Source organism: Convolutriloba macropyga, chromosome 13, assembly GCF_964194025.1.
Source record: "Convolutriloba macropyga chromosome 13, txConMacr16.3, whole genome shotgun sequence".
Taxonomy (NCBI): domain Eukaryota; kingdom Metazoa; phylum Xenacoelomorpha; order Acoela; family Convolutidae; genus Convolutriloba; species Convolutriloba macropyga.
This window is the reverse complement of record NC_134480.1, coordinates 47,844,937-47,970,324: the sequence shown is the minus strand read 5'-3', so window position 1 is coordinate 47,970,324 and position 125,388 is coordinate 47,844,937. Positions and strand designations below refer to the sequence as shown.

The following is a 125,388-nucleotide window of genomic DNA, read 5'->3' as shown; positions in this document are numbered from 1 at the left end:
TAAAGAAAAAAGCAAATTTTTTCGATTTCGTTGACAAAATGAACAAATATAAAGTTTAACAATTAACAATTTCTTGTACATCAGAATTAGTGCTTCCATTTCTGGTCACCTGCGAGTCTAGCAAGTGACCAGCAATGAAACTGTAGGAACTGTAAGAACTGTAGCAGTTATCATGTTACGATATCTGCCTTAGTATCCTAATCAACATTACCTTCTGACTTTTGAAACAGTGGGAAGAAATCTTTTGCATAGTCAGTGATTATTGGGTTTTACTCTGAAGACAAGACATATGAAATAATTCAAAATCTATTTTGTTTCCAACACATAAATAGCAGACAGGAAATTTTTTTCATTTTCTTGACCAAATGATTAAATTATAACTTTATATTGGATATCAACATAAGAATTTTCTAGTATATCAAAATTAGTTACAATGCTACGCCTTAGTTCGCAGCAATACCTTCAGAAATTTTAAAACAGTGACAAGAAAAGTTTTGCTCAGTCAATGGTTACTGCTCTGTACCTGCCCTATAAGAACAAGAACAGAAAGAAAGAGGGAATACTAAAGTAATTTGCACCAACTGAGTTTTGAGTATATTTAGTTCCCCCTTGTTTTTGGCCGATCGTCAAATGTTTGAAAAGCAAACAGGAAACGAAATATTGTTTTCTTAATCGAATAAATAATAGTGTACCGCTTTATATGTTCAATTGGATTCCACAAAAACTCATTCTTTTGATGCTGCTGACCGATAGTTTGATTAGTCATTATTGTTTTATAACCAATGTTCACGCTTCCATTTCCCCATTTAAAAGCAAAGACTACCAACGCTGCCAATTTTCCTAGATGTATACAAGGTTTTAATGACACCATATCCCGGGAGAAACATTTCAATTTGTGTGGGACACATAAAGCAGCTGGTAATATATCCCAATTAAGGACTCAAATTGACGCAAGGTTTTTCAGTCCTCTTTAAATTACGCTGACACAAAGGCTGTCTGCCTAAAGCATGATGCTTGCCGTTATAACCCAGATAACAGTTAAGTCCCGAGCATTACAGATTGAAAAACTTCCGCACTATGTTTTTTTGTGCTCTTTTGATAAGAAAAACGAACGTGATTGCTTTGAACTTTGAAAGTGAAACAAGAAACCACGAGTTGTTTCGGGGGGTTAGCAAGAAAGCAGATAAAGAACAGAGACACAGACGTCCCAAAAGTGCCGCTGAAGAGCGCAAGCAAATGATTGATCAGATAGTCATCAATCACAAAGCATAGAAAATCGAAGAAAATGTTATTCAATATAATATTTTTATCGGTGAGTTGTACATAAAAAATGAATTCTCAAGCTTCGTACGCAGAACTTTACCCCAATTGTTTTTCCAACCTGAGCGAAAACTAAACGACGGAAATCTTCAGCTAAGACTCGTTGGATTTTATCCAAAAAAAATGACAGTCATTACCTGCAGCAGTGAGACAATTATCTCATTTCCGTTTCTTGTTCCTGTTGGTGAAACAAAAGATGACCAGCTACTACAAGAAAATTGTCGGTTTCATTATAGCTTTTTTAAAATCGAAAAGCATTGAAGCACTGGTTGCAACACTCGAAGCTAATAACTGTAATCAATTGTCTCAACGCTTCCCGAAAAAATGTAAATGTTCTGCAGAAGGAGATTTTGCCATAAATTTGACAGTTTAAGAAGCTCAATCGAAAGTTGTTGCTCATTACGGTGATCACTGAATGAATGCATTTTCAAACAAAATAGTGTTTCTGAGGATAATGTTCCGCAAGCGAACAATGTCTGGAATTTCAGTGGACTTAAGAGCTTTGGAGACTGTTTCAAGTTTTATCTCAAAAGCTATGTTACTAATATCTCACCAAATATTTCTTGTGTTGCAATGCTGGAAACAATGCAAAGGAAACTGAGTTTGATCTCCGATACAGAAAAGTTGTTTTTCTTTGAGATAGCACTCCGAGCAGGTCTGAATGTGGATGGTGAGAAACGTTATATCAAAGCCAACACAAATTCTTGTATAACATTGATAGAAAAACACCGAATTGATGAAAAAACTACCAACATCATGGTTTCAATGTTCAAAATTATCATTTCGATCGGGATCATGCACACTCGTGAAAACAAATGATGTTGGTTACCTTGTGATGGAAGAGCTGAAATATCCTGTCAATTTACATGACAGTTACGTTGGTTTTCCTCTGGCTGCTGAGAAGTTGAAAATTGATGCAAAGATGGCTCTCTCAGTATCAGGAAGAATTGGCAAGCAAAACCACGCCTATCCTAAAACTTCGCAAGACGTTTTAGTCAAAGCAAAGTTATGTATCCCACTTTTCCATTCTAAAGTTCTATTGTCAACAGCGATCAAAGATCACAAAAGTGCATAAGACAAAATTTCAACCAGTGTAAGTTTTTGAAGTGCTACAATGAACAGAGTTCAAAGATGTGACGACAATAACCCATTACCGACCATTTCAAAAATTGTTGAACAATGCAGGCTTCGGAAAAACGATGGAGAAATTGAAATACAAAATGGTCTTTCTTCAAAATGAGGAGAAAGCTTAATTCTACAAAGCAAACAAAACAAATTTGGAAAGTTCGTGGTCTTTCGGACACACCTAATCGGAATTACTTTCAACCACAAAGAGAACAGGTTGAAAAAACGAAAATATCTAGGTCCTGCTACCTTTTTTTTTCAAAACTAAACCTGTGCAGGTTGCATTATGTAGAAGTAAAATCATTGTATGATGAAAACGCTCGCATAATGTACCGTGGAAGTGATTCTCTGTTTTACAAAAATGACTTGGATGATATATACGAAGCTCTTGTGCATCTAAAGCATACAATTGATTTGTTTGATTAACCCAAAAATCACTATTTGCATAGTGATTTTAACAAAATCTGCCACTAGAGTTAGAAGCTATAAAAAAATTTTGACTGTTTCAATTAGGATATTTTTGTGACAATAACAGCTCTGGTAGGGGATAGAGATTACCCCCGTTTAGGAGTCGCAGAAAATAACGATTCGAAGATTTAAAAACCCAGCGAGCGCTCCGGGCAGGATCTCCGTGTGACAATAACAGCTGTAATGGGAATGTGCACTCAAAACGATGTGCGTCCAAGATGCTGTCGGAGACGCCGTGTTAAGCGGGTCCATTCATAAATTTTAGCATTGACTTTAAAAAGAATGTTTTGTCTCGATATTTTATCATATGTTTGTTTTTACTAATTTACTGTCCGCGCTTAACGTTGCTTTATTAATTCAATTTTTCTCTTTTGTTTTTTTTCACAAGTAAAACAAAATAAGAACTGCGAGTTGCCCGTAAAAAATGGTATCTTTAATTTTAGTTTCCTCCGAGTCATTAAATAAATAACCTAATCATCCGGTGTTCGAGTAAATAACCTATAAAAACACAGAAGGAATTCAACCTGTCTACTTTGAGATGGAGTTAAGCTAATTCTTTCAAATATTCAGGCAATAATCCTAAGAAATAGGCAATAATTGCCAAAAAATTTGTCATCTGCGCGCATGAGTGTGTCAGGTTGCACTGGTTTCTTACTACTCAATATTTTTTAAACAAAATTCATGGCGACGTGGTTTCTTTTCAAAATCTCAAATACCCACATTTTTAGCGCCCCGGTACGCATCCATCCAGTTGTTTTAATTACTCGTCAAGGAGTGATGCTCTATCTGCTGAATTATTCCAAGGTTTTTCTTATTTGCGTTTCAGATCTAAAGTTAGATTTAAAAGTAATGTCTAAACCATTGAATAATTTCAAAAACTTTGCTTTTCGCTAAAACGCATAGAAATCATTTATTCAGCTTCTGAATTGTTCTGTTACATTTTAATGCAAATTTGCACTAAATTCAGATAAAAATGTGTATTTCTGGCTAACTTGAAAGACCATAACTGGTTCATAACTGAATTGAGACCAGACAGTTTGTTTGACATTTGTGTCTGACAATTAAGTTTACAGACATTCAATTTCCAGACAGTCTTAAGAAATGAGACTTGTTTGATGTTCCATCTTTTCAGACGTCTCAATCATATCCATGCAAAATATCCCGTCTACAATTTCAACTTAACAACTCTTTTCTGCAACTTGCCTCTATTTGTTCACTCTCTGGGCAACTTTTTCAACGGACTTAACTGCCCGCTCTCCTTAACTGTGTCCGAGTCTGTCGTCTGATCTTGTCTAAAACACCTCAAAAAGTTATTTTAAACTATTTTGTTTGGTTTGTATTTGTTCTGCCTAATCGTGAATCTAAACTTTAGTACCGTCATGTTCAAGTGTCAGAGGTCTGAAGCAAAAATATCTTAAAAGACAATAATAACAATAATCTTATTAAAAAAGAACATGATTATTGCAGCATTTTGATTTGCATATTTGAGATGATTTCAGCTTTCAAAACAGTTCAAAATGCAGACAGCCGAAATGCTTCACTGGTTAATAAGTTTGGGTTATTAAGTTTGCTGATTAATAAGTCAAGTCATTTTTTCACAGTTTACCACATTAGTTCACGCAGAACCCCACGTGAAGTACCATGAAGCAATCTCATATGTCCAGCTCATTTCCAATTCAGGACAATTTGGAATTTGTGGACAATTTAAAGATATTTAAAACAAAGCTGCGCTCAAAGAACATCTATTTCGATTACCTAAATATAATGAGCAGAAAAGTTCACCACACTAGAAGCTGGTTCTATAAATCTCAAAGACACTTCAATTCTCATTGTGTGCATTCCACATACTAAATTATCTGAGAGCATCTTGTTTAATTTTTGTAGAGCGTTTAAAAATAGTTTGTAAACATTTGTGAGTGTGTAGATGGGAATGAAAGGAAGCTTTGAAACATGTTAATTCAAACGGTCAACTGGCCTTAGACCAAATCACTGGAGCACAGACAGTCATGCTCAGACAGTCATCTCTGTTGCGGAACAGATCCGGAACTTGTTTGTCCAGCAGTCACAAACCACACAAACAATGCCACTTTCACAGTTGTTAATGGAACATGGCCATTATTTGGAGACAGACTAAAATCTAAGTTTATATTGTATTTAAAGTAGTCAACATATCAATTGTAACTGTTGAGAACTCTAATAGACTTGGAAACACTCTTAGATTCCTCTTTGGAATTCCCGGGCCGAGGAATTTGACCAAAATTATGTAAGATCAGCGGCAACTAGCGTTGACAATTCGGAAAATTCACCGCAATTTTCTTACATAATTTTGCGTTGAATGCGTTGAATTTAAAGACAAAAATTCAACGCATTCAGCGCAAAATTATGTAAAAAATGGCGGTGAATTTTCCGACTTGTCAACGCTAGTTGCCACTGATCTTACATATTTAGCGTTGAATTTAGCGTAGATCTTACATATTTAGCGTTGAATTTAGCGTAGATCTTACATATTTTTGCGTTGAATTTAGCGTTGATCTTACAAAAAATCAACGCGTAGAACTCTGGGTATAGGACTCGAACCACTGACCTCCTGTTTACTTGTCGCCTCTTCTACCATTGCGCCACCGTACCTTGGTTTCCTTAAGAACCGAAATCCTTATAAAGCGTAGATCTTACATATTTTGCGTTGAATTTAGCGTAGATCTTACATATTTTGCATTGAATTTAGCGAGGAACTTGCATATATTTCGTTGAATTTAGCCTAGATTTTACATATTTTTCGTTGAATTTAGCCGAGATCTTACATAATTACAACGTATTCAACGCATTTATCATGTGAGAAGTACTAGGAAAAATTAAAAAAAAATTTTAAGTTTTGAAAAAATTTGAATTCCTAAAATGGTCTGAAATGGTTTTTGCACAGTAAGAGAGCAAATGGTTATTATTTGCTGACTTCATTTTTCTCAATTGTGCAGTATAGGGGTCGAAACAGTAAAAAAATTAATTTTTCGAAAAAAAACTTGAAAAATTTGAAATTTTCAAATGGTCTGAATTGGATTTTGCACTATAAAAGAGCACTAAAAAAAGATTTTTTCTGACTTCTTGTTACTCACCTTTGGAGCAGAGGGTTCGAAATAGTGAAAAAATTAAATTTTCGAAAAAAAAACTTGAAAAAGTTTTGAAATCGTAAAATGGTCTCAAATGGATTTTGCACTATAAAAGAGCACTAAAAAGTGGTTTTTTGCTGACTTCGCTTTTCTCACCGGTGAAGCATAGGGGTCGAGACAGTGAAAAAATTGACTTTTTGAAAAAACACTTGAAAAACTTTTGAATTCCTAAAATGGTCTGAAATGGTTTTTGCACTGTAAGAGAGCAAATGGTTATTATTTGCTGACTTCATTTTTCTCAATTGTGCAGTATAGGTGTCGAAACAGTAAAAAAATTAATTTTTCGAAAAAAAACTTGAAAAATTTGAAATCTTCAAATGGTCTGAATTGGATTTTGCACTATAAAAGAGCACTAAAAAAAAAGATTTTTTCTGACTTCTTGTTACTCACCTTTGGAGCAGAGGGTTCGAAATAGTGAAAAAATTAAATTTTCGAAAAAAACTTGAAAAAGTTTTGAAATCGTAAAATGGTCTCAAATGGATTTTGCAGTATAAAAGAGCACTAAAAAGTGGTTTTTTGCTGACTTCGTTTTTCTCACCTGTGAAACATAGGGGTCGAGACAGTGAAAAAATTGACTTTTTGAAAAAACACTTGAAAAACTTTTGAAATCATAAAGTGGTCTGAAATGGAATTCAAAAAATTCAACCTTAAATTTGTAAGATCTAAGCCAAAATTCGACGCAAAATATGTAAGATTGGTGTTGAAAGCGTTGAATTTATGTAAGATCTACGCTAAATTTAACGCTAAATATATAAGATCTACGCTAAAATTCAACGCTAAATATGTAAGATCTACGCCAAACTGCAACGCAAAATATGTAAGATTGGCGCTGAATGCGTTGAATTTATGTAAGATCTACGCTAAATGCAACGCTAAATATGTAAGATCTACACTAAAATTCAACGCTAAATATGTAAGATCTACGCCAAAATTCAACGCAAATTTATGTAAGATTGGCGTTGAATGCGTTGAATTTATGTAAGATCTACGCTAAATTCAACGCTAAATATGTAAGATCTACGCTAAAATTCAACGCTAATTAAGTAAGATCTACGCCAAATTTTAATGCAAAATATGCAAGATTGGCGTCGAATGCGTTGAATTTATGTAAGATCTACGCTAAATTCAACGCTAAATACGTAAGATCTACGCTAAAATTCAACGCTAAATATGTCAGATCTACGCCAAAATTCAAAGGAAAATTATGTAAGATTGGCGTTGAATGCGTTGAATTTATGTAAGATCTACGCTAAATTCAACGCTAAATATGTAAGATCTACGCTAAAATTCAACGCTAAATATGTAAGATCTACACTAAAATTCAACGCTAAATATGTAAGATCTACGCTAAATTCAACGCTAAATATGTAAGATCTACACTAAAATTCAACGCTAAATATGTAAGATCTACGCCAAAATTCAACGCAAATTTATGTAAGATTGGCGTTGAATGCGTTGAATTTATGTAAGATCTACGCTCAAGCGTAGATCTTACATAAATTCAACGCATTCAACGCCAATCTTTCATAATTTTGCGTTTTTTAGCGTTGACACCTTGGCCCGGGTTGCAATTAGATTAGTTTATACTTTTACTAGATGGCATGGGTACGCAATTTCATTCTGTTAATCTTTAACAATCAAAATGCGATTGAGTACTAAAATAAAACCCCTGTTGATTGGTCGACTTATGAAAAGACAGTGGTCGACCGATAGTTGATATGATCAGACAGACTTTAGGTCGACCTTAATGAAAATCGACTTTAGGTCGACCGATATTGGTCATGGTCGACTTTGAAATGGGCATGAACAGGCATAATGTGATCGGAAAAAACCGTTAGGGCAAAAAATTGAATAATGAAAAACAATTCTAAGGAGTTTTCTTGAGAATTATTTCTTGAATCAAATCAAGAAGTTGCTCAAAATAATCAAACATAATAAAGGAGTTCTTCTAGGTAGAGCATGATAAAAGCAATTCGTTAGGTAAAATATGCAAATCAGGGAATAAAGTTCTTCGCTAAATTTTTTAAATACTAAAATCAGACCGAACTCAGTTTTCAGATTACTCATAAAATTGTTAACTAGATCAGTATTTGCTCTATTTAAAAGAGATTGTTCTATTTCAAAGCAACCAACAGTTTTTAGCTTCTTTGGCACTTCATTTTTATTGATTTGTGTAATTTTTAATGAGTTCGATTTATCAAGAAACCACAAAAAAACTTTGGCCTTTATGGTGAGCTGGGAATTTTTTCCTCTACCTGGTGAGCGTTTTAGTTGTCCAGTAAATTGCGGGTGGACTTCTAATTCTGCAAAAACTCGTAAGCTATTCTTCTGAACGTTTTCCGTTTTGTCGACAAATTTAGCTCTAAGGGTGGCCAAAAATTTGGCGTAGTGCTTTCTTCAATACCTCTTGAAGTACTGCACCAAATTCAACAGTTGTAGGTGTTTTTGTTGATATTGAGTCGTTCTTTTTTGGTTATACATTTATTATATGGGATACCAAAAGACCGTTGGTTGGTTTATGAAAAGACCCTGATCGATAAATATTAGGTATGAAAAAACCGTTGGTCGACTTATGAAACGACTTTAGGTCGACTGTTACTATGAGGTCGACCCTGTATTTAAGGTAGGGAACTAACCCCCCGCCCCCTCTCGTTGTATTTTATAAGTCTCTTCATAAAGTCGACCTCTCATTTAGGGAAGAATTGACAACGGATCTTTTGAACAGTTGCAAAGGATGCTTTCGGATCTCTTCAACAATTGCCCACCCCTTGCAAAGGGGGAGGCTATTCCTGAATAGAATTTAAGCGAGCTATTTATTGACCAATCAGAGACGGCTAATAACTTTCTACTATGTTAAACTGAAGAGAATCGAATATGCCATGCTATGTTAGTTAGCACAATAGGAATACAGAGATTAAATAATTTCCGACGGGTGGGTCGGTGGGCGCGCTTAACGATTTCCGGACATCCCACAGCGCATGAGAGGCAAAGCCGTGATGAGCGGTCTCATATTCGGCTATCTAAGTTGTAGGCCAAGTAATAATTTGTTAAAGAATAACACAGACGGGGCGATTCTCTACTAGGCACCAAATGGGGAGGGCGAGGGGGAATCGTTGAAAATATTGGATTTATAAGTAAATTAAAGAAATTAGAAATGATAGATAATTAAGGTTTGAACAAATGAGTCTGAAAGAAGGCATCTTTATGTTTTGTTAAAACGAATTTTCATCTAATCCATATAAGTCAAAGGATCACGATGACCTTTGCAAGTAATTTGTTTGGTAGATCTTTGTTTATGTACCACATATTTTCATCAAATGAATTTTAATTTAAGGCAACAGAAATTTTTTAAAGCAGAAAAAATTTTCGAAATTTTGTATGAAAATGAATTGTAGCGCAATTGCAGCGCAAACAGATTTATAAAACTTATCATTGATTGTTTGAAATAAATTTAAAATGAAACGAATGTTAACAATAATTGTTAACAAACAACATCATGAGATGAATCACTATATCTTGATTAAAAGTTTGAAAAAAATACGTATTGAAAAAAATTCAAAAATTAAAATTTTGAAATTTCCGCGTCCCAAAGAACTATGAATTTCTGCCTTTCTTGGTCCTCATATTGATAATACGATGGGTTTGCTTTAGCTGGGCGTATACGGGAATCCGCAGGCGAGACTGTCGGGATTTGTTAATGACACTGAGACAGTGTACGTTTTTGGAGCTGTTGTTGATCAATCGTAGAAACAAGAGAAACGGGAGTTTTTCCTCCCAAATCCCATCTAATCTTTGATGCGTCTCCTTTGGTGATTTGATTTTAAAAAATTGTTTTTATAAAATAAGTCATCAAAAGATAAGGGTTGTCGTCTTTTTAAGCGGAGAAAGACGTGGTTCTTGAACCTCAGCAGAAACGATCGTGCTGGTTGGAGGAATTTCGAACGCTGCTACTGGATTTGCGTCTCTGTAGCAATCCTCTGGGTTCAATTGCCATAGATCTTGAGTCGGTTAGTCTTAGAGATATAGGTAAACCTACTTGGCGCGAAAAAAAGTAGTCCTAATTCTTAAGGCTGTAAAAGGAGGCCATCTTGGGTCTGCCTTAATGTGTCATTATCTGATTAGTGTGTCAAAACAGTAAAGAGTTCCATGCTATCACAATTAGCTTAAGTAATTGCATTACTTTACGGCATATGAACACTTCTTACGAATTGTGTTTGGAAAGACGACGCACACGAAGATCTTTGTTTACAAATACGCAAATGACAATGGGTTTGAATGTAGAGAACGTTTTATTGTAACCGTGTTGATTTTTATCCTTAATTCAACTGATTTAAATGTTCTACCAAACCAAAGGATCTCTGGTCCTTAGATGCGACGTCAGAAAACTATTTAAAAATATTCATTTTTACCAATCAGACATTTTGTTTGGTCTAAACGGAGAGTAAAAGGTAAACAATGAACATCTATGTAGTCTTAAAGACCATTTACAATACAGGGAACATCAGTTTCGAAAAGTTCTGTTTTTGTATATTATGAATATCAATCAATGATTTCAAGGAAGCAGATTCCTTGATTCCTTTCAATGACAAACGGGACCCAAAAATAATCGATACTTTTTCCTTTGGTTATATTAATTGTCATTTGGTTTTCATTGACAAGCCGAAATAAAGTATTTCAGAGCTTCATCCAAAATTGGTGCACGGTTTGAAGATGGTGGTCTTCTTTAAGATCTCCCATGCAATCTCCTATGGAAGAAAGTAATTTCAAAGATTGAAATCCGTCGTTAAATCCGGGATGGATGAGGTAGATCAACTGCAGAACTGCCTCCTCTATCGACTTCTGGATAACAACTCCTTGCTTCACGCAAACGCACATGGAGGTCACACAAAATAGAGCTAAATTTAAGGTTAAAGTTCATAGAACGCTGCTCATTGCATTCGAAGATAACATCTCTCAGCTCTTTTAAATCGTTGAATATGGCGTCCATTGTAGTCAAAACCACAGGAAACGGTTCTGTTAATAACTGCTTTGTTAAAATGTTAACCAGCGTCTACTTTCTTAAAACGTTGATGTCTGGGACTGTATTACCTGACTCTTGGTTATTGTGAGTAAAAGTCAGATGATCGATGTTGTTTTATATTCACGTGGTGGCATGCTTGTTCGTGTAATTTTGTAAATTAAACGGTTAATTTCAGTTTCGGCGAAGTGACATTTTTGCTTAAAATTTTCCCTATTATTTTTGTGCTTTTCAAACACCCAGATACATTAGATTTCAATGATTTTTGTAGGATCCTCGCTTGACATCAACACCGATAGAGATTGAATGTAAATTTTTGAAGACCAATCAATGTTTATCGGGCATAAAAGTTATCTGGCAATGTTTGACTTCTCGTATTTTCCAACAGTTGGCACATTGCATACGTCTGATGAAATCTGTATACACCACTTCGTTAACGAGCAATTTCTAACAACTCAATGAGGACACATTATTATCGCCAGCTGTGAACCAAAAACTCAAGACCAACGAGTTAAAAAAAAGAAATACAGTAGATAAAAATCAAAACCTACTGTTGATTTAAGACAGGACAAAAATCCGTATCACGTTTAACTTGATTTTCAAAAACATTTTGTGAAAGATTTTCTCTCTTTTTTCATTATTCATTAAATCTTCCTGAATATGTTGGCTGCCAAAATTAACATTCGCTCGTTTCAGAAAAATTTTGTTGAGTTACGGAATAAATCAGTTATAAAGGTACGATATCAACTTTTTATCAATTTTTTTGTTTTCTGCCTTTTGTGCTTTAAAATTTCGTTCTTTTATTCTACGTACCGCAGTGGGGAAAATATGACATTTATCAATTGAATAAGTTCCAATTTAGAACTTGCTTTTGATCCAAACGCTTTGAAAACCGCTTTTAGGCGAATAGTTGTTCCGGCCCCTCTTGATGGAGGAGGAACTATATAATCAAGTGGTTTTTTATGTTCAAAAGATTTTGGCCGATCGATATATTCATCGTACAGAGTTGAGACTGGTATCATTAGAAACCTCGTCCAGCGTAGAATATGGAATTAAAATAAGTACTCTCATTTAAAATAACGTAATAATAAAGTAACGTTAGGCCGGAAACTGATGGGCTGCTGAATTTATTCTGGCATTCAAGTTTGCTCTATATCCCTTTTCGTTCTTGTAATCTTCAACTGGGACCATTTCATATCTGATTAATGGGTCAAAACTGTATAGAATTCCATAATATCACATTCAGCTTTATAGTAATTGCCTTACTTAGTGGCCTATGAACACTTGTTTCAAGCTGTGCTTGGAAAGACGATGCAGTTGACGATCTTTGTTTACAAATACACAAATAGTACTTGGTAAAATGTAGAGAAAGTTTTACTGTAACTGTGTTGATTTTTATCCTTATTTCAACTGATTTAATTGTTCTACTAAACCAAAGGATCTGTGATCCTTAGAGGCAACGTCAGAAAACTATCTAAAAAAATATTCATTTTTACCAATCAGGCATCTTGTGTGGTCTCAACGGATAGTAAAATATGAACATCTATGTACTCTTGATGAAATTCACAATACAAATTTATTAGATTTCAATGATTTTTGTGGGATGCTAGCTTGACATCAACACCGTTAGAGATTCAATGTAAAATTTTGAAGACCATTCAAAGTTTATCTGGCATAACAATTATCTGGCAATGTTTGTCTTCTCGTATTTTCCAACAATTGGCACATTGCATACATCTGACGAAATCTGTATACACCACTTCGTTAACGAGCAATTTCTAACAACTCAATGAGGACAAATTTTTATCGCCAGCTGTGAACCAAAAACTCAAGACCAACGAGTTAAAAAAGAAATACAGTAGAGAAAACTCAAAACCTACTGTTGATTTAAGATAGGACAAAAATCCGTATCACGTCTAACTCGATTTTCAAAACCATTTTGTGAAAGATTTTCTCTCTTTTTTCATTATTCAATAAATAGTCCTGAATTTGGTGGCTGCCAAAATTAACATTCGCTCTTTTCTGAAAAATTTTGTTGAGTTACGGAATAAATCAGTTTTTAAGGTACCTTATCAACTTGGGAAATATAGATTTTTTGTTTTCTGCCTTTTCTTCTTTAAAAATTCGTCTTTTTATTCTAGGCATCGCCGTGGGCAAAAATGATATTTATCAATTGAATAAGTTCTAATTTAAAACAAGCTTTTGATCCAAACGGTTTGAAAACCGCTTTTAGGGGAATAGTTGTTCCGGCCCCTCTTGAGGGAGGAGGAACTATATAATCAAGTGGTTTTCTATGTTCAGAAGATTTTGGCCGATCGATATATTCATCGTACAGACTTGAGACTGGTATCATTAGAAAGCTCGTCCAGCGTAGAATATCGAATTAAAATAAGTACTCTCATTTAAAATAACGTAATAATAAAGTAACGTTAGGCCGGAAACTGATGGGCTGCTGAATTTATTCTGGCATTCAAGTTTGCTCTATGTCCCTTTTCGTTCTAGTAATCTTCAACTGGGACCGTGTCATATCTGATTAATGGGTCGAAATTGTATAGAATTCCATAATATCACAATTAGTTTTATAGTAATTGCATTACTTAGTGGCCTATGAACACTTCTTTCAAGCTTTGCTTGGAAAGACGATGCACTTAAAGTTCTTTGTTCACAAATACGCAAATAGTACTTGGTTTAATGTAGAGAAGTTTTTACGGTAACTGTGTTGAATTTTATCCTTATTTCAACTGATGTAATTGTTCTACTAAACTAAAGGGTCTGTGATCCTTAGATGCAACGTCAGAAAGCTATTTACAAAATATTCACTTTTACCAATCAGGCATCTTGTGTGGTCTCAACGGATAGTTAAAAGTGAATTTCTATGTAGTCTTAAAAAAATTTACAATACAGATACATTAGATTTCAATGATTTTTGAGGGATGCTAGCTTGACATCAACACCGTTAGAGATTCAATGTAAAATTTTGAAGACCAATCAAAGTTTATCTGGCACAACAATTATCTGGCAATGTTTGTCTTCTCGTATTTTCCAACAGTTGGCACATCGCATACATCTGACGAAATCTGTATACACCACTTTGTTATCGAGCAATTTCTAACAACTCAATGAGGACAAATTGTTATCGCCAGCTGTGAACCAAAAATTCAAGACCAACGAGTTAAAAAAAAATACAGTAGATAAAACTCAAAACCTACTGTTGATTTAAGACAGGACAAAGATCCGTATCACGTCTAACTTGATTTCCAAAAACATTCTCTAAAAAATTTTCTCTTTTTTTCATTATTCAATAAATCTTCCTGAATATGGTGGCTGCCAAAATTAACATTCGCTCCTTTCAGAAAAATTTTGTTGAGTTACGGAATAAATCAGTTTTTAAGGTACGTTATCATTTTGGGAAACATAGATTTTTTTTTGTTTTCTGCCTTTTGTTCTTTAAAAATTCGTTCTTTAATTCTAAGCATCGCCGTGGGCAAAATATGATATTTATCAATTGAATAAGTTCCAATTTAGAACTTAATTTTGATCCAAACGGTTTGAAAACCGCTTTTAGGCGAATAGTTGTTCCGACACCTCTTGAGGGAGGAGGAACTATATAATCAAGTGGTTTTTTATGTTCAAAAGAGTTTGGCCGCTCGATATATTCATCGTACAGAGTTGAGACTGGTATCATTAGAAAGCTCGTCCAGCGTAGAATATGGAATTATAATTAGTACTCTCTTAAAATAACGTAATAATAAAGTAACGTTAGGCCGGAAACTGATGGGCTGCTGAATTTATTCTGGCATTCAAGTTTGCTCTATGTCCCTTTTCGTTCTAGTAATCTTCAACTGGGACCGTGTCATATCTGATTAATGGGTCGAAATTGTATAGAATTCCATAATATCACAATTAGTTTTATAGTAATTGCATTACTTAGTGGCCTATGAACACTTCTTTCAAGCTTTGCTTGGAAAGACGATGCACTTAAAGTTCTTTGTTCACAAATACGCAAATAGTACTTGGTTTAATGTAGAGAAGTTTTTACGGTAACTGTGTTGAATTTTATCCTTATTTCAACTGATGTAATTGTTCTACTAAACTAAAGGGTCTGTGATCCTTAGATGCAACGTCAGAAAACTATTTACAAAATATTCATTTTTACCAATCAGGCATCTTGTGTGGTCTCAACGGATAGTTAAAAGTGAACTTCTATGTAGTCTTAAAAAAATTTACAATACAGATACATTAGATTTCAATGATTTTTGAGGGATGCTAGCTTGACATCAACACCGTTAGAGATTCAATGTAAAATTTTGAAGACCAATCAAAGTTTATCTGGCACAACAATTATCTGGCAATGTTTGTCTTCTCGTATTTTCCAACAGTTGGCACATCGCATACATCTGACGAAATCTGTATACACCACTTTATTATCGAGCAATTTCTAACAACTCAATGAGGACAAATTATTATCGCCAGCTGTGAACCAAAAACTCAAGACCAACGAGTTAAAAAAAGAAACAAAGTAGATAAAACTCAAACCTACTGTTGTTTTAAGACAAGACAGAAATCCGTATCACGTCTAACTTGATGTTCCTCCCAAATTCCATCTGATCATTGATGCGTCTCCTTTGGTGATTTGATTTTAAAAAATTGTTTTTATAAAATAAGTCATCAAAAGATAAAGGTTGTCGTCTTTTTAGGCGGAGAAAGATGTGGTTCTTGAACCTCAGCAGAAACGGTCGTGCTGGTTGGAGGAATTATGAATGCTACTACTGGATTTGCGTCTCTGTAGCCATCCTCTTTGTTCAATTGCCATAGATCTTCAGTCGGTTAGTCTTAGAGATATAGGTAAGCCTACTTGGCGCGAAAAAAAGTAGTCCTAATTCTTTATAGCTCAAGGCTGTAAAAGGAGGCCATCTTGGGTCTGCCTTAATGTGTAATTATCTGATTAGTGTGTCAAAACAGTAAAGAGTTCGATGCCATCACAATTAGCTTCAGTAATTGCATTACTTTGCGGCATATTAACACTTCTTACGAACTGTAATTGGAAAGACGACACACTCGAGGATCTTTGTTTACAAATACGCAAATGAAAATGGGTTTGATTGTAGAGAACGTTTTATTGTAACCGTGTTGATTTTTAGCTTTATTTCAACTGATTTAAATGTTCTGCTAAACCAAAGGATCTCTGACCCTTAGATGCGATGTCAGAAAACTATTTAAAAGTACTCATTTTTACCAATCAGGCATTTTGTTTGGTCAAAACGGAGAGTAAAAGGTGAACAATGAACATCTATGTAGTCTTAAAGACAATTTACAATACAGGGAACATCAGTTTTGAAAAGTTCTGTTTTTGTATATTATGAATATCAATCAATGATTTCAAGGAAGCAGATTCCTTGATTCCTTTCAATGACAAACGGGACCCAAAAATAATCGATACTTTTTCCTTTGTTTATATTAATTGTCATTTGGTTTTCATTGACAAGCCGAAATAAAGTATTTCAGAGCTTCACCCAAAATTGGTGCACGGTTTGAAGATGGTGGTCTTCTTTAAGATCTCCCATGCAATCTCCTATGGAAGAAAATAATTTCCAAGATTGAAATCCGTCCTTAAATCCGGGATGGATGAGGTAGATCAACTGCAGAACTGCCTCCTCTATCGACTTCTGGATAACAACTCCTTGCTTCACGAATTAAATGTGCAACAATTTTTTGACTAAAAGCTGTTCATTGTTGGATCCTGAGTGAGATGAATGAAATTTTCACGATTTACTGGTAATTTCTAGTGTAAAATATCAGTTTTTTTAAAGGATATTAAGTAGGTGTCTCCAATTAGATCGGGAATGCTATATATATATATATATATATATATATATATATATATATATATATATATATATATATATATATATATATATATGTGTGTGTGTATGTATGTATAAATATATTTATATATATATATATATATATATATATATATATATGAAAGATATTTCAACAGACCAAACTATTGCGTGATGCATCGCATTTGATTCGCAGTTTGAATGTTGGATTGTAATGTTTTTGATTGCTAATGCCAATTGTTTTGTAGAATAACTTAGTTGTTGATCATGTATTTGTGTCCCATTGATTTGGATTTTGTTACGATCGAAGAAATTAACATAACTGAGATTATGCGTGATTTGATTAAGATGATGAACTGTTTCAGGAAAAGATCCGTTTGAGATCTTTTGATGGTAGAAGTCATTTGGTTGATGTTGTTTTAGATTCAGGTGGTGATATTCTTGTTCGTGTAATTTTGTAATCTGAACGGTTAACTTCAGTTTTGGCGAAATGACATTTGTTTAAAATCTTCCCCATTATTTTTGTGCATTTTTGACACACTGATACCTTAGATTTCAATGATTTTTGTGGGATCCTTGCTTGACATCAACACCGTTAGAGATTCAATGTGAATTTTTGAAGACCAATCAATGTTTAGCCAGCATAACAGCTATACCATAGAATTCGAAAATATACCTGTAAGCGGCAGTGAAATCTCTCCGTACAATATTAAATTGCACTGTGGTATTTGGTGCCACTTTGAGTTGACTCTACGCGTATTTTATTGCGAGAAATGTAGAGGGAGCTGTAAAGTTTTTGAATTTCCTGTGAGTTTGTCGGATTATTTCAATTCTGGGCATTTGATACCTTATATTTTCGGTTGTGTTTGCATAAATATCAGAAAACTGTCTGCTGTTTTAAATTATTCAATCCGGCTGAGAGATAAAAGTTTTGATTAGAACGACTATCTGATTGCATAATATGTACTTCAAATAGTTTTTTGGACTTTGAGAAATGACTTTGTTTTAGGCTGTTGGGTATTTTTGTGGAGTGCTTTCTTTGAAAATCTGTTTTGGACTTTAGTTGCTAATACGAGAAAGTCTTTTATTGGGATTGATTGAGGCATTCATGCTTCCTTCTGGATGGGCAATTGATGAAATGATTCTTTTTTTTTCAAACATGTAAACTAAAAATATAAACGAAAGGTTAAAGTTTACATTCCTTCAGAATAATCCGGAATATTTAGTGAAATAATCAAAATTATACATTAATCTTCTGGTTATTAAATGATGTTACCCATTAGGCTGTTCGTTCCACTATATATAAAAATAAGACACGAATGATCCTAACTGTCTATCTATTGGAAAATTTTCATGCTGAAGTTGCAAAAACTCTGTAAAAGTTCTTTTGAAAAGAGTTTTGTTCTCCAACGCTCTTACGTTAAAGGGTAACTTATTCCATTTTTATATGCTCTTCAAAATCAAAGATCATTTACTCTGCTTAGTATTTTTTTGCGTTCTTATTATCAGCGGTTTTGTCCGTTGGTTCTGTTCTAACTGTAGGCGGTTTGCACCTTTTTTACAAATTTTCTGACACTATCCTCTGATTCAAGTTGGTGTGGAGTTTCAATAGACTAACTTTGAAATAAATAATTCCACATGCAATTTGAGAAGGATATCAATACAATGATCGATTTTACGACGCACGTAACACACTTTTAAGCCCCAATAATTTGTCGATTTATACGATGTATGTTTTTTGCTGACAATGTTTGTAAAAATATTCCAATAAATGACCAATGAGACAAAACTAAAGATTTGAAAACTTGCAACCTTACTTCCAAAGTCATATGGTTTCTTACTAGATATAGTGAGCGAATGGCGGCCGCCATTTTTTTCAAAAAAAACTACATTTAGATGTGCTTCAAAAGTCAATTGTTAATCAAGGTGTATTCCTAGATAACGACAACTCTCAGCAGATTTTATTAAATTTCCGTTAAAAGTAACTTTTAACCCAATTCGTCCCTGGTAGAAAAGTAAAGTAGTTATGATTTATCGGTATGCAAAGTGAGTTAATTTGCCTTCAAGTAACTGTCCGTCTTCAATAAAATATTTTCATTTTTTGTTGCAATTGTTTCTCCTGATTAATATCAACATAAAATACTAGTATCGTCTGCAAATTGAAGAAGCTCAAAGTCACCATTGATTTTTTCTGACAAATCGTTAACGTATAAAAGAAAAATTAGGGGACCTAATACAGTGCCTTGCGGTACTCCATGATTAACGAAAATGTGTTCTGAGACCTCGGTGCTTATATTGACGCTTTGTGACCTTTCTTCGAGAAAAGATTTCAATAAACTAACTGCAGGCTCAAAGAAGTTGAAGCACTCTGCTTTTTTGAGAAACTTTTTGTGCGAAATTGAATAGAATGCTTTTTCAAGGTCTAAGAAAATTGCGGCAGCGTTTTTCCCATTTTCATGGCTTTCTAGTACTGTTTCAGTGAAAAACAATACTGTATCTGTTGAAGTTTTTTTGTTTTGGAATCCAAATTGCTTTTTATTCAACAGATTGTTTTTATTAATGTGATCCATCATTTGGAAAAAGAGAAGCTTCTCAAAAAGCTTGTTACTGATTCATTGTTACTGATTAGAAAGGTTTCGTTTGCTGGACTGGCAGTCCCGTTCCCTTTTAATGAACAATAGATACCGAACTAATAGTTTTCGATACCCCGAATAACCACCGAAAAACCAATATATTAAACTTTTCAAGCGTGTTTTAATCATTTTTTTAGTCAGAACCCATTATCTGTATAGGCTGGTCGGATAATTCCTTAAATTTAGTGTATTTTTTCTTCTATCCATCTGAATCTGTCATCTGAATTTCTAATCGTAGTTGTATTATAAACTGCCTTATACATGAGGATGCACAGATTGCCCGCATTTGCTAGGACCAATGTGTCAACACTGCCGTTTCCATCACAAAATTTTCAAATGAAGGTTGCAACGACTTGACAACATAGAAGTCTCTTTACGATCGCAAGGCAATTTTTTGTTTATCATTATTATCGTAATCGTAGTTGGCACAGTAGATATTTGGTTGCTGTTCTTTTATATGTTTCCAGTTCTCAGTTCTCTAAATATAGATTCCTGCTTACCCTTGTTTGGTTGTGTCGGGTTTTTGATAAATTTGGGCAAAAAGATTTCTCTTATCACAAGCCGAAACTGGTTTTCCGTACGCTCCGCACAACTTACGGGCATCAGGACTTTAATTAAGAACCACAATTAGAACAATAGTTTGGTAGCTGTCTGTTCCTCACTCTACTTTCATGTAAATATTGTGGATTCTCAATACTTTTATGTTGAATGTTTTTAAGGGTGCATTTGAATTGCCTGCTGTGTTATGTATGTTTGAATTGGTTGTATGTTCTTCATTTAAATCTGGTTTGATTAGCCATCTCTGTACTGTCTCTTTACGGTGTCTCTTTACTGCCTGATCGCAATTAAGAGAAATTTCAGGGAGTGTTCCAAGCAGTTTTTTGTCTGGTTAATCTTTCATCTCTTGGCTTGTTTGGAAAACGTAACCGTCGAATGATTTTTGATGTCTTTCAAAAACTTCGTCAAAGATTGTCTAAAGCTCACCGGTAGTCGTTCTATTAATTTTGTAATGTGAAATATTCGTGCATGAAATCTTTCACCCTTCCATATCTGAATTCGATTGGGAAAAGGAAAAAGTTTAATCGTGGCATAATTTTCAATACGTCTCCCTACACAGAATGCTCACTTTTTCCTTTTTGGACACCTGTTGAGTCTATTAATTTTGAGCTGTTTTTCCTGGAATTTGTGCTCACGCTCCAATTGAGTTGAATTGTGCTTGTAGGGGTAGCGTAAATTTATAAATTAGATCTTCAAGTATCGCGTCAAGAGATATTCTTTTTTCGTCAATACGGCTAACAATAATTGTTTTTCCCATTATTACCCGTAGAGTGGGGGCTTCAAAGTAGGTTTCGTCCAAAAAAAAAATCAGACTCACTAAAGTGGACGTGTGAATTCTTTTTTCGACTGCACTAAATGATAGTGAAACTTGAGATAGGGCATACCAAAAGTAAATTGTTGAGGTTCCTTTCTGAATTGAAAGCGCTTTGCAATTGGATTGTTTTGTTATTCTGCTTCTTGGCTTCTGTATTAAATTCTATTCTGTTACGGTCTTCAACAATTGCTATTCAATTGAGTAATAAATGACAATAACTGACAAGTGAGGAACACTAAACATTTCATGAAACATAGATGAATTACGCTGCGTACAAATGAAACATTCTAGACGAATTTAATTTCTAAAAATACAAACTCAAAATCTTTAGACACCCAGATAAGTCAAAGGGTCAGAAAGAACTTTGCAAGAAATCCACTGCTACAACTTTGATTATGTACCACTGGGTCAGATTAACGGCAAAGTTTTTATCCCCTTCTCACTGAATGCAGAATTCATTGATGAAAACACGCATTTTATGATAATTATGAAAAGTTTTCACCGGTGCAACGGAGCCACTTTAATAACTGTTACGAAAAACAAACAAAACGGATCGCACGTGACTCTCTCTCTCTCTGTGTAGGGCAAAAACTGCAAGCATACGCCTCAAGTTTGTCGACAACTCTTGTCGTAAGAAAAAATGTTTTTTTTCTGACTAGCCTTTTGTTTGAAGCTCTTCGCTTTTAAAAAATGAACAAATCTGAGCCCGCATTATGATATAATTTAAGTAGATGAACAACCAATTCCGCTTTCAACTTCTTTGCACTATAAAACAGCTCTCCAACGAAAATCAATGTTAAAAACTACCAAAATATAAAGTTTACGAATAAAGTTTTTTTAAGTTTACGAACAAAAAAAACAACAACTTGAATCTATTTTTATCTCAATATTTGTGTTTTCATCAAGAATAATTCTTCACGTTATTTTGGCAAAATGTGCTTCATTTTTACACAATTTTAAATGTTGTACAATTTAAACTAAAAACTAAACCAAAATCGCTGTTCTTTTTGATATTTAAGCCTCGAATCGAAAAGATAGGAATATTTTAAATTTTTTTCCATCTTAAAAAACGGATGCTTTTGTATACCAAAAACATTACGTTGGTGGCATCTTGTGCCAGGTGCTTCTAGGGTCTAAAGCATTTTTGGATCAATTGGAGGAAAAAGTAATGAAGTAAACGAAATATCAATTCAGAAGCCTGGAGCAGTGTTAAGAAAAACAATAATTCTTGTCAAATTAATTTTTTTCTGACTGCTTCAAAACATCCCTTTGTTATCATCTGAAACAGTACAAATGAACGATTTGTTTTTTTAGGACATGGCATTGGAAAATAAATTTTTCCGTAATCCAGATAAAAATTTTTGTTCTTGTGTCCTAAATTGATATGAAACTCATCGGAGCTTCTAATCAACATACAGCCAAATGGATAGCAAAAGAATTAAAATCAATTTAAGTTCCGAAATTTAATAAAGTTGAAGAAAAACGATTTTTTCATTTTCAATACAAGGCATCAACGAAAGATCAATTCAGAAGGCCAGAGCAGTGTCAAGAAAGATAAATTCTTCCATTTTTTTGTCAAATTAACTTTTTCTGATATTGCTGCAAAATATCACAATGTGATCATCAATGTGATCACAATTAATTAGCAGTACTGGTAATTTTGTTCTGGTACGCTAAATTATTTTGTCCAAAAATCAATGAAAGTATTCTTTTATGAAATTTCAAAAATAATTGCAGGACGCCAGCTGGATAGCAAACAAACGCATTGAAGTGAAATAAAATATCAATTTTCAAAAAAAAAATGAATAATTGTTTTCATCGCTGTTTAAGCAAGGGCTTATTTTTGATTTGCGGTGGCAAGGAAATCCCATGGTCAAATTCAATAATCGCAAAAAAATTGCAAAATGCAGCCGCAAGTTTGAAAGGCAAAGCTTGAATAGCAGAGGTGTTTACAAAACTATGACTATTTTTCAAAAACTTCGCTTTGAGTTATGTATTTCAAAATGAAAGCAAAAAGATACTAGTGACTAGTGAAATAAACAGTCTAAACGAGGTCACGGCTCAATATAGAGTTTTATTTGAAGCATCAGCAAAAATCGACCAAAAAAAGGATAAAAACAGCCCTATATTTTTCTCTGAGAAACGTAGATTTCCCATTGTTCTGGTCTCATGAGTCTAGTTTTTGTATTTTTTTCATTTTTAATTGTAGTTTTCAATTAGTTTATTTTTCAGACGATTTATAGGATGTGGCTAAATTGTAGGTGATTACAGAAAACAGAAAGTTGATTTTTTAGGCAAATTGTTTAAATCGTACACTAATTGTAAAAATTGGTGTCAGGACAATTTACCCAATTCCATTTTACCCAATGCCATTATACCCAATGCCATTTTACCCAACCTGTCATTTTACCTAATGCCATTTTTCCCAATGCCAACTTACCCAATTTAGCCTATTGTTAAATTAACCAGAACGACTATTTAGCCGACTATAAAATAAATGGTCCGTGCGACTTGATATGAAACTATCACAACCGAACATGGGATTAGCCGACCATATAATTAAATGGCCTGAGGAACTTGAAATGAAACTATCACAACCGAACATTATATTGTCCACAAATATTTTAAACCATCCTTGTAATAGCGGCTGCTAATTTGTAATCGGATAACTGAAGGAAAAGGTAAGTTGGTATTGGGTAAAATGGCATTGGGTAAAATGGCATTGGGTAAAATGGCAGGTTGGGTAAAATGGCATTGGGTAAAATGGAATTGGGTAAATTGTCATGTAACCGTAAAAATTTATATTAGTCAAATTCTGTCTTAGTTGACTCCAGTGGTCTACAATTTACAGGCCCTAACTTTAAAAAAATTGTTCCTTCAGAAACCGAAGAAACCAGCGAAAAGATCAATTTTCCAATTTTCTTGTACATTGGAGTATCAGTATTTTTGGGGTATCAGTTCAATTTTAGAGACTATTTTCAGAATAGTAGCTTAAGAGTTCAAACAAAAAAAATGTTTGTTTTGTTTTGGTTTTATGGCTTTTTTTGTTTTGATTATATCTGAAACAAATTGATCTACAGATTTAACTAAGGAAATCGAAATATGAGTGCAAGCGAAAGAACACAAGTGAGGACGTGTTTCCGCTTTAAGAAAACAAATATTCAAGACAAAGTTATAAAAAATTCTCATTTTGTGTTAAAAGCCGTTGTTAACAAGTTATTTCGCAAGCAGCTCCCCTTTTTAATGTGCTAGAAATTAACTCTTTACAAAAAGCGAAAATTTGACGTCAGAATAAAAAACCAGGCCTAGAAAATGGTTCTCTCAAAAAGTCAAAACTTGACTAAAATAAAAAGCCAGCCGCGCATACATTTACAGGATTTGAAAAAATGTTAGAACAATTGAAACTGGTGGCAAAAAATGTTGACCAATCAAATGTAGAGAGGAGACATTTGAATTTTTTATGATTGATTTAAATAAAGCTACTACGCTCTAGTTCATCTGTTCTTTTAAAACGGAGTGTTCTAATCTCGTGTCAATTACTTCCAATATAATCGACAACTTTCTCTAACTGAAATAATCTTACAACGAGCAAAATAAACATAGGGACATTACGAAACACTACAATACAGTATATAAGAGTAAGGCATCATCACAGCTCCTGTGCTAATCAGAAACTGATCAAATTAAGGCATACAATCAATATGAAGAATGAATAAATAACAAATAGAATAAGGAATCAAATTAGACAATAGATTGAGAGAATTCAATCAATCGATTGATCGATCGATCGCATAGAAAGCACGGCTAACTGCGGCAGCTAAATATACTAACTTATGATAATCTTAATCATAACTATAAACAGATTATGAAAGGACGACAGATACTACTGCAAATCTACAAATTAATTCACAACAAATGTCACTCGTGAAGTCCATCAACATTAGGTTCCAACCAGTTACAAACTGTTTTTGATGATAATTTCTGTCTGTCTATTCTAACCTAAACAAGGTCAAAAGGGAGAGATGAGTTATTTCTTCGAAATGAAGATTGCTGCGAGAATACAAAGCGTGAATGTCGTGTAGAACGACTTGTTAAAGCCATCGTTGTGGGTGTTAAAATCTGTAGAGAATTGATTGCGAGTCCCACTCATTTGTGAGTTATTTGAAGTGTTGAGTCTGATCGAATCATCAATCATATTAGACTGTGTGTTATCTGAAGAGGGACTCAATTCATTCAGATAAGCTGACAGTTGAGACATATCTTCACTGAAAGAGGGAAGTCTACCTCTTAAGCCAATCAGAGCTCGTCTCTTCCGAATAGCAGCTTGCCGATGTTCTTCTCGAATGTCGTCAACAGACGAAACTGAAGCAGATTCACTTCGTTGACGAACTTGTGCAGAGCCACTTGTCCTTTGTTGATTCTGTTGTTGTTGTTGTTGTATTCCGAAGTTGACACTGTTCAGTGACTCATGCGTGACGTCATTGTCAACGAACACTGCCGAGTCCACGTCAGATTCTCGTCTTCGGAGAGGTTCATGTGTCCCATTAGTTGACTTCTGACCGTTTTCACATTTTTTCCTTTCCGATTTTGTTTTTCTTCTCACTACACCAGACGAACCTACACAACCAGAATATTGACTGGGTTTTAATTTGGATTAGACGACAATGGGCTTTAAAAGTGAATGAGGAATGTGTATGAAGTGATTATTCTTCTCACTTGTTAGATGGCATTGGTCATTCTGAGCACTTTTGAGAAGATCATTAGCAGAGGCCATTGCTGAGTCATATTCTACAGCATCTACAGAAGTGGAGAAACTCTCACTCTTCCACAATCCAACCCCACACTTCCTCACTCTTCTATTGGGGGATTCATCTACAGAAGAAGAGGTGCTGTTATCCAGTTTAGAACTCACTGTGGAACTGTTTGGACAACTTCCCACTCGCAACACACCTTCATTACTACCACTCTGGTCGCCAGTTGTTCTGGAACCGTTGGACAATGTTGGTCCAATACTCATAGTAGCATTAGGGTTCCCACTGTCTCGGCTGCTTATGGGTGTTGATTGTGCATTTGCAGGTGGTGAACTGTAACTGTTTCGTGACCCTGAAGACACTGTGGGAGGAGATGGACTGGTGGTGAGATCTAGATCGAAAGTGCTGCTGTATAGACTGCTCTCCTCATTTGAGAGGATAGATTGGTTGCCCATTGAGGACAGACGACTGCGAGAGACCTCATCTGGGTTAGAAGAAGAGCCACAGCAGAAACTCAACATAGATGACGATTTCTGGAATAAACAAAACCAGAGTCACCTTCACGCAATAAACAAACAGACTTCAGTACAAACTACAAACTGGTCTTTCTTAAATAGGCAGTCAACTGTACAAGGTTGTACCCCAGTCCTGTTCGGATGTTACTGCGACGTTGAAACTAAAGTCACCCACCAGTTAGTGTGAGAGCACGTGGGTGTAATAGTGTGACTGTGCTAGTGCTGCTGTATGGTGAGAGTGAGTGTGTGTGTGTGTGTGTGTGAGAGAGAGAGAGAGAGAGAGAGAGAGAATGAGTAGAGTGTTGAGTACTGACCCTAATGAGGTTGAGAGAGAAGAATATTGAGTTGATGTATCTGAGTGCGAACCCCCACAGTCTCCTAACTAACTGACTAGCATAATCCAACTCACGAGTGTACAACACATTCACCAGCCAAATGAACAGAATCTGAAACACACACACAACACATAATACTCACCACTAACAAAACAACACTTCAAAACTTATTTTCATCTTTTTTTGAAAATAATTGTTGTTTAAGTAAGACAACAAAGCCAGTAGATTGCAAGACAACAATCTCAAAGTCACTTAATACCTCTAATCAAAGAGACAAATACACACGGAATTTTGATTTGCAATGATTGCACCCACAATTTGAAATTAAATTTAAACTATCAAGTTTTTTAATTAATGGAACTTATTTCACCGATGTTATACACATACAAATTAACAAATCTTCAAGTCAAAAAATTCTAGATACCCAGGAGGCGAAGGGCAACGTGACTTAAATCTTCCTAGAGAGTGCATTCTATAGTTTTCTTAAAAGCTATAAACGAAAGGCCTCATAGCAGGCCCGCAAAACCATAAGAAAATCATTTACACGAAAAGAAGGTTTAAAAGAAGTAAAGGTTTCTGTTTCGCACCCACTCGGGCTCGAACCCATGCCCCTCGTTCAACAGCCATAGGTCTCACCACTTAAGCTATATATGCGTATTGCACTTGTCTTTGGCTTTTGTGACCTGCTTGCTTTTGCAATACCGCATGCTTAATCAACCGCAAAATGTGCATATTAGGAGCTTAAAAACGATGGCCAAGCGCGTCTCAAAACGCATTTATTACGCTCGTTTGCATGATTAAGTACCCTTAAAACATGTAACGATAGGAGCGCTGTTGGCCATTGTGCTCAATTGCGACTGATAATTACTATAAAAAGTACTCTAAAAAAGGAAGATTAGACAATACTAAAACTGCTCAAAACTTAGAAAAATACTTCAAACTTCATATTACCATTTTTTCATCCGCCAGAGACACACAGGAACATAAACCAACTCTCGTCGCAAGAATTGCTCTCGAACAACAGACGACATGGGGTTGCTTAGAAATTTTCATGCCTACAAAAGGGAGGGTACCCGAGACGGGTTCGAACTCTCGAGCATCAAAATACCAGTCCTCCGTCTTACGAACTGCGCTATAACCACTACAAACCACCGTTTCTCACAATCACTCTTATCTTATCAATAAAAACATTTCAGATTGATGAGAGGATCTGAGATTACACAAACACCAGAGAGTTAAGCGCGAAAAACTAAGTTGAAAGCTAAGAAAGTTCTAGATTTTCGAGAAATCTCAGCTCAGAGATCAAGTGAGTTAAAATTTCAGATCTCCATTCTTTGACTGGCCCATGATAGAGAAGCTTGAGACAGAGATTGTGTAGCCTTTTAAAAGTCTTTCAATGAACAAAACAAACAAATTATAGTTAACAAGTTACAGTTTGTAATCAAAAACTTATAGTTAACAAGATAGGCTTATCATCCCACCTAATTTCTAGACAAAGTTTCTTTGTCAGAAATCTGGACAAAAGAATCCGATTACTAATACTAGCAAAACTTCGAATTAGTTAACAGCCACACGACAGTTTTTGATCTAGGAATTAGTTGAAAGTCTGTATTTTTTAATCAAAAACTGTCGTGTGGCTGTTAACTAATTCGAAGTTTTGCTAGTATTAGTAATCGGATTCTTTTGTCCAGATTTCTGACAAAGAAACTTTGTCTAGAAATTAGGTGGGATGATAAGCCTAAGTTTCTTTGTCAGAAATCTGGACAAAAGAATCCGATTACTAATACTAGCAAAACTTCGAATTAGTTAACAGCCACACGACAGTTTTTGATTAAAAAATACAGACTTTCAACTAATTCCTAGATCTAACCAATGGATCAAGTCGGAAATTCCATTAAGATAGATAGCGAAACGCAAATCAGAACGCAAGGAAAACAAACCTTCAATTTCCGAAAAACTTTGTTGACCACACCTGAAAACAAAACGATATAAAACAATACAATTCCTTATTTATGGGTAATATCTCATTTGGGCTCGTTTTTGGGTATTAACTTATTTGGAATCAACAATTAAAATGGGCCATAATAACCAAAGGTTAAGCCAAAAAAAATCTTGAGGATAAGGAGCTAGACGTGGAAAGTAATTTTTTACAAAAAATTCTGTTAATAAATCAATCAAAAATGTGGAATTCTTATTTCAAAACCAATCGCGCCTATCAAAAATATAAATTGTAAACCTTTAAAAATTCATCTTCGATTTTTTAGGTACAAAAATAACCGATTTTGTTGAAAAATTCTATTATAGCAAGATTTATTTAGGCGCATAAAACAACACCAAGGCATAGTTTCAATGTATAGCTGCAAATTTATTCTATCAAAAGCTTTGTGATGGTAAAAAATTAAGCTCAAAAAATTTGATTTCATTTGTAGTACCTTTTATGCTTTTTGAGCAAATTGAACTGCGAAAACCTAAAACTCCAGAATTAATTATATTCGGACTTTTTTGCCAATTCACAGAAAAAATTTCGCCAAAAAGATTTCCGCCAAATTTAATAGTGCCAACTGTTGGGGACTCCTCCGGCGTCAGGAGCTGAGTAACATCAATTAGAAATTCAATTCACTAAAACCGCTCATGTTTTTTGTCTTCAATTGATATTCTAATTGGGATCTGTCCGGTTTGTAATTAACATAAAACAAAGACGCAAACTTAAAAGCTCCAACGCAATCCGAACAAAACTAGAAGAGCATTAATTAAAAATGTGTAGTTATTCCAAATTTAAGCGAAAAAGATGTGTTATACAAAACTACAAGTATCCAATCAACTTAGAAAACTCTCATAGGAAGCGGAAGTATCCCTCGCCCACTGTTGAGTTGAAGACTGTCAGAAGTTTTAAGGTTTATAGTTACGGCAAATTTAAAAGTGGGCTAATAACATATTTGGTGCCAATTGGATGAATTAAGGCTGAATTTAAAAACAAATTTAGCCAACATTTGAGCTAAAACATCTAATCAGACAGTTAAGCAACAATGCCTTTAAAGGTAAATTTAAAAACTAATAACACTATCGTTAACATTTTGAAACATTTTTAGCAAAATTGACGCCGAAGACTTTAAAACCTGGAAAACAACTCCGGGAAGTTGATGAAGCATGGACAAGTCATGAGAAAAGATTTCGCCTGATGGCCAAACTATAACTCGTACTGTTATTCTTTAATTCCAGAACTCAACTTATCTTGATAAAATATGGTTTGACAAATTTTTCGGTGCCATTTGCCTGGCAGACAAGGCTAAAAAACCCGAATTATCCCGAGACACAACAAATTGGCTTCAAGAATGTCCCTGTTCAAAGCTAGAATGCCAAAATCAGTAACCCGAAAAACTCCCATTAGTAAACCCATGGCGCAAATAAAAGTTTCTCATTTTGGTGACTCACAGTAGCTTACGAGCTTGTTTTAGCGGTAACTGTTTAACACAAAGCAAAGCAAAATGGAGTGTTACAGTGACACTCACTCACCCTCCGGAAAGGTGTCTGACTGGAGAGAGATCTCTGGACTGAGGGCGTGTCCAGTATCTGGTCCATCTTGCGACAGAAGGAGGGGAAGTCAGTGGGCACCCCTCTGTGGTCTTGAGCGAGCCAGCTGTCTGTCAACTTTCGAGCCAGAAGAGTGAAGTCCTGGTGGTACTCCTAAAGCACAAACATGTTCCTTGTAATTATCCATTTGCTCTTAAATTACCCACATTACGCTACACACTCTCGACAAAGTCATCGTTTTCAACGACACATGTTTTTCTTCAGATTAAAGTTATAAGCGTGTGTGGTCAACAGTGACAAAGGAAAATTAGTCAAATTTGTTTCAAATTTGGAAATAGCGTCATTATTGTCCACGAAGCCTATTTTTGAATAAGCGTGAAATTAGTTCCACAATATCGCAACTGTAATGCTCACAGTAACTGTAGTTCACTTAATCTTACACTTCTTGTTCACGGATTAGGAATATAATTTCCACCATCTGTTAGAAAACTAGTTGCGATTTAGGGCAATCTGTAAATTTGCTCCTACCCAGACCACGGCTATTAAGAAAACATAAGTGTTTGAATTGGGTCCCAAAAAACTCAAAGATATTGAGCGATAAAATTCCAGTCCAATTGCAGAATATTTTACTTCAGGCAAAATAAACAAAGTGCAAAAACACTTGAAAATTATAAAAACATCTAGCTTAAAAAGTATAAGTGCAGTAACTTATAATGCAATTACGTTTGTTTACCAGGTTTTTATTGAAACGCTAGTCGATTCTTCCATGCCTCGTTGCCCCGTGGCGCTTGATATGAAAATATCCGACCGAACATGGATGAAATTACTTGTGATGGTTTTGGGTATATTGGCACATTTAGAACTTTAGTAACAGCTAATTTGTTATCAAACCACCAATTTTGTAAATTGGTTTCGTTAACATGGGTGACCAAATACAATTATCCTCACTGTTGTCCAATATTTACGTTGAGAAATAGTGATCTGAAGTTGTTATTATTGACCCCAAAAGTCCCGAAAAGTACGTTTTGCGGGGTGAAGTATACTCTCTATGCATCTATGTTAGACATCTTAAAAACCTGAACGATTATTTAATGACACAAAAACGGAATAATAAAACAAAAAAATCTACATCAGGCTCGACAAAATTTCCAACCCTTTCTGTATAACGTGTTTTGGTTAAAAATCCTTGTCAAATTTGTTTGTAGGTCAACATACTATTACCGGAACATTTCAATAATGGAAATTAATGGTCCTTTTCTTTTCAACAAGTTATTTAACCCCCTTAATTTAACAACAAATATTAAACCCTCAGCCATTTAACCCTCAATTTCGGTTTGACATCGAAATCTTTTATTTCTAACTAAAAAGGTCTGAACTAACTTAAAAGTTATCTTCAGAGCCATCAAAAAAGCGAATCAAAATAAAACAACCGTGAGTTTAACAGAAAATTCTATGAAATAAAGATTGATATTTTGGTAGCAGCAATGTTGCGCAAGTGTCATATCTAAATGTTGCGATACTGTTTTCCCAATAAGGGATGCCAACATATGGCTAACGCCAAAGATAAATACACTACGATATGATCGTACATGAAACACGAGATGATGCGTCGCCCAAATTTTAAACTTTATCATGTTTAAAATATATTTTAACTATCACTAAATTCTCACAAAAAATACAAATACAAACGTCACCCAAATATTTCTTCCATTTTGAAATTCCAGCTAAACATTATCGGGCTTGAAATCTGGAGAAAGATGCTAACGCATTAAGTAAACGGCCCTACGGTTTCCTTCAAATTTTCCATTGTCAAACTAAAAACCGTTTAAACATATCGAATATTAAAATGCCGGTCCGCCGTTTAATGCATAACTGCTTGCTTATTCGTTTGCATACACTGAGATGTTTGTATTAAATTAGGTTTCATCGGCAACACCTGCTGAATTGGGAGACCATTGGTTACTGGTAACATTGCAGAGGCTACGGCTGGGCTGCTGCAGAATCAAAATTTCTACTCAACCTTTAGTGATCTCAACTCATCTTTTCCGAATATTTTTGCCATCATGTGTAAAAGCAGAAATCCGGCACTTGTAGCTTTAATGATTGAAGCAATTTCCAGCAGTCGTATTCATGTTAACTTTATAATTCATGCCTTTTTTGCTACCATTTTTTTGGTAAACTCGAAGTGGGCAGTTACCCTGAGATTCCAAGATGAAAATTAAATTAGAAAGGTTCCAGAGTTCGATTCTACTTATAACTGCCCTAATAGGGATTAGACAAGATAACAAATTCGCTAGTGGTTTTAGCAATTGAACTTCTGCGCCGTGTTAAAAAATGACATGCCCTTTCTACATTCAAAACAAAACATATAAACGTTCCTAAAATCGAACGTATCTAACTTAAAATCTAATGTATCTTGTATATCATGTATCTTTTTTCATCAAGAGCTATTGTAATTCTTGTCAATAAGAGTGCTTCTCTTTACCATATGATCATTTTGTCATTTGTACTACTAACGCTTCTACTACTATATATCTGCATTTATTGATTGAGTCAGCTTTATTTTCCGGTTAATTAAGAACAAATAATTGAAAAGATTAAAATCGGTATGAAAATGTCTGAGTTGTGAATGTTTTTTTGCACTTCAGTCATTTCACGCCAATTTTAATGTCCTTTGATGGCACTACTTAGAATTGATTTACACTTATCTTTAGTCACATGCTTTGTAAAATCCGGGTAGGGGTTAAATTAACGCAGCGTTGATATAGGAGTTGATATGAATCGGGGTTAAATCTTAGAAGTGAATGAAATATATTGGGATGAAAAAAATTGAGCCAAAAATTGAACCAGAAATTGAGGAAAGTCAGCAATGAGTCAACTTGGACATGATTCTAGCATATTTATACATTGACTATGAAGGAGACTGACTCACTGTCTCTACTTCCTGTGATATCCTCAGCATCCTTTCCACCGTGCGAGATATTCCCTCTTCGCTTGTGAGGGATCGGGGGGAACAAGAGACACCCCCCAGTGAGCATGGAGAAGTTGAGGAGGTGGGAATGGGAATGGGTTCCTGTCCACATGCCACTTGGTGGTCTGGTTGAGTGGTGATAATACTCTGGCTGTCTGCATCTGGACAATATCCAGTGCCACAATCTGGGAAGTCACTTGGGACTATTGTGCTATTCCTAAAACAAAATATCTTATCAATTATGGTCTCAAAGTCACTGAAGGCTCTAAACAAAACATGGTTAAATTGCAAATTTATGTTTAGAGGGCTAATATTAGCGTATAATGACAAATGAATTCCTACATAGATACTAACATATCGTGATTTTGAATACAACATAGGGGGTATTGTACTGTAGTAATAATTGTATCCACTCACCCGTTTGACTGCTGTCTTGAGAATGAAAAGGAAGAATTGTTTTCGTTCTTCTGACTCAGAAACCTCTGCTTTAGTTTCCCATGTTTGCAATAACTCCATTCACTTCTATCTTCCCCCCTCCTCCTCCTGTCTCTCCCAACAACTGTGGGTGCAGAAAGGGCTCTTCTCCGTCTATTAGACACGATTCCACTTTCGCCAGAGATGATCAGCCGGCGACTTCTAACATTCCAACTTGTATCAAACAAACTCGTCTCCTTTCTCTCTTCTGGGTTAGTTTCCGGTTCGTAATTTGGTAAATTTCCGGAATCCATTCTCTATTTTTCCACTTGATTTCAGATGTAATTGCAAATTTCGAACCCACTTTTCTTGATAAGGGATGGTATTTGAGAGTGAAGTTTTAAAACTGAAACAGAAACTTTTAAAAGTTTTAATTTTTAAGTCGGTTTCAATTCAAGCCGCAAAGCGTAAAATAAAACTAGCAGACAAAACTTTACTTTTATAAACTCTTGATCAATATTGTTTTCACGCTCGACATTTTAAACGCATCAATGAATGAACTCAAAATGGAAACTTTCCATTGACAAATGGCATCGATTTACAAAGATCAATTCGAACCATTGTGGTGTCCATTTGGTTATCAATATACAAAATGAGTAGTCCATAAAAGGAGTAGTTTTTGAGATATCTTTAGGAGAAATCAAGGTCGACATATGATATTTGCGTAGACGTCTACCACAGTCCACTAATGAGTATAGACGAGATAAGAAATGAACTAAAAGCGATACGTGCATTTGAATGACCTAAAAGAAAAGTCTCTCTCTGTCTATTATTTTGTTTGAGTTCTGTCTGATTAAAGCTGAAACGTTAATAGTTTAATTGATATCATTTGATTTGAGGCTTGTCTAAATTATTGTATTTGGTTAAGCGTAATTAGAGAGACCTAATATTAATATTGGGCAAATATCTCACCCTGGTCTGCGGGATCAATTCCCATGTTCGTACATAAAAGATTCCGGATCTAACCTGCCCCCTCCCCAGCGTTTTTATGCCCCCAATTATAGTGTTAGCACGTGCGGCTGGGGGGGGGGGGGGGGGTGGGGTAAAAGTTATATGCCCACTCAGCAGGGGGCAGAAACAAGAGATTCGAGATTCCCAATAAACAGATTTCAATATGAAGTATTTGAGGAGGGAGTGCGGGGGGGGGGGGGGGGTTAAATTTGTTGTATTTGTGAAATATTTTGAAGTGAACAATGAAACATAGTTGAGAACCATTTTTTGAGCTGGCAAGAGAAAACACTTTGTTTATTGAAAAAAAAACCCAAAAATTTCATCAACGTTGTATTTTACCACAAAAAAACTTAGCACCAAACATAAGGTCAATTAAAAGATAATTTGAAAATCTGGTTTGGGGCTCCAACTTAACCCTATTTTCAAGTTGATCATATAATTTATAAATCATAAATCTGGTCCGTTTTATGTCGCGAAATACAACTTTAAAGACAGCTTCTTTTTTGCCAGCAAACCAAGTATTCTGATGTAAGCTAAAATTAAGGATTCTTATTTGTTAATTAAAATTAACTAACTCAAAAGGAAGAAGCAAAAAATAGAGGATATGGTTATAACCACAACAAACTTGAAATTATTACCTGGTTGCTTGAACAGTGAATGAGAATTTAAAAGTAACTGAAGACAATGTAAAGCAAATTTATAAATACAAAAAATGCCAGAGTCAGTGAACAATTCAAAGACTGGAATAAGTAGAATTCAAGTTTGTTCTATAATGTGATTTATAATTACTGGGATTTGATACGAAAGATGAACTACGTAATCATACAACAATGATTGCGCAATTAAAAGACCAGGCCATTATGTAATAAGTTACGTAAGCAACATTCACAGATATTCAAGTGATTGAAAACACTTCAATTTTGAAGGTCAAACTGTACAACTAGTTATTCCGAAGAGTCACTTCCGGTTTCTAAATTGCAATTGCTTTACCCCAAGTTTCATTGTTTAAAAAGGGCTACTTTTTAATGGGTAAACTATTTGGCGTCAACAAATAGCTACTAAATAGGAACTTAAAAAGTAGGAACTGAGTTTTTATCGTTCTAATTTTTGCAACTTATTGTAAATTATTAGTGTCAATTGAGCTGTTGGAATCACGCGCTTAAACAGAGGGAGAACAATATTAAGATACGGTTAAACAACTGTTCTTACCAACAAATTGACCGAAAAAAGTTAGCAGAATATCTCATACAAAATGGCGTACAAATATCTATACTTGGTATGTATCAGTAAGCTAACTTACTAACAAGGACACATTTAAAATATCCAGGGCTCAATCATTCACATGTAAGACACTTGTTATCCAAAAAAAACAATTTGATTCCCTTTTGATTAATGCACTGCAGATACATCTATCCAAATAGCACTTCGCAACTAACTTAGTTTAGACCTCTAATGGCAAACACAACATTAATAACACAATAATGATTTGCTTAATTCCTAGCAACATCATGAAGGTTTAACCAAGTAGAAACACATTAATAGGGAGATAAACTGACCAGAAAAATCTTGGAGAAGGTAAACACAACATACTAAGATTTGAAACTTAGAACCAACAAGGAGGCTCGGTAATGTGCTATCGCACATAAGGTTCCGACCCCGCTCATTCACAATTTTGGCATGTGTCTATCACTTGAGGAACAGATAGAAAAACACAATAATTCAAGTAGTTTTCAGAAAAAATTGATAAATGAACGAAAAAAAGCCTACAAAGCAAATAACTCAGTGGAGTAAAAAATGATGCTTTAGATTGATGAGATCTTCCAAAATTAAGAAAGCGAGTCAAGACGAACAGCAAAATCAAACAACAACAAACATTATTTACATCAAAAACTTTGTCCGTTTTAAAAAACAAAACTTAACAACAAAGTCAAAATAGCGTCAGATAAAACCGAAACTAAACAAAAAAAACTTGTACTTCACCAGAAAACATATGGGAGCAGTCCATAATAAGGCTTGGTTACAATTAGACAATAAAGAACAAAAACAGTAAAGTTGAAAAATTCGCTCGCTTATATTTTTTTAAAACAAGGATTTTCAATTTAATGAAAACCATTAGAAATCAACTAAAAATTCCCATAGGTTTCCGACTACCAATGCTTCTATAGAAGGGAATTAACAATTGGCGGTATTAAATTTTTTTATGCGTTTACAAAAAGAACAACAAAAAGACGACAAAAATCATTTAAACTTGCCAGAAAACGCTTTTGAAGCCGGAAAGACATATTTTAGCCCTCAAAATATGTTCGATTGCACCTTCTTCGAACACCGATAATGTATTATGTGACCTCTCATTAATGAAACTAGGTAACAAGACGACAAAAGAAAAAAAGGTAAAATTAAATAATATTTTTTTTTCGAAGAAATTATTTCCAAAGTCATTAAAGCCCTTAATTACAAAACGAAATAATTAAATAGGTTCATAGGAACCTATTTAATTATTTCGTAATTACAAAACGAAATAATTAAATAGATTCATTTTATTCTTGCATAGGAAGCCCATGAGACCTGAAATTATCCAGAATATGTCTTACGTCTGCAAAAAAGAACGTCAAATATGACGAAAATCAAAAATTAATTTACTTTTTTGTGAAAAAACCGTGTCGGAGCCAGTAAAGTCATAGCAAATTCTTCAAAAGCATTAAATTTTGTGACACCGATCACTTACGACACCTTCCCGTCACACCCTTAATGTCATTTATGACCTGTAATTAGGGATACCAGGTAACAAAAACTCAATAAAAAGACCATAATTGCAAAAATATAAACTGTTTTTTTCTAAAAAAAATTCAGGTAAAAAAAACTGGATGCACTAATTTGGAGCTACTTAGGAAACCAATTGGACCTATCGCTACTGTGCGTTGATTTGAAATGTTCCGCTCTTTAATTAAAATAAAAAAGATCGACTACTTTAATTTAAAAAAGACCGACTGATTACAATCCGAATTCTTTTTGGATTGTAACAGTTCAAGATTGGTCCAAAACTAGCCCCACTAAGGCTGTTCGCCCATTAGGAACACTTATTTTTCGAATGTTATAGTTATAGATAATTTGTTAGTTAAAAAAACAAATGCTGAGTTTTTGATAATCATCGAGTAAAGTTAGCGAAAAACGGCAAAATTTTTAATTACAGAGCACTCTCAACGGGAGTAGCCCCCTTTTGAATCTACAAAGATTGCATTAGTGGTGTATGGGTGTGTACTTCCTGCAAATTCAATCAAAATGAACTAAATAAACCTATTTCGTGCTGATTATTTTAAATGAGAGTACTTATTCCATATTCTACGCTGGACGAGCTTTCTAATGACACCAGTCTCAACTAATGACACCAGTACAATACATCAACAACCTCATTTGCAACATTGTCCAGGAAAATCAAAGTAGTAAACCCCTTTACAAATCATATAATTCCTAAAAATGCAATAAGAATAAGTTTTTGGTTGGTGTTTACATTATATGCAGTTCGTCATTATTATGCACGTATTAATTTCGAACCACGGCTCTGTTAATATTTTCTAACTGCCCAGTCACGCGTATTCACATGTAATAATTCAAATGTATACATAATGTTGAAACATATACAAATGGGGGTGCCTAACTTACTGGGGGGGGGGGGGGCGCTAGCGGAAAAAATCCTAGTTTTCTGACGTCGCATCTAAGGATCACACATCCTTTGGTTTAGTAGAACAATTAAATCAGTTGAAATAGAATACCCGGGTTGACTCCATGATTCAAAAAGTTATAAAATTACAACTTCATATTATGGCGTCTATGAAAAGTTGTAGTCATAGAACTTTCATAAAAGGGAGTTCTATGGAATTAAATTTTTATGCAAAATTTTTTTATATCATGAAAAGGAAGGAAAAAGTATGTTTCAAAAAAACTAACTTGAAAAAAAAATTGAAAAATTGAGTCTTAAGCGAACAGAGAATTATGGAAAAGTTGTAGCCATAGAACTTCATAGAAAAAGAAAAAAATTTGGAGAAAAGTGAAAAATATTTTTTCAAGTTAAAAAACTCCATGCATTGCCCTGAATTGTTCAATGAAAAGCCGTTGCATCAAGTGAGATCGCAACTAGCAATCAACAATGAAAAAGTTGTAGTCATAGAACTTCATAGAACAGTTTTGGTTCAATCTTTTCCGTAAAAGAACTAATTTCTTCCTTAAGAAGGACTGTTTTCTTGCCATTCCAATTTTTGGTACAAAACAGACCACTTTTCAAGCGTAACTTGTGTTTTTGAATTGATAACAAGCAAAAACTCACATTATAACGAACTAAAAGCAAAAAATCACTGTTCTCTCTTTCGATGTTACCCCTTCTCATATTATCAATATCTGGCACCAAATAAAACGTTTTATCTGTCGTTCGCGTTTGAAGTTCATGTGCACTGGTGTAAAATTGGCGTATAGCACAAAAACGTTTGGGACAATGAAAATTCGATAGAAAATGGTTTCAGTGTTCTTCCAAAAAAATTTTGGGGTAAATCGGACACCCAAAAATTTGGTTAATGTAGCTAATTTTTCTAAAAAAAGACCAATTGATATTGCCAATGAGTTGTTTCGAGGAACCAAACTCCTTTGAATCACTTTTTGTGTTTTTCAGCTGATATCAAGCAAAGTTTTACCTCATCGAGAATTGAACCACCCCATCTCAATGTTTTGGCCTACAAAATTTATCCATATAAGAACAATTATTTTTTGTCACTATCAAAAACGCTTTAGTTGTGATCCTCCACTCAGTTTCATCTCCAGGTGTAGAAAAGTAGCTCATAGCAAAAAAATTATGGGAAAAAGAAAACTCGATGGAATATAGAAAAAGTTTCTTCCCAAAAAAAATTTTTGGGGTAAATCGGACAACAAAAAAATTTTGGTTAATGTAGCAAGTTCTTCCTTGAAAAGACCGATTTCTATAAAACTTGGTTTTCAGCAAGTTATGAGACGTTTTTGAAGCGTACTCTGGGTTTTCAGCTGATATCAGTTTCGTTCGACTTCACAACTTCAAAAAAAATTTTTTCAGGCAAATTTTGTTGTAGTTTTTGTTTTTAATCATTTCTGAGCGTCCTGTGCAACAAAACAATTATCACATCAAAGGGGCTGGTACCCCAATCAACAATCTGTGTTTTAGTTCAAAAGTGGGCTTTTTGATCAAACTTTACCACGAAGAATTTTGGAACATCTTATTTGTTTTTTTTGCAATGGACTGCAAGTGGTCTGACAGTTGTTTCGATGTAAGAAAAGTTCATTCATTTAAATTAAATCCATTGTTGTCCGTCTGCCTGGACTGATATCACATCCAATCAATTTTCAGAATTTCATCTGAAAGTATTTCGGAATCTACTTCAAATGAATTTGTACGAGAACGTGTCCCAAACAATCGAAAAAAGAGATCTTTTTTAATAATGTAATGATTTTTTTCTCAACTACGGATTCAAAATGGTGATCATGATCTCCATGTAAAACAACCTCAGTTCACTAGTTTAGAAAAAAAATTGGAAAAACGGAATTTTGTCTATATGGCTGAGGAAAAACTTTATTCGACTTCAAAATGCAAAAAAAAAAGTTTCGTCTAATCATTGTAGATAATTTCATCTTTCTTTGTTTCTGAGAGTTTTCGAAAAGTAAAAACTGCTTTATGGAGTTAATCACAAAGCTCGCTAAACACTCTATGTCTTCTTTCTAATTTTCTTACCCTAATTTGGTTTTTCATCAATTTTTCTCATTATGAAATTCGGAAATTTTATGAATTTTTTTTCATTGCAAATAGTCTGACACCCCTGTCGATGTGAAAAGTGGCCATCCAATTCATTTTAACCGTTGTGGTGTTTACTTCAACTAAAAATGCATCTAATTAACTAACAAAAACACTTTTGAAGATCATTACAGAAGCCATTTAACATTAATTTTTTTCAGCAAATGTTCAGAGTAAAGACAAATATTAGGAGTCCGTTTCTCGTTTTTGATGGTTTCGTCTCAACTTCGCGACCAAAAAGATTAAAAAGGTTGTGTTTTACAACCAGTAAGCTGGGCCAGCTTGTCTAATTAGTTTGCTTCACTTAATGCGCGGACAAAATGTTTAGTTCGACACTTAGCTTTCAAAAAATTGTCATGCGAGAGATTTTGAAGTTTTTCTGATGTTTTGCTGATTCAGTGTGCTAAAGATGCATACAAATGCTGCTCTTCAATCTCCTACGGAAGACCGAAATAGGTTAAAGACAAAAATTGGGTTGAAATTTTTTTGCCTGAGAATAATTTTTCTCCCGATCCCTTACGGAAAGTTTCATATAAACTTTGCCGTCGATAACGTATTTGAAACACTCTTTTCCACAAATAGAGTACAAAGACCATTTCAATGTTTTCAACTGTTCACACCAAGCAAGAATGACGTGGTAAGCACTAAAAAACTTATAAAAAAGCATCCAGTACGTTCCAGCTTATGATATACAATGATTTAATCCAATTTTTTCTCTGAAACACACTGGCTTCTATGGTGAAGTGGGAACTTTTTCTCACTTGACGCTAGAGGTTTCCTGTGTCCAGTAGCTACCAATTGAAATTATATTGATCCCAAAATTACCTCCGAGCCCCAGATTTTAGTAGTTTTCCAAGAATTTGTGAAAAAGTTAGTTTTATCGGGAACCCAAAAAATGGGGTTTCGGGCAAATGTTTGATGATTTCTTCACAACTACTGTGCCAAATTGAACAATCAAGTGCGCGTTTTATAGGCATTGAACTTATATTGCGTGCCAAGTGAGTGGTTCTTGTAACCGGGAGGGTGAAAAAGTGATTCAAGGTCAGTTATTAAAAAAAAATCCTTGAATTATGAGGTCATGTTGGTATCACCCAAAATTCAAATCCAAAAATAACAAAGTAACCCTGCATATATGAGTTCGTTAGATTCTTCGGATAGTGCAAAGTATCCCCATACATATTTTGCTATAGTTTTATGGCGTTGAAAGGTTAATTTTTGTCCTGAAGGTGTCAAAACGCAGAAAAACAAAATACTTTCTCAAATTTAATGGCTAGGTGGTGTTTTTCGCAATTGAACAAGTTTTCTGGTGTGCTTTTTATGTTTTCTAGGCACTATTTGAGTTCCTGAAGCTATTTGTATCTCTTAATGGGGTTAAATCAACAATTTTTTTTTCATGAATTCGGCAAATTTCGGTGAGTGTTGTTTTGTGTCAAAACACACAAAACATCATAGCCTTCATGGCGAGATGGGAAATTTATTCCCACCTCCCCATGAAGGTTCTCCTTGACCAAGAAGGTCTAAGTGGACCAGAATCACACCCACAAATACGCCGGCAACTCTGTTTTACGTTGTTTTACGTCATTTCCGGAGATTTTGGGCTCCGATTTTAGCCCAAAAAATGGAGTACCGAACAGTATTTTGTTAATATCTTCTAAAGTACTAGACCAAATCAGACGGGAGTGGTCGCATTTTGTTAGCACTGAACCCTTCTTGCTTGCAGTTTTTGGTTGGTTTCCCAATTCGGCCTAGTCAAAAAGTTATTAATGTTCAAAGTTGAAATAGGTCGAATTTTCGGGCTATTCTGGGTGACCCAAATTTCGGTACAACAAAACACGCGATTTACCCAACAAGTGTTAGTGTTTTAGAATCCCCAGTTAGTGGGGAGTCTCCCCATATATATTTTAAGTACTATTTTGTGATGTCCAGACGGTCAATTTTGGCTCTGGACATCTGTCACTTCGCTTTTTCGCAATTTGGTACGGTACCTTGTTTTTGCTATAACTCCTTCTAGAGTGCACCGATTGGGCTCATTTTTTAATATGATGCGTATCTCAAGCAGTGCTACAAACTGTACTAAGGGCGTTTTTTTTGTTCAGCCGTTTTTGAGAAATTGGCCAGAGAACTTGCCCTCCGTTTTAGCCCCAGAAGCGGATGACACCATCCGGCACCAGATTTGAAGCTTTGAATTTTGTTACTTCAGGTTACAAAATTAGTGTTCTGATTAGCCCTTCTAACTTAGATTCCGAATATGTATACTTTATATAGCGTTTTTGCAGGTTTAGATGGTCAATTTTGGCTCTGCAGCCAGAGTACCCTGGCTTTTTGGTGATTTGGTACGGTACCTTAACTTTGCAATAACTCGTTGTAGAGTGAATCGATTTTGATGATTTTTTTTGTTAAATCCAGATTGAGCTAAGCTTTGTTTTGATATAGGTCTCGTTCCGTTTCGTTCAGCCGTTTTCGAGAAATTGGCCAGGACAGGTGCCCCAATTTTGACCCGGTGAAGCAGGGTACCTGTACTTGGTACCCGTTTTGAACCTTTAAATTTTGTTACTTCGGGTGACAAAATTAGTGTTTTGAACAGCTGGATTTACGTAGATTCCAAATATGTATACTTTATATAGAGTTTTTAGAGGTTTAGGTGTTCAATTTTAGCTCTGAAGGTCATGTACATCTCCTCTATGGTCATTTGGTACGGTACCTTATTTTTGCTATAACTCCTTGAAGAATGCACCGATTGGGCTCATTTTTGAATATGATGCGTATCTCAAGCAGTGCTACAAACTGTACTAAGAGCGTTTTTTTTGTTCAGCCGTTTTCGAGAAATTGGCCAGGGAACTTGGCCCCGGTACGACCTCCTGAGGAGAGAAGAACGACCATGAACACGATATTAAACTTATTATATGTAGAATTAAAGGGCAGATTTGAGTGTTTTAGATTCGTGAGTTAGTGGAGAGTCTCCCCATATATATATATATATATATATATATATATATATATATATATATATATATATTTGTGGTTATATTCAGTGGTTATAATGAGTGGTTATAGGTTACAGTAGAAACAGGACCAGAAAGTGGTCATTTTGGACATCTGGTACGAATCGTTTATTTTGAAATATCTCCTCGTAGAGTGAACCGATTTTTGATCTGACTTTTGACTTGAACTCAGCTTGAGCAGTACTTGAATCCCTGTAAATGGCGTTTCGTTTCTTTCAGCCGTTTTTGAGAAATTGGCCTCGACACATACGGTCATTTTGACCTTTTAGTGACTGGTACGTTTCACGTTTCTATATGTGAAATGTTGAAATTAATGACTTTTACTGCAGGAATAGGCTCGTTGAACTCCATTTGTAATGGGGAATCTCCCCATATATATTTTGTATAGGGTTTTCCGAGATCTAGGGGGTCAATTTTCACTCTGCAAGTGACCCCCCCCCAACCCCCTGATTTTATGCTTAGAATCAGGTTATTCACTTGGGAAGATGTGAAAACTATCAGTTTGGGTCACCCAAACTGGTCTCATAGACCCGGTATATTGTCCTGGTGCCGTGGTTATAGTTATAATTTGTTATTATTTATAACAGTTGATATTTATAACGCGAAACAGCACCCGAAATGGGTCATTTTGGTCATTTGGTACGTACGGTACCTTGATGTTGGAATATCTCCTCGTAGAGTGAACCCATTTTCGATCTGTTTGTTGATTTGAGCCCTGCTTGAATCCCTGTAAATGGCGTTTTGTTTTTTTCAGCCGTTTTTGAGAAATTGGCCAGGACACATACCGCAATTTTGACATTTTAGTGACCGGTACGTTTAACGTCTCTACTTGTGAAATAGTGAAAAAAGTGATTTTGGTTACAGGAATAGGTGCGTCGAGCTCCATTTCTAATGCAGAAGCTCCCCATATATAGTTTATATAGCGTTTTCAGAGTTTTAGGGGGTCAATTTTGGGTCTGTAGATGACCCCACCGACTCTCGTGATTTTGGTCATGTAGTCATGTAATCTACACTGAAATTTGGGAAAACCTCTATTGGGGTTGCAATATTGGGCACCCAAGGCCCATTCACTAACCAGAATGTTACGTGACGTTTCCATATTGATGCAGTTTATGTGTTCTGCTGTTTGTTTCATGCTTTTCTTTCAGCGGTAAGTGTCAACCCCAGCTGCACGGGTCGAGGCAGCGCCTAAAAAAGCTGGTCGAAGACCGGAAAGGCGATAAATTAGTAGGCTAGGATTAAGGCATTGTACCCTCATCAAACTTGATTCTGAAAAAACGTTCTAAATGCGGGCAGAGTGTTAGACATATTTTTCTTTAAGACTACCATGAATTCGAATCTGAAAATTGGATTACTTGGCGACTCACATTCAATTAGGATGTCCGAGTTTATTGGCCCGGAGTTCAATATTTATGGAAAAGGAGGCGAGATGGCGCTCAACTGGCGCAAATATCAAAATGCTATGGTCGAAAATGATTTCCTCGTTGTGTTTATGGGTGGGAACGACATAACTGGTCGACTTGGCGAACGTGCACCCTCATCGCTCAGTGGACTGTGCCAAAGTCTTAAGGAAATCGACAATTTCTGTAAGGAGAATCAAACGGTGCTATTGAGTTGTGACCTTGTGCCCCGAATGGCAAATTTGGTGGGGACTGACCATGCAAACCATAGGTTACAAAAGAGATATAAAGCTCGGCATATCGGATTTGCTCCGTTCATCTTTGTGAATGCAAGTGATGGTGTGCATCTTTATCCCGAAGGATATGTAGAACTATGGCCTGCATTTAAGGAGAAGATTCTCAGTAAAGTTACTAAATTGTCAAATAGCCTGTAACTTGTTATTATGAGCCTTCAAGTTGTAATTTGTTGCTTTGCTTTTTGTCTTTTTTTTATTTTGGAAATAAAAAAATTTGACTGTCATTTTTTCAGCTGAGCTGTGGCTGATTAGAATAATCATGACAATAAGCTGATGTGCAGCTGATTAGAGATAGCATAGCAATCGGGTGATAAGAATCAACATATCTATCGGCTGATATATATATCTGATAAGATCTAAGTTTAAATTCAGCTGACGTGTGGCTGCTAGGATTTAAATTCTCTTTCAGCTGATGTGTGGCTGATAAAGCTTGGGGAAAAAAATCAGCTGAAGTGTGGCTGATATTATTAAGCATGGCAATCAGCTGATGTGTGGCTGATAAGACTTAACATATCAATCAATTGATATGTCTGATAAGATTTAAGTTCAGCTGACGTGTGGCTGCTAGGATTTAAAATGTCTTTCAGCTGACCTGTGGCTGACAAGGCTTGAAGTAAAAATCAGCTGAAGTGTGGCTGATATTATTAAGCATGGCAATCAGCTGATGTGTGGCTGATAAGACTTAACATATCAATCAATTGATATGTCTGATAAGATTTAAGTTCAGCTGACGTGTGGCTGCTAGGATTTAAAATGTCATTCAGCTGACCAGTGGCTGATAAGGATTGCGGTAAAAATCAGCTGAAATGTGGCTGATATTATCAAGCATAGCAATCAGCTGATGTGTGGCTGATAAGATTTAACATATCAATCAATTGATATATGTCTGAAAAGATTAAAGTTTTAAATTCAGCTGACGTGTGGCTGCTAGGATTTAAATTCTCTTTCAGCTGATGTGTGGCTGATAAAGCTTGGGAAAAAATCAGCTGAAGTGTGGCTGATACTAATAAGCATGGCAATCAGCTGATGTGTGGCTGATAAGACTTAACATATCAATCAATTGATATGTCTGATAAGATTTAAGTTCAGCTGACGTGTGGCTGCTAGGATTTAAAATGTCTTTCAGCTGACCAGTGGCTGATAAGGCTTGCAGTAAAAACCAGCTGAAGTGTGGCTGATAAGATTTAACATATCAATCAATTGATATATGTCTGAAAAGATTAAAGTTTTAAATTCAGCTGACGTGTGGCTGCTAGGATTTAAATTCTCTTTCAGCTGACGTGTGGCTGATAAAGCTTGGGAAAAAATCAGCTGAAGTGTGGCTGATATTAATAAGCATGGCAATCAGCTGATGTGTGGCTGATAAGACTTAACATATCAATCAATTGATATGTCTGATAAGATTTAAGTTCAGCTGACGTGTGGCTGCTAGGATTTAAAATGTCTTTCAGCTGACCTGTGGCTGATAAGGCTTACAGTAAAAACCAGCTGAAGTGTGGCTGATAAGATTTAACATATCAATCAATTGATATATGTCTGAAAAGATTTAGGTTTTAGGTTCAGCTGACGTGTGGCTGCTAGGATTTAAATTGTCTTTCAGCTGACGTGTGGCTGATAAAGCTTGGGAAAAAATCAGCTAAAGTGTGGCTGATATTATTAAGCATGGCAATCAGCTGATGTGTGGCTGATAAGACTTAACATATCAATTAATTGATATGTCTGATAAGATTTAAGTTCAGCTGACGTGTGGCAGCTAGGATTTAAAATGTCTTTCAGCTGACCTGTGGCTGATAAGGCTTGCGGTAAAATTCAGCTGAAGTGTGGCTGATAATGTTAAGCAGGGCAATCAGCTGAAGTGTGGCTGATAATATTAATCGTGGCAATCTGCTGATGTGTGGCTGATAAGATTTAACATATAAATCAGTTGATATATGTCTAATAAGATTTAAGTTTAAATTCAGGCGAGGTGTGGCTGCTAGGATTTAACTGTCGTTTAACTGAAGTGTGGCAAATAAGGCTTCAGGTAACAGTCAGATGATACGCGGCAGATAAAATTGAATCGCTGCCTTCAAGTGTTGAAGAAACTTGAACCAAACTGTTGATGGCAATTTCGATTTGATTGATTCGGTCAATCTTATTCGATTGTCTTGCAACTTGTTTTCCAGCCGTCCAGTGCAGTGGGTGGGAATTTTATTGTCGGCATTTTTTTTATTGTAGGTGATTTTTTCATGAAGTTGCTTTTGGCGGTGGGCAAAATTTTTCACTAAAAGTTTTACTGAGTAAAGCAAAAACATTTCATTGAAAATAGTGCGTGCTTGCTTGCAAAATTTAACGATGAAAGGGGTTTAGAAATGTACATTTCTCTTTTCAAGTGGTTCTAAATTTTCTTTGAGTGTTCATCATTACTGAATAGATAAATTTTGATTTTTGAGTTTCTGATTCTCCTTGAGTTTCCTCTTTCTCAAGAAGACATTTATTCTGTCTGTTGAGCTGCTCACCTTTGATTTTTCTAAATATCTTAACGAGTAACTATATGTCCCCTAATAACAGATTTCTCGAGCACAGACCCGCAATTGACGCTTTGTTGATGAGTTGAATTGAAATGTTGCTGCTTTTCAGAACAAATCATATCAAAAACATCAACAGATAACCTAATTGTCGAAGGTCCTCGCTCAACTAGAGGTTCTATTCCGACAAAAGCCTTATATTACGATACTGCTGCTGACGAAAAAAAGGCCAAAGGGTTGAACTGGGTCTTCTACAGAAAATATGACATCAATCCTATTGTCTTAGTGCACAATCATTCTGCTTGGCCGACTGAAATTACGTTACCTGACAAACTTTCGATGACAAAACCGCGAAAAATAAATTTCAAGGACTCAGTTGTCGGGAAATTTAGAGCTTCTTTCGTGAAAATTGTTCCGGCTAAGGAGTCTGACGACTATTCCAAAAGCGTTACTGCAAAAATTGCCAGTACGGATAGGAGCTTGTCGGATATCAGTTCTATTGCGTAAGTTAATCTCTGCTCGGTTTTTGATCTCACAATTTGGTAGTGTTCATAAATTTTGGATAACCTAAACGGCTCTGCCTTATGTCACATGCTTGCTCAATGTACCAGCCAAAACTTTTTTTCTGGTATCCATTCGATTTGCTGCAAAAGGTCTTATTTTGCTTGGATATTTCAATTATTTAATGAAACCAACTTGTTTTAGTTTGTGATAATTATTTGGATCGAAAGCTTGCAGAACTGTTTTGACTTGAATATTTTTTTCAGTGAAACGAGCTTTCACTACGATGGCACAGAGAACATCCCACATTCACAAGAACCAGTTGTTCCTACTGGGTTAGTATATCCGTTGCTTTTTTAGCACACAATTGTTTAATTTTTTTGAAGCTTAACAAAAAGCGTTTAATCAATCCATCATCTGAGAGTAGTAGGCGACTGAGTAGTCCATATAAAAATAAGTAGACGATCCTAATCTTGTACTTTCCAAAACGTCAAACAACTTTTATCGTAACATTTACGATATAATATGTTTGTTTTGCTTAGCGGTAAAGAAAACGCGGTTCCGGACAAAAGGGTCAAGAAGCGACCATCCGAGGCAAATGAGAGTGCAGTAAGACGAAAGATCCATTTCCCTAGGGATCTTGATGTAATAGACGATAACTACCAAAGCCCTCATGTAGACTTGGCCAAAACCAATTGTTCAACGCCAAGTAACTTGCGATCTAATACGGAAACAGTCGATAACTCGCAATACTCGATGGATGATGTAATGGATTTTGTAAATAGTAAACTGAGTGAGGTTATGGATGCACAGGAGAGCCATATGAGGAAAGTTATGAAAGAAAATTCTGTCTTCAGGAAGAAACTTCTGGCGGTTTTGCGAAACGGTGAGAATACCGAAAGCCTCAAAAAAGTCAAGAAAGCTATCCAAGCAAATAGAGTTGAACAGGAACCTCTGATGTTTAACGGGAAAGACCTTATGAACATCAAACCGACAGAAGAGGGGTCCTCAGTTGTTGGGCGAAATCTTGCGCCGGAAATTTTTGGTGCAGAAAAAGCTTGCAATTTTATTAAAGAGCGAATGGGTTGGAAGGTTAACCGTCGAAATTCGAGAGTTGCGTGCGACGAAAAACTCGAGGAGATTTTTCAGTTGTGCGTTCGGAGAAATTACAGTAATGATGCTGAGGAGGCCGTTAGCCGCGCAATAATTGGTGCCAACCAATACGGCGCAGAAATGAAATCCAAATACTGTCTCTAATATGGGATGTTAAGAAACACGCACGGCTCTCATGCCAAGATTCATTCATCTTTGTTTATGTTACTGCCCAGCGAAAAAAATTCAACAATATCCTGACTTTAAACTTTGATGTTTTAACCTGACGCTGATAATTTTCATTTGTTCATTGTTTGTTTTCATTGAAGATGCTTCTTGCCGCTCAAGTTTTCTAGCTATCGCTATTACTTCTGAACAAGTGTGCAGCGTTAGTTTCACTAAGTTCTGTTTGCTTATGTTTTCCTACAAAACAAGAGTTTTTCTATCAGTATAAAAAAGTTTCAGATTCTTTGTAATATGATGCCAATTTGTTCTCTTTGTGTAATAGTCCTCATCTAATTTTATTCCTTTTTGATAGTTCATATGTCAAAAAGTGTTTCTTTTTCAAAAGCCGAGAATATCTAGCTTCTGCCTTTTCCTTTCTTAATTTTGTATTCTGTATGATCTTGGGTTTTAATTCGTGAGCGATCAGACTGATTTAAGTTATCAAATATCAGCCCCTCATTGAACGCTCTTGAAACTTTTATCTATCTACAAACATTACAAATGTGGTTCCGTATTTAAAAACATTGTTCAATTTTGTTGTCAACAGATATTGTGTTTCGTTTTACACGGTCACTTCTTTTTCATGTTAGAAATGTCTTATTCTGATTCCAACTCATCCTCCGATGACGAAGTAACTCTAAAGAGAAAAATACCCAAAAGAAGTGTCAACTGGGCACCCGAAAATAAAATGGCATCAGACAGCGAGACTGACAGTGACACTAGCGATGATGATGTTGATGCTCTAGATACAACAATAATGCCTGCGAAAAGCTCAACTTGTTCCCGCGAATCGTCAGTTTTGGTGCAAAGTTTTAATTTCAAGGTCTTTAAAGTGAAACTATGTCGGATGGTTGAAGAGCATAAAGATTGTCTGAAGAGACTGCGACAGAAAGAACGAGCCGACAACGAAGAATTTTTTGCATTAGTGTCCTATAACCAGACAGGTGAGCAGCCATCAGCCGACAACACCACGCATTATCCACCGGTGATACACAATGGCATAAATTTAATGCAAATTCCTGCCGGAGCGAGTGCTGCGAAGTTTGGTCGGCATCTTGGCGGAAAAATGTACGGAAAAGACGAAGACTGCAAGCTGCAGAAGTTTATTATAGGTGCCCAGAGGCTAAGAAAAGATACTCGAACGCCAGTTCCGGAGACCGAAAGAGAGCTTTGAACTTGTTGTGCGTCGAAAGTACCCGAAATTTCCAGAAACTGCTTATAACGAAGCTCGTCACGGAGCTAACCAAATGGGGCTAGATATTAAATATCGGAAAGAAAAACAATCTGTTTCTACTGAGTAATTTAATTGCTGCCAAGTTTTGAGTGCTGTTAGTTTCATCATTTCTGGAAATAAGCATGAAAATAAGCAGGTGATTGTTCTTGCGTTTCAATCGTGAGTGTTTTGTTTTTATCGTAATTAAACTTAACTCTCGTTTGTTTTTTTCTCAATGCTTTAATGGCTCTGGTGTGTTAATGGCTCTGGTGTGTTGACTCATTGTTTCAAAAACTTAAATGAATCCTAAAATTTTTGTCGCAACTATTTTTTTTTCAGAGATGCTCAAGTGTTTCAGCCTTGCGCAGGCTGATGCGCATGTAACCAAAGAGTTAATAGAGACTGAAGTTGTTCAAGTTCAACCGTTAGTTGAAATGCTTTCGCATAGCGAATATCGAAAGGCGTTGGGCACTGATCCTGTTTTAAAAGAATTTGATCGTTTATTGCGTGAAAATTATGGTGCCGCGAGAGAAAGTAACTGTGAGTTGAAAAAGGATTCTTTTGGTGGATGTGGTCTTTATTACGTAGGAGACGAGGTGATCTCGCCAAAAAATTCACATCCAGTTAAAGTGCTTCCCTCAGTCATTGGATTCGTTGAGAAAATACCTAAGGAGGCTTTATCGAGTTTTAAGGACATTTCCATTTTTCGGAAAACAGATTCTTGCAGTTTTGATCGAGTCATGTTGGGTTCTACGCGGTTCGCTAACCATTCTTGTAAGCCCAACTGCAGGTTCATCTTGAAGGAGATAAACTCACGACGCTGCATACAGTTAGAAGTAATAAAGAATATCTTCAAAAACGACGAAATTACAGTTTTCTACGGTTCCAATTTTTTTGGCAAAGGCAACCAAGACTCTCTCTGTGAGCATCGCAATGAGCACCAGCAAAGTTCTGGTTCTATTTCTGCTCACTTAAAAGCAGGGTCAAGAGCCCGTCTTGTTTTGCGACCCATCTCTATTCGCAGCAAGCGTCAATCCATTCAAAAAGCCAAATGGAGAAAAAAATCCAGAATATCAAAACTTGAAATGAGACGTTACGAAGCCGATAGCTCATCCGTTTCATCAGACAACGATTCTTTACAAAGTTCCACTTCTACAGATGAATTAAATTGTGAACCTAACTACTTGAGCGAAAACTTAGTGTCGTCACCTAACCGCCAAAACGAATTGGTTTTACCGGATTTCTCTGTCAGCACGCTTGATAATCACAGGCATGAGTCTTCATCCGACACTAACGATGATTATGAGACAGAGCGAAGCTGTAATTTTAGCTTGCATAATTTTTCAATATGCATTAATGAGATCGTTTCTGAGACTGGATGTTCTGATGCTCAAGCATCTTCCTGGTTAAAACTAGTAAGAACAGCTTTTCCAGAAGCCCGAATTCCTACCTATAAGTCTATAAAGAAAAAATTTCTTCAAAGTGTGAACTCGTCCCATGTTAGTATCTCAAATTGTGCCGAAGGTGAAAGCTCATCGTTGGACTTTTCCTCAGATTTGTTTTACATAATCAAAAGCAATATCAATGCAATTACTGAATACTCACTGTCACGTGACGCTCAAAAAGACATTGTTATTCCACCCACTTTTAATGCAAATAATATCATGACAATATCGTTGGCGATGAATTCTGACGGTGTTCGAATGATAAATTCCAGGAAGAAGTCCCTTTGGCCGCTGTGGTTAAGTGTACTCAATTTACCTCCGACTCTGAGATGTATGTTTGTCAATATTGTGCTTGCCAAATTGTGGTTCGGTCGAGGAAAGCCAGATTGGAAAATATTCTTTGACCAAATTAAAGAAGGTCTGGATCGAAGACCTACAATTGAAATCAATGGCGTATCATGGACTCTGATGTTTGAAGTGAAGATATTAGTAGCTGACCTGCCTGCAAAGGCATCAATTTTAAACATTAAGCAGTTTAACGCCTATTTTGGCTGCTCACTTTGCCTAATTAAATGTAAATCTATTGGCGAAGGTAAGAAAGGCCTCTTTTATCCGAATCAGAGGAACAAGATGAGGACCAAAGAAAGGCATGAGGAGTATTTAAATTTGATTCAAAATGAAGGTTTGTCGTCTTTTCGAGGTGTGAAAGGACCAAGTGCTGTTGCGGATATAGTTGATAATTTGCCTCTCTCAGCGCCAATTGATTATATGCATCAAGTCTTGCTTGGTGTAACCAGAACTCTCCTTTTTCGCAGTGAAGAATAAGACAAACAAATTGGGGCTGGGCAGAATTCGGAAAGCAGTTGAAGGTATTCAATTGACAAGTGACTTCAAGAGGTCTCTTAGGAGTCTCGATGAACTGGAGTATTTTGAAGCGAATGAACTGAAAGTTTGGTTGTTGTATATTGGACCGGTGGTTTTAGTAGGAAACGTAAATGCTGTATTGTACGAGAGGTTTCATCTTTTGAGCTACATTACTCGACTGCTCCTTTTCTCCACTCAGCATTGCCTTTTAGCTGATCAGTTGATCAAAAGATTTCACTCACTAACTGCAGAAGCACATACAGAAAAAATTTTTTCTCCCAACATTCACTCTCTGAATCACCTTGCTTGGCAAGTCAGTTGCTATGGCCCCCTCTGGTGCACTTCTGCGATAATGTTTGAGTCAGCGAACTACCTTCTGAAATGCAAGTTCACAGGTACTGCAAATCATCTAAGACTTCTGGTTGAAAGATATGTGAGAAACAAGATGTCTAGTCGGGAAGTTCCACAGAAAGACCCTCTTTACGACTTGTGTTTCAATCTAAGGAAACAGAAGTGCTTCAGGAGACGCTCCGTCAACTTGCACCAAGTACCATTGGACTTGCAACATTTAAATGCAAATTTTTACTCAAATCAGAAGCTTCAGAATTTTCATCTCGATTCCCAAGTACATACTTCATCAAGGAATTCTTATGTCTCTTTTGTCTCCGGCAACGAAAAGACTGTTGGCCAAGTTCGCGTCTTCTTTGTTCAAGATAGACAAGACTATGCTTCAATTCAGATCTTTAATGTAGTCTCGCACTTCCGACCAGCTGAGTCTAACTGTGATGTATGCAGCTACTACGAAGTTCTTGAATCTCAAAATGCGAAATCAGTCACATCGGACTCAATTTTTGAGAAACTCCAACTTGTAAAACTAGAAGACAAATTGTTTTTAGTGCCTTTGGTCAATGTTTTTGAGCACGATTAATTTATATGTATGCTTTATGTGCTGATTACGATTAGTTTTGTCATATTTTCTCAAATAGTTCTTAAGTGAAAACACGGTTTTTCTGATTTTATTGCTGAAGTTTTGTAGATTCTAGTGACTATTGGTCGAGATTGAAAACATAAGCAAAACCTTGTTTTTTGAGAAAAAGACCTTTGGACGCATTTTGAATGCGAATTTAGATCCCATTAAAAAGTATTTCTTGCCATGTTGTTGAGCCCGACTAGGACAAAAGTTTTGGCAAAATTGAAAAACAAACCTGAAAAAAAATGTTTTAAAAAAATGTTTAGTGGCATTTTGAATCCTGTTTTAGATTACTTTTTATCTCACTTTCAAATTTGTTCATAATTTCTGGTAATTGTTTGCTTTTACTAACGTTATTAATGGTGAGTGGCAGAAAGCTTTTGAGAATTTTTAAAAAGATTTAAAAATCTTTTGAAAAAAATAACGTTTTGAAGCGTTTTGTGTCCTATTATAGATATCTTTAAACGATTCTTACTGATTATTTTGCTGTTTTTTTGGTACTAGTGTGCTTATACCAATGTTAATGAGCATGACTGGAGGAAAATTTTTGTCAATTTTGGAAACAAATTTCAGAAGTTCTGTTTCTGAAAGAAAAGACGCTTAGACGCATTTTGAATCCTATTTTAGACCTTTGTGCTCGACTTTTTGGCTCAATGAGTTGTTCAATATTACCCATACTATTTCGGTGGTGCGATCTATCTATAAGAGTAGTAAAACACCCAGAGATGTTTCTTCTGGGTTAATAATTAAAAATTTGATACGTAAAAATGGTGTAGTTTGGTAAAGCAGATTTTTCGACCATTTTTTATGTAAAAATTGCTCTCATTTCTTTACTACTAAGATTTGGTTAATCAAATTGATTTGACATAATGTGTAACGCTAACGTTGGCTATGGGATAAAGAAATTTCCCATAATTAATATATAAGTTTAAGCTATGCAATTTTGTCAAATGTTTCTCAAAAAGTCAATCGTATATAAAAAAATATAATAGGACCTTTTGGCTCAATGAGCTGTTCAATATTACCCATACTATTTTGGCGGTGACTCCTATCCACGATGATGGCAAGAACACCCAGAGATTTTCCTTCCGGGTCAATGCCTAAAAATTGGATACATAAAAATGTGTAGTTCGGAAACGCAGATTAGGTTTTTCGACCGTTTTTTTTTGTGAAAATTGCTCATTTCTTTACTACTGGGCTTTGGTTGCTCAAATTGACATGACAATCGTGTGCTAAGCTGACGTTTGCTATCGGCTAAGAATATTTCCCATTATCGATGTATATTTTCAAGTTTTGCAGTTTCGTCAAGTGTTTCTCAAAAAGTCAATCGTATTTAAAAAATTGTATAGAACCTTTTGGCTCAATGTGCTGTTCTATATTACCCATACTATTTTGGCGGTGTCTCCTATCCATAAGGATGGTAGAACATATAGAGATTATCCTTCTGGGTCAATGCTTGAAGATTTGACACATAAAACGTGTTGTGCAGAAACGCAGATTTTCGACTGTTTTTAATGTAAAAACTGTTCTCCTTTCTTTACTATTGAGCTTTGGTTGCTCAAATTGGTATCACAATCGTGTGTTACGGTAACGTTGATTTCCTATTGAATAATTTCTATGGAATAAGAAAATTTCCCATAATTGATGTATAAGTTCAAAATTTGCAATTTCTTCAAGTCTTCCTCAAAAAGTCAATCGTATTGAAATTATATAATAGGACCTTTTGGCTCAACGAGCTGTTCTATATTACCGATAACATTTTGGTGGTGCCTCCTATCTTTAGGGATGGTAAAACAACCAAAGATTTCCCCTCTGAGTCAATGCTTAAAAATTTGATACTTAAAAAATGTTTAGTTCGGAAACGCAGATTTTTCGACCGTTTTTATGTAAAAATTGCTCTCATTTCTTTACTACTGAGCTTTGGTTGCTCAAATTGATATGTCAATCGTGTGCTGTGCTAACGTTGGCTATGGAATAAGAAAAAATAAAAAAATTACCCATAATTGACTTTTACGTTCAAGTTTGCAATTTCGTCAAGTGTTTCTCAAAAAGTCAATCGTATCTAAAAAATATAATAAAATCTTTTGGCTCACTGACATGTTCCATATTACCCACACTTTTATGGCGTTGCCTGCTATCTATAAGGATTGTAAAAAACCCATAGATTTTCCTACTGGGTCATTGCTTAAAATTTGATACATAAAAAAAGGTGTAGCTCGGAAACGCAGATTTTTCGACCCTTTTTTATGTAAAAATTGCTCTCATTTCTTCGCTACTGGGCATTGGTTGCTGAAAATTATATGACAATCGTGTGTTAGGCTAACGTTGGCTATGAAAAAAAAAATTCCCATAATTGATTTATAAGTTCAAGTTTTGCGATTTCGTCAAGTGTTTCTCAAAAAGTCAATCGTGTTTAAAAAATATAATAGGACCTATTGGCTCAATGAGCTGTTCAATACTACCCATACTATTTTGGCGGTGCCTGCTATCCATAAGGATGTTAAAAAACCCATAGATTTTTCTTTTGGGTCAATGCTTGAAATCTGATACATATAAAAATGTATAGTTCGGAAACGCATATTTTTCGACCCTTTTTTCTGTAAAAATTGCTCTCATTTCTTTACTTCTGGGCTTTAGTTGCTCAAATTGGTAAGACAATCGTGTGCTAGGCTAACGTTGGCTATGGAAAAAGAAATTGTTCCATAATTGATTTATAAGTACAAGTGTTTCTCAAAAAGTCAATCTTATTTAAAAAATATAATGGGATCTTCTGGGTCAAGGAGTTGCTCAATGTTACCCATACTGTTTTGGCAGTACTTCCTATCCATATAGATGCTGTAACTACCCGAGATTTTTCTTTTGGGTCAATACTTTAAAAATTGTTTTATAAAACAGGTGAAGGTCGGAAACGCTAATTTTTCTAACGTTTTTTATGTAAAAAGTAGTCTCATTTCTTTACTTATGAGTCTAGGCTATTCAAATTGATATAACAAGCGTGCGTTAGGCTAAAATTTGCCATGAATCAAGAAAAATTTGCATAAGGGATATATAAAGTCAAGTTTTGCGATTTCGTCAACTGTTTCTCAAAAAGTCAATCTTATTTCAAAAAAGTAATAAGAACTTCTGGGTCAATTAGTCGTTCAATGCTACCCATACTGTTTTGGTAGTGCTTCCTATCCATATAGATGTTATAACTACCCGAGATTTTTCTTTTGGGTCCATATTTTAAAAATTGTTACATAAAACAGGTGAAGGTCGGAAACGCTAATTTTTCTAACGTTTTTTATGTAAAAAGTAGTCTCATTTCTTTACTTATGAGTCTAGGCTATTCAAATTGATATAACAAGCGTGCATTGGGCTAAAATTTGCCATGAATCAAGAAAATTTTGCATAAGTGATATATAAAGTCAAGTTTTGCGATTTCGTCAAATGTTTCTCAAAAAGTCAATCGTATTTCAAAAAAGTAATAAGACATTCTGGGTCAATTAGTCGTTCAATGTTACCCATACTGTTTTGGTAGTGCTTCCTATCCATACAGATGTTATAACTACCCGAGATTTTTCTTTTGGGTCAATACTTTAAAAATTGTTACATAAGACAGGTGAAGGTCGGAAACGCTAATTTTTCTAACGTTTTTTTATGTAAAAAGTAGCCTCATTTCTTTACTACTGAGTCTAGGCTATTCAAATTGATATAACAAGCGTGCGTTAGGCTAACGTTGGCCATGAATCAAGAAAATTTTGCATAAGTGATATATAAAGTCAATTTCTGCGATTTCGTCAAATGTTTCTCAAAAAGTCAATCTTATTTCAAAAAAGTAATAAGAACTTCTGGGTCAATTAGTGGTTCAATGTTACCCATACTGTTTTGGTAGTGGCTCCTATTCATATAGATGCTATAACTACCCGAGATTTTTCATTTGGGTCAATACTTTAAAAATTGTTACATAAGACAGGTGAAGGTCGGAAACGCTAATTTTTCTAACGTTTTTTATGTAAAAAGTAGCCTCATTTCTTTACTACTGAGACTAGGCTATTCAAATCGATATGACAAGCGTGTGTTAGGCTAACGTTGGCCATGAATCAAGAAAATTTTGCATAAGTGATATATAAAGTCAATTTCTGCGATTTCGTCAAATGTTTCTCAAAAAGTCAATCTTATTTCAAAAAAGTAATAAGAACTTCTGGGTCAATTAGTTGTTCAATGTTACCCATACTGTTTTGGTAGTGGCTCCTATTCATATAGATTCTATAACTACCCGAGATTTTTCTATTGGGTCAATATTTCAAAAATTCTTACATAAAACAGGTGAAGGTCGGAAACGCTAATTTTTCTAACGTTTTTTATGTAAAAAGTAGTCTCATTTCTTTACTACTGAGTCTAGGCTATTCAAATTGATATAACAAGCGTGCGTTAGGCTAACGTTGGCCATGAATCAAGAAAATTTTGCCTTAGTGATATATAAAGTCAGGTTTTGCGATTTCGTCAAATGTTTCTCAAAAAGCCAATCGTAATTAAAAAATGTAATATGACCTTCTGGGTCAACGGAGGTGTTCAATGTTACGCAAACTGTTTTGGGAGTGCCTTCTATCCATAAGGATTGTGAGGCACCAATTTTTTCTTTTTTGGCGTCTTCGTTTAAATTTTGGGGGTTAAAATGTTTTTTTTAAAAAAAAAACTCGATTTTTTGTTAAATGTCCATCCCTTTGTGCCCTTAAAGGCACCTTCTCCCATTGTGCTGTATTTTAATTGTGCTTTGTTTCTTTCTTCTATGATGTGCTATAATATTCCTGGCCTATCCGGGATTTTAGATTTTAGCTATATATATGTCTTGGAAAAAAAGAGCCTCTATTTTTGCTTATTCTGCAAGAAAAACAGTCTGTTTTCCCTTGTAGTTTAAGAAGCTCATGAGGACTCACGAAAAAACCAAGACCCCTTAAATGCCTCGTTTCTGTTATGGATAATCAGTAGCCATAGAACGTCATATTATGGAGAAGTTGTAGTCATAGAACCTCCATTTATGAGAAATTTGTAGTCATAAAACTTCCATTTATGGCAAAGTTGTAGTCATGCCAATTTCCTAAAACTTTTTTGAATTATGAAGTCAATGGTCCATAATATGAAAGTTTTATGATTACAACTTTTTGTCATCCCGGGTAAAAATCAACGCAGTTACAGTAAAACTTTCTCTACATTAAACCATAAGTACTATTTGCGTATTTGTAAACAAATATCTTCAAGTGCATCGTCTTCCCATGCACAGCTTGAAAGAAGTGTTCATAGGCCGCTAAGTAATGCAATTACTAAAAAGCTAATTGTGATAGGATGGAATTCTGTACAGTTTTGACCCATTAATCAGATATGACACAGTCCCAGTTGAAGATTACTAGAACGAAAAGGGATATAGAGCAAAATTGAATGCCAGAATACATTCAGCAGCAATCATTGCCCATCAGTTTCCGGCCTAATGTTACATTATTATTACGTTATTTTAAATGAGAGTACTTATTTTAATTCCATATTCTACGCTGGACGAGCTTTGTAATGATACCAGTCTCAACTCTGTACGATGAATATATCGATCGGCCAAAATCCTCTGAACAAAAAAACCATTTGAGTATTTAGTTCCTCCCTCCCCCTCCTCAAACCCCCTCAAGAGGGGTCGGAACAAAAATTTAAAATCCAAATCAGTCCAAACAAGAAAGAGAAAAGCATTTAGATTTTAAGAATACTTAACAAAAAGGCATAGTTTGGTGTGATCCAGGTCCAGAAACTTTAATATAGTCAGTGCTAGAAAAACGAAACGAAATAACAGCTTCCGGAAGAACAAACTAAATAATCCTCTAAAAATAGCAGGCTAAAAAAACAGCCGACCGAATATCGCACAAGATGCTCTCGAACGACAGGTAAGAGCTGACCTCTATTTCAGCCTGATTTAGCGGAGGAAGCAAGGTATCATTATGAACTCATTATATAGACCATTATGATTTACATAAAAACACTAGCAATTTTGGCGCGCTTTGTTATAAATTCTCACAAACTGAGTTCCATTTCTTGGAAATCGAGAAAGAGAGCGCCAATTAAGTCACGCTAGAGACCAAAAAGGCAAGGATGTAAAAGTAAGTAGATAAGTCACAAGGGTCAAGCAAGAAATAAAAAGACATAACAGGACAAGTCCTGAAATACAATCCAAAGAATTGAATAAAAAACTGAGAACTTATAAAACTGACCAAAAGTTCAATTGAACAATCCCAACCAGAAAGGCAAAATAGTAAAATATCGTTAAACGGAAAATGACAAAAATTTCAAAAAAATTAAAAAATGCAAATTCTTAAAAACCCTGCAAAATTTTGTGATGTTAATATCTTCAGAAGCATTTCATTGCCTCCAGAGACGATCCAGTATCCCTATTTCAAGCCTCAAATAGTTTCACTGGCTCTTGAAGATTGGTAAATTAGGAACAAGATAAAAATTTTTGGAAAATTTTAAAAATAAATCGCTAGAACTCCTTTTATTAAAGTATTGATAAACAATCAACTACATATAGTAACTATGCAGTAACCTATCATCAAACCGAAGAGCGGGCTAGTTGGCCCTTGAGGCTGAAGAAACCTAAAAAATGACAAAAATTTTCAAAAAATGTAAAAATTCCTACAAACTTGCGTGCTCAATTTTGGAGTTCCAAAACATATAGCTCTTAAGAAGAATATAAAAGATATTATGTTTTGCAAAAGACCTTTATCAAGTTCTACAAACTTCAATTGTAGACTGGTCCAACAAAAAATTTCGAAAAATGACAAACAACGCGAAAAATTGCAACATTTGGGGCTCAAAAACTCCTAAAAATTACCTTTTAACCTTGAATTACGGCCCTCCCAGTGGCTTCACCACTCTAAACACTTTAAGGACAACTAAACGCGGCTCTGGGCCTCTAATGAAAATTGATGCCCGCTGAGCTTTACCTGTTTATCCCGTTTTTGAAGCTCAAAGTCATGAAAAGGTGTGAAAACATCTTACAAAAATAAAAAACATAGCCGAAAGAATTCCGGAAACGACTCGAAGTAAAAATCTGACTCTTCTCACTATTCACATGCATCACCAGCATATGACCAATTGACAGACAGTGTAACCATTTCACAAAGAAAACACTGTAGAACTGGAAACTTGACAAAGGACAAAATCAAAAAATAATATTCTCTAAAAATCCAAACAAAATTCTCTACGAAAAGAAAACATGCCGCTTCCCATCCATAACTTATAGTTATCAATTAGTTATATATTTGGCTTGGTCAATCGCCCACCTAGTACTTGCAGAGAAACCTTAAACAACAAGCTAAGAAAAACTCTTTAACGAATTAGAGTTTTGTATAATTTGTTTAAATGGAAACTGCCCTGCTAAGCATTCAAGTGCCGATTCAAATTATCGACACCTACAGAAATGCTCCCTATTGAGCAAAAGTTACCAACAAAAATCATTAAATTGGAAGAATCATTAAATTGCAAAAAACTTAGAAAAAAGACGAAAAGTGGCCAAAATTTGCTCTGATTTACTCGATTTTTTTTAACAAAAACAACTCGAAACTAATATCAATCAAAACGAGAGACATCCAATAGAGCTACGACAACTGACTTCCACTAGAAAACTCACCAAATGCTATCAAAGGTTGAGGAAGAATAGAAACGACATTTAAAACCAAACTGAACAAAAAAAAAACGAGAAAAAGTAAGGTGTTTTTTTTTTACTTTTACAAGAAAAAATAAAACCAAATAAAGTAACTTTGAGCAAAAAGAGCAATGAAACGCTCGCGAAATAATGGGCAAGTCATAACAATCTAAAAAAATGTCTACGATTGAAAAAAAAAACGAAAAAAAAACAAAATTAAAAAAAGTGGTTAAAAAATTCTCAATTTTTCTGTCATTTTTCTTCAGAAAAAAATGTTTTAGACCAACAAAATTGTAATCAATTTGTATCCCTGATATTCCTCGAGTAACGAGCTTAAATGCAAATTGCACTTAAAGCAGAAAAACAAAACAAAAGGCCAAAATACATTAAATTTCGTCGGAAAATCAGCAAAACTGATCAAAAACCTCCAAATTTGCATAAAACTCAAAATAACAACTTGAAACCTTCAATTCCTATCAGAACGAGCCCAGATGCAATAGAATATCATAATCAAACCTCATAAACAAGAAAAATTGCAAAAAAACTGCTTTTAAAAGCCGCACGTGAACAAAAAAATTTCGCACATCAATTTCTCGCTCTCTCAAAAACAGCGGTATGAACAAAAAACCACTCTCTTTTCGCTCCGCTCTTCACTTTTGTTCAGCACCCAAATCACTCCAAATTTTTTCACGCGTTTCATTTCCCGCTTCAAAATTCACTCCAATAAAATTGATTTAAAAAAAGGACTTCTCCAATACTCCTCTTCGAGTCGTAAAAAAAAGACAGAGCACCAATACAATCCAATTCTTGGATTGTAAAAAGACAGACGACGATAATAAAAGCTTCAAGCTTCGTTCGAGAGCAATGATTTATATCATGGAAAGAGTTTGCTCCTGTGTGTTTGTAGAAGTCGGCCTGTTTTAGGTTGCGCTTTTTACGTTGCAAATTTCTCATCAACTACGGTCAATTTTTGATTCTGAAGTATTGACGTAGTACCATGGTTGCGGTCAAAATTGGTCAGGCTGAGTTCAGAATGAATTCAAATTTACAGGAAAGCTCCTTTTCAACCTTGGCCACTCCTTTCCTGAAAAACAAGAGGGGAAAAGGAGAAACTTAATGACAAAATCTGGTCAAAAGGCCATTGTTGCCATAAAGACAGAATTAATTCTAAATAGTTGAGTTTTAGCGATTAATTTAATAAAAGGTATTCAACTTCAGTTAGCACTAAGCTAAAACCAATGCAGACACTTCAGTTTTATATTTCATTAGCATTTCTGAGCGACTCAAACTAATTATAACTGAAGTTATAAAATCTGCTCTTCTCTGCCTCTAGCTATACAAATATTGTATGCTAATTGATTCCAATTTAACATTCGAGATTCACTTGGACTTATTTTTGATCAAAATGGATACGACTATTCCGTCATTGTAACACATAAGGATTTAGGTCCTTTTGGAAGTCAGAATTGTTGTTTTCAAGTCTATCGTGCTATCTCTATGTCAGTGGAGTATTCCTACAAACCTTGCCTGCAAAGAAGATACAACGCAAATTAACTAACTGGGGTATAAACGTTTCTAATTCTCTTTAAAAATATGACCACTCTTGTGATCGCCTTATAAAATATTATTACAGAATTTCAGTCTATTAAGAAAGCAAATTATAAAAAGCATTGAGAGTTTATAATAGAAAGCTGCAGTTTATAGTTGCGAAAAGGTAACAAAGTTTCAACAATGGTTTAAACGATTTGCTGAACAGCCAACATGCTTTCATGCTTTCAATACTTTTAACTCTTCTTTCACCCGTGTTTTGAATCAATTTGCTCCTCTTATAAGTGCTTCAAATGCTGCGAAGTCTAATTCTCCTATCTGGCTAAATAATCGGCTTAAGAACCTCCGCTCGAAAAAAACTCAAGTGCACAGACACTGGAAGAAAACAAGGGATCAAACATCGTTTAATAAATTCCAAAAACTCCGCTCGGCGTTCCAAGCAGAGTTGAAAAAATCGAAAAAACATTTTTATACCGAAAAGTTTAAATATTGTATTGGGGACTCAAGGCAAGTTTATAAGTTACTGAACAATATTAAAGGCTCCAACAATAATGCAAAAATCGCTGCTCTCAACAACTGTACAGACTCTACTGAAATTGCCCATAAGTTTAATGACTACTTCACTGGCATTGCTAAACGAGCTTCGGAAGTCACTTCCCAAAGCTCCATGTAGTACAGAACTGGAAACTGTACAGCATTCAATGTTCCTACGAAAGGTTTCTATGGCAGAAGTACTGGAGATATTGATATCGTTTGAGAATAAACCTTCGTCTGGCGATGATAATGTTAACATGATCATAGTAAAAAAGTCCGCTTCCGTTATTGCTCCTTATTTAGAACTACTTATCAACTGTCCATTTGCACAAGGTGTGTTCCCTTCTAATTTAAAGCAAGCTAAGGTTATTCCTTTGCATAAGGGTGGATCTCGTTTAGATGAAAATAATTACAGACCAATTTCTCTCTTAAAAGTTTGGAGTAAAATCTTTGAGAGGGCAATGTTTGTGCGATTATATCAGTATTTTGAGAATTTTATATTGCTTTATGAAAAGCAATATGGTTTCCGCAAAAAGCATAGTGCAATTGATGCGCTGGTTAATTTTTCTGAAAAAGTAATGCTCAATGAAACTAGAGGCCGTGTTTTAAGTTTCTTTCTTGATTTAAAGAAAGCCTTTGACACTATTGACCATGGGATCCTTCTTAATAAGTTAAGCGATTATGGCATTCGAGGCCATGTTCATGCTTGGTTTGAGTCTTATCTGGGCAACGGTTCGCAAAAAGTAATTGTAAACGATAAATCGTCCGATTGGCTACCATTAAAGTTTGGAGTACCGCAAGGATCAATTCTTGGGCCTCTTGCTGGTAACACAAACATCACTGCCATCAGTTGCTCAGACGCAGAAATGAGCATGGACCTTATTTAAATTGAAAAGTGTCTAATGGCCAATAAACTTGTGTTAAACTCTTCAAAAACTTATCAATTAGACTTTAGAAATGCTTCCAAACAGTCATTCATGTTGAACAACACTGCTATCAGCGTTGTTCCTATGTGTATGTACTTAGGTGTATGTTTGGATTCAAAATTTTCTTTTCAGCCTCATATTGATTCACTAAGGCAAAGACTCGGAAAGCAATGTAGCATTATATCTAAACTGCGTCATTGTTCCTCGCAAACAACTTTTGCGGTACTACAATAGTAACGTAAAGTCCATCATTCAGTATGGAATTTTGGTATACGGATGTTGTAGTTTTAGTAGTCTTTCTGCAGTTTTGGCTCTGCAGAAAAAGATTTTGAAGTTTATCTTTTTCAGAAAACGGTGCGACTCTTCTAAGGACCTCTTTGTTAATAATAGAATCTTGACCGTGTACAAACTCCATTTGTACGAGCTACTAAAGTTTGTGCTGCGATCCCTCTGGGGATTACATTCGGAGTCGTATTTAAATGAAATGTTTGTTTTTGAAAAACCTAATATTACCAGACGTTCTAATACGGGATTTTTAAAAGTGCCATCATACAGAAAAAAAATCGAAAGGAATTCTGTTAAGTGCCGTGCGATCAAGTTATATAACCTTCTAGTGTATTCAAGTGTGTTTCCTAGTGATATTCGATCCTACAATGCTTCAAATATTATTAATTTTTATCACAAATTGAAAAACAGTTTTTTGGTCGATAACCCTGCTTTAGTTCAACTTATATTTGCAACCTAAATTCCCATGGAAAAGTTACCCCCTTTGCCTTGATGCTACACGAGTACCCGAATGAAGTTGGCTTTGTGGTGAAAAAAATGACCCTCTGAAACCTTCTAGTTTTTGAGATATCGACGTTTTGTGATTTTTTTTCCGTTTTCAGTCAAAATGAGCCTCAACGACTTAGAATATATATATTTTTTAAAAATTGTTGTCACCCCTTTTCTTCTTGCCTTCACCTGCGCCAGAGTCTCTTGTGGTGTTCTATGTAGCGCTTCTTGCTGCAATTATTTTTCATTGTTTTGAATTTTACCAAAAACTTGGTATATAGTTATACATGAATTTTTTTAATACTATTTGGTTTAGTACCCCGTAGGGTAAGCTGTAAAGAGGATCTGTTGATCCCGTTGCCTGTCCTTTCCGAGTCTTATGTTTTAGCTTGTTATTCGTTTCTGTAGTGTCTTCAAAATATTCTGCTAAATTTTCATTATATTTATGTGTTTTGTACTCGGAAAAATAAATTCTTCTTCTTCTTCTAACATGAAAAAATACAGATGAACGGACGTTTAGGAGCATTAAAAATTTATAATTGAAAGCGGAAGCAAACAGGACCTTTGATTCAATTTTTCCAACACAAAATTAGTAAAAGTTGATTTCTAAAATATTTGTTAGCAAATGAATATTAAAGTAATGGTTTTACATTCGAATTTAAGTGCTTCCTCAAAAAAGCTCCCGAATAACAATTGCCACAAAACAGGGTTGTTCTCAAAAATAGGATTGGATTGGTGGATATATATATATATATATATATATATATATATATATATATATATATATATATATGTATATATATATTACAACATACCAATTAGTTGCTTCTCTTTGAAGGTGTACAAATGTGTAACGAATAAAACAAACTGGCAACTTGAACAACTAAAAACAAAATGAATTGATGAACTACTCATCATTTATAACAAAATTGAGAACGATTCCCGAATTCAGTTCAAATTTGTTTTATCAGTGATATTGAACTAAGTCACACAAACTGCGTGAAAATTGACACAGTTTTGAAACGTAAACAAGGTTTTCATTTCTACGAAATATCACAACTAGAAAGATAATAGTTGATTTTGTAGCACCGAAGAAATAAGGGCGACATACATAAACTATCGGACAAAAATAGAAATTTGTGTTATTCAAATACTGCTGGAAACTAATCGAATTCGCTACCGTTAAAATTAGGAAATCAATTCTGGCGATCATTGTCGTAAATTGTCGTTCGAAACGACCGATAATCGGCAGTAAGTTTTATTTGAAGGACATAATAAGTCTATTGTAATTATACACTCAATTAGGCTACAACGTACTAATGTATTATCGCAAAAGGTCAGCTGATCACAAGAGTGACCAAATAGAATTCTGGGCCAAAAAATTATAAGCAGAACGAAAAGAAGCTACTAGCTTGAAAGTGGTCAATAATGAAACAAACATATCGGGTTCTCATATCACTTTCTGAACCCAATATTGAAGTCTTTTGTAGGTGTGGGCTTTGAGAGTTAGTTAGTCATGGCTGACTACCAATTCAATTGGCCTAACGATTTGTAAAGAGTCTCAATCCAAAAAAATAACCGACAGATTGCTGGAATAACTCATGTTATGTTCTTTTTGTTGAAACACGTTGATTATTCACGCTATAACCCTCAGGTTAGACATCTACATGCTTTGAATTGTTTCACAAATTACTCAATAATGTTATCAATATAAAAATCTTAAAATTGTGACTGATCGTTCTTATAGGTAAAAATAGGATTTGAAGGCTCCTATTTGTCTATTAACGGGTACTTTCTTGTGCTGATCGAGAAACAACTCGGTTAAATCATTTTAAAGCAAGTTTTACAGTTGAAAGTTCTTATTGAAGAGGGCAATTCGTTCCATTTTTGAACGCTTTTCAAGATCAAAGATTTGTTACTCCACTTCGTTTTCCTTCTCTTTTTTAGAAAAATTCGATTTGTTCTTTTGTTCTTTATAAAGTAATGGCGACTAGTAAACATTTAAAAAATTTTCGGATGTTTCCCAGTGTCTTAAATCTACTTGTAGCTTAATTAAGCTAAATTTCGAGATGAACCATTCGGCTGGCAGGATACAATCCTTAATCAGAGTAGTGGTCAAAAACAAACTTTTATTCCCCAGATAAATTGACAATTTATGCGGTTTATGTTTTTAGTTGTAAGAATTTGAAGGAATATTCCACTGAACGAAAGATGAGAGAGTACAACTGACTTGGAAACATTAATTCTTACTTTCAAAGGTATTTGATTTCTTACAAGATACAAAGAACGAATTGCATTAGCCATTTTGCTCAAAACTGAGTTCAGGTGAAATCGAAAGGTTAGGTTTGAATCAATGGTTCTCCCAGATAACGAAAAACTTGAGCTGGTTTGATAACTTCACTTTTAAAAGTAAACTCTGGATCCGAATTAGTACGATTTGTAAAGAAAAACATCTCTGTTTTATCGTCATTTAAAGAGAGTTGATTCTCTGTCAGGTATTTTCTGTTTTTTTTCTTATAATTTTCTAGTTTTTTGTGGAATATTTTCATTAATTTCAAATCTGCATACAATACTGATGTCATCCGCAAATAGAACAATATCGTTTTCACCTTCCAGTTTTTCAGAAAAATCGTTGACCTCTAACAGAAAAATAAGAGGTCCTATCACAGTTCCTTGTGGAACACCATGAATAATAGTACACCATGATTAATAGTAGAATATAGACAGCAACAAATAGATTTGAGTTGGTGGAGTTGCTAATGCAATATATATTGTTTTGAAAAAAGGTAGCAAGACATAATTCAATGACGCGAAAAAAATTTTCAAACAAAAAAAACACCAGACGACCCCAAAAACGTGTAGCGGGACAAACCATGAATTATAATTCAACGAGTTCACATAAAAAGACTTGGAAATCAACCTCATTAGAATACCGGCTTTTGAAAGTAAACAAATCATATTACAATACTTACACGTAAATAATCAAAACTTTATGAAATCTAAAGCAAACTTTCTCCCTTTTTTAAAAGATCGTGGATGTTAGGTGCTATAACGTCGCACAAAAAAGTTTCAACTATGGAAGTTTAGACAGCGAACAACAATTCCGCAGAAAACCAATAAGAAACATGGTAGGAAGACAACACACATTTGGAAAAAAAAATCGAAATTTGCGAATATTTTTCAAAATAAGTGGCACCACAGCCATTAAAACAACCAACTGAAATCGCTGACAACTACCAGGCTGTCCACAGCTTGAAAGCATATATAATCTTTTTATAGGTCAGTTACCGGAACACGAAACAATTAACAACAGATCAAGTCAACAATCTAAAGTTTTTTTAAAAGCAAATGATGATGCAAGAGAAAAATAATAACAACTAGCTGGAAACATAGAAAAGAATCAGTTACGCCTTATTAGAGATCCAAACGAGACCTTTAAATACTGAAATTGAGCGATAGGACAACAAGAACAACAAAGAAAATGGTAATATCCAAAAGATCAATCGTTTCGTGAAATCAAGTGGCGTCCAAGTAGTTAGAACCGTTAGATACGAATTGAATTATTTCAAAATTTGTAAACTCGCCTCATTAGACAGTCAATGACACCAGTCATTAATGAAACTAAGCCACCGCACAATAAAAGCAACTAAATGATGGGCAAAATCCAAAAAAAACTTTTATTAGTAGTAGCACTAGTAGTAAAAGACCTGAATTATCTTTTAAAGGGTACAAAAGTTAATGAATAAATTTTATAAATTTCATTGAAACAGCAGAAAAACAAAAATCTAAACAAATAATTAAATGAAAAACTAAGAAGTGTACTGCATCTACAGCGGATCCGCCGAGTGCACGAAGTAATGTTATCAAATTTCAATTCTCTCAGTTCTATTAATCCGTTTCGTATGTCACATACAGCGCACTAGAACAATTGAAATTCTCTGAATTGTAAAAAAGGCACCTCAACATGGCTCTACTTAGCTTACAGCTTTGCATTGATCAACAAAACTTAATATATTAACATAACTTACATCAACTAAAGCCACTTGGTCCAATTTGCGACAAATTTGGTCAGCGAATAGGGAATGGCTATTTTCACATAGATTCTCTTCAAACTATATTAGTCAAATCCGGAGTTCTTTATTTCTCCATGTGAAAAATGTTATAAAAACTAATAAAAAATCTCATATCAATAGCTTAATGAACGTTCTTAAATGTCTGTGCACGTTGAACAGTTGATATGGTTATACAAAGGCACTTGAAAAAATTGTTTGAAAAATGCCGGAAAAATTTTTGAACAGGGAAGTTTCTGTTAGCCAGATCATAGGATTTGACGTTTTCACAATTTCATCTGCTTGTTAATATCAACAAATTTCCGAATCAAGTTCGAAGTACATTACCACCAAACGTCCAAAATACTTTGATATTCCAAGACAAAGCAAAAAGGGATTTAATTCCCAGTTTTTAACAATACACATGTTACTGAGATAGAAAGTAATCAATCGGAGAGCTATCTTGATTTCAACTGAAGGCTGTTATTTGCAACTCGACCCTAATATTCAGTTCATCATACAAAGATCCCTAAAAGGTGTTACATCCCAATAATTTAAGGAAGAATTTTCATCCCAGCTGAACTGAAATGTTGAATCATTTTTGTGCTTAGAAATCAAGGCATTTGCATATCTTTTATCCAGACCAGCAAAAAATTGAGTTGCTAACACAACTAATAACCCTATATATTATTATTTTATTATTAATATTATTTTTGCTGATCTAGAAGAGTGTAAGGGCATGCAAATGCTTTGAATTCATGAGCACCAAAATGATTCAAATTTACTTTTTTAGAGACAAATTTCAGTTCAGCTGGCACGAAAAGTATTGACTTCAATTCTCTGACAGCTTGAGCATCAGAAAGTCAAAAAACATATAATTTCCTATCAGTTGTAATCTACAGTAATTTTGACACAATATCTTTTGAAGAATACTAGTTGTTTTCCAGTCTGGAAAACTGCAGAAGAATCTGCTAAGACCTTTACTCACCAAAGTCGTGCTAGGATTATCACTAACAGTTTCCAACAAAAAATAGAATCGGCGAAAACCATGAAATCGAATGTTTAAGGACTTCGATAGAATTTGCAATAGTTCATTTCAGTTTTCATTTGATTGATAAAAGAATTTCGTAATACATATATCTCACAAAATCTCAACTCCATAATGTTAATTTTGTAATTTGAGAAACCATATGCCAAACTTTCAAAATAGGTTTATCTTAATGATAGTTTCACTAACAAACAATTTCCCCACAAATGACATAAAACTAGTTTTCTTGAAAATAGCTTTTAAAATGTGGATCGAGTTTCAACTATTTGATTTGGGCGCTGATATCTGAGCATAGTTGTCAATTAACACGGAGGCTCGGTAATGTGCGTTCGCCCCCCTCAACTACATTTTTCACTTAATTGTCATCCAAATGAGGAAGAAATAAAAAAAATAACATATCGTTCAACAAACTACTAAATGAATAAAACAATCTATCTTAGAGGGCCGACGAGACCTGTCATTAATATGACTACCAGAAAAGACGGCGGTAAAATCAAATAAATACAAATATTAACTACAGCCAAAGTCCATTTTTTAAAACTATTAATAACCAAATCAAAATGGCATCAGATAAAACTGATACTAAAGAAGATAAACCTGTACTTCATTAGCAAAAACCATGTGACTTTTCCCAATGTGACTTGGTAACAAGTCGACAAGAAAAACGAGCAAAGTTTACTAAAAAGTTGCTTTAAAGAAACGGAATTAATGTCAACCTGACGAGAAACAGCATGTATCAACTGAAATTATTGAGAGATTAATTTATTCTTCGATAGAGGGTGAGTGAGACCTTTCATTATCCAGGATATGTCATACGACTACAAAAAAACTAAAAACAGGTAAAAAGAGAAAATTCAAAAATTGAAAATTTCCACAAAAACGTTGCCCCAACCAATTAAACATTACGGACATTAACAATGTTTCATTGCAATTTTCGTAAAGAAAAGAAAACATAAAACTACGAAAATGGGCGAATATGCGAAAATCATTATTATTTTCTAAAAACTCTTTTTACCAAGAACAAAGACCAATTGAGGAAAACAAAACTTTTATAAAGAGTGGGTTTTAGTTCAATAGATAAGTGATGTGAATTGTCTATAGAGATACAAAGCTAAAAGTAAACATAAATATGATTGGCAAAGCTCAGAAGTTTCCATTGTTTTTTCTTAAAAACAAATTTTTCCAATATACATGGTCAACATAATTTTTCAAATAAAAAAGGAGACAGTTTATTTTGCAATTTCTTGAAAAACTAATAGCGCTTGCTATTAAGGACACTAAATGATAAATCTATAAAATAACATAAAACACCAGCAAAACTAAAAAAAAATTACAAAAAAAAATCACGAAATCAGTGTTGAAGCCATTTCATTAATAAAATATTAACCCTGGGAAACTTGCGTCCCCATTGAACACCAAAGTCTTTTTGTAAAACGACTATTCTAAAAAGACAACAAAAACAACCACAAAAATTGAAAAGTACCTAAAAGTCACAAACTTTTGAAACAAATTGTCTAATCCTTAAGGACACCATTCAAAGACTTTAATCAACAGAAATATTAAAATTTGGTTCAACAACAAAATTTAACTACATCTCTCAATAACGATGCGAAATTACGAAACAGATACAAAATGGGAGAAAACGAAAAAAAAACGAAAATCAGAACAAAATAGAATAAGTTGAAGAATACTTTTGATTTATTGAAAAAAAAATAATTTGGAAGTCACCAAAACCATTAGCTATATATTATTAACAGATATTAAGTTCAATTATATATCAATAGTTGGCCCATTAAACCTTTTATTACCCAATATTTGGCATACGACAACAAAAGTTAACAACAAATACAGAGCAAAAACAAAAAACTTATACCAAATTCTGCATGAGAGCGGTGTGTCAGTCCTAAAAGCCGCAAGCTATGAAAACAAAAAAAATATATTTAATTACAAAATTTTTATGGGTTTTTTCTGTTAGATTGTTAAGTAATGTGACAATTAACAAAGAAACGAAAATCACAAACTTTTGTACCAAAACCAAGAAGCCGTTTTTTTTAAAACATCCACCAAAAAAATCACTTATGTCTAACTTGAAAAAAAGAAGAAAGTTTGACCTGTATTTACTGATAATAAGCTGAAAGTTGACAGAAATAAGACAAAAAAATGACAAGTTCAAAAAATCAGTGAAATTATCTTGAAACAATTACATTCAATGTCATAAGACACATCAATTAGCAGCCAAATGCATTGTAGAGGTTCACCTACAACTCTTGAAAAACTATTTTGATCATTGACTTCCTCCAATTAGTAATCAGTCAGCAAAAAAAAATAACAATTGACGGTAACCCAAAGGAATTCAGTTAAAATTGATCAAAACTCTTCTTCACAGCCATAAAAACTGTTAGGTTCACGGAAAACATACTATATCCACATTTGGCCTCCTCTTTACGTAAACGAGAGCTGTGATTATTGTAGCCGCGAATTAACAATTTTGTCAGTAATCAACATAAAAAAAAACAATAAAAGCACGGAGAAAAGAATCCATGATGATATCAAACCTATCCCTGATTTTGACGCGCCTCTACCAAACCAACTAAATATTTCAAATGTTAGCGAATTAGACCAATTGTCAATTGAAAATTTTCAAAAATCAAAGACAGAGTGATGCATTTTTAATTATCGAGTAAAGTTTGCAAAAAGCACGGCAAAATTTCATTTCCAGAAGATTTTATAGGGCACCGGATTTCAACTGGCTCTCTTTTGGATATTACGGTGACTGTGTCAGTGGTCTCCAATTTTGGCATACTTAAACAAAGTGGACCAAAAAAGCATATTTTGTGCAATTTTTGATGAAAAATGTCTGAATTTTGAAAACTTTAACAAATTTTTTAGCTAAAAAAATTACCAATCAAACAATTCAGCAACGCTCTTCTATCTCTAACGGTAACAATAACCTTCTACCATTAACAATTTTTATTTATTTTGAATTATATTAGCAAAATTGAGCCAAAATTTATCAAAAATTACGGAAAATGTGAATAAAAACTGTCGAATATTTACAAAATTTTAAACCTCGATAGCTCCCTGTAATAAAAAAATTCGAAAAAAGCTTTTTAATTCCATATTCTAGGATGTACGTGCTTTTTAATGACCACTCACAAATCTCTACGATGAATATATCGATTGTCCAAAACTGATTTAATCGTTTTTTTGAAAAGTGGAGAAAATTAAACATTTCCGAATTCTTACCTGAAATTCTCATAAAATCCGATTGTTCACAACTCTTTCCGTGACCTTTTCTGAGAATGTTGCGTCCGAAAAGTGGTGCTTTATTCTGGGCATTAATTGGGCGCCAAATAATGAGGTGGTGAATTTGTAATTGATAAGAAGTTATTTTGTGGTCTAAATTTAGAAGGAGATAGGGTGAAGAGTGAGTGAGGTGTGTTTGCTGATCTCAATTCAATTGTACAAATTGAGTAGTCATTCATCAATCAAAATGCCAAATGTGATCAAAAAATAGGGTCACTATTGATACATGCACACAATACATGTCATCACTGCTGTCAAACTTAACACGAGTTGACCTTGACACGAGAAGGGTGTTATTACTTCATCTGCAGTGAAATAATCTCAGCGTGTACTTTGTGTGATACTACAGTTGGGCTGACCCGGGCCAGGAATGTATTGGAATGTGTGTGATTAGTGACCTCTTCTGCAGATGAATTTCACTTGTTTTAGTTGAATTGACCTTTTCTTCCTTGTGCGTTCTATCTCTCGTTTGTTATTCTTCTGTTAGTTTCATATTGTGTCATAATTGTAATAACCACGTAATAACTATTACTCATAGCAGTCTGATCCAAAATAGACAGTATGATGTGTGCCAATCGATATTTTACAAGTAATTATTGATTTCTGCAGACTAATGCAATTCTAATTGAAGTTATAATCTAACAGATCATTCCAAGATATATAAAATGAGGAGTAACAACAATCTACACAAGGATAGAAATAAACTGACAAAAGACCAGAAAGATAACAAGACACTAATTGCAATAACGGGTTGTTATGTAATTGAGATATTATGTAATCGAGGGTCGTGTCACTGGATGGTCAAATCGATAGGAGGATTCCAGGTACTGTTTTAATTCTGCAAAAGGAAAAACAATATTAGGTAGAACAAAACGCATGATAAGTCCCAAAACATTAAATTAAATGGTTATCAAATAAAAAATTGTCATTTTAAGTTTATATTAACTCTATTAACCATTCTTGCGACTATCAATTAGAGCCGTTTTTAAAATGTTTCGACAACAACAGTCAGGATTCAAAATATTCAGATGGCTCAAAAAGACATTTTTTAAGACTATTTTCTGAGAAATTATCAGAGTGGCTGTTTAAGTCAATTCATTATATCACTTTACTTCAATTTTTGTTACTTCCACAACTGTGCTATAGAATTATAAAGGCTTTAATTTGTAATGAAATTATGATAATACATACACGCCGCTTTTAGTAGCTCGGAGCAAGATAAATATGGCGTGACAATAATCTTCAGGGTAGCAACTTAGACATTTCATTGCAGATTTTTTGACAACAATCGGGGCATTCAAATTGTAGATGATAAAAAGTTGAACTAACTAGTGATGAACTATTTAAGTAACTAAAATACACCAATAGTTAACCAGGAGTGAAGGAGTATTCCTCTAAATTATTGTTCATTTGAGCACATTTGCAGTATTAGGTGTTTGTGGATGTTTCTATTTTTAGAACAGGCTTCATTTTTGTTGTTCCTTATCAAGAATAATGGAAGAGACCCTTTATTTACAATAAACTGCAGGTACAGCAAACAATCACTCTTTTATCAATTCACCAATTAATCCCACCAACCATCCAATCAGAATTGAGCAGACATCAGCAGTGATCTGTTCATTCTTATATGATCATCACAACATGTGTTCACAACAAACACAATCTAGCCTCAAAGTGGAACTGATTAACAATTGACCTTGAATCTCTCTCTACTGCTTTGATGGACAACTTTTACCCTCTGAGTAAGAGAAGTTGTCGAATGTGTCAAAGAGAATACACAATTAAGTATAGTACAGGGACTGGTTGCAGAAGTTGCAGATAATAAAGCAGGTCAACCAAACGACATTTAGTCTAATAATGCTGAGATATTAATCAGTTGTTTGTTCAAACTTATCTTTAGACAGCCTCCCTTCCTTTAAATCGTAACCCCCTTACACACTTGAAATGACCACTTTTGTCCGCTATTGTCATTCCCAACACTGAAAATGTTTTTTAACTTAAGAATTCTTTGGGAGGGGCAAAGTGTGAAAATGTCTCCGAATCCTTCCTCTCGTCCTCCTCTCCCAATATATACAGCCTACTATATGCCATCGGGAACTTTTTATTTTGGAGTCACTGTTAAAAAAACACCAACTAAGCTAAATGGAAAGATAATTTCAAGAGTGAACTTTTTCAATGCTTCTCTTTCTACACCTTTCATGTCGCCGTAGAGGCTACGATTAAAAAACAAATCATTTCAAAGAAGAAGAAGAAGGAGAAGAAGAAGAAGAAGAAGAAGAAGAAGAAGAAGAAGAAGAAGAATTCATTTCTCTCGAGTTATATATTTTCAGTGATATATATAGCTAGAACACAGAGAGAGGACAGATAACGGAGCACCGATGATCACTAGATTCTGCCCCTGGATAAATCAAGCAACAAAAGCAGCAAAGCTAGTACCACGCCACTTTTATGTTGAGTTATGTTTTTTTTTACTACTATTCGAAAATAAAATAAAAAAGTTCCCTATTTCCTGATATACAGTTATCCCGTAATATATGAGCAAAACATTGGTAGTTTTGATCATTTAAACTTATTTGTTGACTAATAATATCATTATCAACCAATAAATTGAAGAGTTTAGCACCTCTATACGAAAGAGACTGTCTTTGCCATAAAGAATTTATTGTTGTTGGTGGGATAATTTTATTATTTGTTGGTGGGATAATTAGTAAACACTTGTGTGTACTTCTTGTTGTACGTGTTTTAGACCTAAACTGATGCATATTATTCAAATAATCTCCAGAATGCAACCCGGAGGTTGATCTTAGCACAAAAGTAAGCAGCTCATAAGCATAAAGCTCATGCTCTGTAAGAATACCTATTGATTCCATGAGCTGTTGGACACTTTCCTCATTTTTTATGAAGTAAATCAGTCGAATTATTTTTGTCTGCAAAATCAAAATACGGCTTAATAAACTTTTTGATGTAGAGCCGTAGATTAACAATCCATATTGTAATTTTGACCTCAAGTTTGTCTGATAATACCGGAGCAAAAGTTTCTTAGGAACAAGATGTATCAACTTACTAACTATTCTACATTGTACTCGCAACTTGTTACGTACCGTAGCAATATGATCCATAAACCTTAACCTATTATCCAACAACACACCTAAATACTTAGCAGTAAATTTCTGTCTCGATTCACCAATACATTTTTTGAACTTTTTAAAATAAAAACGTTTCTTTGCTATTTTAATCTCTTTTTCGACTTTCGCACGAAGCTGTTTAAACTTTTGTAGATTCGCCTCAGTTTTTGCCCTTTTCCAGGTTTTGTGAGATTGATTGCGTTTAGCTAACAAATAAATTATTCGATTTGATAACCATGGAGGCTTTTCGATTTGTTTCCACCGCAATAATAGCTTTTATTACCGTTTGAAAAGAAAAATTTTAACCTAAAAATAGTGGCAAACAGGTACAGCTCATGTTGTCTATATTCCAAACAAAAGTTATTTAATACCAGACGCTTCCAATTACTAACTTTCATAAGAAATTACTAAATTTTTAATGCTTCCACTTATTTTTTGTCAGGATCTTTTCGCAACACACAAACGAATATTTTTCTGATGTCTTTGATTACAAAAATTATGCACATCTCTACAGGCACATACTGCTGTGCAGGCACATAAAGCAATAAAAATCTTGCTACTTATTTCTAAAAAAGGGTTCATAATTTCAAAAGGCTTTGTTTTGGCAAGAATTTGTGGAGCTGGCACACTAATAGAGAATCATCGATCACCTTTTTAGATTATAACTAGCAACTGCAATGTATTAAATTTTTAGTTTGACTAAATTTCAAAAAGGCAGACTTAAAAATGCTCCCTCAATTTCCTTTATTTTGCTGTTTTATCGTCAAAAACCTTTGAATGCTTATTAATAATAGCCAAACATTTCCAATGTTGACAAAAAGAGAAATTTTAAAGGAAGAACGTTCTGTAGTTTCTACTGATACTCATGAAAGAACTCGATTTCTGTTAGCGTGTTACTTTCAACAAATAAACTGATCTGTAAAACATTACAATCAATATTAAGCTCTAACAAATTGTTGAAAGGGTAGATACCATGCAACAAAATATTAACTGTAGACACTAAGATGCTCGGTTTCACGCAACCTTTCCTTAATTTTCATTTATGATATTATTTTTAAACATCATGCTGAATCCTGCTAATACTTTGCGGATTTTGTTGGATAATTGACAAGTGCTATTTTATGCTTTCAATCACGATCAGATTAACTGTCGACCTTTTTTCGATAGAAACAAGTTTTGATTGCTCAGCTATTGTCAGTTTTTAAGGAAAATAATAGTTATTCATAATATGCACTGAAGAAATCTGGAATAATATACTTGACTCAGAACTTAATCATTTAAAAACAGAAGCGTTGGTTCCACGAATGCTTAGAAGAAACAGTTCAAAGTTTTCATTTTTTTTCAAGACAACTATTGAGAAAATCATCAAGGATTTTATCTGCGTTGCATTTTTAACTGAACAATTTCCAATTTGCATTTGTAACCATTTCATCTTTGAATTTTTTAAGATAAAGAAATTGCAATGCGAAGAATATTGAAGGCGTTATCACAAACCAATGGAGAAAATGGACATAAAATCTGTGCCAATATGTAATAAGTTGGAAAACAAGGATAATTATTCTCTCTTTCATGACTTCAATTATCACCGATCATTTTCGCTTAAACTACAATGTTTCAAAAAGTTAAAACATCAGTGCCAAAATTATTCTTGAGCTAACGATTAACATTTGTTGTCAATTTTTTTCCAATGAAAGATAGTTTTCACAGAAACTTAAAGTTCAAAAAAACGAAAAAAAAACGAAATAGAAAATTGGAGCCAAATAGTATCTCAAGTTTTTTTGGTGAGAAGTTAATTTTAGTTTATTTGTACTTTATGGGTCCCATATTCGTACAGATGTGAATTTTGTACAATTTAAAGGAAACAAAAAAAGGGATTCAAGTTTCACGTTAATTGAAGAAAAAAAATTTGAACTTATTGAACAACTGACCTTTTTATATAAATTAATTCATGCTGGTGGATTGTGGTGAATGGTGATTTCATGTTTCAACTAATTTTGGATCAAAAAGAGAAAGTATGTTTAAGAGTCAACCAAGCACAAAATGAGAAGATCCGAATAGCGGAAAAAACTAATTTTTTCCTCTTTTGTTCTATAACGATTTCTTCGGATGATGTTACCAATTTTCTATATGTCAGTCAAACCAACAGTCAAATGAAACCTTTAGTTACTTGGAGTACATGATTGTGGGAGGCATTTTGCAGCAATGAAGAAAATTTTTCTACTTTACCATCAATTTTTTTACCTTCTGTAAAAATTGAATTAATTTTATCGAAAAAAATCCTATAGATGTTTTGTTCAATTGGATTTTTGACCCAATTTTTTCCAACTGGACAACAAAAACATCGATGAGAACTTAGGTGTCTAAAGTCGAAAAAAAACAATTTTTTGTTCTCTCCTCAAAAGGTTCTTTTCTTATGTTTTTGAAAGACCCTTAGAGAACTACTTCGGCTATTTTGTTGTCAAACTAAACACCGCAAAAACAAGGGCGGAGGGTTATAATGAATAGACTGACTTTATAGACATTTCTAGGAAAACTTAGATTTCCAAAAGTTTTCTGATTTGAGTAATTTGTTTTCTTATGAAAGCAAAAATATACTATCGAGTGCCTAATATTTTCAGTTTGCTGAAACGAATAGTCAACTTTAACCCAGTTGAAGCCTCACATTAGAAATACATTTGAAAAACCAAGAATAAAGAACAGAAAATAGAAAAAAATCCTTTTCTTTCTTTCTCAAAAACAAAGATTCTCTTGTTCTGTTCTCTGGTTCGGTTCCAATTTCTAATATTTCTGCAAATGTAGGAATTTGATGTATTTTAAATGTTCAAAATGAACGGTGGGAAATGGCCTAACGTGAGTCCTTTAGAAATTGATAAATAAAATTATTTGAAAAAAAAATGTTCTTCCTCTTAAATCGAGAAAGATTTTGTGAAGTTCAAACGCAGCCTGAGTTGAATCGAATAGCCTAAAACATAGCAACCCTAATTTGCACAACAAATGTTTAGTTCAGGAAGCCAGAGAAACGATCAGATGGAAGATCATAAAGATGAACGAACTAGTTCAATTTTGTTTAGTCTTTTTCTTCTCTAGAAAAAACTGTTTCTTTTACTTGTCCTGTGCATCAAGAAAATCACAGTTGTTCAATTGGACTCAGTTTCAATTAAACAAAACCACAAAACAACTACGAAGAACTAATTTCTTAAGCTAATATTTGAATTTCAAAGAAAAATGAAACCAAAAAATTTTCCTTCCTTTTTCCTTGCTTAAGTTTTTAGAGTCTTCAGTTTAAAGTTTTTGAATTTCCACTCTTTTTAGCCCTTTTTGCTGTTCTCATTACACTGGAAACCTTGAACAACCAAGAAACCTTAAAAAGCTAAAAGTTCATATTAGTAAATAAGAGAATGAACCCCTCAAAGTGCTATTTTCTGTTCTTTTTGTCTTGATTATTTGTTTTTATAAAGATGTCAAAAAAATCTTCAATGTTTTGTTTTCTGAAAAAACTGTGACATAAGCAGCAAGATGCTGGAAAATAACCATTGTTTACTTCTTGTCGCATATCGAGGTTGAAACCGAAATTGAAAAAAGAACAAAGAAACTGACAGACTTATTATAAACATGTCAAAAAAAGTTCTGACTTGGTGTGCAGTTCTGTTCTAATACAAACTTTTTCGAGGTTTCAATGTTCATATTTCTATGCAAATCACCAACGGCTAGCAATCGCTCAAATGAATATTGATCATCCAATGCACTATAAATTGATGTGCGGGTTTTATCTGTTTATCCGGTTTCCATTGACTTTGCTCATTTGAGAGTGACCTTAAATACATTGGATATTTCAAAGAGTGAATAGATTTAAATTTCATTCAGCAGAAACTGGGTGTGTGGTAAGTCAGATATCAAACGTGAAATTAGTGACTTATGTAAATCAAAGACGTTATCGGAAGGTAAGACAAGTTTAAAAAAGCATAGCCTGAAGATTTCGGGAAAAGACTCGAAGAGTCCTCTCTGTGAACAAAAGTCCAATTCTAATTTGCTGGTATCTACTAAAGCACGTAGTAAAAAGAAGCAAAAAAGAAACAAATTAGCAAAACAAATCAGCAGAACCGACAAAATTAGACAGGTCAATTTATTCTTTAGATAATACAAGTGAACCTAACAACAAAAAATTTTCTATGCAATCGAGGCCATCGAACTACTCACCCAGCAATAGGCAAGGCGTGGCAAAAAACTCTTCCATTGCTCAAAAACAATGACAAATTGGAAGAAATGTCCAGAAAAAAAATTACAGGGTTTATCAATTTTCCGTCATTTTGTCCACAAAAACACTTTTATACGATAAGAAACGTAATTATCTGGTCACCTCTAGCAATACTTTGAGCAATGGGTGTCCCTTCATCAATTCGAACTGAATAAAAAAACAATGCACAAAAATTTGCAAAATTAGCTGAAAAAAGATAGCTGAAAAATCTCAAAAATACAATGAAAATCGGATAATTCGTGACAAATTTTTAAAATACTAATTTCAAATGTTTAAAATTATTTTACAGACTTTTGCTTGATATATTGCTTGATTACATTTAAATTTTTGTGCTGAAAATTGTGTATGAGCACTTTTGATTCGTCTACGCAAATTGCATGAATTTTATCGAGGCTATGACTCCATCTTTATAACCTGTTTGTACTAAAGTGCTAGAAACTCATATCTACAAAAAACTACAAAAATAACAAACTCTTTTGAATTCTCTGGCACTTACCATCGTTACAATTCCGGCACACTAAAAATTACAAAAAGTAGTAAAGATAACAAGAAGAAATTGTTAGGAGTGAACAAACTCACCTTGGAATTTAAAAAGTGAAAATGGTACCAAATTACTTCTCACTGTCAATTTGAACAGAAAGATAATAAGATCAGCCGGTTATGAAATAAAGCTTCGTTTTAAGAGTGAAGAGCAACAGATGCTAATGGCAAAACTATTCTATCCTAATTAACTCAAATACTCAAAAGACTTGTAAATTGAAAAGATTAACTAAATGGGGGGGGGGGGCTATGAAATTCAATTAACTAGCAACTGTTGTTTATGATGTAAATGGTTAAATTCTATCATGTGATACAAGATATAGGAGGATCCAACTCATGTGACGTCGCCAAACTTTGACTAAATTTCGAAAATATTCCAAGCCCCACAGAGAGTAAGACCATCAATAGTCAATTTAACAGTTTTCTAGTAATGCAATTTAAATATTGTGAAATGACTGAACTTTCAAACTATTAAACAATATTGACGCCCGACTTATTGAATTTTGTTTCAAATTAAAAATTTTCATTCAGTGCAAAATATTTTCAGGCCTGGAATTTTTTTTTCAAATATCACAGCCTTTGAAATCTCAATTAATTAATGATTGTAAATTGTACCAACCCTTTTTTAGCTCAAGTGCCTCAAGATATCTTTAGGGTCTTTAATTTTTAAACATTTTCTTACATTTGGGAGGGATATCAGTACTCAGGGTATACAATTATAAACAAAAAGAGGCATTCCTTGCTGCATAATAAGACAAATGGAATTTACAACATGAGTACACTTAAGCGGAGAAGCATTGTTTACGATGTTGATGTATTGTATTAAATGACCTCTGTTCCTTTTAGAGCAATGAATTTTGTTCCCTTTGTTCCAAAGGCTTTTCTTCTCACAAACTCTAAAATATCGTGGCCTTCACTGGCCCCGTCTTACATTCGCTCATTGAAAATCCTAAAAACTTCTGAAAACCACTAAGCAAAAGGGCACAATTCTTTTCAAGCCTAGTGAACAATTTGTCTGTAATTATTGTGCAATTTTGCGACAAATTGTCCGTCGAAAAAAAACTGAAGGAGTTTTAAACATGTCAAATCCTACTAATTAAAAGTTCAAAATAAGAAAACTTAATCATATTTTAATCAAACGGGAAATATGATTGAGGATTTGCTGTTCAAAATGAGTTCTGATTCTACACATGTTCAATTTTCTCATCAAAAAAGTTAACGCTTATTGATACAAACAACATCTTAGCAATGATTTTGTACATTTCAGAATCCAATCTGGGCGATCCAAATTCAAATGCATCAGAAATGTTTTTTAAACAAAAAACAATAGAATGAAAAACAGGATATATATATATATATATATATATATATATATATATATATGGGAAAAAATAGAAAACAAATTAAACCATTTTTTTTCATTAAAGCTACTTGTCAAAATCCCAAATTATAAAAATCTTAACCAGTTAAGAGTGCATTAAGGTCGCTGTTTGGTTGTCTAAAAACATTGAGTAAAAAACAAGTGGAAAAGTGGAAAATTATCAACTGGAGCTTAGTTTAAGCAAAAAAAAATTGATCAACAAATCACTGGAGATAGAAAACACTTTAGATAATGGGAAAAAACATTCAAGCGGAAAAAATGAAAAATATCGGTTCTGTTCCATCTGCCCTAAAAAGTACCTCGGCAGATCTTAGACATAAATTTTAAATTGCCGTGTTACCGAGTAAAACGAAATGAACAATTCATCCAGCGAGAAAATTATAAAATTTTAAAAATGAGTGCAAAACACCTGAATCGTTCAAATAACAATGTTTTTTGAGCCTACTAACAAATTAAATCGATTGTGCTCCTTTTGGGCGCAATATCTTTGTTTCAAAAACGTATCAGTGACTGATCTGAGCCGAGAATTGGCTCAACCATCAGAGCGGCTATCAAAATAAGCTAGCGTTGCCGAGCTTTTCTGACGTGTTTTTGCCTTAATATTTGAATTGATAGGTTGCTTATTACCATCATGCTAATGCAAAAACAAGAGTTGAATTCGTTCTTCGAAAAAGGATTATACAATGTTATAACCTTTATAGTTGGTGTCTCGAACCCGGGAACTAAGCCACAGTCCACTCACCTGCTCTGGATTACGTGGGATTACAACAACAACACCCTATTTGTGAGCAGGGATAATATCAGCACTAACACAAGTTTCGTCAAGTTTTTCAAATTCTGCAACAAATCAGATAACTCTGATTTAATCCAAAATTGCACTCCTCCTTGAGAAAATTATTCCTTGATCTCCATATAGAAATTCATTAGGGTTTGGAGTTAAAGCAAAACTAACAAATATTATGTTGTTAAAAAGTACATGGTCTTCATATTAACTGCCAGTTCACTTCATCACGTCATAAAAACCTTGCCGCAAGAAAACGTTATGCAAAGGGATTTATGCATAACCCAGTCTGAGTTTTAATTCTAACGCTTTGAAAGTACAACAAACTGCTCAATTTCAATTGAGTTATTTCGTTCACGATAAAAACGCCTTGTTATAAGGCATGATGTGATGAACAATTCATTGTCCCGTCGTCGCAGCAACAACAATAAGCCTTCAACACTTTCGCAGCTTATTGTAGCGCTTGAAATGTATCAGGAGCGCAAATAGGTTATAACGTATTGACCCCGAGAGGGAAATCTTGATATTTACGATCAGCTCAAGCTTAGTACTCTAGTTGCCATCCATATAGTGAAAGACTCTAAACATGAACAGAAAGACCTTAATTTACTTAAAGAGCGTGGAGCATTACATCAGAAGTCTGCGCATGAGCTAAAATTTTTACTATAAAGCTGGCACACAAGAAGAACAACCTCCGATCCTTAGTCATACGTTCTGGACCAAAAAAAACTATCTAAGCGACGCAAAACTCTTCGTATTCGCCATTCATTCGAGGAGGAGGAACGTACTAAAACCTTTGATAACCTGGATGTCTCTTAGTTTTGCATTTTTACTGGAGTCCACACGCTTACTGCCGGTGTGACTTAGTTTAATCACGCGTTGGGGGACATGGAAGCACATTGCTGAGGCGAAAACCTTTTGAGGAGGGTTGGTAACCCAGGGTGTAGAAGTGATCCGCCCCCGGGTAACTGCTGCCAGCTCAGTTGGCGGTAGTTAGCTACGCGGACAGTCTGGGGATTGTGCCCTGAGCAAGCCACCTCGTACTCAAAACAAATTCGCTTCTGAATTCCTGACAGTCCGATACTCATCAGCGCAGGCAAGAGCCTGAGACGAAGGAGTTGAGGCAGAGCTTGGAATAGCGCCCTTGAAAGAAGGGAGCAAAAGTGGTTCTGGGGTAACCTGTGAACAAAAGTGGCTCTTGTAGTCATGTCTCGCAGACTTTGACCTGTTGGAAATGTCTCCAATGAGCGAAAGATGGTCAAAGTTAACGGATTTGAAAGTCAACAATGAAACGAAAGTGAAATCAAGACTATAAGATGAATTTTTGACCATTTACTAGTGATTTGGCTAGACTCTAAATAAAGTCTCTATTCGAAGCGAACTCTAATCGACCACAAACCCTTGTTAGTAGGCAACTAAATCAGTGTTAGTATGGTTGAGAAGTCAGGGAGCTTGGCATGACTGCTACACTGTATTAACTGAAAGTTGACGAGCATTAGAAGAGAAGACTATGTAAGATCCCTGCGTACAATTAGAATCCGAAATGAGATTCTTCTAGTAGGAAATACTGTGTATGGTTCAAACAAGATAGGTATAGTGATAGTCACAGAAATAACATCACGGAGTAGTGTTGAAGCTGTTATCGCAGAGCTAAAGATAAAGAGTGACTACACTACATGTTTGGTCCAGACGACACATGCTCTGCTATGTCCCGAATTCCAAGCAATGGGGACAGATGCTCTGGTCGTCAATGCCTGGAATTCCTCCTCTAAAGGTCTGACGAATAAATACCTAATGCTTCCGCCAAAGGAGAGGTGCGCTCACGAGTTACGGGTGAGTTTGTGGTTTGTTTCTCTTCGGAAACACTTTACTAAACGTTTTGCTCTCCCCATTTATTGAAACAGGCATCTCCGTGCGCCTCGACCGCATCTCAACTTAATTCAATTTTTCCGCTTCCATTCCCCTTGCTTCCGTTTTCTGTATCTCCCATTTTTTTCTCAGTTTATATGTTTTGTGATGAATTATGTTTTTGATGTCATAAAACTTTTTCTGCTAGTATGCTGGTTGGTTGGTTACTCTTCTTTATCGCTGGGGAGTGACTTGAGTTTGTTGTGTATTTACTGCTCAACTTTTTGTGATTTCAAACATACTAGTTTGCTAGCATTTCGTTGTAGCTTGTTTAATTTTTGTAGTACGCCCTGATGCTGTCTAGGTATGGCTGTCTGCTAGGGTGTGACTTAAATTTCTTCTGGAGTTACGTCTAGTAACTTTTTCTTCCTCCTCAACTTTTTGTGGTATATTTCTGCGTTGCCGTAAAGTAATTTGTTGTTGATAAATTCAAACTCCTAATGACTTCTGCTACTTTGCTTTGCAGTATCTTCTCTCCTCCTTCTTAGAGTGCGACTTAAGCTTGTTCTGAAGTTACAGCTAGTTTGTTTGGCTGTTTGTGGTTGTAGTCTACTACTATATTTCTTCCCGCCTCTTCGCTTGTTGCATCCTCGTTTCTCGCCCGTTCTAATCCGGTGTACCATTTCATCCCGCGCTACTCACTTAACAATTCCGCTCAGCCCGTCCTCGCTCAACGTTTCCCATCTTGTCGTGCTTCATTCGCCCGACGCTTCCATCCCAATTCGCCCGAGATGGTGGTGCAAATCATCAATAACCACTCAAAAACAGGTTTCCATCTGACTTCCTCAAAAAGACCAAGCGAACTTTAGCGTGACTTGGGAATCCTAAAACTGAAAAGGGAGGAAATTGAAAAACAACACGAAGTAAAGCAGCACATAGCCAGAGAGCGTCATGAATTTTAAAAACAAACGCAATTGCAAGACTTGAAAAACTCAGCAGCTTAAGGAGGACCATCGTGGGAGGGTAGCCGCTGCTGAATTCGAAGAAATTGAGTTTATGAACGTCCCATCAGTATGCAGTTTCCACACTAGTGAACTGAGCGAGCTGTTCACTGAGAAAAACACAGAGCAAAAAACTTGATTCAAGATTTGGTGATTTCATCATCTTCCGAGAACATTACAGATGTTGCAAAAGAACCGAGTTTGCATATTTCTGTTTCCATTGCCAAATCAAATCAAGCCACTGCCATTCCTGCTTCAGTTCAAGCTCACAATTCATATCTTCCTGAACCTAATATACATGATCAAGTGCATCCGACGTTTCTGTTCGGTTTCCGTCTCGTCGTGCGTAGTTCGTCAAACGTTTCCGTTCGACGAATTCAACAATAATATCAATAAGCAAGATGGGAAAATTAAGATTGAACGTGTTATTGCGATGTGCAAAGAAGCTTTTAAAGAATGGCTAGAGGCTGTAACTAAGAAAACTGATTACTTTACTGCTGCCTTTCGAGGAGAGTAGGGTACTAAATGGGTAAGATAAATTCCAGGGCGCATCTTTTTATAAGTCGTTACTCACTGGACCCCCATTTACTACAAAATCTAATTTATGAAACTGCTGAATCTATGAAGATGCTGAAACTAAACAAGTGAATAAAAAAGGCAGATAATTTCTTCAGCTTCTGCAGTTTTTTTAAATTCGAGCTCTCAGTCTAGTGATAACGCTTTTGCAAGCTCAATTTCCTATCCAAAATTTTACTATGGGTTCTAGTTCTCTACTGTTGTTGTCTGAAATATAAAAGCTATTTGCAAAAGCGAAGTTAAAGTACACTCTCCGCAACTTTTTTAATAGAGCATTTCATTCGCAACTTAATGTGCCAACATTTATCTATCATTTTTCTCCACAAATACATTTCATTTCAAATTCCAACGTTCACCTGTTTCCAACGTTCACGCCAAAGCAATTGGCTACTAAAAAACAGCAAAATTGGAAAAAATTGGATATATGTTTGAAAACATTCCAATAATTTCTGATTTGAGCAGAGATATTTGATATTAGTGTGTAATTTTACTAAAAATTGAGGAACAGTAAAAAAAAATTCACAAAAAGAGCGAACCATCAAAATTTTCTCTATTTCTTATATTTTCATTTGCTCTTGTTCGGCATTATGTTCTGAACTGAAATTATAAAGTCAGTAGCTTCGCTTTCAGACAGCTTTTCCTTTTTATTTTTATATTACTTGACGACAAGCATTCCAAAAAACTTGGTATTGCAAAAGAGCTTTCTGTTTTTTTGTGTTGTTCTTATACATTCGCGTCTGCACCGTAAGCATTGTTATTTCTCTGAAGCTTGCTATTTTGAAAAGGAAAAATTTACTTCCATTTTCAAATTTAATCGCAAAACTTATTAAATATTAACAATTAAATATCAAGAGCTGTCCCCCAATGGTTTTTCTACGTAGTCAACACTTTTATCATAAGTCGCCTTCATCTTCAGTAATAGCGACTAGTTTGAGGCAGTCATTGTTTTATAGACTTTTCACCTTTTTCACCAGTTTTACTCAAGGCACAACTTTGACGTTTAAATTTGCCTAATTGTTGTTATTTCAGGGTTCTATGTTTTGCACGAATTTAGCAAAGATTTAGACGCACTTTAAATAAATAAAATTTTCTCACTGAATGGAGCTTTAATTTCGCTTTACTCGGTAGCATTCTCCGGTCCGGAAGAAAATTTTGGGTTGACGAGTGATCCGGACGACGTGTGTACAACAGCGGAGCGTGCGATTCTGTCGGAACCGTACCGGAGTTCTTCGATCCAAACACACACACATACATGCTCATATTCTATGGATTGGTTGTGAAATAGGTTTTATTCGGTAGCAGGACGTGACAAGTTTAAAAAATCAAAGCTTATTTTCTTCAAACGTAGGCAAAATTCTATCTGACCCATTCAGTTTTGTCAAATTGTTCAAATTTTTTCACTTCCAATCCTGAACGCAAAAAATAAGAATCGGTCGCAGGCATCTCATCATTTTTTCCATGATAAAATTTTAATTCCCAAAATAGGACTTGGAATAGTAATTGAGACATTAGTCTTGTATGACATTCAGACTGGTTTAGTGCTTTTTCGCCGCTTTGGAATTTGCCATTCTTTTATTCTTTTGTTTTAATGTCGCCGTTCTCTGTTTTCTTGAAGTAATGAACTATAAGTTGTCTGTTTTTCAATCTGTATTGGAGAAAATTTTTTTCCTGATTTGATGTTATGTAACGAAATTGTTTTTCTAAAATAACAGGTTTTCTTTTGAAGACTGTCTCCTTTTCCAATTTTCATTTCCTCATTTTAAGACATTTAACTGTTTCAGGTAGGAAATAGGTGCTTCCATAGTCTTACTTCTTCAAATGAAAATTGGTTTCTTCATTTTAAAGTTACTATGATAGCTGGACTAATTTTGGTCGTTTTTTCAAAGATAGAGAAACGAGAAAGAAAGGGAGAAGCAATCCGAGAAAGTAATCACTTTGACGAGTTTTTGTACTTACCGTGTTTTACAGATTGTTGGACAAGTTCTGTACTTTGTTAGTATTTAGACATAAAGACAACAAAATCATATAATCACTCTTTCGAGGAATCAATTCAAATCTTGTTTTCGTATTGACATGATGGTAACAAGCAACCGTTCAATTCAAACATCGAGGCAAAAGCACGTGAGAAAAGATTGTAACTCCAGCTTAATTCTATAGCCAGTGTTATCTCTGAGCCGATTCTTGGCCCAAATCGGTCACCCATAGGTCTCTGAAACATAAAAAATTTCAATCCTAAAAAGAGCATAGTTGATTTAGTTTATCAGTAGGCAAAACGAAGATAATGTTAATTGAAGGTTCTCTGTTTTGCAAGAATTTTGCAGAGATTTAGACGCACTTTAGATGAAGAATTTACGTAATAAGATTTTCTCGCTTGTTAGTTTTTTCATTTTTGTTTTACTCGTTAGCATTCACTGGTCCGGAAGAGAATTTTGGGCGGACGAGTGATCCGAACGACTTGTGTACAACAGCGGAGCGTGCGATTCTGTCGGAACCGTACCGGAGGTCTTCGATCCAAACAGGGGGATAGTAACCCCAAGGTTTGCTTTCATCAATTATTCAATCTAAGTCACCGGTCCTAAGGTGCTACTCGGCCGGCGCCTACCACTTAGATCTACGGTTCAGAGCAGGTACATTTTGTTTGAGCAACGCAACCAAATTGCATTTGCATATGACTGCGCCCGGTCGTACCGCTTAAGATGATTGAACTCGTCAACTCCAACGATTGACGGAATTCTGGTAGCTTGGTTACCAAGTACAAAAAGATCGGTTTTATTTCGCCTTTGTCGGACGGATTGGAAAGTACGTGTGTTCAATGTGTATTCAACTAGACAAATATTTGTGTTCAAAACGTCAGATGTTAGTCAACGTGTACCAAGAATTGTATACCAAACTCTCTTAAAACTACGAACCAAATACTAACAGTCGCCACATGGTGTGGCGCGCTGGGTAGATTGAACCTCCACTTTATACCTGTATGCGCAATTTTCCTGAGTGATATTGATCGTATTCCATTTCTCAAAACTTTCGAAGAGCTCTGTCTCAGCTCCGGTAAGAGTACCACGACGGGAGATAAACTGCTCCACTCACGTTACACATACCACGGCGGGAGACGAACTGCTCCACTCACGTTACACAGAAAATAGTGTCCATGGACGGAGCGACTTCAACATGGAGAGCACGGGTGTCCAGTCAATTGAATAGAAATCTCCACCTCTCAGTATTCCGACTAACGGTAACATAAAATGGGCCACAGTGATCAACCCTGCTGTTTGTGAAGGGAGGAGACTGGTACGCGAGGCTCTCATTTGGGAGGTGTTTCATAATGGGTTGAATGGTTGCCGCACGGAACTTTCTGCGCAAGAGGCAATTTAACTTCATGGAATGGAGTGGGGAACGTAGTGTAAGGCTGGCATAAAGTTCCCGTGTTTTTGACCGTAAGTAATTGATGCCCCGATGGTGGCTGTTTAATTGGGTATGCCGCAGGAACAGTTTAACGAAGTTATGACGTCCGTCTAACACAATTGCGTGTTCAAAATCAATTCAGACTTCAACTAGTCGCTTGGTACGACCAGACGAGCCTATTAGAACAAGCGGCTACTCTATTTGACGAGTTTGTTGTCAAGGAGATCACTTCTTTGAGTGCTAAGAGACTCTCTCTGAACAAGATATTGGCGATGACGCTCGGTGTCAGCTCGGGCTCAGCAGGGATCGTTATGCTGCCGTCTACGGTAAGATGGCTTTCGTGAGATAGCATAAAAGGAAGCATATATGCGGCGACACGAAGTAGTTTTTGAAATGAACTGAACTTACCAAACAAGATTAATGGAATGCTTTGTTCCATAACCAGCTTGATTGCGGATGCAGCTAACGATGAGTTGTAGTCATGATCTTTTTCCTTGGTTACAACCCTGACGTTAATGTTATCGACGACGTGAGTATTTAGTACGAAAGGGAAATGCTTAGTTATCAACAAGTTAATACCCCTCACCCAGCTACTGGCTTTCAAAACCCCAGCGGACAAACCACGCGTGCCAGCATCTGTCAGATTTGTAATTGCTACTAATTTGTTACTTTTGTGTTTTCCTAGTGTGCTAGCCACTCCTATATTGCAGTCTCTTGTAGGATAAGCGTCCGAGTTGGACTAGGGTTTTTGCTTAAAAAACATTACCCTAAAATGGTATAGAGCCCAAATAATTGTTCCAATAGCAATAATGAAAAAAAATTGGATAGCAAAGAGAGGTTTCGTTCCAAAGCAGCTTTTCAAACTCAGGGATTGGAGATAAACTAGTAACAACATATCATATCCATATCATTCAGCGTACATAAATTAAAACCTTGAAAAGAGTTGACAATTTTGTGTTGAAAAATATTAAATTTGAAGAGATTATAACATTCTTACAAACTTTGAAATATAATCTCTCATTTACCGAATGATTTATACTAAATGTCAGGATATCAAAAGCCGAACTTTCTTATTTTCACTTAAAAGGGAATAAATATTATCTGAGTGATGGATGTATAAAACTATTTGAAATGTTTCAACTTACCACATTGAAAAAGAAAAAAAATGGCAGTAGACGTTTTAAAGCAGTGATGAATTTGAGCACCATTAAATAAACAGCTATGTGATTGCAAAAGAGCTAATTATACCTGTTTACTAGAAATCTGTCAGTTAAAATGACTAAAAATAAAACCATTTTGAAGTACAAGGTTGAATCTAACCCAAATTGTTTACAATAAACAAAAGATAGCCAGTCGCAATAATCAACAACTGAGCCAGTCATAAATGACCAGTGTTTGAGATCTAATATATTTAAGAACAAAATTGAAATTATTATGTAATCAATTGTATAATAAAGGTGATTTTGGTTCATATAAGTTGTTGCATGTTCTATGAGCTACTTTGTGGTTTTCTCTACTTAATACAATCAGAGTAATTAACTCAGCAGAGAATGGTGCAAAAGTAGTCACGTGTCTCTCTCGTATTTTTTAAACTCTGCTGCTAAACTTGCACTGAGAAATATCTGGCAGAATAGTTAAAAGGGGTGAACAAACAATGAATGGAGTGTTGTGTACTCAGTGAACAGTTTTCAAGGCCATGTATGTAATACCCACTGTTTTTTTCTCAATTTCAAAGGAAAATTATGTAGCTTAAACTCGGCCTTATAATTTTGTATAATTTTGTCTACCATCAGAAGGAAAGTTGAAAAGAGAAAATCAGCAGGAAAAAAGTTGCAAATAAAACAACTACAAGAAATGATTTTGTAAAAAAAAATCAGAGACGTGGAGGCAAAATGGCAAAATACAGACGAAATCAGATAAAACAAACGGTTGAAAAGGAGAACTTATATCAGACCAAATATTTGCATTAGTAACCAACAATATTACGGAAATAAAAGTAAGTTCTTTGCCTTTCAAAATTTAGATCTAAAAGATATTGTACTTTGACTCTTTCTGATTAATGTAATCATATCAGTACAATTGTTGTTTGTTCAGCTACTGTTAAGAATAAATGAGAGAAAAATGCAAACATTTTCAAAATAAGAAGTTAAGATTAAACGATTCACTCGCTTATAAAGATAAAAATTTGTAAACTAGAACCTTTATTCAACCAAGATTAAACAAAACCAACAAGAACTCCCGCTTCTGTTACATTAAGAACAAAAAAACTCAAACCAAAATGAGATCCCGAAAAAAAACATCATTAAGGTCTGACTCAATTGATTACGAGAAAATAGAGAATAAAATGACATTAAAGAAGATACTTTTAGGTCAAAATAACAAAATGAAAAAATTTTTAAAAGAAATAGAGACTTAACACTGTGATATTTTTTCTGGCAATGAGCCCATACAGGTAAACCCAAAAGTCCTATTCGATGGTAGTGATTGATACGAAAGGCTGCAAGCAAAAATTACGACAAATTATGGTTTTGATTCGTCAGTTCACAATATTGGTGAGAAAATCTAATGTCAAAAAAAAAACTATTTAGACAACATTCAGACCAAAACAACAAGCACATCGAACCAAAAATAAGTGCATAAACAGTATAGCTAGTATGTTTCTGTGCGCAGCACCTAATTTTCTCACATTCCCATTTGAACCCCTACAATTCATCGAATTACTATAATGTAAAAATATATTGCTCAATGTTTGTATTAATTTAAATTTTTGTTTTGAGTAATATGATGAAAGAGCAACTGTTTTCAACTTAACTTTCAAAATTTAATTGGGAAAACAGATATTTGAATTGCTAGCAGAATAAGAAAAAATGCAAGATGAGAACTCAACTTTCCTTCTCTGGTTACATCAAGAACCATTTAAAGCAGATATTCAAAAAAAAACTAACTGACGCTCTGGATAACTGAAATGCACGATCTGACATCTGAACGAAGTAGCGTATTGCTGCAAAACACAAGGTCAGCGAGTAAGAATCTGGATGAGTTTAGAGTTGTTCTGAAAGAAGAAAGAACCCTGGAAAAAATTGTTGCAATTGTTCTGACCGAAACATGGTTGAAAGATAATTCACCGGCAAACGTCTATAAGCTTGATGGTTTCAATTCACCTATAATGTGCAATCGAGACCGCAGAGGAGGCGGAGTTTCAGTCTCTGTAAAAGACGGGCTAACGTTTAAGACCTTTTTGCAAATATTAACCTTGCAAATTCAAACGAACCCAAAAGATATCCTCAATATTACAGCTCTCTATAAGCCACCACAAATGCCACATAACATGTTCCTTAACAAACTTACTGATCACTTAACATCTGTGGGATACCTGAGTGGGCATAATTTGTTATGTGGGGACTTTAACTTAAATATGCTTTTGCCTAAGAATGAATCAACTAGTTTGAAATGTTTATTGGAGGTATTTGACCTGACAATTACGAAAAATCATTACCCCACAAGAACTAGAGGTAAAAGGGCGACATGCTTAGACGTGCTTTTCTCGGATTTTGAGTGCAACATACATGTGCAGGATTACAATGTTAATGACAACAGTTTAGTTAAGTTGAAAATGCCCACCTCCTTACCAATGAATACAGAAAACGGTTTCAGAAGACGAAACTGGAAAAAACTTGAGCGAGAGGACTTCAAACTGTTTTTCAACTACAATTTAAACATTGCGCTTAATGATCAAAACAGAATTTTCACCCGACGGAATTGAACTCAGCCTTTAGTTGGATCAATTCAGTTTTAGAAACTGCACTCGACACTTTCCTACCCCTCAAATTCATCAAAGCTAACATAAAACATATAGACTGGATTGAAAATGATGTAAAGAAAGCTACAAATTGAAAACAACAGTTCTGGCTACGGTATAAAAACGAACCAACCCTCACTAACTTTTGGAATTGGAAAAGAAAAAAAAACACAAGTCAAAGCTATGCTAAAACATAAAAAGCAAGAACTCTTTGAACATAAGATTCTCAAAAGCTCTGAGAAAAACCACGAGAGTTTTTCCAAACCATAAAACTGTCGAAGCAGGATTGCCATGAACCAAAAGTTGTTATCAATAAATACCCAACGCCAGCAAAATTCAATTCCTTCTTCGTAAAATTCGGACAAAAACTCCAATCCAATACAAACCTTATTCCAGCTGAAGCTGTTGCAAATGTGACAACGATCTCAAATACTTTTTACGTAAAACCCTTTGAGACTCAAGAAGTTTTTGATTGTATTTTGTCTTTGAAACCTAAACGCTCTACGGATCACTATAAAATTCCAAACTGGTGCGTGAAAATTATCAACCCAGTGGTGGTTCCTTATCTCTATATTCAATTCAACAGAAGTTTGGAAGAAGAAAACATTCCAAATTTTCTAAAAATAGCTAAGGTAATACCACTACACAAAAATGGAATCAAGAATGAAGAAACTAATTACCTACCTATTGCACTGACTTCAGTACTGTCTGAAATATTTGAAAAGCTTTTAGCAAGGAACATCAAAGACTTTTTATAAAAAATTAATATACTCAATGTTGAACAATATGGCTTCAGGGAGAGAAGAAGCACAGTCAACGCAATTTTAAATCTGGTAGAAAGCATAAGATTGTCTCCAAACTTCCAGGCAACTTTCTTTGACTTAGCTAAAGCCTTTGACACCGTAGACCATAAAATTCTGACCCTTAAGCGTGAAAAACAAGGCTCCCGTGGCCCAATAAACCGAATTCTTACTTTCTACCTAACTGGTCGAGAACAATATGTTGATGTCAACCAATCCTAGTCTAGTTGTTTACCAGATATTTGTGGAGTACCTCAGGGGTCTGTGTGGTACTGTTGTACCATAATTTGATAATTTGTACTTAATTTATTTAAGTTGTCCTTGTGCCAGTTAAAAGTCACTCATAATTATACTTCACTTCAGTAAACTTTACCGCCGACTGTAAAGTCAGGTTCTCAGTTTTGTTCATACTTTCATATTTATTAACATTCATTCGCTTAACTTTATCCTTGAAATTCAGTTGTTCTCAATCTTCTTAGTTTTGCCGTCAGAATAGTTAGAAACGGATTCCAGATAGAATTCCACGCCATCAAAATAGAGCTGCATCTGTAACACTATTGCAGAATAGAAATAAAAACGGTATTCCGACGATTATCGAATATAGTGGATTCGCGCCTCGAATCCAACTTCAATAATCTACTACGTAGCCGTGACCCAATTGCATACCTCCAAAGTAAGAGGTAACACATGGTGCAGTCAGTAGTCCAAGAACGTGCCCTTCTTGGAATCGAACCCCTTTGGGAAAGACCGACTTAAGAACCAACGTTGAGATGGGAACGTTGGCAGATAAGGTTGAAGCTGGCCCTCCTTGCTAAAGAGGGTATTTCGACCGATACTCTTCGTGAACATCCAGCGGACAAAGTCACCCTTCCCCCTGAACCCATCTACGAAGCAAATGTACAAAATAGCGCGGCCCAAAGTGAGAGAGATCGCAAAACTTGAAATGATTAACTCAAGAATGCATGGCTCAATAGATGTCAGAAAATTTAGTTAGCAGGAATGTTGTGCGGTGATAGACCTTGGAAGTTTTGTGACAACAAAGCTGTCTCGCTGACCTATCTTAGTCTCGGCATCGAAGGTCGTCGAACATTTGGTTCCCAGGAACCAACTATTCAAATTGATCGGATATCTACAAAGGATCTTTGGGGGAGTTTAGATCAGGTATTCACAAAGCAGCGGAATATAACTTTCGACCGTTATACATTCCTAACCGGAAACAATTGAAAGGAGAACCAGTCGAAAAGTTCTACGGTTGTCTCCGTGAACTTTCCTTGAACTGCGATCTGGACAGTCACGAGGAATCCATCATTCGGGACGTTTTCATAGCGAATATGCAAAACGGTAAGATTCAGAGAGAATTATTAAAAAAACGAGATCGGCTAAAAAGGCTTTGGAAGTGGCAATGAATATTGAAATGGGCATCCAAAATCAGTTGAAGATGTCAGGAACAGCTATTCACCAGACTACAAATGAAGTCACGACTACGTCCATCATCAACATACAAAGTTCATGGAATCGATCTCGACCTGTAACGAGCAATTTCACCAACCCTACAATCTGTCCCAATTGTGGCTATGGGTGGTCGGCCGCTCATCGAAAAAATTGCCCTGCTCGCGGAAAGAAGTGCAAAAACTGTGGAATTGCAAATCATTTTGCAAAAGTATGTAGAAAGCCTAAACAACAATTAAAGCCAAAGCCCAGAGTCAACAATGTTGACGACACCATCTCCGAGGCAGCGACGGTGTGTACTTCAGCATCTGTTGGAGAGCAAGTCAATCATATTGATAGATTGCTTCATAAACACAGTATCTACGATGCAAACTACGATTCTGACTATGATGACTTTGATGACAATTGTGTTCCAACGATCACCACTAATGACAATATTAGAGGGGTAGACCCAGTGAATATAAACATTCGCATCAGGAATACAAGTACAAAAGCATTAGTGGATTCGGGAAGCGTTTGCACCATAATTTGAAAATTTGTACTTAATTTATTTCAGTTGTCCTTGTCCAAGTTAAAAGTCACTCATAATTATATTTCACATCAGTAAGCTTTACCGCCGACTGTAAAGTCAGGTTTTCAGTTTTGTTCATACTTTCATATTTATTAAAATTCATTCTCTTAACTTTATCCTTGAAATTCAGTTGTTCTCTATCTTCTTAGTTTAGTCGTCAGAATACTTCTAAACGGATTCGAGATAGATTTCCACGTCATCAAAATAGAGCTGCATCTGTAACACTATTGCAGAATAGAAACAAAAGCGGTATTCCGAAGATTACCCAATATAGTGGATTCGCGCCTCGAATCCAACTTTAATAATCTACTACGTACCCGTGACCCAATTGCATACCTCCAAAGTAAGAGGTATCACAGTCTGTTTTAGGACCACTTTTGTTTTTAATCTACATTAATGACCTTCCCACTTTGCAAACTAAAAGTCAGATAGTGCTCTTCGCCGACGATACGGCTCTCAGTGGTAAACTAGGCGCTGACACGGCAGAAGATTTTGAAAAAAATATCAAACTGGGTGGCTGTAAGCAGTCTTTCCCAAAATAAAACAAAAACTAAAACACTTATTTTTGGCACGGCAGCAGGCGCCAATCAGGCTAAGCAGTTTGTTGCAAATAGTCGAGTAGTGACTTCGGCAAAGTATTTGGGTCTCGAAATAGACCACAAGCTGAGTTTCAAAGAGCATGCAAATCAGTTGCTGAAAAAACTGCCAAAAATGTTCGGTTGCTGTATCAACTCAAAAAGTTTTTGCCTTCTTCGGCATTGTTTAGAGCATATAAACTTTTAATTCGGCTAATCTATCAGTACGGCATACTGGTGTACAGTACTGCTGATAAAAAAGTAATGGAAAAAATTGAAAATCAACAGAAACTGTTGATCCGAATTATTTTTAAAAAAAGAAAGTTCGAATCGAAACTCAAATTGCGATCAAAATACAAAATACCCCTAGTGAGGGAACTTCATGTCTACGAGCTTTTGAAGCTTCTGGCAGCCGTTTTAAAACAAACACATGCCCATCCATAGGTAAATAGCTACATAAGCCCCAAAGGAATTCACACACTTTTTGATCCGGAGAAAAGAAATAAACTTTTGAAAACTGAAATAAGACTTACAAAAGAAAATAAAAAGTCCATTAAAGTTCGCGTCAGGATCATCTGCAATGTTTTAGTGAAGTATGACATAAGTGTATTAAAAATATTCTACTACTTGGCAAAAAACAATTAGACTCTTATTTGCATAGTATTAGAGATCTCTACATATATGAGAATCCAGAATTACTCGCTATTTTTTTGGTAACAGAAATGCTCTCAAAATATATCAAGACACCTGGGAACGGACACTAATAGTCTAATGGTGCTCTTGCAAACTGATAATAACTTACTGATTGTATGTTTATTCTGTCATTTGGTATCAGTTTGACAACGAATTTATTATTTTCGAATTTAATATTTATTTATTATACAACGAATTTATAAAATTATAACTCGGAAGAGATTATTTTTGCTAAAATTTGTAATAAGCGCTAACATAACATTTCAAATATACTAACACAAAACAGTTAACCTCTTTTTTGCCATTGCTGGCTTTCCTAATTTTTCATCAGCTCATCCTTTCTTCGCCCAGAAACAAGTTTTTGATAGCATAAACACTTTGAACAGAATTTAAAAACATTAATTGTTAACTGAAGTTGAAAATGCTAAAAACTGGAATGATTATTTTTGATTGAGTCAGAGCGCATATTTTAATGTCGCTGAAAAAGTAACTGAGACAGGTAGTATATTGTTCTTAAAAATTAAGCAAATATTTATGTACAAAACAACCTTTGATAAAAACTATAATGCTTTAATTTAATATTGCATCTTTCCAATGAGAAGACAAACGCAAACAAAGCAAAAAATCTCACACTAGGACAAAAACGACAATACAATTGAACGAATTGAAAAAGACACAGACTTGAGGTACAGAGCAGGAAACCTAAGCACCTATCCACAAGAAATTATTAGGATTTTTTTTATAGGAAAACGTTAACACTAAGCGTTCTGCTGAAGCAACATTTTTTTTTCTTTTTGACAAGAAGGGCGTAAAATTCAGTTAAGTTCAAGTACAATTTGAAAGCGCTAAGCATTTTAACTTTTTTTTCATTAGAAGGCATTAAAAAATGTAAATACAAGTTGAAACTCAGTAATCAATCGGGCAAGAACAGAGCAAAATTCAAAAGCCAGAAAAAATGTAGAACCGTTTGCTACCTACAAAACTAGCTAAAAAGTGACAAAAGTGTGCTTTGAAAAAGTCAAATTCAATTTAAAAAACAATTGGTTTACAATGACACTTTTACAGGCTTTAAAGCATTATTGAGTAACGGATTTTTAAAAAATCTTTTGTCGATTAAGAAACATTTGAAACCTGTAAGAAGTCTGCTGATGGCTCAAAGTAAAGTGAAGAACAACAGATCTTGTCAAAATTCAAGTAGAGCTTTTTGGACGAAAAATGTGCCCAACTAATTAAGAGCATCAATTAACAAATAAAGCCTTTGATGAGACCATCTCCAACGTTGTACGTGCACGGAAAGGAATTTTTTCGTAACGAGCCGATAATCAAAACAAGGAGGCTAGGTAATGTTCGTTTGCACATAATGTTCCGAACCCGTTCAACCACGTTTTTGATTTATTTGTCTACCAAAAGAGATAGAAAATTCTCAGAAAAAACCTATTGTTCAAAATAAATGGTTTAGCTTTAGCTCTTACCACTATACAAATGGAACAGTAACTGATTAGAGGGCCGATAATAACTGCCAGTAAGGAGCGCAAGATTCAAGGCAAATAACAAAATAAAATAAAAACAAAAAGCATTAATTACGACTGAAACATCAATGCATTTTTTTGAAAAAACTTCATGAAAAAGTCAAAATAGCATGCGATAAAAATAAACCAAACCAAATGACTTGAATTTTACCAGAAGAGGTATGGTACCTGTCTTTGTTGGGAACAATCAACAAATAGATAGGAAACAAAAGGTGCAAAGTTAGAAAAAACCTTTACAACTTTTGAAAACAAGTCATGAAAGCAATTAGCTATCATCCGAAATCATTCAATGGCTCATTAAAACTTTGAAACAAACAATTCAGATCTATCATAATCCAAAATCTCCTACAACTACAAAAAGATCAAGTACAAACAAAAATAAAAAGGTCATTTCAATTTTGCGAGGAAACGGTGTCAAGGCCTATAAGATCAGAATATATTCACTGAAAATATTTAATATAATCAATTGCTCCTTATTTCGAAACCATTTATTTGAAAAGCAATTTTTCATTAATGTGCCAGTCATATGATGATCGGACAAGACAGCAAAAGAGAATCTCAAAAATTGGAAAATGTCAAAGAAAAATTAATTAAATTTATGAAAATAAGTAGTATCAACGCAAAAAAATCATTAATTAAAAAACAACAATTAAAACCTTTAAGAAATCATTTAAAAAATTGCGGCCTATCTCTTTAATGGGACTATGATAAAATATTGCAGTGGAAAATCTCAAAAAACATTATTATTTTTTAAAAAATCAATTTTTAAAACTGTAAGATATTACAACCGTAAGCTTTCAACTGAAAAACGGTAAAAAGTTCAAATTGGAACTCCATTGGTGAGAGTAAGAATGAAGCCAAAATACTACATGCTTTTTTGGTCAAATTTTGCACTGACCTCATTTTGCACTTAATTTTGACATTTCAATAATTGAGGCTTGATTTGAAATCACTCTGGATTGTACCAAAAACAAAAAAAGCCAAAAGCATTTAAAAAATATATATACAGCAATCCCTCAAAATCCGAATATTTTTTGAACTAGAACATTCAACAACTAGACCAAAGTTGGTCTTGCTCTTGCTGTTTCTCCTTTGAAACCAAAAATGTACCAAATCTTACCAAAATAGCTAACTTGACCAAAAAATCCTCATATCAAAAATAAAAGTTGAATTTTGGATACTTATCGAGTTATATTACCAAAAAGCATCACGTTTCAACTCACAGTTGGCATCGGACTAATTAAACTCAGACATAAGAATGCAAAAAGAACATCAAACTCTGGCAAATTCTAATTCATTAAAAATTTATGAAAACAAGATGTCGGAGCCACAAAAAAACCGAGAGCTCTACTCCGAAAACACAATATTGTTTCATTTTACCTCAATTGAACCTAAATGAACCTCCTATAAATTCTTGTAATTGGGATGAAAGAAATGCTAAAAATATTTCAAAAAGACAGACTCAAAATTCAATCCAATTATTTTTTCAATGCAAAACTCAGCACTGAGACTCAAACTGGGATTGCTATCGCTGCCCGTAGCTGTTTAATACAAAATTGTTCATCAATATTACGTTAGAGGTTCTTCACAAACGAAAATCGTAATTTATCAAAAAAATAATCTATGCGTTTTCTAAATATAAAAATCAGTTGAAATTAGCGAAAGATCACAAAAATGTTATTTTCAGAAAACTTTCCTAGGAACCTGAGGTACAAATAGCCAAAATCTGAGTAAATGAAGATTGTGCCAGCTGTTTTTGTTGTCTACACCAGCGGCCAAACTGGACAAACTTTGCCAAATAAGCATATTTGACGCTATTTTTTAGGAAAACAAATGCTGAATTTTCAAAAATTTAGATGAAAATTTTGCCAAAACTATTGGTTCAAACAGTTTACCAACTAGCTTCTATCTTTAAACGTAAAATCAGTTAGACTATCTCAACAACTTTATCATGGTTTAGTCAAAATTGATCAAAATTTAAGCAAAAATTACGAAAAATGTGAACAAAACAACGGAAGTTAGGCTAACGTTCACAAATCTTTAAACCTCCGTAGTTCCTTGGAAAAAGCGGAAGTTAAAAATGTTTTTTATTTGAAATTATACGCTTGACAAGCTTTCTAATGATGCTCAAAAATTTTTTCGAAACTGGATTTCACTCTGAGCTCTTTCTCGGTTCATTTTTAGCCCTTCGTAAAAGATATGGGTTGGAAAAAATTAGCATAAGAAAAATAGGGTTGCTATAAAGTTCCCAACACCCATTTTATTGAGGGATGGGACAAAAAACTGCACGTGAAAAACAATTCTATGAAAAATCAGCTTTCTTACCTACCTTATAATTAGTTTGAATTTATTCTACGCCTTGAAACCATTAATCTCTGCTCAATTTAATTGAAAAAAAAACCTTAAAAAAGATGGCTTCTACTGCATCTCATAAAACATCAAAATATGCAAACAAATTTGAAAAATGGTTACACAACATAACATTGGATTGCTAAAAAATCTTACCTCATGATAGAAAAAAAAGAGATATTGGTGAAATAGTTCAAATTTGTTGACTTGAGGACTGTAAATGCAGAGAATATGTAGAAGTGATATTAGTTTATGTTATGAAAGCATATTAGTCACTTTACTATTACAAAAAGTAGTCTAGACAATGTGACCTGGCCGACTAAACATTGGTAGACGACGCCATACAAATCTCTCTGTCTAAGTTGTAGTAGTAGTCTGTCTATCCAGCAACCACAGTCCAGTAAGGGACTAGAGCCACCAAAGTGAATCACATTCTAAGATTGCGTTACTCAAATTGGTCATGATCGGAATGGAAGGAAGCTTTTGAAGGAGCGAAGAGTAAAGAGTGAAAACAATAAAACAAATAATGACCCCACACCTCTAATGCTCAAAATCTTACACAACTCAAGACCTGACGGAAACTTAGTAACCTGGGAATTTTCTTGCTTGATAAGCATTCCCGAAAAATTTCATGAGATCTTCGGGTTTGTGGCTCTTTAGAAATTGTTCTGTGTTTCAGTTCTCCAAAACTACTTGGCAAAAACAAGTTATTGGTGAAGTTTCTTATGGTTGCATTATAAGAATTGTACTTATGAAATATTATAGAATATTCTTATTTAACAGCAACTAAAGAGCAGGTTAGCATAGGCCAAAAATCGTTTCCCTTTGTTTTTAGGGTCAACTACAAGCTGGTGGGTAGATAAATGTTATGGCTACAAGAAAATTTACCGAGCTCCATTTTACTCAATAACATTATACCGAAAGCCATTTTACCCAATGCATTTTAATTAATTCGTTCAATAATTCGAGCACAAATAAGCAGTCGCTATTACGAGAATGTCTTAATGTACGTAAGCGAGCATCATAATCCCATGTTCAGTTGTGATAGACCTTCATATCAGGTTCCACGGGTCATTTTGTTGTATAGTCGACTAGATGGTCGTTCTGCTAATTTTAACAATTGTTGTTTTTGTTGGGATATACAGCTGTGCTGAAGGGTCTAAAGGCCCAGTCATCAAATTAAAATAATCTCCAATACTTTCTACAGTTTTGACAATCGCAGAACAATTGCCAAGTGCAAATATTTCGCTCAGAAAATTTCTGGAAAAAGTTCACATTAGTCGTAATATTCGCGGTTTTTCAGTCCAACTGGTTCTCTTAAAGTTATTAAATTCTCTAGGCGGTTTGCAATACGACAGGTTTTAAAGGTGAATTCGCTGCGCGCTTTCTCTGTTCGAGTTATCGTCATTTTGAAAAATTCGTTGTTCCTTGTTTCTTTCGTATGCAGATCGATGCCGCTATTCTCTTCATTCAGAGCTTTTGAAACTAGCAATAGATCGTTAAGGTGGATAAACATTGGTAGTGGCAATATGTTTAATAGTCGAAGCTGGCTTTTGTATTCTGTATTTTCATTTCCCGTTATCCATTTGACTACCTCTTTTGAAACTTTTCCAGAATTTGAATTTCAGTTCTTCCTGCATTCAAGCACGTGAAACCATACAGCAGTACCGTTAAAATTAAGGACTTATATAATCCCAATTTCACAAACGTGTTTACTTTATTTGCATCATTTCGCTTAAGCATGTACAAAACTTTATTTGCTTTCTTCATTCTTTCTCCAATATGCTGTTTCCACGATACATCAGCGGCCACGTGAATACCAAGATCTTTGACAGTCACGGATTTTGCCAAAACCTTTCCCATCAATTTGTACTGTTGGTCCCTACCTCTGAATTTCAGATATGCACACTTGTCTATTGCCAGCTCCATTTTATTTTGGATTACCCAACTCTCAATCCCATTTAGATCATCTTGAACTTCTCAGTAGCTTCTTTGCACAGCCAAAAATTTAAGATAATCAGCGCAGATAAAGGGCTCAGAAAACATCAGGACATCTGGAAGATCGTTAATAAATATACAGAACAGTAATGGGCCTAGGAGCGACCCCTGTGGTACCCCGCTTGTTATATCGAGTATCTTCAAACTTGTATTGTGCAGACGCACATATTGTCGTCGATCTTTCAAATATTGACGCACATATTGTCGTCAATTACTATTTCAAGCAAACATCCACCAACTACAATGTCTATCGACTTTTGATTTAATTCATAATGTGGTATTTTGTCAAAAGCTTTTGAGAAGTCAGTGTAGAAAGCAATTATCTCTGAGTGAGAGTCGCGATCAAGAGCTTCACATATTCTTTTGAGAAACAGCAGCATATTTGGTTGCACAGATCTTCTCCTGACAAAACCATGTTGACTCTTAGTTAGGAACTTTGAAAATGATTGTACAATGCAATGTATATACATTTTTCCAGAATCTTGCTATCAATGTTCACTAATGAGACAGGCCGGTAGTTTCAACTATTCTTCGGTCTCCTTTTTTTGAAAATTGGCGTTATGGCAGCAACTATCCAGCTGTCGGGTATTTTTCGCAGCCTCTTTATATTCCGAAGGACTGAATGCATGATGTTGCAGAGATTCGTGCTAGTCTTTACGTAAAAACCCGGAGGTGTGCCGTTCGATCCCCTGGATTTTGTGGCATCAATATCATCTATTATATTTCTGGTTGTATTTTTCGAGATGTCAAATTTGTAAGAGAGGGTTTCTGTACTTTGAAATCTTTCAAACTGAAATTAGTTTTAGGGGAGAACACGTAGTGAAAAAATTCATTCAACATAAATACTTGTTGCTTGGTATCATTCATCAAGATTTTGGCAGGCCGATTTGTTTAGACTTCAGATGTTTGAAAATTCTGTCTGTATTTCTCGATCCTAGTAATTTTTCTTGGTATTCAACTCCGTTTTCTTCAGCTGAATCAGTGACTTGGTTTTCCAGTTTTAAAACCAATTGTTTTCTGTAGGATGTTGGTTTATTCTGCAATAAACGTTTACGTGTCTTTAGCTTGATAATCATATTTGAAGTACCGCAAGAAATCCAAGGTGGCAGTGATTGTCTTTGTCTTGTTCTTTTCGGGACATATAAATCGAAAATTTTGTCGAGACACCTTGTGAATTCTTCGCTCATTCTGTTGATGTTGGTGTAACAAATTGCCTGGAACGGTTTTTCAACAAGATGCTTGTTTATAGCGTCATCGTCAGCCTTTCCGAAACTTTTAAAGTTCTGTATTAATGCTTTTGCTTCAGTAACGGGGCTTTCTAGCGATAGACGAATGGCTTCATGGTCAGTGGTCAGTTAGATTGTAGATAGATGTAAACGAATTGTCTAACTCAGCGGATAGATGACAGTTTTCATGGAAAGCAGTATCCAAAATGTTGTTTCCACATGTTGGGAAGTCGATAATTTGACAAAACAATTTTTCTTCAAACATTTCGATGACTTTGTCTTCATTCTCGTTGGGACTATGCAGAGAGTTCCAGTTTGCTTCTGGGAAATTAAGGTCTCCACAGATGACAATTCGTTTGTTTTTAGGAATGTTTTTCAGGAGCAATTGGAAATCCTCTATCTTGTATCGATATGGGTGGACTGTAGAACGCATACAGAAGTACTTGAGTGTCATTAAGAGTAATTTTACACGCTACACATGAGTTCGGCAGAATGCAATTCATTTGTTCCAATTTCAGAGTATTTTTCACAGCAATGAGGGTACGTCCAAGCGCATTTTAAACTCCAATCGTGGCCCGATCACTTCTATAAATACTGTAATCGTTAAGAAATGGCTCGGAGTCATTGATGTTATCGTTCAACCAGGTTTCGCAAAAACAGAACATTATAATCTGAGTTCATTACTCCATTTATGAATTTTGATCTTCTTTTGATATATACTAAGCTTCTTGTATTTAGTTGGAGGATATGGAGAAAGCCTAGTCAGTGGGCAGAGGCATTCTGTTTATCCAACTGCACTTTGACTCCATCATTGTAAAGTTCCAGATTTCGAATTATCAATTTCTCCCGAGGTACACCTCCATCAAGCAGCTCCCTTCGCTTTTTTAGCATTTTATTTTCTTTCAGTGCGTCATTCCTCGTCAACGCTGGCAGGATGTAAATGCTTCTTTCCACCAAATTATTTCTGAATTTCCGACTTTTTGCAAGAGTGATTCTTGTTTCGTGTTCGTTTGCCAAGGTTACTAATACCGATCTTGGCTTTTCTCTATCATTTCGAAATTTCCCAAGTCTTTGTATTTCCTTGACATGTGCATTCGCACCTATCGAACAGAGAAGATCGTTAACTTCATCGTTTGTTGGGAAAAGATTTTCCCCCTTCGTTTTATTAGGATCCTCAGGTATCCCTTGTATTCTTATACATTTATCGATAATGTGATTTTTCGAGTTTTCATCATTTTTAACTCCTTTAGGTTTTCCTGTAGTAGTTTCAACAGCAACGACAGCAGCATATTTTTTTTTCAAATTTGTCACACGTCGTTTTTGTAGAATTCCCAATTTCCTCATCCACTTAGTCCGTTCGTCGCCTTTCCGTATTCTTCAGTTTTTCCCCAACATGCAAGCTATCGGTTTTTTCAGCAACTTCTGACATGGTTCGACATCGAATAAAGTTAACCCTTTCATTTTGTTGAACACAATTATTTCAGAGTAGCATGGCATTCATGTCAAGCTCTTTAATGCCAGTAATAGCAGCTGGCGAAAGAGCTGTACATTCAGTAGTCAGATGCATGTTACAACTACATGCCACACAAGTATAACTCTTTCGTTTTTGTTAACCGCCTTCTTGCCAGTTTTACAATTTTTCCCATTTCGTGTTGTATTATTTTCTGAGCAAAACCAAGGAACTTAATCGCTAGGAATTTCTCAAAAATAAATTTAACGACTGGGACTTCAGGTTAAAAGTTCTGATCCGGACCAAGGAACTTAATCGCTAGAAACTTCACAGATCTTAAACTAACCTCGAAGTTGATTATTTGTTGGCAGAGTTTTTCTTTCGTTGTTTTTGGGGTTTGCTATTCTTCTTTTTACAATTCGCTTCAAATCACCGTTGTTTCGTACGATTGTGAAGAGCGTTTTCAATTCGAGAAATGGATCCTAGTGAAGCGTGCTGTTCTTTTTCAACACTTTCTTAACCTTTTGTCTTCGGTGAGATAAAACATTCTTGACAATATGCAACACTGGTATTTCAGTTTCTTTCAATTTGTTTTAGACGTCAGGAGCGCCTTCTCTGACACAATAGATAATTCCAACTATATCAACCTTTCGTTGTAGACGTTCGATTTCAACTTTTAATTAATCACCGTTGAGGGGTGTTCTATTATCGCTTTTCGGGCTGGTTACAGAGTTATTGATAATATCGTGCCACAATATGATTTTGGTATTATTTTCAACGTATAGCAATCGATTTTGAACTATTTTGTACTTATCCTTAGCGTTTGAATGTAGATTGTATCCTGGTTTCCAGATGACCTTCCCTTTGAGTCGTCTTCGAATGCTCTACCACTACTCCAGAGAATGATGTAATGAGCTAGCTCCGACAATCAACATTACAAAAGGGCGACCACGGCTACCCTGACATTCAATTATATCTGAAACTATTTAAAACAATTGTTTAGTAGGCATGCGGAGCATGCGTAGGATTGGGAATCATCAAATAGAAAGGTACATTTTTAGAGAAAGGTACACTTAATCTAGATTACCAAAAGGAAATCTTTGGGATAAAGGACTAAGAACCAGACGATGATCCTATCCAGAGTATACGCAGTCGATCCCCATTCTGACGGAAGACCAGAAACAGAGATGTCTTCTCTTTGGCTTGACCGATCAGATAGAGCTGCGAAGACATGCAAACCTCACAGCGACCGTTCAAAAAACGACCTAAAACACACATCCCCACGGGGAACAAGACACAATCATCAAGAAGAGAGTGATACGGTTTAACGGGTAAAACACTTACGCTGAAGATCGACACAAAATAATCGATACGTGGCAGTGATGAAGCAGCGCTTATGTTATGGATGTCTGAGAAAAAGACATGCAATCAAAGATTGCAAATTCAATATGTGCGGTATAAATGGATGTATCAAGAAGCACAATCGATTGCAATATAATACACTTTGTAATGCTGGGGGCTATATTAGAAAAGAGCCAAATTATCAATGTTGCGAGATTAACATCGTGTCGTGACTAGGGTTGACAGGGGGTCTATCAACAGGACGACAACTCAAATAGCGACACTGCACTTAGTTTCAACTGGACAGTTGTATGCACTTTCATTTTACAATACTCCCATTGCTACTTTGTTATTATTATTCAACGATAATGCAGTCACAGGTATCCATATTGATCAGAAGTAATTGGAAATAGTCGGCATTTTTCTTTTATAGCCCCCCCCCCCTCCCCCCCAGCCGTATATAGCCAATCTGTTTGCGCCCCCCAGAAATTCAATTTTTGTTATTTATCGATACTTGTTTTCAAAACAGCAATATGTCCATCCGAGGTAAATTGAAGGGGTTTTTATTGATTAATTGATTAGAGGTCATTGGAGAAAATAGCGGAACCCTGTCTATGGCCATGCCTCTCATCTGCTGTGGGATATAATCCGGAAACAACGGTCAGATTATCCGCTCAACATCATCCATTTGAAACGCCCCTTAGAGCAAGAAAAATGTTGGACTAACCTGATGTGTGAAAATGATAATCCTGAAATATGGACCACTGCATTCTATCCACTAACATCTGATAAAAAATAACAAATAATAGTTTATGCTTGACGAGCGTTCGGTCTTCAATTTAAGATGTGAATTCAACCTTGAAATGAATGGCACAAATATTGAGCTAACTAAAATAATTGGGTGAAGTTATTAATTATATTAGCTAGCACAAGTTAGAGGGCAAACTCCTTTTCGGACATTTTGTCATGTGACTTTTGGGTTAAAGAGCTCAAATGAAGTGTGGAAAGGTCGTTTGAGTTCATACTGATGATGAAGATAAAGCCGATTAAAAGACACTACAGCCTTAATTGTAAATAAAACAGGCTAAAAATAACGAATAAGAACGCAGAATGAAATAATCAGCCTTTTACTTTCAACTAACTTAACTTTGAACAATTTATAAATAGAACGTTTATAGGCAAGGTTATGTGTGCTAAACTGACAAGTATAAATAGGGAGTTATGTCCTGGATAAATTAGATCAAAGGGAAAAGAAGGAATGAATTCACCGTCATTGAAGAAAGAAAGTCGTGAACAAATTTGGCCTGACTGAAAAGTTTGTTTACTTTCAATTAAGTAAATAACAAAAACATTTGGCACTCGAGATGAAGTCTTTCAGTTGCTTATGTACACAAAAAGTAGGAATTTTGGGGAATGTTTGTTTTTGTATTGGAGATCACAAGATTTAAGGCCTAAACAGCTGATAAACAAATACATTCCCATTGAGGATTTTGAAATATACGATGACGAATACAAAATGATGTCACTTCAGAGATAGATTATGCAATTAAACGTTAAAAAATAACATTATGCTTGCAGAAAGCATAATACTCAAATGATACTTGTTAATTTATTAATTTTCTATACTGCTGAGAATGTTATGGCCATGTTTCGTTAGTCCAGAGATGTATTGCTTATGTCTATGAAAATCAGACCTTTCTGCTTGGTGGGATTCGAACCAACTTTCGGCTAAAGTACATTTTTTTTATTTCGTCTATATTACAGCCGAGTCTGTATCATTTAAATTGTATCGTATCTGCGAGAAGTATTGTTTCTAATACTGTCTGAACAAATTGCCGAATTAGTAATTTTCAGTCAACAATCTATGAAATAGTTGTTTAATAATTGTATTTTGATCTTTCGTCCTTCTGCTTAATACAATACGACTGTAGACACTTTCGAATTTAACTCCATTTTGAACAAGAACCGACTTAAAGACTATAAAAAGAGAAAAAGGACACGTAATTTGATCACACCTAAAACAGTCGTGTATAATATTGTAGAAACCGAATCACTTCTCGGCTAGTTTTATTGTATGCACTCTGATATAATGAAGTATAGTAAGTATGAAAAGTACAATGGGATAGAGGCAGGCGATCGTATGACCAGACAGACGTTTTTCCAAATACCAGACACTTCATTGTTTGAACTAAAAAGTGAAGCTGGTGAGAAGAAAAATCTGCGCGAACATTATGAAAAGTTATTTATTGGTCAAGTATATAAACTTGTAGATCTATAATGCTAATTATGCATAGTAGAACACATTTACGAATGAAGTACATGTACCTATATAACCGTTCATTGAACGCGTAGTAATTTAGTTTTTATCCAGGCACCAAATAGTTTAGACAATAATTATGAACTAAATGAATGAAAATGATAGTTACAGGCAATAGAGAAATGTATGAATGATGACATTATGTCAAGACACATTCACTCTCTTCACAGTGAAAAGTCAACATTCTCACAGCAATACTCGATAGAATGAGGAAATGATTGAAATTGGTTTAAAGATTGTAAACTTAACTAAGGAATCGGCCGTTTGCTGTGTTACAACCTAACCCCCCCCCCAAGAAGGCCGTCCCAGAGTTTCTAAAGCCGAAATTTAAAAATAAACAAATATGCAATAAACAGAACTATTGTAAGCCACAAACTTACCCAATTTTGAAAAAAATTAGAGAAAACTGCTAAACTGAACAAAAAGAGTTCTATAAATTTTTAAAATAGAGTTCTATATCTTTAAGAGCTCTTAAAGCTATAAATGGCTGATCCTTCTAATAACGTGCTAAGTTTCATACGGGGTGCAGACCTGCTACTTGAGCAGTTTTAGATAACAGTGTTTGTCTTTTTCTTCTGATAATTTTTCTACTGGTTATGTCTATAACCGGTATCGTATTTTTTTCACTTTGTTTCCTTTTTGACAATCAAATGTAATGTATGGTATGCTGTCCCAATCCTTTTTAAATGTTTTGATCATTGCGATATGATTTTGTCATCACAATGTACTCGGCTCTTTGCGCGTCTTCTGTTAAGATTTCAATGTCATCTTCCAGTGTGTTCGCATTATTGACAAAAACTCCTGATATTCGAAAGCTTCTATCAGCGTGCTGCTTTCCATTCCAAGTTTTTTAAACAATCTAATGGTATGTGTTGTCTTCACCATTTTCCTTATTATATTTATTATATTACCATTCGCAGGCTTCTTTGCTTGCGTCGGTCAATTTATTTGTCGAAACATCAATTTTTCGACTTGCAAGAACATTCTCGACGTGGTTCTCCACAAAAACTGCTCCGTGGATGCACTATAGATAACACCTTCGCAAAAATTTATTATTGCTGGGATAATGAACTGACTCATCTATTTGTCGAATGTCTCCTTCATAATGTCAAACCAGTATTTGAGGTCTTTCATAGCGTGGGAAATGCTGATTTCGATGTCATCAACAATTACATACCGTCAAACCTTTTCAAACCGAAATGCTTTATGAACACTGAAAACGCAAGTGACGAATTCTTTGATTTTCTTTCATCTGTCATACAACAATTCGTTACGTTGAGCACAAAACGTCATCAGTCTTTTATGCCCTTGATAACACTCATTACTTCAAAATCACATGAGCAAGGTAAAAACCCAAAAAAGATCTTCTGCAAAGAAGACCAACAAACTATTTAAGACAAATTGCATCGCAGATGGAGAAGGAAGTGACGGAACCTTGTGAAATAAACAAAAGAAGCTATTATAAAAAATATGCAATCGCGTAAAACGCAGTTCTTTTTCAAACAACTTAAAACCTCTCCAAATTATCAAGCTTACCGAAACTAAGGATAAAAGATGCCACAAGGTGTTCTAAAATTCATCAAAAAACTAAGACGTTGAATGAAATCTTTCACTAAGTCTTTACTCCTAAATCAGATATCAGTATTGATGACATTTATTTTGAGTATCCAACTTTGACAACCTTCTGCTTTTCGAAAATAATCTCTGATAATTTAGTGTGACTGAAAGTAAGTCGCCTGGTTCAGACAGCATGATACACGCCTTCCCACAGCTAACACATAGACTATGTTCAAAAATAAAACCGCCTGCACAAGATTGCCAAGAACTGGAAATTTGCAGCGGTTACCCCAATTTTCAAAAGGGAAATTGCAAGCTTGTTTAAAATTACCTACCTGTCTTACTTCTGAACATATTTACCAAAGTCTTTGAGAAATTTATCTACTCCTGTCTGAAACAAAAACTCTTGAAGATGGTTTTGTAAAAGCAAAGTCTTTTTATACGAACATGCTCAAATTCTTACAGCAGATCTACGATACGGTTGACAGTGATAGCAAATCTCACAGCATGTTATGGAGTTTTTACAATTCAAATTTTTGAACAAGGTCATCAATATTGGTGTTCGTGATTGTCTCCTGGAAGTTATCATTGAAAATCTTACAGAAAGAAAAGAGTACGTACGAGGGGACAACGTGTGCTCAGAAGCTTTAGATGTAACAAGTGCAGAACCCTGGCGCTCTCTCCGTGGTCCCCTTCTATTCTGCATTTTTATCAGCGATCTCCCCGAAGTGCTTGTTTTCACAATCATTTTTCTTTAGACCATCCCTGCTGTCAATGGCTTCTGGAACTTCCAAAGGTACACGCAGTAAAGAAATCAGTGAGACAGAACAAAATGGGCTGAGCCATAGACAAATGTGCCCAAATTGAGTTTGAAGAAGCTCACTCCACACTGAACCTTCTAGGCAATAGACTGCAAAGTAAGACGGCAGTTAAAGACTTAGGAGTTACATTCAATAAAGACCTTTAATGGAGCCCTCGTATGGATTTCAGAAACCCTAAGGCCAATCGAGTTCTGTATATGCTGTGAAGGAATTTGCGCTCTGGTGTGAGAATGGGAGGTAGGCTTTGTGTGTAGAAACTGGTTTTACATCCAGTTCTTCTTTATGGTTTCAGCTGTGAGTAGTATATAGGTGAGCGGAGCTGCCCGGGGGGGGGGGGGGTGAAGACCCATATGTTTTAAGATATGCTATAGCGGTTTCAAATCATTTCGGTCATCATTGAATTATCACATCAATGTATAAAGATAGGTAATAGATTTTACATGTAATAACATTAGAGTTATGGTAGCAACGTATAAAGATAGGTAATAAATTTTACATGTATTAAGATTTGATTTTCGACAGTAATATATAAAGATAGGTATTAGATTTTACACGTATTAAGATTTGAGATAAGACAACAGCGCATTAAGATTGGTAGTAGGTCTTATGTATAAGATTTCTCATTAAATTTTTCATCACAAAATAACAAAAAAGGCTAACAGATAACAAATTGGAAAATGAAGCTGTGTTATATTTTTAATTGCTCTTGAACGCAGTTCATAACATTTATTGTAAACGTGTGTGTCTTTTTTTATGCAAATTTTTTGCTTGACATTTTTGCGTTTTTCTTCTAGCACATTCGTTGACTTCTCAAGTGACTTTTCTTCATTTTTGAGTGATCGCTAGGGCTCCGAAGTTGCTAATATAAAAGCAGTAGCAGTATAGCAAAATTAAGTGACTCGTAGCCGGGTTGGTAGTGAGTTTGGCCATGGAGCGAGAGGTCAGTGGTTCGAATCTCGGTGGGGTCAAAGTTTTTTGCACCAATAAAGAAAAAATTGATCTAGACTAAAGACCATCAATTAAAGTGCCTCGCATGTCATTCAAGAGCAATTCTTCCGACATTTGTCGGTTTATGTTTTTCTTTCACGATGAGTCATCTTTTTATGCTAAGGTTTTAAGGTACCTGGTAGCAAACAGTGCTCAATAAGTCTAAGTGTAAGGCAGAAAATTCTACAGTGCTAATACACTTTCAAATATTCTGAATAGCACCTGTGTTAAGAATAAGCTTATTCTAAATAATGAGTTTTCTATAAAACGTTTATCGATCAAACTCATGATTGTTGTAATTTATAGTTCCTAAATCAGATACCTATTATGAATGATGTCACAGCAAACAATGGCTAATTTCAGAGACTGTACAGGTAAAAAGGATTATCTCAAACAACTGATAAAAACGAAACAACATAATCAACTCAACTCTGGGTTAACTGGAATAAAAAAGGATCAAAATAGACCTCTGTTGAACTAATAACATTGTATTGGGCTCCTTATATGGATGTCTACATTGATGCACACAAAAAATTCTTATTGATAGTCATGATGAAAGTTATTCAATCAGAAGTGCTAGAACAAAATGAACTTTGAAAATTTCCAGGTGTTTCTTTATATCAGAACAGTAAATCTTGCTGGATTTTTTCATTCAGGGTTGTCTGCAGATCTGGTCAACACCTTGCAAAACGAGTCAAAAAACTTTTACATGCTCAGATTGAACTTTAAAAACCCGGTTTGGGTTTCCCTTCAAGAATGGTTACTTTAAACAGTGGACTCATCAACTTGAAAAATTTTTATTACAATCACATCACATTTACACAAGCGTACAGTTGATTTAAATGGATAAAATGAATGAAAAACAATCAGAAAGTTTAGATCATCAAAGGTTTCGTATGAATTCCATCTGCATCAACAATTCGTTTTGGATAGAAAAACGAGAGTCCTTTTTTAGTTTGCTCATAAGTTAGAATTTGGTGATTTATAGTTCTGAATCCTCTGTTAGTTGAGGCCATATTCACCGCACCATCACTGTTTTCTTCCAGAACACTCTTGTTGAGTCCTTTGCTGCTGAACTTAGTTTCGTTCGTTACTGAATTATAGCAACAGTACGTTTTGCTGCATAAACATAGCATTTCAGTACAACGGAATTCCTCCTTGAATAATCCAGGCTCACCCTTGTCATGTTTTATATGTTTATCGCAACAACTTCCTGGAAAAAAATTACTTGTATTATTAGCATGAAAAAAATCTGTAGAGTCATTACTTCTCATCTCATTCCAAATACTCCTCATTTCTGGTTTAATGCATTCATAGAGATTTTTATGAGCCAGTGCCAGATACAAAGAATCAGTGTCCATTTCAAGCTCCTCAAATTTCTGAACATCACAGAACTTGTCGAAGAAATTGTAGTAGAGCTCCAGCATTCTCAGTTTTGCATACTGTAAGATAAAGAATCCAACAATTATTGGTTCACGATGCTCAACAATGCTTTTCGCAAGCTCTACCTCATATATGTCTGGTGTAACGTTGTTCAATCTTCTAAAAAGACGGTTATTGATAGCTTTATGCGTCTTTTCATCGTTAAGATAAAGAGTTTCTGTGTGTCGACTTCGATCCATAATCTGATAACCATACGAGCTGTTCCCAAGTAATTTAATCGTTTCAGCAACAACGCTAGAGTCCGGATTTTAATCACCTTCTCGTCTTGCATCAACGACAGATTGTACAAAACCGTTGAAACATTTTTGCGGGATATACTCAAGGAATCTGTGGATTTTGGTACAGCGGAGACCCAGCTTCAAATAAAACTTTAATAATGGTGTTATGACTATTCCATTGTTTAATTTGAAACTCGAAACCAACATTCGTTGTGGTTTTAACAATAACGAGTTTTTTTCAGCATAATCCAGCATATATTTACCTATATTCTCTCTTCCAACATCACAGTTTTTGAAAATTGGAGGAAAGTTTGCAAATCGTTCACGAAGCTCTTCAGGAACTTCTAAATCACACTGTACATATCCGAATAATTTATCTTCCTGTATCCGCATCAACGGCGTCTCACTGCTCAAAGGTAATTTGTAGGGGAAATTTTTTCTAACGTGGTTCTTCAACATGGAATTCTTCTGAACATGATCCCACCATTCACATTCTCTCATCTCTATAACTTTGGATCCTTTCTTTTCTAGGTAAAGCTTTCGTAACTTATCAGACCCACGCTTCCGGATACCATTCTCAAATTCGTCCTTATCAAGACTTGGTTGAGTTTCTCTACAGGGACAGAAATGGTAGTAGCATTCAAGGGCTTCAAAAATCGTTTGGCAGTGACCACAAAAGCCATCCACAGTAAAAGAATCAACTTTTTTCTGTTTTCCAGTCGTGTAGAAGCTCTCAATAGTACATTCGGGTCTGTTTGCTTGATAGAAAGACATTACCATGTTCTCAAATTTCCTGATTTTGTTTTGACGAGCTTTGAACTTTTGAAGATCGCTATCAAACTCCCATCTAGTGTAAAGTCCAGTGGGCATCGCTTGGCACATGGAGAAAGGGTACAATTGGCTGGCATCTATTCCAAGTATTGCTTTACAGATATTATTTGACCTCCGGATGAATGTTTTGTCTACAACAGCTTTTCTCGTAAACACTATTGATGGACCACCAGTCATTTCACTTCTTATTTTCTCATGCAAGTCTTTGCCAGCTTCGATGAAAGGGTAAAACTTTCTATCCATCGATTTATGAAGACAGATATTTGCTAAATTGGGTAGCGTGCAACCAAGCTTCAACATATCAATTTTCAGATCGTGATAAAATTTCATCATTTTCTTCATTGCTTGTAAAATTGGTACAACATCTTTGTTATTACACCAACAAAGGAAATCTCGAAAAGTTTTCATTTTCTCCACCTTCCACAACTCTTCTAGGAGAGCATAGTTTTCTATTCCAGTTATAGGCTTTTCTTTCAGTCCCATTTCCCAAAAACTGGTAAAGATTGTCAACATAATTATTGAAAAGACACTGGAGATCAAGGAGCTGCTTTTGTTGGTATCGTAAAAAAATTTTTAGAAGCATTAGTATCTTCTGTTTCACTACTGATAATTGATTGAGTTTCAGAAATAATTTGCAGTCTGGAGGAAACATCATTCAACCTGGTTTTTATTTCTGCTTCCACCTCCAAGAACTTGGATCTCACATCCACCTTGTTTTTTGCTGCTAGTATTTCCAGTTGAGCTACAAAAGATATGATGAGACAATTAGGATCGTTTTTGCATATGAAAACTGGTTCATCCAACAAATTTGAAGAGATTGATACCGATACAGGTACATGAGTACCAATCCATGATGTTGTCGCTGTGTTATTGATATCCACTGAATGAACACATATTGCTTCGAAGTCGAAGACGGCTAAATTTTTGAAGAGAGTATCATCTGAGTAAACACCTCGCGGAGAGTAAACAACTCGCGGATAGACATTTTTCACTCGTTCTTTACAAGTTTTCAAGTGACGATTGAAGTTTCCGGAATAGTTGAAAAAGACATCACAGCTGGGACAACGAAGTTTCTTGAAGAATTTGTTGATATCATTAACATAACAAATATGGTTGTTATACCGAAGCAACTTGATGTTTTTATCATATCTTTCAACGCTTCGTCGTACAAGTTTACCGATAATTTCACCATCTTCAATGTCAAAATCATAGATGAAAATGTTTTGTTTGATTTGTTCTTCAATTATAGGAATTTGATCAAAGGAAACACCTGTGAAGTTTTCAGGGTCGCAACCACTTGCAGTAACAAAATTATGAAAAATTTTTATTGCCTGTAGTTCAACATCTACTGAGCCAAATAAATGAATAGCAATTGCACGGAACAAACACAAATTATCGTTATACGGTTCATCGTGTCCATTTGAAAGCAGACAATTTACTTCAGGGTTCCTTAATAATGGCTCTGGAAGAAGCGAATCAGTGCAACCCATAGGTATATTCGTAAGAAGCGCTGCAAAGACAGTAACATTTGTAATTAATGTGAATCGCCATTTTGAGTTTTGGCGTTCCTGTGTACATGTTTCAATCAAGTCAAGTTTCTCAATTTCATTCTGGATGTTTAATAAATCGTTTCTATTGCTTAGCAGAAAAACGCGGTCCAGCAGTAAATTATTTTCATGCGGATAATAATATCGGTAATCGTTTGTCTCTACATTTCGCAAAATAAACCCCAATGCTAGGTAAACTTTTGCAGCACAGTTTAGGTTTTGTGAAAACTTCATCGATTTTTTCATTGATTTTTTTGTTGTCCAAAACCGATAAACTGAAGTTGAAAACTTCCTGTCTGCCATGCTCAGCATGCATATCGTCAAGTAAATGCTGACAAGCTGCCAGTTCTTCTTTCAATGATTCGCTATCGTTATCAATTTTCTCCATAATCTCACGAACACGGTTTGTGCTTGAGGACCCAACTTTTGTGCTAGCTTGATGTGCTTTTTTGCGATGCAGTTGAAGTGAGTAGAAACTTGGGAACTGTTTCTGACAGACAACACATTTGTTCAGTTTAATACGAACTTTTGCTCCGTGAGCCTTCGCAATATGGTATGATTCTGCAGCATTTTTTGTCGCAAAATTACAATTCCTTTTCTTACAGTAAAGCGTCCCCATCATACATGTCTTCCTGTGGCGAGCAATATTGGTCTTTACAACAGATTTTCCACATTTTTCACAGTTGACGGACAGGTTTCGATCTTTTACAGGCATTTTGTAATAATTGGGTACGTTTAACTATGCAATGAACAAATAGATGTTTTATTTTTATCGAAAAGTATTGACAACTGAGTCTTAGAATATGAATAAAAAATGTCTCTCAAGTTTTGCAGAAATTTAAGGTGTATTCATGACTACATGTGAGCAATAAAGTTGAAATATTTATTTATGTTACTAAAAATAGATTTCATTTCGAGTCGTCAACCAATCACAGCAAAGTTTGAAAAACTTCGTGAAATTGCGACAGCCATTATTCGTGTACACAACTTCAACAAATCTGATTTGTTTACTTAATGTCTAGACAAAATTTATTTAAAAAGCAATGAAAACAACCCAAAATTTACCTCAGGTTAAAGATTTTGGAACTTCGGGAAAATGCGACAGCTTTGATTTAACTTAGGAGCTTCGTAGAAACCAGACAGCTATAGTTTGTTTACCTAATGTCTAGACAGAATTTGTTTACAAGCAATAAAAATAACAACAATGTAAAGAATTTTCGTCCTCGAACGACCTTGAAATTTTGTTTACACCATGTTATCAAATCAAACCCAATAATTCATAGAGGTATATCACTATTTACTCACTCAGTTTAGTCTCTAACTATGGTTGAAGCTATGTACGAAAACAGTCCTGAATACTTCCTGAAAAAAAATTTCAAAAACGTTTCAAATACACTATTTGCGACACAGAACCAAAACCTCAAGATTCTGGAATAGAAAATTATGCGTACGGTTTTCATTCGTCTAAGACTGTTATCGATGGTTGTTCGTTTGGTTCCAATCATTGGCATCTCATTTTTGAAGATACAGGTCCCGAAGTTAAAATTGTTTTTTCTTCGTATGCTCCTGCGACGATACCTTGCCTTGTGACTTGTTTTAAAATCCTTATTTTGCCTACGGCGAAAAATTTCATTACTCATGGTGCTATTGTCTCTCGCTTACATGTTGCTGTGGAGTACTTGTCGAAATTTAATCATGTTTCAACCAACAAAACTAAAAAACAACTTCCTCTGCCTAACCCTGTGAAAAGACTCTAAACCATTACTACTACCACTTCTAAAAAACGTGCTTCTACTATCCCCGATGTGACTGTAAAACGTTTTTGTCAACTAATGCTTGGTGAACATTCTTCTTCTCTCTATCAGATTATTGTTATAATTTTAAGTGGGCAGGGAAGTTTTGTACGTGAGACTTAGCTTTAAGTTTCAATTAGTTTAGTTGCTCATGTTTGGTTTCAAGTTACACAATTTAAGCAAGAGTTTCATTTCCGGTTATACAACATTTCATCATCATGACTTTTCTCGTTACAACTTTTGGAAACAAATCAACTTACAAAAGGCGGTAAAACACAATGAACGTACGATGTTAATCTCTAGCATTAACACAGTAATATCCGTCTACTTCTTTTTCTAGTTGTTCGTTGTTCCCGGGCAAACCTTTTCCCCAGTTAGCGTCCACCAAAATTACAGTTTTCTTTGCCAATCTCAACTTTGAGGCCTTTATCCAACGGCTTCAGCTGTTTAAGTTTTACCCGACTGACATTAATGAGGTCTTCATTGTTGCTCTCTATCCCATATTTTTGATAGTTTTTTGTCTAATTCTACAAATTCATGTTCTTTTTACGTACGGAGCGCCTCGCGTAGTGTCCGACAATGTACAAATGCAGTGTAATTTCACTGACGCTGATGGGCATGGGAAACAATTCTTTGCATCCTCTTTTTCCTGCGTTTTTCTGCCTTAGGTTTTGCCTTTACCAATGCCACCAAACTATCCAAATGTTTGTTATTTTATTTTAGTACCCTGCCACGGACGAAACTTTTGAACATTTATTGCATTTGTTTCAGCTCTCTCTCTCTCTCATACGGTTAAGTTTTTGTCAAAGCCTCTCTTCCAACCACTGTTTTCATGCACAATTTTCCTTAATTGTTCGAATAGGAATACTGCTCGTATCATTGAGTTTTTCTCGTATCATCAAAATGTCACATTAGTTTTTCTTTTGAACAGCTCATTAAATTTGCGCACTGCATCCAATTGCCGTTACTCCTAAAATTCTATCATACCCTAAACTTCTCTCAATGATGTCATGTGTATGTGTAATGCTACCAGCCACCTTTGCCATGCCAGTCAGATCTGGAGTGGTTCATGGCCAAAATGGATTAGACCCCAAGGGTGTCTTTGGGATCCTTTTCCTGTCTCTTTGGATCAAAGCCGATAAAGGAACAATGTTTGCATCTTTTTCGTATGCGCTCCCCAGTATGTTATGCTCCTTTCCGTTACAGCGCACGTGTCATTACATAGTAAATCATTATGTACAAATATGACACGTGCTTCTGGGGGCGTATCAACATAGGCCTTTAGAAGGTGTCAATGCCATAGTTAGGCCGAATGGCTGCAACAACTAACTTGAACAAAAGACACTCTACTTACCTACCACAATAATATGCGATATCAATTACCATACAAGGATTCGTTTGAAAACGTATCTGTATCTGTATCATTATATTGCATTAGTAGTTTGTGCATATTTTTGAATGTGCAAATTCCATCCTGTGGGAGTGCCCAACCCCCCCCCCCCCCCCCTCCCCTCCACTGTATTTGTATGTAAGCAGAGAGAGTAATGGTAAACAGAAGATATTGAGCGCGATACAAAATGGCATGCGCTCAATTTCTATATTAACCATTACTGATAGTGTCCAAATTGCCATCACAAATAGCTGGAGATCCCGTAATAATTCTATATGGTTCACACTTGATGAAGATAAGTTCAACCGATCTATCAGTCTCAAAAATGTTAATGTCTCGCTTCAACAAAAAAAAATAACTTTTCCCTCAGAACTCTTAGCCGTCAGAAGGTTTTAACTGTAGTTTATATTTCATTTTCGTGCAGTCCGGACGTACTCAAGTCATTTTCTGTCTTGCGCGCTTCCTTAAATTGTGATAAATTTTCAATTTACAATAGGTACTTTCAGATAAAGAGATTACTTATAGCTTAGAAACTTAAATTATGTTAACAAAATCAGAAAAAAAAACAAACTCAGATTTATAACAACTGCAGCCAAAAATTTAGAAAATGAACGTGAATCAAGGTATAATAGTCTGTCGGATACTGACATTCATCCTCCAACATTGAATGGTAAATGAGACTTTGTGAACGACCTGAAGCGCCACATCATGCGCCCCAAAATCTACTGATTTTTTAATGTTAACTTTTAAAAAATGTAAACTGTAAATACAATGCTTATTTTGCAGCTAAAAATACGACCGATTTTAGTTCAGGTTTTCACACTACTCTGTTGAATCTCCAACAAATAATTTATCTTTTTCTCTCTAAATTCTTTTGATATCTTAAGCAGCTTCAATATCGAACCTGCCAAAACTCGTCCTGCCTCGTCGCAGTTGTTGCCCAACCGTGTCCTTTATCCTTCTAACAACTTATATTTTGATATCTCAACTGAGTAGTTTCGTTTTTAAATTTCGCTACACATCAATCTCTTGCCATTTTGGCGTTGATTTTTAATGTTGTTTCAACTGCCTTTTGGTTGAATTGATTGTGTTTAGCATGACACATGCCTGACAGATGCCAGCAACACCGTTATAATTAAAGCAGAAAACTGTTTATTATGTGTTTAGGTTAACTTCTTTTGAAAAGATAATGAAAAATTCAAATTACACCTTTTTGAAATCTGACAAGTGAAAAACGATTTGCTTCGGTATACGGCCACCAAAAAACTTCTAAAGCGCAATATCGCGAGGGCATAAGTGTAAGAACTTTGAGGAGAGAACAATTGAAGTCGAGGCCACCTATTTCCCTCGGACTTTCTCTGGCACAGGGAAGCCGGTCCCGTTATGATTAAATCCATTCAACGGTAAACCAGTGGTTGGTGTGAACGAGTAAAAAATTGTTGTTCTACTTGATCGCTTGCATCACAACTAGAAGTAGATGGGCACTTTTTCGTAGCTCAATACTACTCCCCCTCCCCCCCCCCCCCCCCCCCCCCCCCCCCCCTCAAAGCGTCAATGTCCCACTGACTAAGCATCCATTGAAAACATAGTTGAAGTGCTTTCTTAAACTCGATTTACAAATGATCATGCGTCAATCAATTCTCTTCTCTTAATTGTTCCGACCCACTTCAGTGGGCGATGAACTGTATATTCAAACGGGTTTTTTTGTTCAGTCTATAGATATACACATCGTCGAGGGTTGATTAGCGCAGACTATAGAACTATTTTATTTTTAATTTTGTTCTTTCAATGGAGTTAACGAGGTTTCAAATTTTGTGAACATTTGACTGATTTTCGTTCTTATTGTTCACATTTTTCGTAATTTACGCTATTCTTTCCGATTTTCCTAGAAAGTATGTTAAAAATGGTAACGATTTTGCTTTTAAACTTACCTCAAAAAACAAAAGAGTGTTGTTGAACTGTTTGATTCAACTTTGAGGCTATATTTTTGCCAAATTTCACAAAATTCAGCCTTTCTAATCAAAATTGGAACGAAATAAGATTTCTTAGTTCACTTTAATTACAATTTCCGGATTAAAACTCCTAACAACTGCTGATAGCAGATAGCTAATTGTACATATGGATCCATCTGCAATTGAATTAAAAATTTGCCGGCAATTGCTAATTTAACTCGGTAATTATGCACAATGTATCATTATCATTGATACATTGATCTTATTATCAACTTATCCATATCCACTTTATTTGGTTTTATTACCTGGTCCTAATAGACGAACGGCAAAAGAAAGGCTAGAATTGGTCTGACAGCTGTTTCGTAACGTACAAAATATTTAGAGTGCAATCAGTCGATGTTTTTTTAAAAGCCGTTTTGATGACAGCTCCAATTGGCTTCTTAAAGAGTTTCAAGGAAACCTATCTAGTTTTTTTGTCAAAGCTTATGGTCGTTTTCACTTTTAAAAACATATACTTTTAAAATAAACAATGGATTAGTGAGCTTTGCAACTTGTTTCTCTTTTTGGTCGAATTGTAGCTTAAGTAAGCAAAGACAGGTGGCATCGTGTTTCTAAAGAATTAAAATTTAAAATTGAATGCGTTTGTACGTTTTATGTAATTATTTTTCTGCTCCAACACTACAAGACTTCACCAAAAAATTTCGATATTTAAACTATTTTCCAGTCATTCAAATTTTTCTCTTGTCACATTATTGACAGGTAATATATCACACTACTGGCATTAGAAATTAAAGTACAATTGAACTCATCAGTTTTTCAGTGAATGGTTTTAGCTGCTTCTATACCGTGTTCTAGCAGAATTTATTGGATTTTTTATTTTTGTCGTTGTTTCTGCTCTCCTGTAGTCTTTTGACAATTTCTGGATAAATGTAGGTCTTAGCCGCTTCCTATGGATGAACAAATGAACCTATATAGTGATTTCAATTGATAACTAAAGTTTTTATGGTTTTGAAATCAAAATTTTTTCAAAAAAAATTAAGTATGTTATCTTTACTGTTGCACTTTGCTGTTCTTTTCCTCTACTTTTTACATAGTCTCAACAATTACAAGTTGCACATCAAACTACTGGTTTTTAGAACAGTCAACTGAAAATCTCGATTTGATCTTATTGTTTTAACGGCCTCGATACTGGTTTTTCAAAAAATTGTAACCTAATTTTTGCCTTTGTTCTTTTTGTCGTTCGAATGATAAATTCTGGATAATTGCAAAAACCAGCAGCTTCCTAGGCTATATTTTTGCCAAATTTCACAAAATTCAGCCTTTCTAATCAAAATTGGAACGAAATAAGATTTCTTAGTTCACTTTAATTACAATTTCCGGATTAAAACTCCTAACAACTGCTGATAGCAGATAGCTAATTATACAAATTCTTTTGATAGCTTAAACAGCTTCAATATCGAACCTGCCAAAACTCGTCCTGTCTCGTCGCAGTTGTTGCCCAACCGTGTCCTTTATCCTTCTAACAACTTATATTTTGATATCTCAACTGAGTAGTTTCGTTTTTAAATTTCGCTACACATCAATCTCTTGCCATTTTGGCGTTGATTTTTAATGTTGTTTCAACTGCCTTTTGGTTGAATTGATTGTGTTTAGCATGACACATGCCTGACAGATGCCAGCAACACCGTTATAATTAAAGCATAAAACTATTTATTATGTGTTTAGGTTAACTTCTCTTGAAAAGATAATGAAAAATTCAAATTACACCTTTTTGAAATCTGACAAGTGAAAAACGATTTGCTTCGGTATACGGCCACCAAAAAACTTCTAAAGAGCAATATCGCGAGGGCATAAGTGTAAGAACTTTGAGGAGAGAACAATTGAAGTCGAGGCCACCTATTTCCCTCGGACTTTCTCTGGCACAGGGAAGCCGGTCCCGTTATGATTAAATCCATTCAACGGTAAACCAGTGGTAGGTGTGAACGAGTAAAAAATTGTTGTTCTACTTGATCGCTTGCATCACAACTAGAAGTAGATGGGCACTTTTTCGTAGCTCAATACTACTCTTCCCCCCCCCCCCCCTCAAAGCGTCAATGTCCCACTGACTAAGCATCCATTGAAAACATAGTTGAAGTGCTTTCTTAAACTCGATTTACAAATGATCATGCGTCAATCAATTCTCTTCTCTTAATTGTTCCGACCCA

General features: G+C 35.1%; 1 protein-coding gene across 5 annotated transcripts; it reads right to left on the bottom strand.

Annotated features, from left to right (window-relative positions):
• Positions 1-24,465: 24,465 nt before the first annotated feature.
• Positions 24,466-109,933, bottom strand: LOC142352028 (uncharacterized). Of its 5 annotated transcripts, none has more exons than XM_075404365.1 (8): positions 109,056-109,933; positions 73,580-74,477; positions 33,463-33,865; positions 33,007-33,262; positions 30,057-30,227; positions 26,523-26,654; positions 25,659-26,226; positions 24,466-25,559 (listed from the first exon to the last, which is right to left on the bottom strand). In XM_075404365.1, the coding sequence occupies exons 3-8, from the start codon at positions 33,771-33,773 to the stop codon at positions 24,970-24,972; spliced, it is 2,028 nt and encodes a 675-aa protein (XP_075260480.1). In that variant the 5' UTR covers positions 33,774-33,865; positions 73,580-74,477; positions 109,056-109,933; the 3' UTR covers positions 24,466-24,969. The 5 variants fall into 5 exon arrangements, with proteins under 5 accessions (XP_075260480.1, XP_075260481.1, XP_075260482.1 ...); XM_075404366.1 differs by lacking the exon at positions 109,056-109,933 and adding an exon at positions 108,075-108,199; XM_075404367.1 differs by lacking the exon at positions 109,056-109,933 and adding an exon at positions 91,694-91,842.
• Positions 109,934-125,388: the final 15,455 nt, after the last annotated feature.

Bases quoted from the DNA above. Each gene is read 5' to 3' on its own strand.
- LOC142352028 (XM_075404365.1), bottom strand. From the start codon at position 33,773: ATGGATTCCGGAAATTTACCAAATTACGAACCGGAAACTAACCCAGAA. The intron at 33,263-33,462 runs GTGAGTGGATAC...ATTTTGTTTTAG, and splicing joins TCAAGACAGCAGTCAAACGG to GAATAGCACAATAGTCCCAA. The intron at 25,560-25,658 runs GTGAGAAGAATA...CTGGTTGTGTAG, and splicing joins TGACCAATGCCATCTAACAA to GTTCGTCTGGTGTAGTGAGA.